The 144179-nt window shown below is 45.9% G+C and overlaps 1 protein-coding gene and 1 long non-coding RNA gene across 2 annotated transcripts; one reads left to right on the top strand and one right to left on the bottom strand.

The window, feature by feature from the left end:
* Positions 1–40117: 40117 nt before the first annotated feature.
* On the bottom strand, positions 40118–57372 carry LOC146058722 (uncharacterized). Its single transcript, XR_014469918.1, has 3 exons — positions 57223–57372; positions 41526–41681; positions 40118–40567 (listed from the first exon to the last, which is right to left on the bottom strand). It is a non-coding gene; the product is annotated as an uncharacterized LOC146058722 (long non-coding RNA).
* A 12775-nt stretch (positions 57373–70147) lies between these two features.
* DCBLD2 (discoidin, CUB and LCCL domain containing 2) lies at positions 70148–136279 on the top strand. The gene is made up of 15 exons (XM_083171965.1): positions 70148–70636; positions 103701–103928; positions 114471–114611; positions 115323–115374; positions 116199–116271; positions 120811–120944; positions 122872–122912; positions 125387–125602; positions 127250–127374; positions 129446–129593; positions 129822–129953; positions 131519–131612; positions 132556–132605; positions 135173–135298; positions 135830–136279. The coding sequence occupies exons 1-15, from the start codon at positions 70495–70497 to the stop codon at positions 136264–136266; spliced, it is 2139 nt and encodes a 712-aa protein (XP_083028091.1). The 5' UTR covers positions 70148–70494; the 3' UTR covers positions 136267–136279.
* Positions 136280–144179: the final 7900 nt, after the last annotated feature.

Here is a 144179-nt window from a genome sequence, read left to right as displayed (position 1 = left end):
AGCCATTGTAGCCTGTACATGTGCACAACATTAGCACATATGCCGTATTAATTGAGAGCAACAGATGTAGCATGGAGAAATTATGCAGATGTCACTTGACAGCATTAATAGTACATGTGCAAGTTACTGTGTATTAATCTATTTCTGCACATTAGAATATTGTAACCAAAGGCCAGATTCACGAGTGGACGCAGTTGAGAGAATTGACATTAAAAGCGAGGATTAATAAACCGAGCATGCAGTGACAGAAGAAATCCTTACTACTCACGTGTAATGTGCATGCATTTCTGTATGACATCATAATGGCTTCTGCGAACCATGGGAATTCTGGGTAGACCTAAATTCTTTGCAGAAAAGAGAGGTATCATGGGCATGTTATAGAGGCATAATGGCAGTACCATAGGCATGTTGAGGGAATGACATGAGTGTGTTATAGGAGTGTCGGGGGCATGTTTTGGGACTGTGATGAGCATACGGACATGTCATGGAAGTGACATAGGCATGTTTCATCATGCACCATGATTTATTTGTAAGCACTGTAGCCACAGCGGCCATATCTTGGGAAAGTTACAAGGGACACTCTGACCAGACTGGGGAAGCTTTGGGAGCTGATGTTGCGAAAATTATGGAGAGATCGGATCCACAAGGAAACTTGAGCAATGCTTAAAAAAATGTGGGCATGATAGGGATCATATGGAATTAGGGATGGCCATCGACCATCGATGATTCAAAATCATTGATGGTTCATGGCCGATGTCAAATACTTTTGCCATTGATGGGGAAGAACCAGATGGTTTCCCTCCATCGATGGCACAGAAAAACAAATGTTTTGCTTTTGTTTGTTGTTTCAAAGTGTCGGGACACTGAGCTTAGCCCCACCCCATGACACCTGCAAAGCTCTGCCCCCTGTTTTGATTGGACCACGGCCATTCAGTCAAAATGTACTGGCACATGCATATTATCTGTGAATCTGTGAGCAATCACAGCTGTGCATGATCTGCATGCACATCTGAATCAGGCACTAAGGGCCTTATTCTAGTTCACTCTTTCTGACAAAATCCTTCTTAGATGGACAAAACCATGTGCGCTGCAGGTGGGGCAGATGTAACATGTGCAGAGAGAATTAGATTTGGGTGGGGTTTTACTTCAAAGTGAGATCTATATTGCAGTGTAAAAATAAAGCAGTCAGTATTAACCCTGCACAGAAACAAAATAACTAACCCAAATCTAATTCTATCTGCACATTTTACATCTGCCCCCCTGCAGTGCACATGGTTTTGTCCATCTAAGAAGGATTTTGTCAGAAAGAGTGAACTAGAATAAGGCCCAATGTCTCAATGGCCCTTATTCTGATCGGTGCGGCCCGATCAGAATATGCGGCCGCAACCGTGCAGGCGAATCCCCGCCTTCCATACGGATCGCCACCTGCCGTCCGTACGCGGATATGTGGCGATCCGCATGAAATTGGACGGGGATACGCCTCCTCCGTCTTGGGAGCTGCCCCTGCATTCGATGGTCGCCGAACATCGAATGCAGGGCCGCACGCTCCACCAGGTCCCGCAACACAAGACCACACGGACACTTGTCCGTGTGAAAACATGTATGGGGGCGGGCAGCTGACATCCGGCGATGTCAGATGCCCGCCCCGTACCCACGCGTCACGGCCTCATTACCATGCATACGCCCCGCGTTTGCATGGGAACGCCCATGAAACGGGGGGCGTATGCATAGGGTAATGAGGCTAAGTAGCCCCTCACGCCCCTCTACGCCCCCTGTGCGGCGTATAAAGAATCCGTGCGGCGAAATCGCCTGCACATGCGCAGAGTGACCTCTGCACATGCGCAGACGATCAACATTGGCGGGCCGTCCGCATGCGGGAATATCCGCACCGATCAGAATAAGGCCCAATGAGACAGCTGATCCTGCAACCGAATGCTGCTATGGTGGTCCATTGCCAGCGGTGGGTGTCTTGACACTGGACACCTCCTGTGGCATTTGCATATTTTCGCACGCGGGTCCACTCAGTTGAATGTGTACACATATAAATTGTTCTCGAAGGAATGTTTACACAGAAATGGTCGCTGAGCCTGTACTAGTATCACGCCTAAGCAGAGTGTACAGCAGGGTTTCCGGCATTTACCTGTTTGGATGCTGCAGCATCCATTGTTCGGTAGGATACCGGTCGCGCAAATCCAGCAGGGAGCGAGTCGGGCCTTAGCTTTGAATAGCCAGGCTGATCGGTTCTCCCTGGGTGCTGCCGTTTTCTTTTTTTGTCGTGTGTCCTCTACCTTTGGGACAATCTGTGGGTCTCTTCTGTCATGTAGGCTGTAGCTAATAAAGCCCCATCTGTGGGTTGTTTTAGAAAAGAAGGAGGGACACAGCTCTCCCAACATTCATAGATGCATTAGCATAAGTGTCACATACAGTACATAATAGAGAAGGGTGCCTGGACATTGTCACTGTCATTATTACATGTGAAAGTGACACTGTGACACTGCAAACTATAATTAAATACAACATATAAATACAAATTAATTTAAATGGCGTTCAGTTGAATTAAATGTAATTTACAAAGCCTTTCAAGAACCTGCCCAAATGTCACGTGATTGGAAAGAGAAGAAACTGCTGTGTCTTATATAACATAGAAGCTACACTAATAAAACTAATTAGCTGAAAGCTAGCGGCACATTTTTCTGTTTATTATGATTGACAGATGTCAGATTCGGCGTGCATTGGGCTGTTAGTAGAATCTGCCTTCTGAGACCCATTTTAACAGCTTTTTGCGCATAATTAGTTATGGCCATTGCATAGGTAATTCCAGGGCCGGCCTTAGGCATAGGCAAACTAGGCAATTGCCTAGGGCATTTGGAATGCCTGGGGGCATCAGCAGCTTCTGCTGATTAAAATGATATGCAGCATGCCTATAATCTGAGTGTGAGTGAGGCTGTATCTGCATATGAAATAGTGTATTCATGGAAATCACTGTAACATAGCATTCTGTATGCAGGTACAGCCACAGTCGCCCATAGACTATAGGCATGCCGCATATCATTTTTATCATCGGAAGCTCCTTGTGTGTGCTGGTCGTTATGCAAATAAGATGAATTTTCAGCAAAAAAGGCACCCAACGTTAGCAGAACTGGCCAGGAGCTGCATGGCCTATTGAGGCAAGATGTATGAGGAAACATCTGTATCCAAGCAGAGGTCACAGTGTTAGCGGCTGTGCGAGTGCTGTCTGTGGGTAGGTTGGTTGTGCAATAGTGTTCGGCATATGTGTAAGGGGCATTATGTGTGTCATGTATAAATGCATTAATAATGTGTGACATATGTGTAATGGGCATTATGTGTGCCATGTGTATAAGGGCATTAATAATGTGCAACATATGTGTAAGGGGCATTATGTGTCATTATGTGTATGAAGGGAATTAATAAAGGTTGGCATAATGTGTAAGGGGCATTATGGTTATAAGGACATTAATAATATGTGTCATGTGTAAGGGGCATTACTGTGTGGTATTATCAGGGGTGCCAAGAGAAAGGGGTAGAGGGTACAAATTACCCAGGCCAAAGTCTGATGGGAGGGCCCAGTGGTTGGTTGTGCAATAGTGTTCGGCATATGTGTAAGGGGCATTATGTGTGTCATGTATAAATGCATTAATAATGTGTGACATATGTGTAATGGGCATTATGTGTGCCATGTGTATAAGGGCATTAATAATGTGCAACATATGTTTAAGGGGCATTATGTGTCATTATGTGTATGAAGGGAATTAATAAAGGTTGGCATAATGTGTAAGGGGCATTATGGTTATAAGGACATTAATAATATGTGTCATGTGTAAGGGGCATTACTGTGTGGTATTATCAGGGGTGCCAAGAGAAAGGGGTAGGGGGTACAAATTACCCAGGCCAAAGTCTGATGGGAGGGCCCAGTGGGGGCCCGGGCCCCCTCCCCTTAAGTGACAGCAACAGCTGAAGCTCTTCTCCTCTGCCCAGCACACACTGCTTTGTGCTGGGTTGCAGTGTGGCCATGGAGGTGGTTAAAATACAATATTTTCTCCGGATTTTTTTCTAAGGGTATAATGTGAATAATGTGAGGAGTAATGTATATAAGGTAAAGTTGTACTACAGTGTGATGTAACGTGAATAAGGGACACCATCGCATGATATAATGTGAATAAAGTTGCACTACTGTGTGGCATAATTTGAATTGGGGGTAAAATTGTGTGGCCATGCCCCTTCCCAGCAAGAACACACCCCTGTTTGGGCTGCACACCAAATGTGTGCACTGTTTCTATTTAAAATATTGCGGGTAGGAGCACCAAAATGATGACTGCTATGATGAGGGTTGATGGTGCTGGGAAAGGGGAGCAGGGTCAGAGGCGGAACTATTGGCGGTGCTAGGGGGCACCAGCCAAAATCTTGCCTAGGGTGTCATTCAGGCTAGGGCCGGCTCTGGGTAATTCTCAGCACTGATAAAGATAAAACATACCACATTTCAAATCATATGGCATTATGTTACATTAGTAATTAAGCAGTGTGAAAAAAGAGCACAGTAAGTTTCTATAACACACCTTTTTCCCCTTTATGATAGAGTTGCCTACGTTTAGGACTATTTCGCACGCTCCGGCTGACGCAGAGTGGCAAAACTCTGCACGGCCAAAAGCTGTGCCGTATACAGAAGTTTACAATGGATGGGTTGGACACAGCCCGGCAGCCATCCTTTCCAGTGGTGACATATGGCTGCAACCTGGCGGACGGGCCGTGCCCGTCATGTGGGAAAGGACACAATGCTGTCCATTGTTAACTACTGTGTGCAGCACGGCACCCTGAAGCGTGGCGAGCGTCCTCTGACTTTTTCATACCCCCACTATCCACGTCGGTGCAGAATCGATTTTATATAGTGTGGCGAGCGCAGCGAGCCACCGAGCCTGAAGCGTGGCGAGCGTACGCGGAATACATGTAAAGTAATCTGCGTTCCCTCACAGGGGCTTCGCCACACTATATAAAACGTGGATAGTGGGGGTATGAAAACATCGGAGGACGCGTTCCGCCGCCCCTTGCGGGGCTCGCTGCGCTCGCCACGCTTCAGGGTGCCGTGGATAGTGGGGGGGGGGGGGGGTGCGTAAAACAGCATTGATTGTCATACAATGATATTATTGTATAGCTAATGTCATGGCATCGCACACCCTATAAATTTGCATGCGATCGCACGCGATTTTGCAGGAGGTGCGATGCGATCCCCTGGGGCACACAGAGCAGTGCATAAGTTACATGAAAAAATCGCATCGCGTTGCGTTAGCGCACGTAGAAAATGAGGTGGTCGCTGCCCCGATACGGTCTTCCATGCCCCCAGTCATCTGAATGCCAACTTCCTGCACCATGGGCATCTGATGTTTACACCAGATATCTGATTATAGGGCCAGAGACCCTGAAGCCACGATCAGTTGCCAGGACTTGCCTTGATGCAATAAGGAAACTTTGAATCATCGATTTCTAGAATATTTCAAGCCTGAGTTACCAGGACATAGACCCCAAAGAAACCATTTCTGCGATCAGTATTAAATAATGGATCACATATGCCAGGGGTTCCCAATCTTTTTTTAATCAAGGAACCCCTAGAGTATCAGAATTTTTTCACGGCACCCCTAGGCCCAATTTTTTTTATTATTAGATAGAAACACAGAAGGCTGATTAAGCCTGAAGTGACATAAACCACTAAGGGTTCTCACGGGGTACACTCTGCTGTTGGTCACATGGCTATGATAATGAGGATGGGCACAAGGCCTATCAGAACAGGGGGGAGGGTCCAAGAAGGGTAGGAATGATCACGTTGTTAGAGTGATCTGCCCCTGTCCAAGAAGCTGTCCACCAGGCAAGACGTCCAGTGCAGCTTCCCCCCATTGAGTCAGGTTTTTACTTTGATATCGATATCTGATATATATTTTCTCTTTTCTTTCCCCCTCCCTGCTGCATTAGGCCATACCTGTGCAGTCTGCGTACATTCAGCAGGGTAGCTTTGATTGATAGGCAGCGTGTTGCAGGATGCCAAGGCCAGCCAGGCTCTCCCGCTTGCCTGCCCGGCTTGCTGATGCTGCGTTCACTGCTGGGGGGCCCGCTGTGTCCGGCTTCGCCGCCCCTCCAGGTCCTGTGGTCCGGGGGAGGGCGCGGCGGGGACCGGCGGCTCCCAGCGCACGTGTGCGCGGCGATCCGGCCGGGGCACGAGGTGATGACGCGGCCGGGCGCCCGGCCGCGTCACACGCCGGGAGAGGCCGCGGCCGTGGCGCCGCAGCTTCTCCGGCTGCAGGGGGTCGGGCAGGGGTAGCGCCCGTGGTGCTGGTAGTCGCGGGCGCGGGCTAGGTACCCGCAGCCCGCGTGGCACAATGATCCAGCGGGTGGCGACCAGGTCAGGCGCCCGCCAGGCGGGGCCTGATTCAGGCCTGGTCGCGCCTGCATCATCCACTCCCCCACCCCATAGAGAGAGCAGGCCCAGTATAAGGGCAAGGAGTAGGGGGCACCCCTCTGGTATACAGCTGATGCCCAGGGCCCCCGCTGCTATTCCCAGGGGGGAGAGTGGGCAGAGGGCACCCCTTCCAGTAGCTGCCCCTACTGCCACACCCACCAGGGCAGGTAGACTGGGGGTCACATCATCACTGCACCTCGCTAGGAGGCGCTTGCTGCAGGTAGCCAGGAGGATTCCCCTGCGGGTCACCGGGGGCGGGTCTTCAGCGGCCCCCATTAGTGGGCCCACGTCTATAGTTCAGGCAGCCCCGGCCCCCCGAACACCTATGGCAGGGGAGGATGCAAGGCAGTTCCTGGCTTTGCTGTCTTCCTTTCTGGGGCAGGCCCCAAATGCAGCGTCATCCACCCCTTCCCCCTCTGCGTTGCCCAACGTGACGGCCCAATCCCCAGTTAGGCTCGATCGCATGGCTAGTTGGCTGGCGGCATACCCCCAAAAGGAGGAGGCTTCCTTCTTACGGTCGGGATTCGACGTGGGTTTCCGCCTTCCCGTTGACGGGGAGGTGTCGACCTCGTCACCCCGAAATTTAAAGTCCGCCATTCAGATGCCCGGGGTGGTCTTGGAGAAGGTGGCTAAGGAGGTTTCACTGGGTAGGATGATAGGTCCTTTTCAGTTCCCCCCAGTGGCCAATTTAGTTTTATCACCAGTGGGAGTGGTTCCCAAGAAGGCCCCGGGAAAATATCGGCTCATTCAACACCTGTCCCATCCTGTGGGCAGTTCGGTGAATGACGCCATCCCCGAAGAATTGTGCCGGGTTCGGTACCAATCTTTCGAACAGGCTTTAACAATGGTTCGGGGCTTTGGCCCTGGTGCGCTGCTGGCAAAGATTGACATCGAGTCGGCCTTTCGCCTCCTTCCCCTGCACCCGGAATCGTTTCGGTTCATGGGCTTTCGCCTCCCCACAGGTTTTTACGTGGACAGGTGCTTGCCCATGGGCTGCTCGATCTCATGTGCTTTCTTCGAACGCTTCAGTAGCTTTCTGCACTGGTGCATCGTTACAGGATCTTGGGAGTCCGGGGTGGCCCACTACCTGGATGATTTCCTGTGCGTGGGTCCCGCGGAATCAGCGCGCTGCAGAGTTTTGCTCGCATACATGCAGGGCCTGTTTCAACATCTTGGGGTACCGGTGGCTGCCGACAAGACGGAGGGGCCGGTTTCCTGCCTTTCCTTCTTGGGCATCGAGATCGACACCGTCGCCGGATGCTGCAGGCTTCCTCTGGACAAACTGGCCCGTTTGCGGGCGGCAATAGCCCTCGCGCTCTCCACAGGTAAGCTGCAGCTGCGCCAGATGCAATCATTGTTGGGTCTGCTACATTTCGCCTGCAGGGTGATTCCAATGGGACGAGTTTTCTGTAGAAAACTGGAGAGATCCGTCTCTGGGGTCAGACATCCCTTACACTTCATACGGCTCTCAGCCGAATTGAAGAGGGACCTGCGAGTGTGGCTCTCCTTCTTGGAGCAGTTTAATGGCCTTCCCCCCCCTGCGACAACCACCAACTGCAGTTGTTCACTGATGCCGCAGGAGGGGTGGGTTTTGGAGCCTTCCTGGATGGGTCATGGTGCGCAGCACCGTGGCCTCCGGAGTGGGTCACAGAGGGCCTCACTAAGAACTTGCTGCTTCTCGAGCTGCTCCCCATAGTGGTAGCTCTGGAAATATGGGGCGATAGACTGCGCAATGCTAGCATTGTTTTCTGGTGCGATAATTTGGGAGTGGTGCACGCAATCAACCGCCAGGGTTCTGCCTCCCTTCCAGTATTTCGCCTTTTAGCGCGTCTGGTCTTAAGATGTTTGCTGCTGAACGTACACTTCGTGGCAAGGCATATTCCCGGGGTGGAAAACTCCTTGGCGGACGCCTTGTCCAGGGCTGACTGGGAAAAGTTCCGGGCCCTGGCACCTCATGCTTCTCCCGTTGGTGAATGTTGTCCCTCTTATGTTTGGCAGATGATCAGGCCGGAATGGAGGGGCTAGCCATGCGGGCTATTGCACCCACGACGCTGCAATGCTATCGGGCAGGTTGGCAAGAGTGGGAACAGTTCCGGCTGTCTGCCCCTCAGTCAGGTAAGACACCTAATGCGGCCATGGTGGCCTTCGTATGGAGTCTATACTCCTTAGGTCGTACTGTTGCATCCGTGCGCAGGATATTGGCAGGGGTGTCTTTCTTTTCTGCCTTGCAAGGTAGGGCGGACCCGTCCCGGTCGTTTCTGGTGTCAAGAGCATTACGTGGATGGCGGAGAGCCTCGCCGGCACTCCCAGACCGGAGACGCCCGATTGATATGACCTTGCTACCGGCGTTGCTGGACGCCCTAGGGGACATTTGTTGGCCTGCCTACGAGGTACTTTTGTTCCGAACGGCGTTTGCAATGGCATATCACGGGGCTTTCAGGGTCGGAGAGCTGGTGGCACCGTCAAAACGGGCTCCTTCACCTTTGTCCGTGGACGATTTAGTGGTCCAGGAGGATTCGGTGCTTTGTCACCTGCGACGATCCAAGACAGATCAGGCTGGTAGGGGGAGATGGCTGTCCCTGCTCCCATGTACGGTGGAGGGGGCGTGCCCTGTGGCGCTGGCTACGGCCTTGACGCAGGCACGCCCGAATCTGCCTGGTGCTTGGTTGATGCATGAGGACGGGTCGCCTCTCACCAAATACCAGTTTGGGCACGTCTTGGGACGGGCGCTGGAGGCCATAGGCCTTGATCCGAAGGAATTTGGGTCGCATTCCTTCCGGATTGGGGCTGCTACCTCGGCGGCTGCGGAGGGCCGCTCCGACGCAGAGATTCAATCTCTGGGTCGATGGCGCTCGGCAGCATTCCGAAGGTACATTCGGCCGTCTTTGTCTATCACTGATTACCATGGTCGACTGGACGCATAAGCGCTCGCCAACTTCCAGTGGGGGCCTTGAGGTGTGTTTTCGCATTCGCCCGGGGGCACAATTTGGCTATAATTACAATCTGGCATGGCGTACTTGGTAGTTTACTCCGGGCGGTGTGTTTTGTGCCTCAAGAGCTGGTCGGCCACGGTTTTTCCTCCTCCCTATCTTCATAACCTGTTTCAGCGTGTGAGTGCAAAGATGAGTTTTCCTCCAACTAACTAACCTCTTGTATGCATATTTCAGATCAACGTTTGTGTATTGGGCCTCGCAGGCGAAAATCGCCTCTGATGTATGCATGTTTCCGCAAGCTGGGGAGGTTAGGTGGTTAGGAGTGAGGGGCATGAGGTGGTGTTCACTGCAGGCCCAAATGATCAGTGCCGTTAAGCAGTTTGGGGTCCCGGAGGTCATTATATTCCACCTTGGCGGGAATGACCTTGGACGGGGATCCGTCCTGGAGCTGCGCTCCATGATTGTCCGGGACCTTCACATCATCGCCCAGGTGTTGCCTTCATGTATGTTGGTGTGGTCCTCCATGATATCCAGGATAGTATGGAGGACAGCGAGATCATGCACCAGCATAGAGCGTTCACGCAAGAAGGTGAACTCTATGGTGGCAAGATACCTGTTAGCTAATGGCGGGGGTGTCATTTGGCACAACGCCATCAGCTTCCAGCGCCCTGAGCTATACAGGAGCGACGGCGTACATTTGAGCCCAGAAGGTATGGCTCTGTTTTTAGGCAACATTTTTGCCTGGTTAGCGACACGGTGCTGAGCGTTTTATTAGTGGTGGCGGTGGCTGCGGCCTAGGGCCTGGCTGTGGCGGTAAAGAACGGTCATGCTTTAAGAACTCTGTGTGTGTGTAGGTAGTGGGGTACACTCTCCCTCGACAACGATTGTCATGGGCCACGCTTCTGCCCGGGGGATGGCCGTCACCACCAGGCCTGGTGGCTGACCAGGGAGAGTGGTCATCCAGCGTTGTATGTATGACTTAGTGATCTTTAACCCCTCCTTCCTATAATGACCGTTCTTTGGCGCCGCCACCATTCATAGTCTTAGTTTAATTTGTCAAATAAATTTGACATTCTGTTTTGAAACGCCAGCACTTGTGTTGTGTCTTTATTTTAGGTTAAGTTTTTAGATAAGGTTATATAGGTTATATATTTAAGTGTATCAACAGCAGGTGGGACCAAAGGGATACCCGATGGTGAGTTTAAGAAACACAGAAGGCTGATTAAGCCTGAAGTGACATAAACCACTAAGGGTTCTCACAGGGTACACTCTGCTGTTGGTCACATGGCTATGATAATGAGGATGGGCACAAGGCCTATCAGAACAGGGGGGAGGGTCCAAGCAGGGTAGGAATGATCACGTTGTTAGAGTGATCTGCCCCTGTCCAAGAAGCCCCACCCACCCTTCCCTGTTTTTCTTTTCCTCTTCGGCGGCGGTAAAGAACGGTCATGCTTTAAGAACTCTGTGTGTGTGTAGGTAGTGGGGTACACTCTCCCTCGACAACGATTGTCATGGGCCACGCTTCTGCCCGGGGGATGGCCGTCACCACCAGGCCTGGTGGCTGACCAGGGAGAGTGGTCATCCAGCGTTGTATGTATGACTTAGTGATCTTTAACCCCTCCTTCCTATAATGACCGTTCTTTGGCGCCGCCACCATTCATAGTCTTAGTTTAATTTGTAGAAAGGTAAAATGACTCCGCGCTAACCTAATTTTTTCAGCTGCTCCTATAGCTTAATTGAATAGTAAATTGGAAAAAGAAGCGCTCATAAAGTGGAATGGATAAGTGAAAAAAGTATAGGATAATTCAGTTATTATTTAAAGTAATATTGGGGTGCTGAATATTTAAAATAAATGTGAGTGGTACCTGTAATGAAAAAAAAAAAAGGGGGGGGGGAGGCGGTTAGTTGCAATGTTTACACCCCTTTGGGGAATTTTTGCGTTTTTTGTTGGTATTTTACGTTTTTGTTAAAAGATGGGAAATACTCCGTGCGGCACTGTCCCTAACTATCCCTGGGTACCTTCGCTCCGTGTTGTTAGCGTCTGCGGGAGATGGAGTTGAGATGGTTTGCAGGAGTCAAGCTAGCCACGCGTCCTGAACCTCTCCTTCAGGGAGAAAATGCTCTGTTCCTGTATTTCCCTGGTAATGTATCATTACCAGGGAAATACAGGAACAGAGCATTTTCTCCCTGAAGGAGAGGTTCAGGACGCGTGGCTAGCTTGACTCCTGCAAACCATCTCAACTCCATCTCCCGCAGACGCTAACAACACGGAGCGAAGGTACCCAGGGATAGTTAGGGACAGTGCCGCACGGAGTATTTCCCATCTTTTAACAAAAACGTAAAATACCAACAAAAAACGCAAAAATTCCCCAAAAGGGTGTAAACATTGCAACTAACCGCCTCCCCCCCCCCCCCCCCCTTTTTTTTTTTCATTACAGGTACCACTCACATTTATTTTAAATATTCAGCACCCCAATATTACTTTAAATAATAACTGAATTATCCTATACTTTTTTCACTTATCCATTCCACTTTATGAGCGCTTCTTTTTCCAATTTAGTTTAATTTGTCAAATAAATTTGACATTCTGTTTTGAAACGCCAGCACTTGTGTCGTGTCTTTATTTTAGGTTAAGTTTTTAGATAAGGTTATATAGGTTATATATTTAAGTGTATCAACAGCAGGTGGGACCAAAGGGATACCCGATGGTGAGTTTATGGGTTTATATGCGATTCTTAGGGTCAGTTATGAGGTAAAGGGCAGGATTTGCTTCTGTTTGTACACATTTTATGATTGGCAGCCACCAGCACTGGTTTTTCTCATAAATAATTAACCATTAATAATTTTAGTTGGTCCTGGACCACCAACCCAGGGCACCCCTGCAATTGTCCTGAGGCACCCCAGGGAGCCACGGCACACAGTTTGGGAACCACTGACATATGCAATCACTTTCCTTCCTGCTTCTGTGTCAGTACTGTGCATGCACAGTCACCTTGTATTTTAAGGGGTATTTCTTAATCAATGAAAATAATGCAGGAAAGAGAATATTAGGTAGACATTTTCCTCATACGTGTTGTATAGAAAGTATATTGTATGCCTTTTGGTATGTGGTATGCCTGAATTTTAGACTATAATGACTCAGTAAACCAGTCACCCAACAATTAGCGTTATGTATGTCTGTTCTCTGCACAGTTAAAGTCAATCATTTCTGTAGACTGGAGAGGAATGACTTAGCAAGGGATAACTACACATAACTACATGAAAGGTGAATTACAGCCACATTGCAGATACCGCTGAAAGGCTGTAGACTTAACAACGGGAAATCTTGTTAATCAGAAACAGGCAGATTTCTTCTTGTACTGCATTTGTTTTCTATCTCCCTCAGAACGCAAGACGTCTTTGTCTGTCTGGTATTGGGACTTTTAGGCAAGCAGGAAGATAGAATCCTTATTGGGAATACATGACATTTACTGTATACTTCAGTGGCCATATCTCGTGCTAGGCTAGTGTTACTGACCTTATATAAAAAAAATGGTTGAGAACATTTGCTTAACCTTATGTAATAGCCGAATATTAACTGTATTCACATTACATAAAATGTTTAAAGGAAATGAGAAAACCTAAAGCTTACTTCAGACTGTGTCGCAATTTCCAGGACTGATCCCATCTGATCCATGAACATTGATGATTGGTGATTTGGCAGGCAATCAGGGAAATTCAGCATGTTAAAATCCCTAAAAAAAAAGGCATGTTGTATTTTCCAGATTCTTCGCTCCTCCCCTGAAGTGTGCAATTGGCTGCTCATCAGCCAATTAGGAGCTAATCAGTTTTGGAAAACCTGGCTGTGGCATTAGCCTGCTGGCTATTTGGGCCCGGTGCTGGTTCTCAAAATACGGGGGACACCTAGTCATTTTGTCCCCCATATTTTGGGAACCAGGGCCGTCCCTTGATCCTGATGCTGGTTTTATAAATTACAGTGATCCCTTATTCATGTTGAACTTTGAATTTCTAAAACCAGGCCCTGCTCTTTGCGTCCGTGGCTTGTGACTTTTTTTAAATCATGTATTTAATTATTCTATTTTTACATAGTGAAGACTGCATGGATCTGACTGATCCGTGTAGGCTTCAGCCAAATACGCTATTTTACAGGCTTCTTTTTGGGTCCTATACCGACCGTATGAATGGTGATTCGTATTCTATCGATGGCGTGTGCATTCGTATTTGGAAATACGAATGCAAATGTGCCAACAATACGAATACGACGCCATAGTAAATTTGAAAAATACGAATTTAAGGCTGTATACGGCCACAAATGGCTACGAATAGGCCATTTGTCCTTAGTAAATTTCCCCCTTTTAGTACATTTCTGTGAAAAATGTTATATTTACATTGAAATTTTGAGAAAAATATATATCACCCCCGCATTAAAAATACAGATTTTGACAAATATGCCCCTTCACATGACATGTTTGGCACTCTTGATAGTTATAGGGCTAGCGACATATGGCCCTTGAAGTATTGTGGGCAGACGGACCATCCATGTTCTAACAATAAGTGAAACATAACAGCTCAAATCATATTGATTGCTATAAGCATTGCCACTTTCACTGTACAGTACAGTACAGTACAGTACAGCAGTTTCATAAACGTTCCCCAGAGGGATCATGGACAGCGCATTCTTCATTGTTCATATAAAGCAACAAAGAAACAGTAATTTCGTATGAAATTGACCACTACCAAAAGCAATTGTGTATCGTACGCTGCTCTTTCTATTCCCCTAATTGCAGAAACTAAATTAAGGCAACTGAATTAAACCCAGCAGATGCTACCCTATAATAAACTGCACAGATCCTGTCAAGGGAAGCCATGTGGCTGTCAGTTATAGTCTGTCAGTGCGCAAATAACAAGTCGGAATCAAATTATTCTCATATGCACATGTGCCTCTGTTTACAGACAGTGGCGGGTTTCAATGTGTGAGGCAATTAGATACATGTCTGTGAAATTAAAGCCCATTTAAATTGTCATTTTTAAAAGAAGATTTATTGTTTCATTTTTAAAAATGAAATAAAAAAGATGATAGCGTCATTTTATTTTAACCTAGTTTTTGTATATACAGTACTACAGTATATAGGGGGTTATTCTGGTTGATTCGCAAGGGTAAGAATTCGCATCTTTGCGAGTCCACCAAACGCTGCCTTGCCAATGGTGGCCTGGCCGCCACCCATTCGCAAGGCAAATTCGCACACAGGTCATGTGAATGGATGTTGCACAGTAACATCCATAACCAGCCTGGTGGGATCCGCCCCCATCGTTCTCATGGGTATGCCCATGAAACGCTGGGCATTCCCATATGGTAATGGGGCATCTCGCCACCCCACACCTCGCTCTGCCCCCCCCCCTCACCCCGTCCCGCAAGCTTTCTTGCGTGCACCCGGCAAACAATCTGTTCACCGTGGCCGCACACAACAAGCACATGCGCAGAAATGCGCATGTGCATAGAAGTAACATCGGACCCCGTGCAAACGAGCCCCTTGTGCGGACAGACCATAGAGAATTGCATTATTATTATCAATGTTATATTTAGGGATTGGGATCATTTGGTCTACAGCATGATGGTCGACAGTCATTAGGTCGACACCATTAGGTTGACATGGGAAAAGGTCAACATTGGTCTAGGTCGGCATGGTTAAAAGGTCGACATGGTTCTAGATCGAAAGGTCGTTAGTTCGACAGGTCATTAGTTCGACAATGTCTATGTCGACAGTCAAAAGGTCGACATAGGGTTTTTCGACATGGACACAGTTTCAAGTGCACCGCATCCCCTCGCATCGCTCGCTGCACTCACAATGTGTCGGGCACACTATTTTATTCTCCCACCACGCCCTAGTGGATGGTAGGGCATGAAATACCGCCTGTCTACACATGTCGGCTCAAAAAACTGTGAAAACCCCCATGCCGACCTTTTGACTGTCGACATAGACATTGTTGAACGAATGACCTGTTGAACTAATGACCTTTCGACCTAGAACCATGTCGACCTTTTCCTATGTCGACCTAATGGTGTCGACCTAATGACTGTCGACCATCATGCTGTAGACCAAATGACCGCATCCCATATTTAGAATCGTGCAGAGCAGTACTGTGTGCTTTCCCACCACCCCCGCGAGACACTGCAGCCCGTGGGTCCCATAGAAGGACAGCCCTAGAAATACGGGACTGTCCCGCTGAATGTGGCACAGTTCAGTAGCATGTATATGCTGTTAAGATGGACCTGGTGCCAACAAACCTTGTAACATCTCTGACTACAGCACTGAATACACAAGAATGGACTTTTAAACATAGGAATCTGATTTCTAGGTCTCTTGATTAAGAAAATTGAGATTGAGAAAAGCCCAATCTTCAGAACTGGCATAACATATAGCAAACATAAGGGGAATATAAAATAGCTGTTATAGCTAAAAATGTAAGGATTTAGCCTATCTACTAAAAATCAATGGTCCTCTTCACAACGTTTTTTTTATATTTTTTTACAAAAACAACTGGCTACATATATACCAACTGTAACAGAATCTCCGACAGAGGATGAGATTTCCTGGCCTCTGTGTTGCATCTTTGGTGGCTGGTTCCCCCTTTTTTCGATCACAAAAAAGCCCCCATAGGTTTCCATGGTGCTGCGAAATTGGAAATGTATCAAGGTTGTGAACGCAAAGCATTCCACAGCTTGGCCTGGTAGCTGGCGATAGCACATAGCAGCTGATGTCCACTGGACACAGAAGAAAAGTTAAAGGGGAAGCTGTGGGAGGCACTGTACCATGTCTTCAAAATCGATATATTATATTCTTTTTATCTTACAACCAGAAGTCAAGGCCAAGAAGCCGTTGTGACATGAAAAATGATATTCCCAGAATTGCTGTGCGGGCAGTGTCCTAAGGGTGACTCCAGCAGCGTGATGGAGGGGGGAATGTAGTTTACAGATTAGGCATCTTTTTTTGGAAAGGAGTCTGAACTAAAGGCAAATATTTCTGAAGATAACAGACTGATCACGCTGACTCACCAATTCCAACAAGCCCAGTCATTGCTCATGAAATGACTGAGTTCCACTGTTCACAGTGTTCCTGGATGTGGTACCCCACAAAGTGACACATCATTCAGCAGTTGGGATGAAGCAACCGTCCTACCTTTTAATATACATACATCAATACTCCTTTTGTACTTTTGCATATTTGAGCACGCAGGTATTTATTGTAGTTAATTAATGTTAAATGTCCCATAATTTACTTTTGTGGGGAGGGGGGGGGGGGGGGGGGAGGGGGGTTTTAAAAAGTTGAGGAAAGTTTCAGTTTTTCAGTATTGTTTTTTGCTTTGTGTGGTTATAAGTGAGTACAATGGGTGACATTCTATGGGATGAGAAGTTTAGACTTTTGAGATTTTTTTCGCAAAAACGGCCGAAATCACATTTTTTTCCATTTTCGCATATTTAATGAGCTCCGAAAATGTGAAAAAAGTGCGATTTTTGCCAACAAGTTGGACACACTGGAAATGCGATGGCTGCTTTTCGCAGCACATCGCATCCAGATGTTTTCACATGGAAAAGTATACAAATCGCATATTTAATGGTATGCGATTTGTATAAAGTGTGTCTATAATTCGCCCAAAAATCAGACCAGGTTCTGATGGGCGAATTAGCCAGAACCCTGCACAGATCGCAATGTTCTGTGCAGGGTTCTGGTGTAAAAAAAAAAAAAAAACAGTTAAAATAAAAAAAAACGAGCGCGGGGTCCCCCGCCAGAGCATAACCAGCCCCGGGCTCATTGAGCCGGTGCTGGTGACATAAAATCAGGGTCCCCGACAAATAGGGGTCCCCTGGATTTAATGAAACCAGCACCAGGCTCAAGGTCCGGCGCTGGTTCCCAAAATACGGGGGACAAAATGACTAGGGGTCCCCCCGTATTTTAAGAACCAGCACCGGACCCAACCAGCCAGCAGGGTAATGCCACAGCCGGGGGACACTTATTATATAAGGTCCCGCGGCCAAAGCATTATCCCCGTGGCTGGTCAGCATGGGCAGGGGTCCTGGGGTAGTGGGGACCCCCCCAATGAAGGGGTCCCCCCTCCAGGACTTACCAGCCCATGCTGAAAGTCCGGGGCTGTCCCCGATGCCCCTGGGCGGTGGGCATCGGGCTGATGGATAGTGTAAAAAAAAGAAGATAAACTATTGTTTTCTACTGGCGAACTATGAGTCCCAGCAAGCCTACCCCTCATGCTGGGACTTGGAGAACCACAAGTCCCAGCATGCGGGGCATTAAAGGGCCCGCTGGCACTTGTAGTTCTACAGTACAAAAAATAGTTAAATAAAACACACTGACACCCTGAAAAATAAAAGTTTAATACACACATAACACACACACTGATACTTACCTACCTTGAGCCCGTAGGTCGGTCCCTGGGTCCGGGCTCCGGGGCTCCAGGGCTGAAGAGTCCGGTTCCAGGGCCTTGGTCCTGGTTCCGGGGCTGGTCCTGGGGTTCCGGGGCTCCAGGGCTGAAGAGTCCGGTTCCGGGGCTTTGGTCCTGGTTCCGGGGCTGGTCCGGGGTCCAGGATCCGAAGAAGTCCACAGGGGTACCTGAGGAAGGAAATCCTACTCACCTGGTCCCCGGCGACGACATCGGCATCCTCTCCGGCAGACGCGCTGCTCCCGGCTGCTGTGGTACCTGCTCTCGGACTGGAGAGGCGCAGAGATTTTCATCTACCGCGCCTTTCCTCCGGATGATTCTATTGGCCGCCTAGCGGCCAATCAGGAGCCGACGCATCCTCTCCGGCAGACGCGCTGCTCCTGGCTGCTGTGGTACCCGCTCTCGGACTGGAGAGGCGCAGAGATTTTCATCTTCCGCGCCTTTCCTCCGGATGATTCTATTGGCCGCCTAGCGAATGATGTGGGTGTCGCCCCATATTCTGCAAATGTATGTTTATACAAAACATCCATCCGCAGCCGTGCTGGCGAATTCGCCCTGCAAAGGAGGGAAGGCGGCTAAGCAAGCGGCGGGCGGGCTTAAATAGACACGCAGCGCTGCGAACTTTGCAGTGCTGCGTGTCAACCAGAATCACCACCAAGATTAGTTTTCGATTTCTGGGTACATTTGTCATGATGACTCCAGTGGCGGTTTTTACCTATGGGCTGCAGGACTGCAGCCTCCCCAGGTAAAATCCATCACTGTGCTCTGTGTTAGTGAAGCCAGTTGCAGTCCATGAGACTACACTGGCTTCACTGTCCTATTCCTATTGGAAGTCCATCCTGCCAGTCACCCTAGGCAGTCCAATTTGGGAGGTGTTGCCTCCCCCCCAGGCTCACTGAGATCACTGTTGTTTTTTGTTTCCAATCTCTTCCATATGTGAGATCTACTATCTCAATTGAAAATTGGACCTAGCACCAATCAAAATTATTCATTTGTTTATGAGCTCCCTTCTCTAGTAGCTATGGGTACAAACTGGCACATATATCAGCCATTCATGTGGCCGTCCAATTTATCACAAACTTGTTAGCAGGCATGTACCCCCGAGGTCGTTCAGAGACATCTGATATATCTACAGAAATACTGGCACATCTAGATGAGTGTATGCAGTGGCGTAACTATCAAAATTGCAACCCCCGTCGAAAATCTCAGCAGCACCCCCCCAGTAAGGTTAGCAAACACCTCCCACCGCCCATGCCCCCCCCATGCCTTACCCTCCGCTCTGCTTCCGTGCCATGGACCCGCAGATCTCATGTCCGCATGTCTGCGGTCCGGGCTCCCCTCCTGGCTTCTGCTGCTATGAAAATGGTCCATCACAAAATGTCCGCCCCCATACAGCAGACAGTTTCAGAGAACTGTCTGCTGTATGGGGGCGGACATGTTATAATGATCCGTTTTCATAGCAGCAGAAGCCAGGAGGGGAGCTGGGACCACTGCGCAGACAGGTAAATTTGTGGGTCCCAGCCACAGCACAGACGCGGCAGCGGCATTACAATAGCCCCGCATAACCCCGGCGCCTGCACTTACACAGCGCCTCCCCGCTACCGCGACACCCTGATGAAAAATGTGATAATACATTTGAAACGTTGGTTCACCAGTTTTTGCTGCTGATATACATATATAAAATTCGGCAAACTTGAGCATGTTACGAAGTGTATTAACAAGTATATAGAAAATTGTGCAAACTTAGTGATTCACTTTACATCAGTTTGCTGGAAGTTTTATACATTCCATTCAGCACTTGACATTGGTGACTCATCATCCATGATAATCCAGTGTAATTACTGTGACAATGTAAACCTTTCCATGCATGATTAGCAAATTCTTAAAGTGGTGAAAACTGTTATCTGGCAAATGTGAAGATGTCAGCGGTCAGACTGTATAAATCATAATACAGGCATACTGATGTATTTACGGAGAGGGGGGGAAATACATTGAATATACTGTTTAATATCCTCTTTAATGGACACACCCTTATGAATAATAAAATAATTACTTCCAGCACTCTTCATTTCACTTCACTGATTTAGATGACACTTAAATTGAATACTCTTGGAAAGGAAAATGGGGGATTTTGCCAAAAATAGCCAATTCAGTGATGTCATTTTTCAAGTGCAGATTTGAAAATGAAAGCTACATAGTTGGTAGTGGGAAGCGCCATTTTGTTCTGCATTAAGTATTCCTGTCAGCAGAGCTGGATTTAGACCTTATGGGGCCCTGTGAGATACGGGCCCTTCACCTCAAACAATGCATAGCACTATAGTTCTGTTCCTGATGGCGGCGGCGGCATCGCTAAAGTACCTTAGCCTGGGCACAGTCTACCGATAAAATGCTCAGATGCGTGAACATCGGCATTGTGTCCAAATCTAAACCAGGCCCAAGCCTTTTGGAAGTAGACTTAATACATTTGTCACATATAAAGAAAAAGACTGCCCACATACAGTGGATGAGACCATTTTGTGTACAAACATTTCTCATCCTATTAAAGAATTCACTTCACAACATTGTCACTAGTCCCATTTTAAGTAGGGGTGTATTATTTTTTTATATTTTTTTGTATTATTTTTTATTTTTTTAAACCAAAATTCAAAATCACATAATTTATATATATATATATATATATATATATATATATATATATATATATATATATATATATATGTTCCTACACTATTATTAACCTCAATAACCTTCCTTTCCACTAATTTCCAGTCTATTATGGACACTTTACACCTCACAATATTGTTTTTAGGCCAATAGGTTGCACCGAGGTAGCTGGATAACTATGCTAAGGTGCACTAACACCTGGCACATCTAAGAGTGGCACTGCAGTGGCAGACAGGATGGCAGTTTTAAAAACTAGGCCCCAAAGAGCGCATAATCCAAAAAAATAGGTGCAAGATGGAATTGTTCTTGGGCCTTCACACTCACTCTTATGTTGCATAAATAGGACATGCACACTTGACAAACCAATAATTTCAGTGCCAGGGTCTGCCACATGACTGTGGCTGAAATTATTGGTCTGTTTGGGCCCCCACAAATCAAGCTGGTAATTAATCTCTCCCTGCACAAAATGACTCTACACAGACAAGATGACGTCCTCATCCCCTTTGTGTTGTGTTCATCTTCAAAGAGTATTAATTCGTCCTCACTGGAGTGACACTGCAGTGGCAGACATGATGTAATTTTTGAATACTAGGCCCCAAAGAGCACATAATGGGGGGAAAAAAAGATGTGCAACCTGAAATTTTCACACCTTTATGGGTACTTGTGTAATAACTGGGCGCCCGATTTTGAGATCGGGTCGGAAAAAATCGCATCGCATCGCATCGCATGCGATGCAATTGACGCGATTTTCCATAGGATTCACTGTTAAAATGGTCCTGTTCATTTCCCCACTATCCAAGTGGGCATAGAGTTGATTTTATATAGCGTGACGAGCGCAGTGAGCCACCGAGCCCGAAGCATGGCGAGGGGACGCGGAATACATTTTAAGTAATCCGCGTCCCCTCGCAGGGCTCGCTGCGCTCGCCACACTTCGGGCTCGCCACGTTATATAAAATCAACTCTATGCCCACTTGGATAGTGGGGAAATGAACAGGACCATTTTAACATTGAATCCTATGGAAAATCGTGTCGATCGCATCGCATGCGATTTGGACACGATGCGATCGACGCGAGTTTACAGCAAAATCGCATCGCATCTGATTGTATGCCTAAACTCAAATAATCGGGCACCCAGATATTACACAAGTACCCCTTTATGTTGTATAGTAAACAGAAAATGCACACTTTAACAAACCAACCATTTCAATGAAAGGGTCTGTCACACTGTGGCTGAAATGATTGGTTTGTATGGACACCCACAAAACAAGCTGGCAATGCTCCAAAGGAGCGCATAGGGCCTAATTCACTAACGATTGGATTGCACCTAATTTGGCCCTGTTCCGATGGTGAGGGGGTTTGCGCATGCGCATTTCTGCACATATGCAAACCCCAGCATCGAAAGGCTTTGGTGAGTTACACTTGTCCTCCATTTATTTGGAGTGAACACACAGGGCTGAGCACCCCCTACAGCACATGGGTGGAACCCTTTAATTGTAGATGGAGCAAACACATGGGGAGCACACTCCTATAGCATACGGGTGGAACCCCTTTAATTAAATGGAGCAAACACATAGGGCAGGGCACCAATACAGCACATGGGTGGAACCCCTTCAATTAAATGGGGTGAACACACAGGGCAGGGCACCAATACAGCACACGGGTAGAGCCTTTTTAACAATTATTTGAAATGCTACCATGTGGCGCCTGGAACCACAGTTACCTTGTCAGGCCCACACGCTAGCACCTGAGTACTACCTGCTAGGGTATGCATCGACACGCTGCTGACACACTCCCGACTAGCGTCGGCTGATTCCCCCCTGGTCACTGACCAGGCCTCTGCGACGGTAGCTGGCAGAGTGGAGCTTGGAGACGCTGGATCCTTTACCCAGTACAGGAGGAGAACAGGACTACTGTTTGAAGTATTCCTATTGGTGGCCAGATGAATACTGTCATCTTGAGGCAAAAGATGTTTATTTGCTCAAATTCCTTAAAATAACTCTTCCCTATTGCTAGGGGATCAGCATACAGAAGATGTTACTGCATTCGGATACAGGTAGAAGTACATTTTACAGGCCAAACTTAAGCCTTTTTTATCCTAGTCCAATACGCACTACCACAGGGGGTAATTCCACCTTGCTCTCTCCAACCAATCAGCATAAGTGCAGGAGTTGTACATGCCTGGGAAATTTGCATTCATATATCAATTAGACCATTTTACTGTCAGAAATAAATCCAGATTATATGCCAAAAAATTCAATCCAATTTCATTACAATATCCACCAAATGGACAGGAAAGCAGGGATTCCTTTACCTACTTGACACTTCATATGTCCCCCGTTACTACTAACACCTCGCACATAGGACAGGACGGCAAACACCCAGCCCTCTACCTGCTGTGCAGTGGGCATTAACCAGACATTCTACTAGGAAATAGCAATTAGCATCTAATCTCCTCATCACAGAGGCTGGTGGATTCCTTCCTCCAGTCATTTACAAAGTATGCTCTGCACCAGGCTTCTCCCCACTGCAGCACTGCAGCACTGCAGCAGGGGACTTGTCCCAGCTCAGTGCTGCTCATAAAGTTTAAAACTTTAAAGATTTTGCCGCAGCACAGGGAAAAACCCTTTCAGTGCCATGGTGTCCATTTTGTTAATGCGGGACGGGGTCTCTGGCCACATTATTTTTTAGCAGAGCTAACCATTGACTAATAGATAAAATAGATGACATTATCTTGGTGTCAGATGTGTTACATTTGCTCCCAGTTGGGCCGAATTATCTGTTCCATTTCCCTGCAGCCTCTCTTTTTCCAGGAGTGGTTGTGCCAGAAATCTGTGGGACCTCTGCCAGCTTTAATTCACAGTAATCGGCAATGCGCTGGGTTTAACAAGTGGAAAGGAAAAGAGGACTGTGACATCTGCACAAGGTAAACAAGACAAGGAATTCCAGTGGTTAAAATGAATCACAGTGACTACATAGCTATATAACAGGATATCCATATAACATGGTATGTTCGCATTCTGACAGCTACACAAAATTCATCTCTCCAGGGATCTGTGCTAGGGGAAGGTCATGGAGAACAATGCAGAATGAGAACACGGAGCGCTAAAGACTGATTATTTTATTGAAAAGACATCGCAACTTATATTATACAGTATAAATGCCATAATTATTCCAGTAACTGCTCAATCATAGAGAGGGTGCACATTATTGCCTTTATATACACTTGTAATACAAAATCCTGTAAGGTACAAGGATGTGACAACAGATCTATTATTCAGACCTGATCGCAAAGCCCATTTTTTTTAGCAAATTAATAAAACCGTGTGCACTGCAGGTGGGGCAGATGTAACATGCAGAGAGAGTTAGATTTGGGTGAGTTATTTTGTTTCTGTGCAGAGTAAATACTGGCTTCTCTATTTTTACACTGAAATTTAAATTTTAGTTTGAAGACACCCCACCCACATCTAACTCTTTCTGCACATTACATCTGCCCCATCTGCAGTGCACATGGTTTTGTCCATTTGCTAAAGAATGGGCTTTGCGATCAGGCCTGAATAACCTCCTATGTCCGGAGAGCCAAACAGGTCCAGCTGCTGCAACATATAAAAGGAGCTACAAGCAAGGAAAGGGTTTAAGCATATAGTACAGTGGCGTAACTACTGTAAGGCTGCCCCAGCTGCCGCTTGGGGGAGCAAGCCACAGTGGGGTCTATGTGGGCGCCAGCACCCGCTGGATGCACTGACATGCTGCTGCCTGCCACTGCCCACTGGCTGAGCACCGGAGGTGAGTCAGCCGCAAAGTGGGTGTGACCATGGCAGAGACGACGAATCCCCCCCACTGATTCAATTGACTGTACACAGAGCCGGCTATTGGCTACTGTGTACAGGATGGGCGGGCGGATGGACGCGTTGGGGCGGCCTGGGATGCGTCGGAGCCAAGGGAATCAGCAGTGTCTGCTGGTTTCTCTTCCTTTATCCTTCTTCAGCTTCTAGATTATGCATGTGACGTCATCACGTCACACGCTGGGGAAACACGCTGGAGAGGAGCTGGGGGGGGGGGGGGCGCCACAAACTTTTTGGCAGGGGGGAGAAAAATTTATAGTACGCCGCTGATATAGTAGCAACCAGAGGCAGATTTAAACCTTATAGGGTCCTATGTAAGATACCGGTTTGGGGTCCTCCTTGCTTAGACCGTAACACTATATTTTTGCTGCTGATTGCAGTACCTTGGCGTGTGCACAGTCTACAGATAAATGCACAGCTGTGTGAACATCGTCATTCTGTACTAATGTGAATCAGGCTCTAGGTCTTTTGGAAGTACTGTAGGCTTACTACCTGTGTCACATTTAAATTAAACCGACTTCACACCTACAGTGGATGAAACCATTTTGTAGGTCCAAACATTTTTCATCCTACCAAAGAACATCAAATGGACTGTAGAAGTGTGGGCAGGTCCATGTTATGTTATAACGTCCCACGTATTCGCTCAGTGCTCCTCTGGGAACGTTTTGGAGGGCCACGGTATCTTTATGGGGCCTCTTGGGACCTGATGGGCCCTAGGCAGGTACCGAGGTTGCCTTCTGAAAAGTCCGCCTTTGGTAGCAACAAGGAACAATAGGGGGGAAATAGCTCCCAGATATACTGGCTAGGCAAACAGAAGGGCAATGGGTCTCACCTGTTCCCACTCCCAAGGTTTTGCCCATGCCTCTCCCCACCACTGGAACTCTTTCCCTTTTACTTATCAAACAATTCACCACTTTACAAAACTTCACACAGATCCTCTAAACCAGGGGTGGGTAATAAGCAGCCCTCCAGCTGTTGACGAACTACACATGCCAGCATGCCTTGCCTCCATTTTGGTATTTGGCCATGCTGAAACTGATGCAAGGCATGCTGGGATGTGTAGATCATCAACACGTTTCAAACCAACTGCTAAATGCACCAGACACAGGGCGAGATGTAATAAGCCTTGAAAAGGGTACTTATGTATTATCTGGGCTCCCATATTAAATGCACCCCCATTTTTTCATACCCCTACTATCCAAGTACGCATGGAGTTGATTCTATATAGTGTGGCGAGCGCAGCGAGCCACCGTGCCCGAAGCGTGGCGAGCGAGCCCCGCTAGGGGACGCGGTCTCATAAGAAAAACGGGAGCCCAGATATGACATAAATACCAAAAGTGATAAAATAAAGAGTGATAAATCACCAACTAATCAGCTCCTACATGTCATTTTTCAAACATAGCCCATGACATGGCAGGTAGGAGCTGATTGGTTGGTGGTTTAGCCCTCTCCATTTTATCACTTTTCAAGCTTAGTACATCTGGCCCTGCCTGTCTTTCCCCTCCAGGAGCTGTAGATGTGGGGCCGCAGCACAGTCCAAAATTCAAATAATGGAGCCACCCCAAAAGCTGCCAATCATGGCTGTCCAGGACTCACTGGCAGTTGGTGTGGTCCCTTATTTTGGACTGTGCTGCATCTGTACGTCCTTCTGTGTCACCCCTGTGTTTATGCTCGTCTCTGTAACGGGGTATGGTCGGTTGGTCATCCTAAAGATGGTCGGCCGTCATTAGGTCGACACTGCAAGGGCTACATGGGTCAAGGTCGACAGGTCATTAGGTTGACACAAGCATTAAGTCGACATGGTCTAGGTCGACAGTCAAAAGGTCGACATGGGGTTTTTCACTGTTTTTTTGTGCCGACAGGCAGTATTTCATGCCCTACCAATGCGAGGGAATGCGGTGCACTCCTGTGTTCATGTTGACTATGTCAACATTCAGGGCAAAAAACTGTGAATAACCCCATGTCGACCTTTTGACTGTCAACCTAATGCTTGTGTTGACCGAATGACCTGTCGACCTTGTCCCATGTCGACATAGACCAATGTCGACCTTGCAGTATGTCAACGTAGTGGTGTTGACCTAATGACTGTCGACCATCTTTAGGTCGACCATGCAATCCATACCCCTGTAATTCTATGGATAAAGGGACAAATGTATCAAGCTTTAAAAAGTGATACAATGGAGAATGATAAACAACCAGCCAATCAGCCCCTAACTGCCACGGCACAGGCTGGGTTAGAAAAATGATAGTTGGGGGCTGATTGGCTGATTGTTTATCACTCTCCACACACCACTTTCCCAAGTGTCAGAACTTCACTCGGGTCTCAGTGCTCGGAACAGAAATGACTTAGTGCACACGTATGAGCAGATGGATGTGAGAAGACCTGCCCAGGGGCCTGCGCTGTGTATTCTGTATAATATGCAGGGTAAGGAAATTCAATAATGTGTCTCAAATGATGAACTGTAGTAAGGTTACACAAATACATTAATCCGCCCTGTGCTTGGGAGCTGTGGAGCCACACTGGATAAACACTAGTAAATGGAATTACTACTGTAGTTATATTACTAAAGCTAATATACAATTTAGATTTTCTACATACACGTTATAGGGATATAGCTGTTATTATCTGTTATTAAATAGCATCTACATATTGTACAGCTCCTAATAGAGAATATGTTATATAGGTAATACTTTGCAGTGCAGCTCTCAATCTTTACTTCCATGACACAAAATCAATTTATCCAGAAACCAATTACCTCTTAGGTATGTCTTTGGATCATTAGCACAACCCACACCAACATAGGACATATTTACCTACTCTCCAGCAATTTTCGGGAGACACAGATTCTGGTGTGTGGACCAGTCCCCTATATGGCTCTCACTAAGGGGTCATTGACTCTTCTCCAGCCTCATTGACTCCCCCCCTACAACCCGCCCTGACCCCCACGCTGGCCCTCCCTACAGGAAGATGGCGCCGCAAATGGTTGCCTAGGAACTCTGCGCTCAGCCATATGCAACCCCGTGTCTCCCGTGTGATAATTGCACTGTCTCTGCTATAACTGTTACCTACCTGGCAGATGTAGCGACTTAGGCGCTGTGCAGCTCGGCGGGTATATGTTCCCTGTGTGATAACTGTACTGCTTATATCCTTACCTCCCTGGCTGCTGCAACGACCAGTGGCGCCGCTGATGGCTGCCTAGGTGCTGTGCAACTCGGCAGGTATGTGCTCCCTGTGTGAAAACTACTGTCTCTATTTGTATTGTTACCTACCTGGCTCTTGCAGTGACCAGTGGCGCCGCTGATGGCTGTCTAGGCACTGTGAAGCACAGCGGGTATGTGCTCCCCACATGTAATGGGCAGTATTCAATGAGCATTTTGGCGATGTGCAGCGAATCCTGTTTAGGATTCGCTGCACATTCGCCACTGCTCGCCACGTTCCGGAGCCTCGCCGGCTCCAGTATTCAACGAGTCAGGGGCTCGCTGCCCCTGACCGGCGAATGTTAACTCCTGCGGAGGATGCCGCAGGGAGCCTGAGGACGGCGGCAGGCAGGGAGATGGAAGTCTCCCTGCCTGCCCCAGAACGTTTGTGGGGGGGAGGTGGGCTCCCCGGGTGCCAGGCAGCACAGGCTGCCCCCCGGGGGTGCCAGCAGGGGACCGGGTATATTCACTACACCCGATCATGCATATGTAATGATCGGGTGAAGTGAATATATGAATATCTAATGAGCCGCTCGGCTCCGGCCCCCTGCTGGCTGGTCTGTGTAAAAAAAAATATATATATATTTTTTTTAAACTAAATATATATTCATGTGCTTACAGCACATGAATAAAAATAGCATGCCCCTCCTCAGAATAAAATTCCTGATTTTTTTACACCAAATGTAAAAAACAAAACACTTTATTTTAAAAGTTCACATTTCACTTCACCATAAAAAGATAGTGATTGCTACTCTGTGAATCATGGCGAAAAAAACCTTGAAATGTATTCGCCATCTGGTCATTGAATAGCGTGATTCACCGTTTTAGTCAGAAATTCGCCTTACAGCACAAAATCGCCATAAAAACCTGGTGAATCAGCCTCATTGAATACCGCCCAATGTCTTAATGCAATGTATGTAATGTCCACCCCCCCACACCCAAGCCTGTAGTCCATTGGTACAGGGATTGCAGCTTCAGCTGGAGGAGTACCAACATGGCGTCTGCGCAGTAGCACGCTCCACTTTCAATGTTCACAGCAATTTGAGCACTGTTGTATCCTTTTTAACCTGTAACATGTTCTCTTGGTCCCATTACAAAATGCTCTCAATCTTCTTGATTAATTTACTACTGCAGTTACTATTGCTAAATTATGATGACTGGTGATTGCTTTATTTATTTTTTTTATCATCAATTAATTCAGTTATAACAGGGAATTGCAATAGTAAATGAAAACAATTTGGAGAGGGTTATTTTATTTTTGATGTTTGTAGAACCTGTGTGCGCAATATTGATGGGATCTTTTAAACCAGTGATTTAAATTACAATTTTTTTATGCCCTTTATTCCCCCCCCCCCCCCCCCCCACCACCCCTAAAAAAAATAAAAAATAAAAAATCTCACCAGAATAAAACATCTCTTTGTTATAAGCAGAGCTTCGCTTTTTTTTACGGAACTCAGCAGTATATACAGTATTGGCATCTTGCATTGCTAGAATTTTACATTCAGATAACTAGTTGCAGAAACAAGAAGAAACCAATTAACATGTTTCAGGAATCAGGTGAGAATGAAAGTTACTGCAAACTATATAAACAAAGTAAATTTAGGTTTCCACAATTCCTGTTTATACGTGTCCTCTATGTCAATGCAAAGGGAAAGCTTGTCACATATTATATTATGGGGATTATTCTGGTTGATTCGCTCGGATGCGGATTCGCACCTTTGCGAGTCAACCAGAACCCGCCCTGCGAATGATTGCACTCCCGCCCCCCTTCCCCCCTTGCAGCGTGTGTTCACACGCAGGGTCTGTGAATAGAATGGGCCTGTGAGTGAACACCCACATCATTCGATGGTCACCGACTTAGATTTGCGTGCACCCCCGGGACGACGTGGGCAGGCAGCTGACATCCGGCGATGTCAGCTGCCCGCCCCCTGGCACCGACGCCATGGCCCGATTATCATGGAAACGCCCAGCATTTACATGGGAACGCCCATCAAACGCTGGGTGTTCCCATGGGCATGACTATCCGCCGCCGTCCCACACACCCCCGTCCGCAGCCTTGGGTGCATGCACCCAGCGAACAGTCTGTTTGTTGCCATGGGCACGACTATCCACTGCCGTGCCGTCCCACGCCCCCCCCCCCCGGCCGCAGCCTTGGGTGTGCACACCCACCGAACAGGCTGTTCGCCGTGGCCGCACGCACCGGCCTATGCACATTCACAGAAATGCATGAGAACGTGCCATGCGAACAAACGCTGGCTGCGAACGGACCAGAATAAGGTCCTATGTGTGTACAAACAGATCTTAACAAGGTCAGTGCTACTGAATGTGTCCCAGTACACACTATCTTTAATTCATATGATTGTCCTTTATAGTATATAGGGACAGATGTTGTGCAGTGAATAATGCATGCTTATTTATTCCACTCTCATTTACTAAAGCGAGATTGTAACGTGTGCCAAGCACCTTTCTATGCAGCTCGGAGAACAAGGGGCCCAATTCAGACCTCATCACCGGAATGCGAATCCTCGTAGCCTAGCTCTCAGGTAAACACCTCCCCGCTGCTGTGCATGGCTGGAAAAGCATTTGCAGTTGTGCGAACATCCACCATTGAATGGATTTCCGCCTCTCCTGTGTTTTTCGGGTCACTCCCAGAAAAGCCATCGCTGCCTTGTTTGCAGGGGGACCACACGCATGCGCACAGCATACCGTTTGCATGTTCAGCCGTTCGATCATCTGCAGTGCTGCGAATTTGCAGCGAATAGGTCAAACACCTACTGAGCCCATTGACTCATCATCTGTGGGCGATCAGGAACAGTAGCCACATAGCATTCGTCTTTTTAAATTCATCTTTTCGCTTCAATTCCGCTTTATGAGTTAAGCCCGGTACACACTAGACAAGAATTTAAGAGCTATCACGCAGAAGGGCCCTTCTCAGCGATATATTTTAAAAAATCGTCTTGTATGTATACTTAATATCGTTAATGATGCAGGCTCCTGCACACCGTTAAAGACCCCTGAGCATGCAGTGACTTCACTGAACAATATTGTTTACTGATATCATTCTGTGTCCACTCAATTCATCCACCCGCGGCCGCAGCCGATATCATATACTATACTGACCATGGTGCGGGTCGTCTAGTGTGCAAGGGGCTTTAGTTGTAGTTTAGCCAGGCTGCCCAGCACAGGACAGGGCCACCCATCACCCTGGGTCCCGCCTCGTGATGTGCCTGCAAATATTTGCAGACACAACATTAAAGTGTGAGCGCCTCTCTATACTCACACATCACCAGCATCGCACTGGGTGCGCAGCTGAGCTGTGAGGCCAGACACGGTACGGCCATGTTTTGTCCTGAGTGGTCTGCACCGCTCCCATAAAATGCTGCTTTAGCCGACCCCCATCGCACCCCCTACCAGTACTAAAACTGTATATTGTGAACGCAGCCCCAGTGCTCACATATGCACGCTCCGGCAAAAATGCATTCGCAGAAGTGTGGAAATCACCAAATAGCGATTTCTGCCCGAAGCTTCCAGTTATTTGTAGACACCGAGTAAGTCACAGACCGCTCAGCCACTGCACACACCGTAGCAATCGTTCCATGGTGAGTGATTGCAAATGGATCTGCAATGCCATTCGCAACTTTGCATATGGACGGGATTTAACTTTGCAGCAGCGGCTAAATGATCGCTGGGCTCCGAAGATTCGCAGCCCAGCGATCAGGTCTGAATCAGGCATCTTATTTCGACTTGATCATGAGGCACATTTTTTTTCTCAAATGGACAAAACCATGTGCTCTGCAGGTGGGGCAAATGTAACTGGTGCAGGGCCAGATTCTCTAAACTTCAAAAGTGATACAATGGAGAGTGATAAACAGCCAGCCAATCAGCTCCTGCCTGACATTTTTCAAACACAGTCTGTGACATGGCAGGTAGGAGCTGATTGGCTGGCTGTTTAGCACTCTCCATTTTATCACTTTTGAAGCTTAGTGCATCTGGCCCGCAGAGAGAGTTAGATTGGGTGGGGTGTGTTCACACGGAATACGTCCCAGTTGGACATATTGGACCGATATATCATACATATCTTTCAGTGTGTATTTGCGATATGCGCACTGCTATGTTCACTTGTGATGGTGCTAGGTTTGATGTACAGAACAGTGATCATTCCGTCCTTCTTCAACATCTCTCCGTTGTTTACGGATGACGGGGGAAGTCATAACAAATCCCCATCACCCCAGTGCGCATTATGAATCAGTCCCAAAGTATTAAAATGTAAATGAACTGGTGAGTGTGCCAGACATGGAAGAGGACATGACAGATCACCAACCTGACTGCATCATCTGTTCTGCATGAATGTATCTCTGCATGGATAATACCCCACCTGCTGCTCACCTCACATGTATTTGCTGACCATGGAGAAAATCCCAGCTTTGCTGGCAGTTATGGAAAGGCATATTGCTTTTTCAGACAAACGAAGCAGGTAATTTGCATTCTTAGAATCTTCCAGACCAGCGACTCCGCAGGGACAAGAACAGCCACTAGAATGTGCCCTGCATGTAATAAACTGGAAGCCTGACACCTGAGGCCAATCAGACAAGACTTATTAAGGCTGTACACATCCGAGAAAATAGAAGATCAAGTTCTTGGTTAATCATGTGAGATGTCTGTGGAGGATTGAAGAACACTATTGTAGCCACAGTCTCCGAATGCTAAAGCCTCATCTTCTGAACAAAGAATATCATGACTCGGATCAATTGTTGTTACTGCCACAGTCTGCGGGGGGATTACATTTCTGCCCCCCACCTACTTTTGCTGCACCCAGGACCTTTATTTCTGTACTGCTCCATAACCCTCAATCTCTTGCACATTGTATAAAACAAATACAGGTATTCTACTGTAATTAGAAACACAACCATTTGACTATCAAATGAAATTCACAATATTGAAGAAAATAAATATTTGCAATTAAAAATGTTTTATTAAATACATTCGTACTCAAAATATACAAATTGTTGATGGCAGCAGCGGCTACAGCCACTGGGCTGCAGCACTGACCATGTATTGGAAGGGGGGGGGGGGAGGGTAAGCACATATATATAGAGAGAGAGAGAGACTGCACTGGCTTCACTGTGACTGGCAGTGACTTCCTATTGGAAATCCGACCTGCCAGTCACAAAGGCAGTCCCGTTGGGAGGTGTTCCCGCCCTCCGGGACGCCTTGTTGCGGGCTGCCAGGCAAAAACGGCAAATGCGCAGTACCTAAACGCGCTGGTCCCAGTGCCTGTAACTTATATTGTACAGGCGCCGAGACCATGATTACTTCTATGGGCTGCTGCCGAAGGGAGGATTTAGACCAGGGGTGTCCAACCTTTCACCTTCCCTGGGCCACATTAGAAGATGAAAATTTGGTTTGGGCCGCACATAAAATAAAATAACAGTAACGATACCTGATCATCCAAAAAAAAACATAGACAACATAGTTAACATATTAAACTTAATTGGAAATGAAGTTAGTGAGATGTTTGACATTGTTTCTCACATTCTGACACAGAGAATAAGCCGAAATTCACATTCTGACACAGAGAATAAGCCAAAATTCACAATGTGACACAGGGAATGAGTACAAATTCACATTCTGACACAGAGAATAAGCCGAAATTCACTTTCTGACACAGAGAATAAGCCAAAATTCACAATGTGACACAGGGAATGAGTACAAATTCACATTCTGACACAGAGAATAAGCCGAAATTCACTTTCTGACACAGAGAATAAGCCGAAATTCACAATGTGACACAGGGAATGAGTAAAAATTCACATTGTGACACACAGAATAAGCCAAAATTCACATTGTGACACAGAAAATAAGCTGAAATACACATTCTGACACAGGGAATGAGTAAAAATTCACATTCTGACACAGGGTGCCAGATAACACATATGCCCCCACAGTGCCATATAACACATATGCCCCCACAGTGCCAGGTGACACATATGCCCCCACAGTGCCATATGACACATATGCCCCCACAGTGCCATATGCCCCCACAGTGCCATATGCCCCCACAGTGCCAGGTGACACACATGCCCCCACAGTGCCAGGTGACACACATGCCCCCACAGTGCCAGGTGACACACATGCCCCCACAGTGCCAGGTGACACACATGCCCCACTATACATATGCCCCACATTAAGCTCCATTATACATATACCACACACACTGTCATGCACCATTATCTATATGTCCCACACCGTGATGCACCATTATACATATGCCACACCGTGATGCTCCATTATACATATGCCACACCGTGATGCTCCATTATACATATGCCCCACAATGTGAAGCTCCATTATACAAATGCCCCACAGCGTGAAGCTCCTTTATACATATGCCCCACACATTGATGCTCATTAAACATATGCTACACAAATGATGCCCATTAAACATATGCCCCACACCTTGATGCTCATTAATTAATAATCATCAAGGTGTGTGGGGCATATTCACACTTATATTCATAATGCCCCCTGGTAATGCCACTTATATTCATAATGCCCCCTGGTAATGCCACTTATATTCATAATGCCCCCTGGTAATGCCACTTATATTCATAATGCCCCTTGGCATTACCAGGGGGCATTATGAATATAAGTGGCCTTACCAGGGGGCATTATGAATATAAGTGGCATTACCAGGGGGCATTATGAATATAAGTGGCATTACCAGGGGGCATTATGAATATAAGTGGCATTACCAGGGGGCATTATGAATATAATGCCCCCTGGTAATGCCACTTATATTCATAATGCCCCCTGTAGTGATTACTCACCACAGCTGATGGTAGTGGGGGTATGAGAAGTCACCGCTGGCCTGGCTGCCTGCTCCTGCCGCCGCCGCCGCCACCCATCAGATCATCATCCAGCCCTGCGCGCTGCTGGGATGAATCACGTGGGGGAAGCGCCAGCACAGACGTCCTTCGGACCGCGGGAGCAGCTGAGTGCGCCTGCGCAAGCACACCAGCGCTCCCGCGTCCATTTTAGGTTTGGGAGAACTCGATGCTGGCCGCGGCCATCTTTACTTTGGGCACAGTGCCGCGGCCAGCACGGAGACGCTGCTGCGGGCGGAGTTGCCCTATAATTTATATTTAGAATTTCTATAAAATGCACTGGGCCGCATTACTACCGACCTGGGCCGCATGCGGCCCGTGGGCCGCGGGTTGGACAAGCCTGATTTAGACCTTATGGGGCCAAGGGAGGATTTAGACCTTATGGGGCCCTAGGCAAGATTCCAGTTTGGGGTCCTCCTCCCTCAAACAATCCATAGCACTATATTTTTACTGCTGATTGCAGGTATCGATAGAGTACATTGGCGTGTGCACAGTCTACCGACAAAGGCTCAGCTGCACAAACATCGGCATTGCGTAGAAATCTGAATCAGGCTCAAGACTTTTGAAAGTAGCTTAATACCTGTGTCACAGTTAGAGCACACTGACTGCCCATCAAAGGGACTTTTAGAGTGTTGGCAGCAGAGGCGTAGGGAGGGCGGAGCCACCGAAGCTCATGCTCCGGGCGCCGATTGGTCGGATGGCGCCGTCGGCCCGCCCCCCCTCTGCAAAAATCATCCCTGCACAAGAAAGATCAATACGGGCAGCGTGCAGCGGCGGCTGTCCTGCCCGGCGCCTGCCTCCTGCCCGGTCCGTGATGCTTGGTGACTCACTCCAATGTAAATTTGTGCTGCTGCTCGGACCGGCTTCCGGGCAGCGCAGCGCAGCAGCACTCAGATTCCTCTTACAGTCGCCTGCCTCTCACTCCCTCCTCCGTCATCAGCCACAGCCATCCGAAGCGCTGGTGAGGAGAGTTTCTGCTGCCGCCCGTGCCGTCCTGCTATCATTATTCAAGGTGGATTTCTTTTTTTTTTTTTACAGCTAATTAATGATGTAATAAGATTAATAATACACTTGGGGTTTGGGGGATTCGTGGGTTCTCGGGGAGGGGAGGAGGGGGGGGAGAGTGAATCTCTCTGGCATCTGCTGCTGCCCTGCTGTGCTGTATATATATATTTATTTATTTACAGCTGTCAGTATGTTATATAGTGCAGCAGATTCCGTTACAGTGTCTTATATAGCGCAGCAGATTCCGTTACAGTGTCTTATATAGCGCAGCAGATTCCGTTACAGTGTCTTATATAGCGCAGCAGATTCCGTTACAGTGTCTTATACAGCGCAGCAGATTCCGTTACGGCACCTTATATAGCACAGCAGATTCCGTTACAGTGTCTTATATAGCGCAGCAGATTCCATTACAGTGTCTTATATAGCGTAGCAGATTCCGTTACAGTGTCTTATATAGTGCAGAAGATTCCGTTACAGCATCTTATATAGTGCAGCAGATTCCGTTACAGCGTCTTATATAGCGCAGCAGATTCCGTTACAGCGTCTTATATAGCGCAGCAGATACCGTTACGGCGCCTTATATAGCGCAGCAGATTCCGTTACAGCGTCTTATATAGTGCAGCAGATTCCGTTCCAGTGTCTTATATAGCGCAGCAGATTCCGTTACAGTGTTTTATATAACGCAGCAGATTCCGTTACAGTGTCTTATATAGCGCAGCAGATACCGTTACAGCGTCTTATATAGCGTAGCAGATTCCGTTACAGTGTCTTATATAGTGCAGAAGATTCCGTTACAGCATCTTATATAGTGCAGCAGATTCCGTTACAGTGTCTTATATAGCGCAGCAGATTCCGTTACAGTGTTTTATATAACGCAGCAGATTCCGTTACAGTGTCTTATATAGCGCAGCAGATACCGTTACAGCGTCTTATATAGCGCAGCAGATACCGTTACGGCGCCTTATATAGCGCAGCAGATTCCGTTACAGCGTCTTATATAGTGCAGCAGATTCCGTTCCAGCGTCTTATATAGCGCAGCAGATTCCGTTACAGTGTCTTATATAGCGCAGCAGATTCCGTTACAGCGTCTTATATAGCGCAGCAGATTCCGTTACAGCGTCTTATATAGCGCAGCAGATTCCGTTACAGCGTCTTATATAGTGTCTTATTTTTTAAGTTTTTTCTTTTCAAATGTAACATGCAAACACATGTTAGCCACGCCCCCAATTCATTACCGGGGTAGGGGGGGGGCGCGAAATATGCCCTTGCTCGGGGCACCATGGCACCTAGCTACACCGCTGGTTGGCATTTCAGAGTGATGTCATATAATAGTCACACAATGCTCCTCTGGGAACATCTGAATGGCCAGGATATCTTTATCCCCTTGGGATCTGCTGGGCCCTAGGTAGGCGCTTAGGTTGCCTTGTCCACCTTTGACGCTGCCCGATCCAACAAGAGATATATCTCATCTTCAGATACAGGTTGAGTATCCCTTATCCAAATATTATTCCGAAAACTATACATTCCAGAAAGTGAAAAAAAAATATATATATATATATTTTTTGGGGGGAAGCACTACTGGGGACTTCTGTAACAGCACTACTGAGGACATGGTATGTGACTGGCACTACTGGGGACATCTGTAACAGCACTACTGGGGACATGATATGCAGGGCCGCCAAGAGAAATCCTGGGCCCCGGTACAACAACTTCCTGGGGCCCCTACGGACGGAGCTCCCGCACACTCTATGGACCCGTTGTTACGCCACTGCTTCCAAGGTGGATACACGTACAACAATTTATACTGTAATGCCTATTACACATGTCACACACCCATTACATATTATACCACATGCCATAATGCTCATTACACGTTATGCCACACACCGTAATGCTCATTGCATATTAAGGGGTTAACATGCTCTGCCAGGGGTTAGCATTTTCTGCCAGGGATTAACCTGTCTGCCCTGATTTACATGCTCTGCCAGGGGTTACATGCTCTTTGCAAAGGATTTACACATACCCTCCAACATGGCCCATTCCATTAGTTACAAAATTCTCTGTTCCTGGACTTCCCTACCAGTGGCAGTTACAGATGTGAGCCTGCAGCACAGTCCAATATTCAAAAAGGGGGGGTCATATATACTGCCACCCCAAGCATCACTGTCCTGGACTCACTGGCAGTTGATGTGACTGCCCCTCTTTGAATTTTGGACTGTGCTGGAGTCCAACCTTTGTAACTACCACTGGCAGGGAAGTCCAGGAACAGAGCATTTTGTACCTAATGGAATGGGTCAAGTTGGGGGTACTTGCCACCAAATAAAAAAAAACCCTGTGTGTCCAGAACAGGGCCCCCCTGACAGGCCCGGGCCCGGGTAAATTGTACCTGCTCCCCCCCTCTCTCGGCACCCCTGATGATATGTGACTGGCACTACTGAGGACACGATATGTGATTGGCACTACTGGGGACTTCTGTAACAGCACTACTGAAGACATGATATGTGACTGGCACTACTGGGGACATGATATGTGACTGGCACTACTGTTGATATGATTTGTAACTGGCACTACTGAGGATATGATATGTAACTGGCACTACTGAGGATATGATATGTATTTGGCACTACTGAGGACATGATATGTAACTACCACTACTGAGGACATCTGTAACAGCACTACTGAGGATATGATATGTAACTGGCACTACTGAGGACATGATATGTAACTAGCACTACTGGGGACATGATATGTAACTGGCACTACTGGGGACATCTGTAACAGCACTACTGAGGACATGATATGTAACTGGCACTACTGAGGACATGATATGTAACTGGCACTACTGGGGACATGATATGTAACTAGCCCTACTGGGGACATGATATGTAACTGGCACTACTCGGGACATCTGTACCAGCACTACAGAGGACATGATATGTGAGTGGCACTAAATATCTGCAAGAAAATGATTGCTTGCCATTCAAATTCAGTATCTGAGATAGTACACAAACTTTGTTACATGTTTTGAAACCTTGTTTTATGCACACATAAAATATATCTGTGTGTATATCATGTTTGTACAACATACATGCTAGATACCTCAAGATACATCATTGAAATATAAACATATTCTGAAATACAGAATAATCCCTTTTCCAAAATGCTTCTGGCCCCGGGCATCTTGGAAGAAACTGTTAATAAATAAATAAGGGATATTCAACCTGTATATCTTTTAGCGTGCACTAAGCCATAGGGGGAAATTTAATAAGATGTGTATTGTACTTCACATGTGATGTTGTTATGGGCAACCAATCAGAATCTACTTCTTATTTATTTACTACACTCTAGAAGATAGTAGACAGGATCTATTCTCTTTTGAATAAAACGGAGAAGAGGATCGCCTTCCACAAAGAAGGGGTGTATTATTATGGGCGTTTCTCCATTTTATGACTATCTATTGAAGGATCAAATAAAGCAATTGCTTGGATGAAATTTTTGTCATTATTTTAAAATTATTGGTTTCATAAGGACTGTACATCGACAGATTGGCGCCTCACCACTATTGGGGAGAAGAGTGTATTATTATATATATTATATACATTTCCATTCACCCATATGTACTTTGCTGTTATCTGGTGTTAGGCTCACCATTGGTGGAAGTGTATACTATGGGCAGTGTATACAATGACTATAATCGGCATGTGCAGTAAATCCTTTTTAGGATTCGCTGCACAGTCGCCGTGTTCCGGAGGGCTGGAGCCTTCGCTGCCAGCCCTCGCTGTCACAGCATTCAATGCTCGCTGCCCCTGACGGTGAATCTTAACCCCTGCGGCGGACGCCACAGGGAGCTGGGGGACAGCGGCAGGCAGGGAGATGGAAGTCTCCCTGCCAACCCAGAATGTATGCGGGGGGTAGGAGGGCTCCCCGGGACCCAGGCAACACAAGCTGCCCCCCCGGGAGAGCTAGCAGGGGACCGGGTAGGAGCTGCTAGCATTGCTCCTGATCGTGCATATGTAATGATCGGGAGCAGTGAATATATGAATATGTAATGAGCGGCTCTCGGCTCCCGGCCCCCTGCTGGCTGTTATGTGTAAAAAAAATATATATATATTTTTAAATTAAATATATATTCATGTGCTGTAAGCATGCCCCTTCACATAATAAAATTTCTGATTTTTTTTACATTTTTTTTTTAACTTTATTTTAAAAGTTCAGAATCCACTTCACCATGCAAAGATTGCGATTGCTACACCGTGACACACGGCGAAAATCACTCAGAAAGCAATTCACCATCTTCTCATTGAATACACTCACGGCGAATCACGTTGAAATACCCATTGAAAAAACACAGCGAATTGCGGAGACTATCAGACGGCGAATTGTCCGTCATTCACTGTTCGCAGATGGCGAAAAGTGCACGTTGAATAGGGTGATTCACTTTCTGACACAAAAAAATCACCTTCCAACGCGAAAATAGCACAAATTCGCTGTGAAACATGGCGAATTGGCCTCATTGAATACTGCCCTATTAGGCAGCTTTTGTGCACTCGCGCAAGAGATTCTCATTTAATTTTTATTAGGATCTGATTGGTTGCCCACAGCAACATAACATGTGAAGTAGAATACACATCTTAGTAAATTTGCCCCATACACTTTACAAAAGATTTATGACCAGACTATTGTAATATTAAATTATGCAGTAAAACATCATTTACATAAAAATAAACATCACACAGATATCCTGGTAGCTTTTAGATCTATTAGAGTCTATAAAAAAAATTGTCAGCAGCAGTGCTCTAAATGTAATTTAAACACCATTATGACACCATGGGATGTGTTTATTGCAAACAGCATATTTGGCTTATTGCCCAGTTAATTAAAGACATTTGGAAGGAATGGTCTGCACTCATTTATTAAAAGAGATAGACCAGAAGGAGACGTTTTCTGTTACGAGCTTGTTCCTCGCTGATATCATGTATCCCATTAATTGCAGCAAGAACTCTACAAATGTATTATGATAGATGCCAATGGATTTTTATGTTCACAGCTCATAACGAAACCGCAGCCATGTCATCCATCACTCAGATTGTCAGTCAGCTCGCAGCGTGGTTGTTTCCTAGAAGAAGACTACAGAGAGCATTATTTACTAAATAGCAAGATGGAAAAATAGCAATCTTATATTTTATTTCAGTAACACTCAGACCACAAATGCAGGGTCGCACCGGGACATTGAAACGGTTCAGTCCCGGTGCGTCCCTGCATGTGTGGTCTGTTCACATCGCATCAGAAAACCGGCAACATTGCCGTTTCGCTGATGTCATCTGGGCGCATGGCAGAGTGGCGGAGTGTCATCAGGAGGGAGGGAGGGAGGAGGCAGCGCTTTGAGCTGGCGCTGCTCCAAGCACTGCTTCCTCCATAGTGTGAACCGGAAACGGGTCGCTCGTCCCCATTAACCTGTTCACACCGCAAAGCGGCTGATGTCACATGACTCCAGCGCTCGCCCCCCTCTTTGGGGTACTCCATTGGAAATAAAAGTCAGTTTAGACTGACTTTTCATTCGGAGGGGGAGAGAAATCATTTGATGGTCGGCCACCATCAAATGATTTCTGTCCCCTTTGGCCACATGCAAGGGGATGTGTTCGCATACATCCCCTCGTATGGTACCGAGGGGATTCGGCGGTGGGAGGGGTGCGGCGTTTGGTGGTGTTTCAGAGTTTGCTAAGCCGCGAACGACCGCTGCTTAGCAAGCCTTGCTGAATCAGACCCTTCATGCAATATTTGGTCCAACTGGCAAAAATGACAGAAAACAGAATCCAAGAAGTATTTGACAAGAATATATAAAAGTGGAAATAATATAATAAATGTAGAAATAAACTAATATATTTGAATCAGCTAAAAACCTATTAATATTAATTCTTAAAAAATGTAAGAATCTATATTTCCTTTTATAGATATATAATAGAAAACATAATTTCACAATATTTAATGAATAAACAACAAATACTTGTATTCAAGGTTTCATAAAAATTATGCAATATACATTTGTTTTTGACATTATTTTACATATTTTATTGTATCTTCCTACCTGTTTTATATGTTAATGAAAGTGTCCAGAATCCACAATTTGGTGGAATACTTTCCTTTGGATAAAGATGTATGGATTCAGGTAGTAGAGTCAGGAAGCTTGAGGATCAGTGAAAGTGGTTTCGCCGCAGAAGTTTTCAACACTGAGGCCGAAGCTCTGTATAAGAAGCAGATGGTTCTATGGGTGATATGCAACAAGAGGCAGAAATGGTCGTAGACATAGGCAAAAATAGGAAAATGCCTTGGGTATTTGAAATGCCTTGTGGCACGCATTTCAAGCATGTGGCCAGTTCAGGTTGACAGTGGCTGTTCACGGACAGTACCAGAGGCTCTGCTGTGACTGCCTACCGCAATCGGAGCTTCATTTGAATTGGTGGTACTAGTGTTTGGTCACACCTCTTCCCAACAAGAACACATACTTTTTTTGGGGCACACCACTGGTATACAATGTCCACATTTAAAATATGGAGGTGGGAGCTCCAATGCTCTTGCTGGTACAGGGCACCAAATTGAGGATTGCTAGGAGTGAAGGATGTTGCTAGCTGTTGCTGTGATCTGTGCATCTGGGTGATGGGTACTGTATCATAGAAGGGGCGAATTGGGAATTAAAACCATCCTGGAAAATATCTTGAAGCAGCCCAAAATCCGTATGCATACCTCCAAACATTTCCTGTATCTAAAGAGGGCACTGTTGCGCACCCAAATTTTTTGGGTGGCGTTGCCTAGTGTTATGGGCAGGGCCTATTTTAGCAAGGTCGCACCCCATTTTCGCTGCTGTGGGGGCATGGCCAGTGGCTCTCTGAGCTGCTAGCTATGTCCACAGCCCCTCAGGCTGCAGATAGGTGCAGATAGATTCTGCAGCCTGTAGGGCTGGGGAGATAAAGACAAGGGGTGACAGGTGGACTACCAACTGGCAGTTTTAGAGATGAGTTTGGGGCATTACATTGTAATTCATTTGTTTTATAACACCTTATTAGGTACTTGCATAGTTTCACGGCGCCACTTACGTAGTAAACGTAGTGTCCCTGTCAGCATCAGCATAGTGTTCCCGCGGCCAGCGTAGTCACTGTAGTCAGCTTGTGTCTGCGACTGTGTGTACCTTCGCGCCTCACCGGAGCTTACCCAGTTAGCGTAGTCAGCCAGCGTTACGCAGTTAGTGTAGTCAGCGTGGAGTTGATGTGTGGTGCAGCGAGCACCGAACCCGAAGGGTGGCGAGCACACACGTAAAACGAGCTGAAGCGTAGTAAGCGCAGCAAGCCCCTCGAGGGGATGCGGATTACTTGCTATGTATTCCGTGCCCGCTCACCATGCTTCGGGTTTGGTTTTATGCAACCCCTCGCAGGGCACGCTACGCTCACCGCGCTTCAGGCTCGGTGGCACGCTGCGCTCGCCACACTTTATGAAATCAACTCCACACCAAAATGGATAGTGGGGGTATGAACAGGTCGGGCGGACTGCATCCCCTTTGCGGGGCTCGCTGTGCTCGCCACACTTCGGGCTGATAGTGGGGGTTTGAAATGGAGGCATTTGCCAGTATGTAACATGGAGCACTGGCAAATGTGTCCTTTATTGTGCATGAGACGCACTTGCACCCGCGCCCCCCCCTTTGTGCACGAGACGCACATGCGAATGAACCCCTAACCCTGACCATCTCCCTGAATCGGACACAGGCATGGTTGCCGTACCCTGCCGCACAAATTACTGCGTCTCAGGCAGATGGAGCGCCTCTCCACCTGCGTATGCCAGTGCAGGGGATCTGGCGGTTACCGGCGCTGTGTGAGAGGCGCTCACTAGGCTTGCCAGGGATGCCGGGGACAGAGCTGCAGCTCGCGGCGACAGTATGGTGACTATGCTGCCTGACGCGGACACTACGCTGACTACGCAGGACTGCCGCTGGGACACTATGCTAAGTACGCTAGGCAGCCGTTAGGCTATGCTGACACTGTAGCGTTAGGTGGCGCCGTGAAACTACACAAGTACCCCTTATTATTTTTCTACCAACTCAGATCACTATAGCATGACGCCACATTAACATATTTATACCATCCCTGCTATTTCCATGCATGCAGCAGAGTTTGAACCTCCACCCACAATTCAATCAGGCCTCCAGTGTGCGCTGTAAATGAGGACCCCTGAAACACCAATTCATTTGTCAGTGTTGCTATCAGTGTAATCCAGTGTAATTCATTTAATGTAAAAAAAAATTGTGCGATGTGCAATTCATTGGCCCCCTGCCTAACAGAGAAGGGTACTCTGCCGTTATGTGCCTAATAGCCTGCTATTATGACACATCAGTGCAATGTAATCCCTCTTCACTTATAAATGATGTATATTTCATTTCTGAACGATAGCTTAACATTGCTGACACAGCTATGGAGACAACATTAATGTGGGCACGTATTTCCATTTGCAATTTCAGAAAATATAAGAAGCAGATACCTTTCACATAGAAAACATGTATCTCATGAAATATTTACACGGCTTATAATATGATTATTCATTCCCACTGGGAAGCATATTGCAAATGACTGATTGTGTGTGGTGCCTGCAATGGCAAAGTGAATGATGTAAGACCCCCAGACATTTCAGGAGATGGGAAAGTGCATTAACTAGCAAGAGTCTTCAGTGTCGAAGCGGCGCGATGCAGGAGACAACAAGGCGTCGTAGGGACATGATTTATCACACTTAGAAATAAGATGCTACAGACAGACGGCTTTTTATTTAGTCTTTGTGGCAAAGGAGGCTTTGTGCAAACATCTTAGTATATGTCTTACTACTTGTCGCTGCTATTTTATTATTCAATATATTTTGTCACCATTGTGTCTTATATACCTCTCAACAATTCCTCTTCATGGGGCAGTACTGATTTTAAAGGACTGGCATGCAATAAGGAATTTTTTCCTAATTGGTGGGGGTTTGGGACCTTTTGTAATGCCCCATGCTGTTATCTTAGCATGTGGCATAATTTTTTAAATGGAGGTGAGGCAAGGGTCTCCAAGAGAGGGGAAGGATGGTAAGTTTTACCTGGGCCCAGGCTTGTTGGAGGGGACTGCATACTTGCCTTCTTTTGAAAACTAGTTTCAGGGAGATTATAGTTGGTAGTAGAATTTTGCACAGTGCCCCATTCATGCTCCACCCAAGGGGGTGTGTCTACTTACATATATGCAGAGATTGTGAAAAGGGATTGTGATTCACAATCCCTTTTCACAATCTCTGCATATATGTAAGTCACAATTTGTGAACATGGCACCTAGAAGGGTGGGTGTGTACGGCTACTTCTGAGAGGTGGGTCATAAAATGACTTATATCCAAATGTAGATGAGCCCCAAAGCAGTAAGTAAGAGCTACTATACTTGGTAAAGTGCAGGGAAATGGTGCTGAAGATTTAATATAAATGTATGTCTCATTCATTTTTTCCACAAAAATGTAACAGTTTAATGTGGGCTAGGTGAAATGAGGGAGATTGCTAGCCTAATGAGGGAGAGAGGGAGATTGCTGTTATTTCAGGGAGACTCCTGCAGAATGTAGGAGGGTAGGCAACTATGTGGTATAGCTAATGTTTTTTTAACCTCAGGTGTTCGTTGTTAACTTATATATTCCACCTCTTAGATGGTAAGCTCTTTTGGCCAGGAACATCTTCACATGACATCATTTGTTTGTGTCATTATTCCCTCAAAGAACAGCAAGGTGTAATATATCATTGCTTTGTAAATAAATAATCGGTGTGCCAAGGGGCAAACTTAAGGAGCCCACACACGCACCGTTGCCGGCGGTGCGATGCTGTACGATGGGGTACCTCATCGTACAGTACAAAAAGTATGTGCTGCACATACTTTTTGTACTAGCCTTTTCTAGCACAGCATCACATCGCATGCACATCGTATGCACAAGGCATACAATGCGATGCTATGTGTGCTAGTTAAGCCCACAACGCACGCCGGGATCGGTGCGTGTGTGGGCTCCATAACACGTTCTAACTATATTTGCTCAGTGGCCCTTATTCAGATCTGATCGCAGTAAAAATTTGTTCTCAAAATGGGCAAAACCATGTGAACTGCAGGTGGGGCAGATGTAACATGTGCATAGAGAGTTACATTTTGGTGGGGTGTGTTGAAACTGAAATCTAAATTGCAGTGTAAAAATAATGTAGCCAGTATTTACCCTGCACAGAAACAAAATAACTTATACATGTTACATCTGCCCCACCTGCAGTACACATGGTTTTGCACATGTTGAGAACAAATTTGGGTACTTGTTTCCTAGCACGGCCACAATCGCGGCCATCGGGGGTAATTTTTAGTGGCCTGCGACGCGACCGACGCGATGCCCCCGATTTTTCCATTGAAATGCATTGAAAACAGTGAAAAATCGGGTCGGTTGCGTCGTGTGCACCTAAAAATGCTTAAATGGTCCAGACGCGATGCCCACGATTTCCCCACAGGGAACAATGTTAAATGCCTCAATTTACCCGCGATGACCACGATTTCCCATAGGAAACAATGTTAAATGGATCAATTTACCCAAATCAGCATAGGGAAGAATGGTAAATGGGCCAGAAACCCCCCAAAAAAACACAGAGCAGTGGAATGTCCCCCCAAAAGTAGTTGACGCCACCGAGCCTTCAACGTGAACCCGAATCGTGGCGAGCGCAGCGAGCCCGCGAGGGGCGGCGGTACGCGTCCTCCGACCTTTTCATGCCCTACTATCCACGTCGGCGTGGAGTTGAGAATAGAATAGTGTGGCGAGCCACCGAGCCCGAAGCGTGGCGAGCGCAGCGTGCCCCGCGAGGGGACGCGGATACCTTCACAGGTAAACGCGTCCCTTCGCGGGCTTCCCAGGTGTCCGCGTCGCCATGGACACCTGGGAAGCCCGCGAGGGGACGCGTATAACTGTGAAGGTATCCGCGTCTCCCTCTCTCCCTCATTAGTCTAGCAATCTCCCTCATTTTACCTTGCCCACATTACAGTTACATTTTTTGGAGAAAAAAAAGGAATGAGAGATAGATACAGTTACATTGAATCATCATCACCATTTCCCAGCACTTTACCAAGTATAGTATCTCTTACTAACTGCTTTGGGGCTCATCTACATTTGGATATAAGTAATTTTAAAAGATTCCTCTCAGATGTAGCAATACATACCCACACTTCTAGGTGCAAAGTACACAATCTCTTTTCACAATCTCTCCATATATGGAACTAGACACGCCCTTTGGGAGGAGCATGACCAGCCACCTCAATGGGGCGCGGTGCAAAATTCTATTACCAATTGTAATCTCCCTGAAACTAGTTTTCAAAAGTAGGCAAGTATGCTATACCTGCTTGTGGTTATTAGAGTTATAAGCAGTATCCGTTCTATATTTGTGTGCGTCATACAGAGATAGGTAATATATTCAATAGGTAATTCACACAAAATACTGCATTTTGAATCCCATCATAAAGGCCCTTATTCTGATCTAAGCGGTAACGGCCGCTTGCGGCCGTTCCGCCGATGTTTTCGCTCTGCGCATGTGCAGAGGGCACTCTGCGCATGTGCAGGCGAAATCGCCGCACATTTTTTTTTACCGCCGCAAAGGGGGTGGATAGGGGCGTGAGGGGCTACTTAGCCTCATTTCCCTATGCATACGCCCCGCGTTTCATGGGCGTTCCCATGAAAACGCGGGGCGTACGCATGGTAATGAGGCTGTGACGCATGTGTTGGGGGCGGGCATCTGACATCGCCGGATGTCAGCTGCCCGCCCCCATACATGCTTTCACACGGACAAGTGTCCGTGAGGTCTATGGGTGCGGGATCTGGTGGAGCGTGCGGCCCTGCCTTCGATGGTCGGCGACCATCGAATGCAGGGGGCTGCTCCAAGATGGTGGAGGCGTATCCCCCGCCATTTTCATGCGGACCGCCACATGTCCGCGTACGGACGGCCGTGGCGATCCGTATGGAAGGCGGGGATTCGCCTGCACGGTCGGAGCCGCATATGCGGCTCCGGCCGCACCAACCAGAATAAGGGCCAAAATGCTTTGTCCAGGTGCCAATTTACTCTCTTCAGTCGAATGAGCTCCTAACTTTAAATAAGGCCCATTGTTCCTCTGCATATAGGGCCTTATTCTAGTTCACTCTTTCTGACAAAATCCTTCTTAGATGGACAAAATCATGTGCATTGCAGGTGGGGCAGATGTTACTTGTACAGAGAGAATTAGATTTGGGTGGGGTTTTACTTCAAAGTGAGATCTATATTGCAGTGTAAAAATAAAGCAGCCAGTATTTGCCCTGCACAGAAACAAAATAACTCACCCAAATCTAATTCTCTCTGCACATTTTACATCTGCCACCCTGCATTGCACATGGTTTTGTCCATCTAAGAAGGATTTTGTCAGAAAGAGTGAACTAGAATAAGGCCCATAGTGCCAATAGTCTCAGGAGTTCCTGCACTGGTCAAAGCCTGACTCCTGAGTGAATGCTTCTTATCACCATAAAACACAGACAATAGTACGCTTTGGCAGATGCCACTTTAGCTAGATTGCTAAGGGGTCTTGTATCTGCCTCATGCTGGTCGACCATCTGAATTATTTATTGCTATGTTAAAATCAAGTTATTCTGGTGGAATAACTGAAAAACTGACAGAAGAAATAGTTTTTCCTATATGTCAGCAAAGGCTTTGGAATGGTCACAGGATCAGGCCTGATGTTGGGCTGTAGGGATTGGACTGTTTTCTGTTAAATGTAAGCACTGTCTTATTTACAAACCCATACCTCCCAACAGTCCCGATTTTATTGGGACAGTCCCGATTGTCAGGGCCTGTCCCGATGTCCCACCCGCGGGCGGCAGTGTCCCGCGGTGTGGGGGGGCTGTTGGGAGTCCCCCCGTCAGCTGCTAAACAGCGGGGAATAAACGCTGTGCGCATGCGTACAGCGTCTATTCCCGCATCCAGGGGACTGGGGGCATGGCTAGAGGCTCACAGAGCCTCTGGGTCATGCCCCCATAGCGGCAAAATGGGGGCGTGGCCTCGCGGGGGGGAGCCGCGAGTATAGACCACGCCCCCAAATTAGGCCACGCCCCTGAAAATTTCAACGCGCCTCCGGTGCGCAGCCCCAGCGTCCCGCCGGCAAAGGTGCCAAAGTTGGGAGGTATGCAAACCAACTATCTCGCACTTTGGCCTACTTGGAACACTCCCTCCTGCCGCTTCGCGTATGCCTTTAATTAATCATGCAAATAAGTGTCAGGATGAGGTTAAAAGCATTGTAAACCTATTGGAGCTATGAAGGAGCAGAGGTAAAGACAGTCATGACAGTCTGGCCTTACCCCCCAAAGCGACATGCTGCGAAACCTGCAGAGGAGAAATAAAAAGTTGGCAAGTATGTTTTATACCTCACCAAAATGAATTATTAATTTTTTTTTACGTTTGCATTCTGCCTCATCCACCTGCTGATAGACAGGGTTATACAGATGAATCCCCAATCGCCTCCCTGCACCAGCCGCTGCCTTCCGACAGAAGGGGGCACGCACGCACAAGACACCCTATTCTGTCTGAGCCCTCCGCCAGCTCCCCTCAGTCCCCACTCCCTGCCCATCTCCCTGAAGTGCAGACGGGCAGGGAAGCCACCACCCGCCACCTTGCTGACAGGAATGCTCGAGCGTGCGTCCCCGTCATATAGAGCTCCTGTCCGCCAGCCTGTGCCAGTTCAGGACATCTGCTGATCCTGGCTGACAGGCGCTTCATCTGTATTTAGAGTGGTGTGCTGTCTCTGGGCCTGATATTGGGCCAGATTCTCTAAGCTTCAAAAGTGATAAAATGGAGAGTGATAAACAGTCAGCCAATCAGCTCCTGTCTGACATTTTTCAAACACTGGAGGTTATTCTGGTTGGTGCGTACATTTCCGAAATCTTACGGAGCGGTCCACACACCACGCTGTGCGGACATCGTCCGAAGAAATGCCCACCGGACCTCCGCATACGGACGGACTCACACTAGAAGAACAGGGCGTGTTTACGGACGACATCCAAACCTTGCGTGTGCAGTGGACACACACATATTCTGCATGGTCTTACCACGTCAGAACGGACGGGAACATGGCCGTACGCACCGATGTTATTGGTGAATGTAAAAGTGTCATATATATATATTAGTGATAGCAAGTTCTGTCCATTGTTTGCAGTGTAAATGTGTGTAACAAATGCAGCCGTGCTTTCAGCATATATTTGTGTGTTTAGTAATGGTCCATTTAAGCTGCAATGGTTCCAATTGAAGCAATGACAAAAGTGTAATTAATGAGTAATGAGTAAAGGAGTGGATTGTATTGTGTTCAGCTGACATTGGTTCAGGTGCGCCCGTACTGATTGGGCGTTCCGAATGCCTAGCGCATGACCGAGTCGTGTCCGCAAAGCAATACTTGCTTATGAAGACTGCATATTTCCAGCCTTTTTGTTCGTGTGCAGTCGGTGTGCTGTCCGAATGTACGCGTACCAGAATTAGTGCACTCCCTCGTGTACGCCCATGTTTACGCCCAGTTTAGCCCACTTTGAAACTACGCCCCTGTGTACTTCCGAATGACGCACTTAATACACCCATATCTCCCGAGTGAATGCAGTGCACATTTCTGTACGGTATTAGTGAGAACGAGTACGGAGACCTTGCGTGGCACATGCGCATAGCGTTGCCCACGCATGCGCAGATGGCTAAAAAACGCCATCCGAAAGAGTTCGGGAAAGTACGCATCGACCAGAATAAGGCCCACCAGCCAATCAGCTCCTACCTGCCCACATGGCAGGTAGGAGCTGATTGGCTGGTTGTTTATCACTCTCCATGTTATCACTTTTGAAGCTTAGAGAATCTAGCCCTCAGTCTTGATCGCTGGGCTGTTACCAAAGTGAAGTCCCGCATGTGTAGAAGCCACAATGTGAATGCACGTGCGCGACACCCGACAGCGATGAACTCCTGACACTTTTTCAGATTGCTGCCCATTCGTCCACAGTGATTGGCAGGAAGTAGGCATCTGGGGGTGGGAACTGGATGTTTAGTGGGAGTGCTCACAAAAACGCAGGCGTGTCAGACAAATTGGCTGGAAGGGACAGGGAACATGCAGGCGTGACAGACAAAATCGCTGGGAGTGACAGAGAACACGCAGGCGTGTCAGACAAAATCGCTGGGAGTGACAGGGAACATGCAGGCGTGTCAGACAAAATCGCTGGGAGTGACAGGGAACATGCAGGCGTGTCAGACAAAATCGCTGGGAGTGACAGGGAACATGCAGGCGTGTGTCACACGTAGCCGCGACGGAGCGCGGCGGGTACAGTACTCACCCGTCCGCGCCCGCCGCCGGCTAGCGTGTGCAGGCTCCGGTCTGCGGTGTGCGGGTAGCAGCAGCTCTGGGTAGGGATGGCAGCAGTAGTGGTGCCGGGAGGCCGGCGTCGCCATCTTGGTTGAGGGCAGGAGACAGATTGGCCCAGAGTGGAGGTTCCCTCCTCATCCTGTGCTGACAGCCAATGGCAGCCATCCCCTGGGGATATAGGGGATCTGCCTAGGCTGTTCAGTGTCAGTGCAATGAGTCTTTGGAGTCATTCACAACTCCTAGCTGATTCCCGGATCCTGGCTCTTTCTCTCCTGACTCTGGTGCCTTGCTCCCTGCATCTTGCTACAAGGAAGTTTTCTCCTGACACCAATGCTGCAAGTCCTACCTAGTGCTTGTTCCTGCTTGTGTCCCAGAATTACCCTGCACAGCTTTCCGCTGTCCTCCTTCATACAACTCATTCATTCCATCATCTTTCAGTCATCCGGATCCATTTCTTCTGTCATCAAATCAACCTCCTTCCGGATCCTCATCTATGTACTCTGGCTCACCAAGTATACGTTTCCAGATTTCCCTGCCCGTTATTAGTATTGTGCTGGACTCTATTTAATTTATTCCAACTGTCACTTAAAGAAGTATTTGAGTGAAGTTTATCATTTATGAAATCAGTTATTAAACCTGCACGTTTCAATCCTACTCCTCCTGGTCCGTCTCCGGTTCCTGTGCACCGCACGACTCCATCCAGCCCTTTAGCCGTGACAGTTTGCACTGACCCGATGGAATCGGGTGAAGCACAGGCCTCCATGACGGATGTTCTTCAAGGCATCATGGCTCGATTGGAACAAGTAGAGACTACCCAGCGTCAAGTGGCTCAATTTCTCCAGACCTTGTCATCACCTCAGGTGGCTCCCTCAGTTTCAGCAGCACCAACCTCCGGAGCTTCGGCCTCTGCTGCTCCCCCTGGGCCAGCTGCTCCTCACCATCTACACCTGTCAACCCCCAGTAAATATGACGGGCCCCCGAGGGGGTGTCGAGGATTCCTGAATCAATGTGACGTCCATTTTACCCTCCAGCCTTCCAATTTCCCCTCTCCCAAGACTCGGGTGGCTTACATCGTGTCCCTACTGGCGGGTCCAGCCCTGGAGTGGGTGTCCCCCCTTTGGGAGCGTGCGGATCCCATCCTCAATAACTATGAAGAGTTTGTGGCCTCCTTCCGTCGCATCTTCGACGAGCCTGGCAGAGTGTCCTCCGCAGCCACAGAGATCCTAAGGATTCGTCAGGGCAGTCGCCCAGTGGGACAATATGTCGTACAATTTCAAACCCTGGCTTCCGAACTCAGATGGAACGAAGAGGCTCTCGTTTCTGCCTTCTGGAACGGCCTAGCCGGGCGCATCAAGGACGAGTTAGCAACTCGCGATTCTCCTTCCACCCTGGCTGAACTCATTTCATTATGTAACAAAGTCGATCTGCGACTCCAAGAACGCCAACTTGAGAGGAATCGCTCTGATCGCCTTCGCCCTCGATTTCCTTCCAATGTCGCACCAGCCTCCAAACCAACCCCGCCTCCTGCGGTGTCAACAGATGAGCCCATGCAAATCAACCGCTCCCGTCTCTCTCTCGAAGAGAAGTCCCGAAGACGGCGAGAGAATCTATGCATGTACTGTGGCTCCTCAGCTCACTTATTGGCTTCCTGCCCGCTGCGGCCGGGAAACGACCGCTCCTAATCTCCCCGAGGGAGGTCCGATTAGGAGTCTTGCTTCCATCTCCCTCTTCTTCTGATTCCACCATTCCGGTTACCCTTGTGTGTCCCCAAGGGAGAAAAAGAGTTCAGGCCCTATTGGACTCTGGAGCAGCGGGAAACTTCCTTTCTTCTTCTTTTGTCACCCAACATGCCCTGCCTGTGCAACCCCTGGATCACTCGCTGGTCCTCACTGCAGTGGATGGGAGTCGAATTCGTAGTGGACAAATCACCCATCAGACCACCCCGGTGACACTGCTCATAGGAGCTCTACATCAAGAGACCCTCGAATTCTTCATTCTTCCACAGTCCTCACACCAAATGGTCCTGGGCCTTCCCTGGCTCTCCAAACATAACCCACACATCGATTGGACCAATATGGAGGTCAAGGCCTGGGGAACAGATTGCCAGTCTACTTGCATTCCTCAGATCCTTCCGGTCTACCAGACCCATCCACAACGTGAGGGTAACTATCCTTCATCCTCTTCAGCTCCACCCTTGTCGATACCCGCACCATATCGTTCATTTACAGATGTATTCAGTAAAGGTGGTGCCGACACCCTGCCTCCTCACCGTCCTTGGGACTGCCCGATAGAGCTGGTGGCCGGGAAATTCCCTCCTCGTGGCCGCATCTATCCCCTGTCGCTACCTGAGACTGAGGCCATGTCCTCGTACATTCAAGAGAACTTAAACAAAGGTTTCATTCGACCATCTACTTCTCCGGCCGGGGCCGGGTTTTTCTTTGTGAAAAAGAAGGATGGCGGTCTTCGGCCATGTATCGACTATAGGGGCCTGAACGACATCACCATTAAAAACCGCTATCCCTTACCCCTTATCGCAGAACTATTCGACAAGATCAGAGGGGCAGCAATCTTTACTAAATTGGACTTGCGAGGGGCCTACAATTTGATCCGGATCCGTCCAGGTGACGAGTGGAAGACGGCTTTTAACACGCGCGACGGCCACTATGAATACCTGGTGATGCCCTTCGGCCTTTGTAACGCCCCCGCCGTCTTCCAACAGTTTGTAAATGATATCTTTCGGGACTTGCTGTACCACTCCATCGTAGTCTATCTAGACGATATACTCATCTTCTCTCCAAATCTTCAACTTCACAGACAGACAGTGTCCGAAGTCCTACGACGTCTTCGCCAAAATCAACTGTTCTGCAAATTGGAGAAGTGCGTTTTTGAGGTCACGTCCATCCCATTCTTGGGTCACATTCTCTCCGCCACTGGGATAGAAATGGACCCAGAAAAGGTGAGAGCCATCCAAGACTGGGCAGCCCCCACAACACTCAAAGGAATTCAGAGATTCCTAGGGTTCTCAAACTATTACCGGCGATTTATCCGGAACTTCTCTACTATCGCTGCTCCCCTCACTGCTCTCACTTGCAAGGGAGCTGATCCAAGCCGATGGTCGCCAGAAGCATCCTCTGCCTTCCAGCAGTTAAAGAGAGCATTCATAACGGCACCAATCCTCCTCCAACCAGACCTCGACAGGCCCTTCATTCTCGAGGTGGACGCATCCTCGGAAGGGATCGGGGCCATCTTGTCACAAAAAGGTGAGGATCAAGAATTACACCCTTGTGCCTTCCTCTCCAAAAAATTCCTCCCGGCAGAGAAGAATTACCCCATCGGGGAACAGGAGTTGCTTGCAGTCAAAACTGCGTTAGAGGAGTGGCGATACCTTCTGGAGGGGGCACGGCATAAGATCACCGTGTATTCAGACCACAAAAATCTGTCCTTTCTTAAACAGGCTCAGTGCCTTACTGCCCGCCAAGCCCGTTGGGCCATGTTTTTTGAACGCTTTGACTTCCAAATTAAATTCCGACCTGGAACCACGAATACTAAGGCAGACGCTCTATCCCGCTCCTTTGAGACGACCTCTGACCTAGAGACACCTCCTCGTCCAATCCTCGATCCGCTGGTCTTCGCCCAAGTAACCGTACAGCCATCTCCTCCTCCAGGTAAAACGTTCGTTCCCCCCGAACTCCGCAAGAAAATATTGTCATGGGCACATTCTTCCCGCTTCGCAGGGCACGCAGGAGCACAAAAGACCTTGATGTTCCTGTCACGTTCTTATTGGTGGCCAACCATCCGCCACGACGTAACCAACTTCGTCGCGTCTTGTGTAAGATGTGCTCAGCATAAGGTGCCCAGAACAACTCCCGCTGGTCCTCTCCGCCCTCTAACCATTCCCACAGAACCATGGACCCATCTGTCAATGGACTTCATTTGCGAACTACCTCCCTCAAAAGGTCATACCGCAATCTGGGTAGTGGTCGACCGATTCTCGAAAATGGTCCATTTTTTCCCACTAAAAGGTCTCCCCTCTGCTCCAGTACTGGCTCAGCTATTTATCTCAACCATTTTTAAACTTCACGGACTGCCCAAAGAGATTGTATCCGACCGCGGAGTACAGTTCGTTGCAAAGTTCTGGAGAGCTCTCTGTGCCGCGGTACAGGTCAAACTCAAGTTTTCCACTGCCTTTCATCCCCAGACCAATGGCCAGACAGAACGGGTGAATCAAGACTTGGAGGCCTTTATCCGACTGTTTGTCTCGTCGTCCCAAGATGACTGGGTGGATCTTCTCCCGTGGGCAGAATATATGCATAACAACTCCTATCACTCTTCCTCCGGAACCACCCCCTTCTTTACAGTATTCGGCAAACATCCACGATCTCCGGATTTCTCAGAATTATCCTCTTCCGAAGTTCCTGCAGCAACCACTTCATTACAACGCTTTGCTAAAATCTGGTCGGATGTCCACACCGCTCTTCTTAAATCTTCCGCCCGATACAAGAGGATGGCAGACAGGAAAAGAAGGGCAGCGCCCAGATTGAAAGTCGGAGACCGGGTATGGCTGTCTACCCGCCATATACGCCTCCGTCTGCCCTCTATGAAGCTGGCTCCCCGGTTCATTGGGCCATACCCTATCATCCAAGTCATTAATCCTGTCGCTTATAGACTTCAACTTCCTCCTTCCCTAAGGATTTCGAATTCCTTCCATGTGTCCCTCCTCAAGCCTTTAAGGTTGAACTCTTATCAAAAGAAGATTCCCAAACCGCCCAAGATTAACTCCGAAAGTGGGTCTGAATTCGAGGTAAGACGCATTATAGACTCTCGTTGCCGCAATTCTCGTACCCAGTATCTGGTGGAATGGGTTGGGTTTGGTCCCGAAGAGAACTCTTGGGTGGATTCCATTGATTTGCACGCTCCAAAACTGGTAAAGCAATTTCTCCAGAGAAATCCGCACAAGGCCCATAGGCGCCCTGGGGTCACCCTGAAAAGGGGGGGTACTGTCACACGTAGCCGCGACGGAGCGCGGCGGGTACAGTACTCACCCGTCCGCGCCCGCCGCCGGCTAGCGTGTGCAGGCTCCGGTCTGCGGTGTGCGGGTAGCAGCAGCTCTGGGTAGGGATGGCAGCAGTAGTGGTGCCGGGAGGCCGGCGTCGCCATCTTGGTTGAGGGCAGGAGACAGATTGGCCCAGAGTGGAGGTTCCCTCCTCATCCTGTGCTGACAGCCAATGGCAGCCATCCCCTGGGGATATAGGGGATCTGCCTAGGCTGTTCAGTGTCAGTGCAATGAGTCTTTGGAGTCATTCACAACTCCTAGCTGATTCCCGGATCCTGGCTCTTTCTCTCCTGACTCTGGTGCCTTGCTCCCTGCATCTTGCTACAAGGAAGTTTTCTCCTGACACCAATGCTGCAAGTCCTACCTAGTGCTTGTTCCTGCTTGTGTCCCAGAATTACCCTGCACAGCTTTCCGCTGTCCTCCTTCATACAACTCATTCATTCCATCATCTTTCAGTCATCCGGATCCATTTCTTCTGTCATCAAATCAACCTCCTTCCGGATCCTCATCTATGTACTCTGGCTCACCAAGTATACGTTTCCAGATTTCCCTGCCCGTTATTAGTATTGTGCTGGACTCTATTTAATTTATTCCAACTGTCACTTAAAGAAGTATTTGAGTGAAGTTTATCATTTATGAAATCAGTTATTAAACCTGCACGTTTCAATCCTACTCCTCCTGGTCCGTCTCCGGTTCCTGTGCACCGCACGACTCCATCCAGCCCTTTAGCCGTGACAGCGTGTCAGACAAAATCGCTGGGAGTGACAGGGAAAAAGGCAGACTTGCCTAGGAAAACGCTAGGTGTGGCAAAACCTGTTTGGGGAGTGTTTGTGACGTCAGCTCCAGCCAGGATATGTCATTTTCCATCGCACCGTCTTTGGCTACACGGCGCCTGCAATGACTTGTGCCCAGTGTAAAAAAAATTCAATGATGAGCAGCTTGCGAAGGGATTTGAACCCTTCGCACATTTGAAAATGGCTTTGCAGCCTGTACACATTTGCACAGTGAGTACATTAATTCACAACGCGGGATTTCACTTTAACTGAACGCTGGACACTGCACATTCGTAGCCTTACAATCACTTCTGAAGCGGGTGACGCATTTCACCAACACCTCCAGAACCAAGCATCATGTCATTTCTCTTGTGAGCAGAGCCCTCCCTACCCATTTATCTTGGCTCCCCAATCCTTTCCATACATATTCTGCTTTCCCAATTGTCCGGGGCTGCGGAGCACTCTGGCGCCTTACAAATCAACGATTCTAATAATAACAATGATAATAAAGTGTTACTCTGAGTGGTGCAATCCAAAATCTAAAATTACATAACGATAGGAAGAGAGCGGTGGAGCTGCTGAGCATCGCAGAGGCTTTATCTGAGGACTGTCAGTCCCAATTGGAGAATGTAAGCAGTGGTGAGATGGAGGAATGTTGTCCAGACAATATCATCTCTGACAGCAAACGTTTCCTGTAACCTGGACTCCTTACACTGGAAAATAAATGGTACAGTCGCATATTGCTTTCCCCTACATTATTCTATGTTCATTATTAGCACCACATTTGCAATAAGAGAGAGCAGATCAGGGGTGTTGCTCTTCCAGGTGCAGCTGCAGCAGTCTTTTTTACTATCCCCTCAGAAGTGGCTGCGCCAATTGTGAAGTCCAACCACAGATCCAGGTTAATCAACACTACTTATGTAGGAGCCCAGTGTCAGATTTCCGAGGGAGCCGGGCTGCAGAATTTAAAAAAAAAACATAAAAATGAATGGACAGCCACTGATTGGTTTAGAGAGCTCTTTCAGCCAATCAGCAGCTGCCTATTCATTTATATGGGGGTTTTTTTATTCGCCCGCCGCCCGGCTCTCTGTGTCCTCCCACATCGGATGCGATACATTGTGGGTGCTAAAAAGCCCCCACGATGTGCCACTGATGGTTGCACATAAGATTTATCTTATGTGTAGCACTTAAGATCTGTGATCCGATGTGCACGAGACCGCGCATTGGATCAGATGTCAAACACATGAGATTTGAGACAATGTCTCTGCCCGATCCATTAGGATCGGGTAATACTGGTCTAAATCGGACTAGTGTTTAGGGACCTTAACTGTGATAATATAGGGCACCCATTACCTACTTAAAGAACATAAATCATAGACATCATATTAACATTACAGATCATAGACTATTAACTGGAAAAATTAAAAACATAGTAGGAAATAATTTGAGAAAGTGTCCCCGAGATTTCAACTGGGGGGACTCCACAAGGTTTATCCTGACACTGGAACTCCAGTGGCAAACACGGGGGGGGGGGGGGGGGGGGGTCTGAGTACCTAGAAGCCCCCCCCCCCCCCCTGAAGGAAATAAAATTCCCTAAATCAGAGCTACCATGCAGGAATGGCAGCTCCATCTTCAGAGAGCTCTGATCGTCAGCCAGAGCTTTCTCTGCAGTGTGCGGTGCACATATTGGAGGATGCTAGGGAGAGGTGGGTGGGGTGGGGGGGTTGTTGAGTGTGACGTCATGAAGCACTGCCCCCAGTATGGGAAATAACCTGTTTTGCCTATCTCCGTGGAGGGGGTGGGGCTATAATGTCACAATTATGACACTTCCGCGGAGATCGGCAGATTGGGTTATTTAAACGCCAAGGGCAGGATGCCCAGGATTCCGGGAGGGTTGTCCACCTTTCCGGAGGGCCGGGATGGGGACCCGATTTTCGGGACCCTCCCGGCCATTCGGGGAGGGTAGGCAACCCTGACATTGCAACAGTTGCGCATACAAATGACAATTCACATGTTATTATTTGTAAGGTCAGACAGAGCAGTCAGGTGGTTAGACTAGCAGTATCTGAGAGTACATTGTTCAATAGCTGAATAGCTATCGGGAAGAAGCTTTTTGTGGTTCTTGGCGACTTGGCAGGGATGGACCTGAAGCGTTTACCTGATGGGAGAATATCAAACAAGTTATGGCCAGGGTGGAGCTTGTCCGCCACGATCTTCCCAGTGCGCTTCTTGACTCTGTTTTAAGTATTGTTCCCTTACAGGGGGAGGTCCGTCCCAATAATCTTCTCTGCTGTCCTCACCACTCTTTGTCAGATTCATTGGACCCTCCATGCCAGATTGTAATAGAGGAGCATAGAACGGACTCCACGATAGCAGTGTAAAATAGCCACAGCAGCTCCTGCGGAATACTGAATTATTTCAGTTGCCTCAGGAAGAACAGCCGCTGTTGGGCATTTTTGACAATGGAAGTTATGATGTTAGCCCCATCATGACCGCATGATTATCACCAGACACCAGCTGGCCCCATGGTTGGCTATAAATCATAAGTAATAAAATTGCATTTCTATTTTATACACAATTATGCAATTTGTTGTAATTTTATATATTTAGGGAGACATTGGTGCTTGAGTTAGTTTATAGCTGGCCATACTGTACATTAGAACGATTTGGAATCTTTAAGATTTCAGACATAATTTCTCTTGAACTTCCCAGACACACGACCCGCAGCATCTTCAGATCATGTGTGTAGCACATAAGATCAAAAGATCCACCTCACGACCTGCGGGCATAAGGTTGTAACTGTACCAAAACACCTAACATTGGCCCTTATTCTAGTTGACTCGGACAGATGCGTATTTTCGGATGGCCACCGAGTGTTCTTAGCCCCGCCTACCGTACTGATCGCTCACACCGTCCGAATGCGGTAAGAGTCCGAGTGAATGGACCGCTAGTGGATGTTTCATGTGAACAACACCCCCATCCGTGGGAACCTCCCCTATCCTCCGATGGTCGCTGACCAACGAATAATGGACCGAGCGGTCAGACAGCTCCAAGTGCTCCAGACCACTCGGGCATTTCTCTGTGCGAAAGAAGGGATATGGGCGGACAGCTGGCATCCGGCTATGTCAGCTGTCCGCCCCCCACACTTGCGTCACGGCCGCATTACCATACATACGCCCAGCTTTTTCATGGGAACGCCCATAAAAACGCGGGGCGTACGCATATGGTAATGAGCCCAAACAGCCCTTCACGCCCCTCTCCACCCCCTGCTCGGATTCTTCCGACCGATCGTTTTCTGTACGGAATTCACGCCGTATTCGGACGTGCGCTGCGTTCGCACGTGCACAGAAACGCCTCTGCACATGCGCAAACACAATACATCGGCCGTCCGACCGAACACGCAGCCATCCGACTCAATCAGAATAAGGGCCCATGTGCAGAAAAACATACACAATGCATCGCACGAGCCGTCAAAATCATGCATTCGGCCCTGAAATCGTTCTGATGTTTGGCCAGCTTATGGGTTCTACATGCCTACATAGCGTTGGCCTTATGTCCTCTACTTCTCATAATAGGCCCTTGAATATTTTCTGCTGAAGGCCCATGAGGCCTTTAATCCGGCCCTGCTATGGGGCTAGGGGCCTAGAGACGACTGTGGTCTGGGAATAGGCCTTGGGAGCTAGGGCCTGGTTGTCTGGGCTTGGTGGTGGAAGCCTGGGACCAGTAGCGGAATTCAGCCGATTCGAAACAGTTCTGCAAAACCGATACCAAATGTACAATACTGTCGGCTCTGAAGAACCGTTTGCTAATCATTGCCGTCCGCTCTTTGTAATTTAGACCACTGTGGATTAGCGGGAGGGATTGGCACTGGTTGAGTTTGATAGTTCAATTGAAAATTATAAAGTAATGTACTAAATAACCAACATGCTTACTGCTTGCAAAAAATTATAGCAGTGTTAGGTTGGTGGTGCTCCCAAAAGGATGTTCTCTCGACCCTATGACCCATACCCTTTTTTTTTGTTACCAGAACATCTAATATATAGATCGAACTTAAAACATGTAATAAAAAATGTATAAAAGTAACATATTTGGGGCTGCACTCTTTGAAACCCCCCCCCCCCCATTGCGGCTGACAGTGGTCTAAATTAAAGGGGGGGGGGGGGGCGTCACGAAGATGACTACAAGGGAACATACGTGAGGTTTTTGGGGCACACTTGAAAAGATAATAATAACGAATGAGTGATTTGATGAACAATTAGTGTAATAAAACTTAACTTTTATTCTGGTTTTTACTAAAAAAAGAAGATATTCAATAAGTTAAAATTTAAGGGCTGATTGCCAAACGTAGGTCCTTGATTATATTCGCAAGGTCAGCGCAATGTTTGGATAAAAATGCACAATACCTGTAGAATCACCACCTTTCAAAAGACACAATGGTTTGACCACCCGTATATGATGGAGGCCAAACCATTGTATATTTGAATCTTTACTGCTCAAATATGTGTGTCAAGCATCCCTAAACCAATACCTATATCAATTATACTGTACATTTGTGCAAATTGAACAATTCATGTCTTTTGAAAGGTGGTGATTCTACAGGTATTGTGCATTTTTATCCAAACATTGCGCTGACCTTGCGAATATAATCAAGGACCTACGTTTGGCAATCAGCCCTTAAATTTTAACTTATTGAATATCTTCTTTTTTTTAGTAAAAACCAGAATAAAAGTTAAGTTTTATTACACTAATTGTTCACCAAATCACTCATTCGTTATTATTATCTTTTCAAGTGTGCCCCAAAAACCTCAAGTATGTTTCCTTGTAGTCATCTTCGTGACGCCCCCCCCTTTTAATTTAGACCACTGTCAGCCGCAATGGGGGGGGGGGGGGGTTTCAAAGAGTGCAGCCCCAAATATGTTACTTTTATACATTTTTTATTACATGTTTTAAGTTAGATCTATATATTAGATGTTCTGGTAACAAAAAAAAAGGGTATGGGTCATAGGGTCGAGAGAACTTAGGTCAACCACTGTAGCTTGACAGTCACTAGGTCGACACATGAAATAGGTCGACATACATTAGTTTGACATGGTCATTAGGTCGACACAAGCATTAGGTCTCTGGAAAATATAAACATGAAAAAGGGTCGACATGAGTTTTTTCATGTTTTTTTGGTGTCTATGTCTATGTCAACTTAAGTCGTCATGGACACCGTAAAAGTGTACTGCTTCCCCTTGCTTTGCTCGGCACACTACTGCATTCTTACTCTATGACCACTTGGATAGTAAAGTATGAAAAAACGGTACTCTTTACCTAGAAGGGCGCCAGCGATTGAAATCGCGGTCATCGGGGGTAAAAATCGCGGTCATCGCGGGCATATCGGGATGGCCGCGATGCCCGCGATGAACGCGATTTTCCCATAGGAATCAATGTTAAAAAGGCTGATTGACCGCGATTTGACTGTTAAATGCCTCAATGGACCCGATTTGGCCATAGAAATCAATGTTAAATGGGCCACAGAGCCCATTAACCCTTAAATGTCCCCCCCAATTTTTAACGCCACCCCACGATCCACGCGAACCCGAAGCGTGGCGAGCGCAGCGAGCCCGCGAGGGGCGGCGGTACGCGTCCTCCGACCTTTTCATGCCCTACTATCCACTAGGGCGTGGAGTGAGAATATAATAGTGTGGCGAGCGCAGCGTGCCACCGAGCACGAAGCGTGGCGAGCGCAGCGAGCCCCGCGAGGGGACGCGGATACCTTCACAGTTATACGCGTCCCCTCGCGGGCTTCACAGGTGTCCGTGGCGACGCCGACACCTGTGAAGCCCGCGAGGGGACGCGTCTACCTGTGAAGGTATCCGCGTCCCCTCGCGGGGCTCGCTGCGCTCGCCACGCTTCGGGCTCGGTGGCTCGCTGCGCTCGCCACACTATTATATTCTCACTCCACGCCCTAGTGGATAGTAGGGCATGAAAAGGTCGGAGGACGCGTACCGCCGCCCCTCGCGGGCTCGCTGCGCTCGCCACGCTTCGGGTCGCGTGGATCGTGGGGTGGCGTTAAAAATTGGGGGGGACATTTAAGGGTCAATGGGCTCTGTGGCCCATTTAACATTGATTTCTATGGCCAAATCGGGTCCATTGAGCCATTTAACAGTAAAATCGGGTCCATCGCGCCTTTTAACATTGATTCCTATGGGAAATCGGGAGCATCGCGTCGCGGGCATCGCGGGTACATTTATGGCCGGCCGCGACGCGACCGACACGATTTCCATGTTTAACATGGGTTTCAATGGGAAATCGCGGGCATCGCGTCGGTCGCATCGCGGCCAGACATAAATGTACCCGCGATGCCCGCGACGGGCGCCCTTCTAGGTAAAGAGTACCGAAAAAACCCCTATTAAAATAAAAAACATGAACCCCCCCCAAAAAAAGTAGCTATTAATAATGGCCAGGCAAGAGAGCATTGGTGTACACCTTTCAATTTAACATTACACCTTATCAGACCACAGGTAAGTACTGTATGTAAATATAATTTATTAAGTTTCTTATATAGTGCACACATATTCCGCAGCGTTTTACAGAGTATAGTTGAACACTCACATCAGTCCCTGCCCCAGTGGAGCTTACAATCTATATTCCCTACATGTGGTAGGGAATATAGATTGTAAGCTTACAATCTATATTCCCTACATGTGGTAGGGAATATAGATTGTAAGCTCCACTGGGGCAGCAAGTGAGTTCAGTGAATGTACATGCACACAGACATTCTAGGTTTTTTTTTTGGTTGGAAGACAATTGACCTACCAGTATATTTTTCGATTGTGGGAGGAAACCGGAGTACCCGGAGGAAACCCATGCAAGTACGGGGAGAATATACAAACTCTGCACAGTTAGGGCCATGGTGGGAATGGAACCCATGACCTCAGTGCTGTGAGGCAGTAATGCTAACCATTACACCGTCCGCGTTGCCCCATTCAATTTCCAAGGGCGCTCAGAAAACAAAGGAACTGATGCCACTGGTTTTATTATGTAAAATGTATGTGTAAAATAAAGCTTTGTTAGATATCAGCAAGTGAGTTCAGTGAATGTGCAGCTTACGCACAAATGCAATGTAGAAATTGATCGATCTGACCTTTTTCCTCTTATCCTTACCAGCAGCTCAGATCTAGCCCTTATCGTCTCAGTGTAAAGCCAATACAGTTTTTGTAGATAAATGCTATTGATCGGCAACAAATGTATTGTCCTGTAAACTCTGTAATTGAAATAACGAGCACAGTTTAATTAAAGTATTACTCCTACATTTAATGGAATCCAATGTTTATCGACGATCCCCATCTCCCAATCTTATAAACATTGCCACTTCCACTTGTAATTAGCAGATGAGAAGAGTCTTAAATGCACCTATTCTGAACTACAGTGATCTGTATGTATATGTTTATTGCTAATGGGCCTGATTCTAATTTGGTAAAACAAAACAAATAACTTTGCATCTGAAACAAACCATGCTGCAACGCCAGGGTAGAAAAAATGGTACTTATATAGTAGCCAGGCGCCCAATTTACATATGTACGCTTGCGGAAGGAAATCGCATTGCATGTCCCATTTTTGTGCCATGCAATGCGATCCCAGTACTTTATATGCATACAGTACTGATGTATGCATATAAAGTACCGTAGCTATGCTTTGTGAATAAGCTTAAGCTACGTAAATAGCGTAGTCAGTCAGAAGTTGTGTAAGTTCTCCCGGTCCCTCACTCTGAGGTGATATGGTGTCAGTGATGGATGCTACCCAGAGGTCTTCTACTGTTACAGCGACTGGTGTTCACAGCGGTAACAGCACAGGCATGGCAGGTGAGCAGATGTCGTTGTTCACCCTGCCGACATCATAGGAGGAGGCGTTGCTTTTTTTACAAGAAAAGCATTTGCTGCCCGTTACGCAGACTTGCGTTAATGGGCATCCGATGAGGCTCTCGGTGAAGGAAAGTATGTGGCGCTGCCACATCAAGTCCTGCCGTAAAAAGGTCACTGTTAGAGCAGACCTTTAGTACCCTGGATGCCAGCTGCCGTTCCTGACCCTGGTCCGGTTTCTGTACTACCGGGCACAGGAACTTACAAGTGTCGTGTACTGCCAGAGGGAGTTAAATATGTCGATAAAGACGTTGGTGCAGTACAACGCCCTCATGAGGGAGGCCTGCACCGTGGATCTGCTGTCACAGCCGCACACCCGAATTGGAGGCCCTGGATTGGTGGTGGAGGTTGATGAGACCCGGTTTGCGAAAAGGAAGTACGACGTCTGGAGAATGCTATTCGGTGTCATATGCAGAGAGACAGGGGCCTGCTTCCTCACAGCCATAGAAAAGAGAGACGCCATGACCCTTATGGCTGTCATCACCGAGAATGTCGCCCCCGGGTCCATTATATACCCCGACTGCTGGAGGGCGTATAATATGCAGGAACTACAGAAGGCCGGCTACGAACACTGCAGGGTGAATCACAGATATAATTTTGTGGACCCTGAATCTGGGGTACACACCCAGAATATTGAGCAGATGTGGGGCGCCGCAAAATGGGACCTAGAGGCACTGCAAGACAGCACTTGAATTCATATCTGCAGGAGTTTATGTGGAGGAAAAGTGTGGGTGCAGACAACCCATTTCAAAGGATTTTGCATGTACCTCCTGCCAAAGGGTACTGCAGTGCCCTCTCAGTAAATGCATTTTTTGTCATCCATTATTATTATTGTTCATAATATTGCATTTATTCTTCTTATCATTATTGTTCTTAATGTTTTCATGATTCTTATTATATTTAATGATTCTTTGTTATTGTTAATATGTAATTACTACTAATTATCTTAATAATTATTCACTAAATTTAAAGTTTGACATTAACATGTGAATTCCTAAAACCTGAATGTATTCCTAAAATCACCCCACCCCGAAGTGTGGTGAGCGCAGCGGAACGCGTCCTTCCGACATTTTCATACCCCCACTATCCACTTTGGCATGAAGATGATTTTATATAGTGTGGCAAGCGCACCGAGCCACCGAGCCCGAAGCGTGGTGAGCGGACGCGGATTACTTTACATGTTTTCCGCATACGCTCGCCACGCTTTGGGCTCGGGGGCTCGCTACACTATATAAAATTAACTCCACGCCGACGTGGATAGTGGGGGTATGAAAAGGTCGGGAGGACGCGTTCCGCCGCCCCTCGCGGGGCTCTCTGCACTTGGCACGCTTCGGGGTGGCGTGGATAGTGGTGGAACGCTGTGCTGAAAATGGTTACAGGTGGCGCGGATAGTGGGGGGGGATGTAGAAATTATAGTACAGTTAATGCCTCATCATATCCTAAAAAAATCGCATGCAATCACATGCAATTTTACATAAGGTACAATGACATGCGATGTGATAATTACGCTTGAACAGCGAGCCCCGCGAGGGGTGCCGGAACGCGTCCTCCCGACCTTTTCATACCCCCACTATCCACGTCAATTTGGAGTCGATTTTATAGTGTGGTGAGCACAGCGAGCTACAGAGCCCGAAGCGTGGCGAGCTCAATGAGCCCCGCGTTGGGACGTGGATTACTTTACATGTTTTCCGCATCCCCTTGCGGGGCTCGCTACCGTCGCTACGCTTCCGGCTCGGTGGCTCGCTACGCTATATAAGATCAACTCCACGCCGACGTGGATAGTGGGGGTATGAAAAGGTCGGGAGGATGGGTTCCGCCGCCGCTTGCCACGCTTTTTGGTGGCGTGGATAGTGGTGGAACGCTGCGCTGAAAAGGGTTACAGGTGGCGTGGATAGTGGGGGAGATGTAGAAATTATAGTACAGTTAATGCCTCATCGTATCCCAAAAAATCACATGCAATTTTACATAAGGTACATGCGATAATTATGCATAAAAAGAGCAGTGAATAAATGACTTAGTAACAACGCATCGCATGCAAAGTATAACAGGTAGGAAAAGAGCAGTGAATAAATTACTTAGTAAGATCGTATCGCATTGCATGCATCTTATAACACTAAAACGGGTACTGCGATGCGATGCAATCATCTTACAGAGAATAGCCCACTAAGCAAAGTACTTAGTGGGCGCCCGGGTACTACATAAGTACCGAAAAAACATTTACATTTCATTTCTGTGCAGGGTAAATACTAGCTGTTTTGCATGTAGCCCAGATGCGCAGTTACCGTTTTATTTTTATTTTTTTTCACTCCTTCACTTCCAAATCAAAATCAGGCCCAATGAGAGAACTTCTGTTGGATGGAAATGGTAATGTCTCCCACTACTACATTTACAGCTTGAAAGGGAATGCTGGCATTCAGTTTAATGATGCCGGCATCCCAACTGCCATCAGAACACAGGAACCGGAACTTCAAAAAGGATCAGGATGCCGACAACAGAATACAGTCAGCCGGCATCTCGATCCAGTGGCGTAAGTTTGTGCCAGGCGCTTGGAGGGAAGATGAATGTTGGTGCCCCCCCACTTTATTTTATATAATGTAATATGCTACGGTGCCACTGTCATCAGCATATTTTCACGGTTTAAAGAAGGCACTCTGAGACAATCTGTTATCCAAAGTGTATTCAGAGCATGTTGTCTAATGTTTTCGGGAAATGGGATTGTTTGGTCGACAGTCATTAGGTCAACACCGTTGGGTCAACATACAAGAAGGATGACAGGGGTCTAGGTCGACATGGGTCAAGGTCGACAGGGGCCTTGGTCGACAAGGAACTTTTTTTTAATTGTTTTTTTTAACCGAATGTTGACACAGTCGACATGGACACAATATTAAGTGTACCACATCCCCTCGCATCGCTCACTGCGCTCGCAATGCTTTGGGCACGGGGCCTCACTACACTCAGCACACTATTTTATTCTCCCACCACGCCCTAGTGCAGTGGTTCCCAAACTGTGTGACGTGGCACCCTGAGGTGCTTCAGAGCACTTGCAGGGGTGCCCCGGGATGAGCGGCTTTCAGGGGGGCTTTGCATAGCGCTCCGCTATGCAACGCCGTCCTCCCCCCCTCCGTCGATGCCGGGCAGGGGGAAAGCCGCTCAGTGTGTATGCACTGAGCGGCTTTCCCCGCAGTGATGATCGACATCATCGCTGTCCATACACGCTGGGCATAGTCGCCCAATGTGTATGGACCTTTAGAGACATAATGGTGTTGACGTGCTATATTGGGAAACAGTCCCTGCCATCACCTCCACAGCAGCAACCTGTCAATCAGGCCCTGGCACATGCACAGTCCTCAAAACTGTGGCCAATTGTGTCCAATACAGGACTGCTGTAAAGCCCCATACACACTAGGCGACCCTGGTTGCGGCTGATATAATTAATAATACCGTCCGCAGATGTTCGATATTGTGTGTGCACACTGAATGATATCGGTAAACGGTACCGTCACCAGTACCCGCTGAGCATGCGGGTCGTTTGGTTATTTACTCATTCCAACCCAGTGACACGAATGGTCCTTATATAGAAAGAGTAAGCCGCAGCTAAAGCCCCCATACACTACAGAGTGGTGTGTGTTTTACTTCCGTTCCGATGCATGGTCCTGTGCGTATCAGATCAGATCCGGAGATCACCACTGTTGCAACAAGGAGATATCGTATCCGGTGGTGCTGAACAGGATTGCATGCGATCCCCTGGCAACTGACCCATCAGCTCACCAGGGGACACACATTGCGATTTTAGCCTGTTTTCTAAGTGATCTGTGCTAAGCAATCTTGATCGCTTAGAAATTGAGCACAAATCACTCTGTGTGTACACCCCATAGCAATACGCGGTCCCATGCGTCACTATCGCCAGCTCAGATCTTGTGTGCATGCAGTCAAAATCATCACGTGTGTGTGTACAGAAACAGTGATAGCGAACTACTGTTTAAAATTAACTTTTTTTTTTTTTTTTTGGCTTAGCACACATTACTTAGTGCAAATCTGTGTGCAAATTCTAATGTGTGCATGCACAATCTAAGCACCAGAAAGTTCAATGGAAAGTGCCTACCCTAATGGTGCCCATACACGGAACGATGTGCTACAAAAGCATGCGTTTTGTATTAGATGCAATGTGATCTAGTACAGAAAGTATGTGCTGAACATACTTCTTGTGCTATGTGATGTGAGCGCGCATCGCACAAGCAAAACGCACAGCGTATGGGCACCTTAAAGGCCCCCCATACTCTAGACAATTTGCATGTCAATTGGGCTCTTTTCCTGCAATTGCCGCAGTCAATTGCATGTCAATGACAGCAGGTCTGATGCAATGTGGGGTCCTGTGCGCATTGCACCAGAGCCTGTGAGTCGCACTAGCTGTATAAGCAATCTCTTGGATTGCTTCCGAGTCGTGTAGGCTTGACTGGTGCCTGGGATCTAAAGCTGGCCATACACTATAACGACCTGCAAACAACCTGATCATAAGCAGGTGGTAAGAGCGATCATATGTGCTTAAAGATGTGTACACACGGTCAGATATGCCGTGCAATGCGAGTCCTGATGCGATCAGATCATATCGGGACTCGTATCGCACGGCATGCATGCAGAGGCACAATTTAGACTATATAGTGCAGATCTGCACTATATAGTCTTGGCTGCCCTCTCTATTTCATACCTCCCAACTGTCACGATTTTGGAGGGACAGTCCAGATTTTCGGGTCCTGTCCCGCTGTCCCACCCGCGGCAGGCATTGTCCCGCTGCGGGGGGGTGACAGTTGGGAGACCCCCAATCTAGTAGAATAGACGCTCTGCGCATGCGCACAGCGTCTATTCTCGTATGAAAATGAGGTCGCGGCTAATTAGCATAAGCCGCGCCCTCATTTGCATACGCCCCGCCCCCTTTTCGGGCGCTCGCGCGGCTTCGCCGCGCGAGTGTCCCTATTTCGTACAGCCAGAAGTTGGGAGGTATGCTATTTGACGGCCGACTTGCACTCACACGGGAGCGCGCATCGGGCTCACAAGCCCTAAAAAGCCTGCGATCTGGCTTCCGATGTTCACTATATCGGCAACATCGTAAGCCATATCTGCCCATGTGTACACACTATTAAAAGCACATACGATCTGCTTACAACTGCAAGCAAAGCCGACAGATCATACGTGAAGCACGTATGATCTGATGATCGACATCTCGACTCGCGGGACTGCGCATCGCACCGATAAACCTCACGATGTGCACACAATCCATCATAAGAACCATCAAAATCGTGCAGATCAGCCGGATATAGTTTCAGTGTATGGCCAGCACCCCAGCAGCAGAGTGTAATATAGAGTTCAGGGATCTCTCCCCTGGCGTGAGTCCCACGGTGTGGGCACTTCTATACAGTGGTGAAAATACTAGCTGCTGCTGCTGCGGCTCAAGCAGGAAAAGTTGGGAGAAAGTGCCCGCAGCGGACCCACGCGTGTTCTCCCACGAAACATCATGTAGGACAGAAGCCCGTGGGATGTTGGTGGGATCAGGGTCCCCACGCTGGCTGTGTGTGATACCCCGGGGGCTCCCGTGTAGCACGGCCCGGCCACTGAGAGGGGGGAGGGTGCTGTGTGGGCCCACGCACAGGTCCCCGCCCCCTAAACCTCCGTTAACCCCACGCAGGCCGCCCGGGTGCAGCACCAGCAGCAGCAAGGACAGACGGCGGACCGTGCTCGCTCCTGGCCCCGGGCAGAACGGGTTAACGCCGGGAGTCCTCCTCCAGTGATCCGCAGCCCGGCGCCGGAACTGCCAGCTTCTGCTCCAGCCGGGAACTGCCGCCGTTACCGGGGATCTGCTGCCGACGGGTGATGTGACCCTCCCCCCGTACCATGCTCCGCGCCGCCCCGCTCCCCGCTGTGGATGTGTGAGAGAGCCCAGTATGCCTGCACAGTGCCGGCGGCTGCTGGGATGGAGAGCCGGGGGATGGTGAGCGGTCGGCTGGCCCTGGTGATCTCCGGCTGTGTCCTCTCCCTGCTCCTCCGGGCTGCGGGGGCTCAGAACGGTGAGTGTGCTCTGTGTCCTCCGGCCACACGTGTCATATGTGCTGCTCACATACATGTATTATGTATGTGCTGGGCAGTGTATGCAATGTACTGTATCTGCTGCATTGTGTCCCTGTCCTGCTGTAGCACCTTATGCCTGACACGGACCACTCTGCACTGCTGTACCCCTATATCCTACCTAATGTACCTCTATATCCTAACTAATGTACCATGCTGTACCCCTATATCCTACCTGCTGTACCTCTTTATCTTAGAGCACCCCTATATCTTACTTGCTGTACGCCTATAGCCTACCTACTGCACTGTGCTGTACCCATATTTCCTACCTGCTATACCCCTATATCCTACCTAGTGTACCTCTCTATCATACTGCACTTTGCTGTACCTTGTAATCATACTCACTGTACTGTACCCCTATATCCTACCTACTGTTCCTTTTTATCTTACTGCAATGTGCTGTACCTCTATATCCTACTGCACCGTGCTGTACCTCTATATCCTCCTTTAATGTATCATGCTGTACATCTACTCTGTATCCTACCTACTGTACTTCTATATCCTAATGCACTGTGATGTACCTCTATATCCTACTTTCTGTACTATGCTGTACCCCTGTATACCTGCTGTAACTCTCTATCCTACCTCCGGTGCCATGCTGTACCTCTATATCCTGCAGTACCCCTGTATCCTACTGTAGCGTGCTGTATACTGTTCTACCTCTGTCTATTTTACTGTCTCTATGTCCGAGCAGCTGAATATCGGTATCCTTGAGCTGTGTAGTAGGGAAGGGTAAAGAAGACATTTTCCATGATGTTTGGAGAACCTTGTTCTGATTTGCATTTGTACTGTAAATCACATTTTTTGTTTTGTTCTTTGCTCATCTATGTATCGTCAGGTGCTGAGGAACCCTTGTGGCACCATATAAATAAACAATAATAATAATAACCTATGTGTAGCAGTTGCCGACTACCTTTGGCATCTATAATTACACTATGATGCTTCATTATGAAAGGGCACGTCTCTCCTGTATACAAGTGCTGTTCTCGGGCATGTCTGTGGTTTCCTAGATCCAGGTGTGTGTGACTCTCAGTAGTGTCAGTGATTTCCTAGGGTTTCCTGTAGGTGCTGATCAGTGATGGTGGCATATTTTCATTTTGAAGTGCAAAATTTTAGACATGATGGATCACTAAATCACATCTAATATTTTTGTCCTTCAGAATTTAAAATATGCCGCCCTCACTGCTCAGTACCTGGCACCTAGTGTGTACACAATTTCCTAGCACCAGTTCTGCGTGATTTCCTAGCACCAGGTAGGTGTGAGAGACTCGGTCGTGTCTGTGGTTTCCTAGCATCAGGTAGGTGTGTGTGTGACCTCAGTAGTGTCTGTGGTTTCCTAGCACCAGGTGTGTGTGTGTGTGTGACCCCTATTAGTGTCAGTGATTTGCTAGTGTAAAAGTTATATTTTTTACGTTTGGAAAATGACCAAGTAATCCTCTCAGCTGAGTAACTTCGAAAATGAAGGTTTAGATCCTCGTGAAGCAGCACTGTTTGTATCTATAGAGTTTTAAAAAAAACAGGAGACCCCCTAATCACGGCGCCCGTTAAGTAGTTAACGCAGTGTCCTATTCAGCGCACTAGGATCGCGCATTGCATCACATGCGATGGTACTTGTGCAGTTTCACGACACCCCTGCCCGTGGATCAAATCGCATGCAATGCGATTTAGCACACCCCCACTATCCACGTCGGTGTGGAGTTGACTTTATAAAGTGTGGTGAGCACACGCGGATTACTTGACGTGTATTCTGCGTCCCCTTGTTGGGCTCGCCGAGTTTCGGGCTCGTTTTCCGCTGCCGATCGCCACGCTTCGGGCGCTCGGCACACTTTATAAAATCAGCTCCACGTCGATGTGGATAGTGGTGGTATGAACAAGTCGGGAGGACGCGTACCTCGTCCCCTCGCCACAGTTCAGGATGACGTGGATAGTGGGGGCGTGCTAAATAGCATTTCATCATACGCGATCAAATGGCATGCGATGCAATCCACGGGCAGGGGTGCTGTGAAACCGCACAAGTAGAATTGCATCGCACGCAAATCGCATGCGATGTGATCCAAGCGCCGCCGTACGTAAACTAATTTGGGCACCGTGATAATACACAAGTACCGTTTAGATTGTAAATGGCAAGTACTATTAGATGGGATTTAAATGTGCCAGCCATGCTGTAAGATGCTACTAGATCTTGTTCTGTACACTTAACTACTGCAAACTCTTTGTCCGTTTTGCATATGTATACATGATATAGAATATAGACAACCTAGAGCAATGTATTGGTCCTGTACTCGCTGCCATTAACGCAATAGATTATTTTTATAATGTAGCGAGCACATAGTATATCAGGTGTCTAGTGCAGTTCTCTGTATTTAAAGACGTCATTGAGTTCCTGTAAAAGTGTTGACTCTCCAGTTTGTCACCAGACGAGTTAGTAAAATAGAATAATGTGTTTTCTGGGCTAGTACTATATCGATTTCTTAACTGTGGACAGATTGTCAGACGCTGTCTTATCAATCTCAGACTCCTGTCTCATGGGGGAGGGAGTATGAAATGGAGATGGGATGCCTCATTCTGTTACGTGTTGTAGCCTTTTTATTTTCTATGTATAACGTTTAGTAATGTTTTTTAGGTTGTTTTTGTGGAACCTCTGCAGTGTTGGTTATACACTTTTTCACACCAAGTGAATTTACCCGGTTATTGCTGGATCGACCTGGGTCAGGTTACAGTGTAAATGGCTGCCTTAAAAATAACCCGGGTCCAAAGACCCGGCAATCCAAGTCAGGAAATGTGAGACCCGTGTTCAGGGGCAGTGTAAACGGGTAACCTGACCTGAGACCCATTTAAATCAATGGGAGCTTACAATCCTATAGATTGTAAGCTTGCAGCAGGGACCTCCAACCTCCTATGTCTGTCTGTTTTACCCAGTTTGTTCTTTCAGTGTTGTCAACATTTGTAAAGCGCAATGGAATCTGCTGCGCTATATAAGTAACTGTAAATAAATGGGAGAGCCCATACCTTCTGACTGCAGCACAGACAGCAGTGGTGCTGGGGAGGAGGTGAATGGATACCTGTGTGTGGTGTCCATTTACTGCGCACAGTGGCTGGTGGTAGCCCAGCAGCAGCTTGCCCCCAGCATGATGTAGGCGCTGCAGGGATCCCGGATGGTGGATTTCCCAGTGCTGGTGTATAGGATCTCCAAGCGCCGGTTTTCAAGACATTGCATCTGCGAATGGTACCGACCCAGGAATATACCGGATCGGCATGCAGTGTAAATGTGGTGAATCCCGGATTGGAACAGTGTTTTGGGTGTAAAATCAGTATTACAAAGCTGTGGCGTCTGTTAGCCAGACCTTCCACTCAAAATAATTCCTCTGTTCATGCCCCAAACACAGGGCAGTATGTGAAATATCACTCATAGTTTGTAATATTGCTTGCTTGCTGACTTTGCATCCCTGGCATATTACAACGTACACGCCACTATGTAATAAGGGGAAGCAATAGTAACCCTATCAGTAGGAAAGATATAGTTGTGGGCTAGATGCACTAAGCTACAAAATTTATAAAATAGAGTGACATGTCACAGACTGTTTGTTTGAAAAATGTCAGGCAGGAGCTGATTGGCTGTTTTTTTTTTTTTTTTATCACTCTCCATTTTATCACTTTTGAAGCTTAGTGCATCAGACACTTTTTTTTTTCCCTGCAGCCCCTTAGGGCTGCATACAAAAATCTGCAAATCCAGAGTCCGATCGGGGCGAGCTCCGTGCCGGTCTGCACCATTTCTACACCTCTGTAATGACGCGTTTCCCCCTCAGTGGCTAAAAGGATGACCCTATTATCTCCCACTCTCTCACTCACTCCTTAATGCCCTGGTCATTATAGAACCCATGGCCAAGATCACAGCACTATTTTACACTCTGTCCTACCCCACCATTTCAGCATCCAACTGATCAGAAGAGGACCTCAGATGCCCATGTGTGCCAAGATGGGGTGTGGATCGTTACGTTGACAGACAATAGGTCTACAAGAGCTTTTCACGGTTTATCTTGTCTTTGTCGATATGGACACCATATTAGTGTACCACATGGCTCGCTGCGAAGGGACGCCAAGCTTCAGGCGCAGTGCCTCGCTGCATTTGCCACACTATTTGCCAACTGGGATGGTAACATATGAACGAGGCAACTAAAAAAATAAATCATGTTGACGTTTTTTTCCATGTCGACCTTTTCATGTGTCAGCCTATTGCCTTTTGACCAATAGTGGTCCACCTACTGACTGTCAACCCTGACACATCGACCTAAGACCGCATACCACCAGGATTTCCCCTCGGTAAATAGATGCCTGATGGACGATTTCAAAGTCGACATGGAAAAGGTCGACATGAGTTTTCTTCATTTTCATACCATCCACTTGGCGTCCAATTGAGAATGGTAAAGTGTGTTGAGAGCAGCTAATTGGGGGGGGTCAGTGTGCTCAGGTGTCGGCATTGATACAAAAGGACCGTCGGGTCCGATGCGCATTCCCGTGCGCATCAAACCCAAGCAGATGGTTGGACCTGCTGGCAGTCCGAACACCCGTCCTGGGACCTCCCTCCTGGCGGCGAGACAGGCAGGAAGCAGGGACACATGCAATCCATCACAACAAATTGTGACGGATCGCATGCGTCCCGGGCAGCTCGCAGGGTATCGGGTGTCCCGTAACATCGCAGCAGTGTATGGGCACCTTTAGACTAACCAAAACTATAGTGATCATTTCAGTGTCATTTCTAGAGGTATACCGAACAAATAAGGTTGAAGCTGCCAAAAAGATAAATGAAAAAGGGCAGACTAGATGGGCCAAGATGGTATTATACACCGGTAGATTCTGTTTCTATTCACAATTTCGCTTCTCAGACGTTGTTCTAGGTTGAGCTGACTGTTGTGCAGGAGAAAGATGGTTCCGGTGCAGAATTGTCTGGTGTACCTGTGTCTGCAGTCACCATGAGCAGATAAGAATCAATCCTCATAGGCTGTGGTTCCTGTCACACATTGCCAGTAAATTTAATCTGTAAATTTCACATAACTCCTGGGACTCTGAGAACTATATACTTAGCAGATTGATGTGAGAAAGGGCTATAAATTACACCTAATTGTGTTACCAGAAGTGAATTTACTGCATTGCACCCAGTAATTGCTGTGTGCGCTCTAGACGAGAGCTGGAATGATTATTCAAATGGAACGAAGGACTCTTCTTCCAAAGAGGATAAAGATTGTATAATATACAGATTTGTTCTGTATTGTCTTTAGCGCCAGGGAAGTGGTTTTCCAGCCTAGTTTTTGTTTTACGGACTGCCTACTTGTCACTTAGGAAATCTACCAGTCATGAAGAAAAACGTTCAGAGTAACGGTGTGCGCACACGGTGCGAATACCGTGCGATGCGATCTGCATACAACTTTGACTATATAGTCAATGCAGCCAAGACTTTCTGCTTGCGATATGTGAATGCGCATCGGGATCGCAAGGGTTAAAAACCCCATGCGATCCTGATGAGATTTTGACTATATAGTCAAAATCTCATGCACATTGTACCCATGTGTACACACCATTACAGTGAAAACAAAATTACGCTTGCCCAGGGTATGTATACGAACTATGGACCTGCACTCACCAATACAGAGTAAAATCCTGCCCTGTGCAAGCGTGTGAATTGCTTAGCATGGCTTGCGAAAATTAGCCATTCCATTCGCAAGCCACTCGCCATCGACTGATTTTAACCACTGTGTACAGTCTGTGCTTAGCCCAGGACTGACTTGGCGGCTGCAAAAGAATCAGTTGGATCGTGGCTGGAGCTGATGTCACACGCCATCCCCTCTAACACCTGGGCACGCCTGCGTTTTCCCTGACACTTCCAGAAATCTGACGGTTACCGGCCCCAACATTGCTGTGCAGCTCGGCGGGTATGTGTTCCCTGTGTGATACTGCACTGTCCCTGCTTATACTGTTATACCCCTTTACCACTGCAGCTCTTAAACGGTAAATTGCCATTTTTTTAGCCTTTTTAAATGGGTAGAGCGGCAGTGGGAATGCTCCAGGTTGCTTCAACCGTTTAACAAATACGGGTAAAAAGTAGTGTTTTACCCGTTTAAGAGCTGTTTTTTTGGCAGTGGGAAAGGGTCTTAAACGGTATTTAATAATAATAAAGGTTAAGAATATGATTGGCTGATGACTGTACACACCACATCCTGTGGGGCAAGAGAAGTCCATTTTTATGACAGCCCATGTTTACTATGGGTTTAAACGGGTGGCTATGTGGTTTAAACGGGAACAATGTGAAAAAAAAAGGTATTTAAACAGCAATTTACAGTTTAAGAGCTGCAGTGGGAAAGGGTCTTTTTGGCTCTTACCCGTTTACAAATACCGGGTCATTACCCGTTTAGGCAGAGGGAAAGCAGCATTACCTACCTGGCTGCTGCTGCTGTAGCTGATTGCTATCTAGGCGCTGTGCTGCTCGGCGGGCATGGGTTTCCCAGCATGTAATGTCTCAATGGAATGTATATAATGCCTCTCCTAACCCTCCCCTTCATCCCTGCCTGATGCTGCATTGTATATCCACAAAAAATTCCTAGTGTGCGCAAGCATACATGGCCAATAAAGTTGATTCTATTCTACCTGTCTCCATGGGCTAAGCCTGCCTTAATAATGAGGTAAATGTGCACTAAATTTGTCTGCTTCCTCTCTATCCCATCCCCCGCTTCTGTTCCGCATCATTTATTGCCTGCTCTGTTCCCTTAACTAATGGAGTTTGAAACCTGTACCTATTCAGTTGTGTGCCTCCATCTGTACAGCACCACACTGGCTGCGTACAGAGGCACCCATACTGTGCTTTCTAATTTGTGCATAGTTCCCTGTGGGACCATTTACTCAATGTGCTTTTACATGTATTTAATGTCATTCACAAATGCTTTTATGCAGAGTTGTCACAGCGCTGGTCTGGTCCATCTATTTGTTTTTATGGCACCATTTCATCTGTGACTGAAATGTTGCTGGTTTTACATGGCTGTGTGTCAATGTGTTGAGAGCAATCTTCAGCCTCAGGTATTGTGCACAGTGCCTGAATCTAGCTGCAAAAGAGAAAGCGGTCACAGTAAGTTCTTGGCCCAAGAAGATCCTCCTGGACATGGGCCAAACGGGTTGATTTCAAATTAAAATGGTTTTGTCTATTATTTAAAAAAATATATTTGTTTTTGAGGAGGAGGGACCTTAATTAGCATAGGCGAAAATTAACCAAAGTGGTCCCACAGCAATCTAAATCTAACTTGTTACTGAAAACCAATCTATTCCTACACTGGATATTATAAGACCAAGCTTATCTGAAGTACAGAGGGATTGTTATTAAAGTCAAAATGCTCCTTAAATAAAAATAGAACAATTAAAATCAAATGATGCACGGAATTATAATACAAATAGTGTCTGGAAATTGAAGAATGACTCCTATTGTGTTATACACTGAATGAAGGCTACAGGTTGGGATCATTAGGTCGACAGGCCTCAGGTGGACACACTGGAAAGGTCAACATGGTATGAGGTCGACTGTCAAAAGATCAACATGGAGTTTCAATTGAATTTTTTTGTCCCAATGTTTACAGTCAACATGGACACCGTAATGGTGCACCGCTTTCCCTTGCATCGCTCCCCAAACTATTAGATTCTCCCTCCGTGCCCTAGTGGAGGGTAGGGCATGAAATGCTGCTTGTTGGCTGTAAAAAAAAAAGTGAAAAAACCCATGTCGACCTTTTGACTACCAACCTAATGCATCTGTCGACCTAATCACCCTGTTGACCTTCCTGTGATCGACATAGTGACCGAATACCGAAGGCTACAAGGTGGCCAAATGACCGAGGCAGACTGATCCCCCCCCCCCCCCCAAAACAGGCAGTTTTCCTACACAAACCACCCCCCCCCCCTCAGACCGCTAGTCGCTAACACTCAACTGCCATTCCGTTTTCAATATCGCCTGAATAGCACCCAACATGCTGAGTTCTATGGAACCACACATCCCAGCATGCCCTGCCACCAATATACTATTCGAGCATAGTGTTTGTTCTGCACCCTGCACCTTTCAAGACGAGCGTGGTTCCTATTTAATACCTGAGGTGTCACTCTCTGCTGTGGTGCTTCTAGCACAGCTTGATCTGTTTTGAAACACTGATACAGACCCCACTGTGCTCAAAGCACCACCGCAGAGAGCGACACCTCAGGTGGGGAAAAAGGAACCGCATGTGTCTTGAAAGGTGCAGGGTGTGAGAATGAACATGAGTGCATGCTAAAACTGTTTTGCTGAGCATACATCCACAGCAGACGGAGAGCCGTATGTGGAATACCCGTTCATTAGAAAATATGAGCACTAAGTAATATTTTGGTTACTAGTGTAATGATTGCATAACCTGAGCTTGGGTTGGCACAAATAGGCTTCCATTATCTGTCGGCTCCAAAATGCAAGTGTTTGAATGTGTTGTTGTGAAATGGTCTGGCACATGCCAAAGAGAACCTTATCAACCCCCTAGCTTTTTAAAAATACCTGCTGCTTCAGTCGTGCCCAGATCACATTATGGACTTTGCCCTGTTTTTACAAAGTCTTGAGTAAATCTCTAAATAATTAAATGTCTACTGTACACTTGCCTTCTGAGTTCTTCCATGGATGTGTGTATAAATATATGTAATGTATGTGGTGCTGGGTTGCGGACCTGGAAAAGGGTGGAGTTTTACCAAATATAAAATGGAAGGGCCTTCTGCTTTTGGCATATTCCTTTAGCCACCAGGCTGTACTTACCTCTCGTTTTTGCCCACATCCTCATGAGGTGTGAACACAAATCCATGGTAAGTAGGGCTTTCTGGCCTTATCCCTACCCTCAGAAATGTGTTCACCCATCGCTTCAGGAACGTAATCCAGCGCTTATGGTTAAACACGTTTTATTGGTGGCTTACTGCGAGGGAATGAGTTTTTAAAAGTTAATGGCTCCAGCAATTACCGTTTGACGCGCCTCTAGCTGTATGCCCAATGGTTATTATGCCCCTAAATGTTGGGAGGTATGAGCGGAATGCACTGTATAATGTGGTGAATTTGTACAGCGACGAGTACAGACTGTCTTTCATTCATAATCTGATGAGGAACAGAACCTTGACCTACAAGCTGCAGTGGGTAGTTTGATGGAAAGAAAAGTGACAAGCTGAGAGATGAGTTGGCCTTGTGGGCATGTATCAGGGGTGAATGCAATCAGACCTACAAGGTCTCATGCTGGATAACTTCTCATGCATCTGTATAGTTTTCCTTCACATAAGTCCCCTGATTACATCTTCCAGGCCCTGGCATTGGTTTGCATTGTGGATTGAAAAGTAAAAGCTGTTTTATAGTCCTGCTGCTTTTGTTAGAGAAGGGTATTTATTGTGTTTTATATAGTGGTGTGGTATGTGTATGGCGCTCCACTAACTGCCTGGTCACACACATGGCTTTTTGTGCCCCACCTCCCCCCTTTGTATTCCTAAAACAGTATAGAAAAGATTGCAACAGTCCTTGTATACCCAGTCCCTCAGTCTGTTTTTCCCTGTAATCTGTCAGAGCTGCGGGAACAGTGTGGGTGTGATGTTTCTGCACATATCTGTACGTTCGTCTAATAACGTTCTCCAGGAAGTGTAGTTTGAGCTATAGATTTTTGCCTCCTGGGATAACTGCTGTTGACATTGTTTCCAACATCCATTCAGAGCTGTGTCCAACCCTATTGTGATCCTGACTTCTCTGTTTATGGATCTCTGATTATCTCTCTGTATTGTTATGCGCATTCTTTCCCTTTTACTCCTGAATTACCCCCAGCAGGTCATGTTTTCAGGATTTGCATTAGAGCTTTAATGATGATCACTAGTCCATGACATGAGGTTAATTTGCGTGGGTTGGTTAACCTCTTCATATGCAGGGCTGTTTGGACCTACAGCATTCACAATTTTTGCTGGCCAAAACCACTGATATTAATTATACATACTGTGCAATTTTGAAGACTTGCAGTTTTAACTATATTGTACTGTAGACGTTGTAGTCTAAATTGTGCTGCCTGTGCATTCTATTTTTTTTTTTTCGATACTGACCCTGTGGCGGTGCACTTCGGCATCACAACTTATATACTCACGGTGCGATTTTATACAATGTTTTATATCGATATGGACTGTGTATAGCAGGCATGTCCAAACTATGGCCCTCCAGCTGTTGTGAAACTACACATCCCAGCATGCCTTGCCACAATTTTACTATTCGGGAATGCTAAAACTATGGCAAGGCTTGCTGGGATGTGTAGATTCATAACAGCTGGAGGGTCATAGTTTGGACTTGCCTGGTGTATAGTCTATATCGGTAGTTCATATCGCACCATGTTTATGCCCTGTAAGTTTGAATCCTGCTGCGTTCCACCGCTATGTAAGTTCTGTTGGTACATTCTTCTACATGCGATCTTTGAAAGTGCATCAAATAGCTCCTATTACAAAAAAAAAGATTATTAAATACACTGCTGATTGGCAAATACATATGTTAATTTTATTCATTTATTTTTGGACCTTAGCTGTACGTGAAGCATAAAAGGTTTAAGATAAAAGCATCCTTGTAAGGAAGCAGCAATGGTTCTAGGAACTGAGATGCACTATCTGACAGTGTAGTTCAAAGGATGTAGATTCCAACACTTGGACGTGTCCGGGAAGCTCATGATGTCCTCTGAAGACCATGTAGAGTTTTTGGAATGCACACATTGTCAACCTCTTGACAAGTTTAGATAATTGGTAATAAGTATTTGTGTGGAATACCCATTCATTTGACAACTCAACAAGGCGTCTATGTGGGCAATTCAATTGTTATCACCACCCAACAATGGGTGCCCATAAAACATTTCTGATCACAGCCGCCTAAATCGGTGTGTAGAAGTCTGCTTAAAGGACCCCATACACTAGACCAACTTGTCCTAAGGACAAGTCAGACCAGTTTGCCCTTGAGAGCCCCTTGGCAGCTCCCCGGGAGGCTCACATATGAATTGGCACTTGATGTGTAATTTTTGCATGTAACCCCGGGGAGCTGCTGCGGGATCCAGACAGCGGCGGCTGGGAGCTTGTAGCTCTATTTGCCGGGCGGTGGGGCCAAAAGTGCTGCTGAATTTGAAAAGACTGTCTGGAAGCTGATTGGCTGAATCCTCTAAATGTCAATCCTCTCAATGTCAATATTTTGTAAAGCACAATACAATGAGTCTAGCTAATTGAGGTGCTCAAGTGTGCATGATAGTCTAGTGTTCCCGCTAGGCTGTTTTAGCTGGGCACTGCGCCCTGCCCGATTTTTAAAGGGCAAAATGCGCCCTGCCCCTCTAGCAGCACCCCGCTAAAACAGCCTCACAGGGAAGCCCAGCGTGGCCGTAGACGGCGATGCCCGGCACTTCCCCGGCAGCACAGCGACTTCAGAGGGGCCAGGCCCGCCCCCTTTTGATGTTGGCGGCCCGGGCACGCCCCTCTTGTGACGTCGGCGGCCCGGGACCACCCACAGCGGTGATGTCGGCGGGCATGGTCCGCCCCCCCGGTGCCCTGGCCGCTCTAAATGCTTGAGTGAACACTAGTAGTCTAATTATGTAGCCCTTATATATACCCTATTATATACCCATAACCAGGGGTATTGCCTGAGGACTCAACATCCAGTGAGGCCACATCCTTTCTATAGGCCACGTCCCCCTTTTGGGCATGCACACAGCTCAGCGGCACGAGTGTCCCTATCATCGAGAGACAGATGTTGGGAGGTACGGTTCTATGAATAACTGAATCTACAGAAACAGACAAAACATATTAATTTTCAGACCACTATGGGTTAAACTTCCTGTTAGTGTGCGTACGCCTCCTCCATGAAATTCCAGGAAACCTAATTGGAGCATTAGTGATAAGAAATTTCTCAATGACTTTGTGCCAGAGATTTGTTTAGTATCTTCTTGTAACTCCTGATCTCCTTTGGTGAAAGTGAAAAGTAGGGCCCTCACCAAACCCAGTGCCTGGGAACATTCCCAGAATACAAGCGCCTTTTGCTGAGTGTGTGACCTTTCAAACAGATCTGCTGTAGCAAACCCATTACACAGTAACCCCATGCCGGGAGCTGCCAGCCTCCCTGTGTATACAGTGTTACTCATTGCTTCATGAACTCCATATGAGCTGAGCCCTAACCATACTGCTAAATGGACAGTTGCTGTGATTAATGCTGAATTGGAGTAATCAGGGAGGGACGTTAATAACCTGCTCTTGTAGCCTCACAGGCACTGATACAGGCTCTTATGCAGCGTTCGTGATTACATAGCCTGTGTAATTTTGACTTTAACCTTGGTTTTTTTAAATATGCTTTCTATTGTCTTTTCTTGGCTAGATACAGGCGTGAGCATACAGAGTTAGTATTATCTCATTGTTAGCTGTGTATTTTACATTTCTTGTCTGTTCAAATGGTCTCCTTATGAGATACAGACACAAATTGTAAGCTCTAAGGTACGAACACAAAGGAAATGAGGGGCTGGAAATCTCTATGGGGGCTGGAAGCACAGCTGTAGCCTGCTGTGGTTCAAACAAAGACAATCAAATCATTTGATGTTTTTTTAAGGTCTCTGTCATTAGGTGCCTCCGATGTCGTCATTTACATACATTTTCCAGTGGGGTAGATCGTAAAATGTAGAAAAGTCAGTAAAAAAAAATAAAAATTTTTTTTATCTCTCTCCTGCACCTGGAAGAGGATCATAGTGCAGGGAGGAGGAGGTCACAGGTCCGGGCAGCACAGCTCTGTGCTGCCCGGACACAGGTAAGGGGGGGTCGGTGCGAGGCGGCGGTAGGTCGGTGCAGGGTGGCGGTGGGTTTGTGTTAGAAGCCCATAGGCTTCTATGGGGCATCGCCAGATTTTTCCGTATTTTTTGCTTGGAGATTCTCCCCCTTAGTGTTTCCAGCAGCATTAGGAAATTTTGGTTCTTTAAATGTATACTTGGGCCATTACATGAGCGTTTTGTTAAATACCACAAAGAACAAAATACCGTATTTGCCGGCATATAAGACGACTGGGCGTATAAGACGACCCCCCCAACATTTTTGGGCAGCTATGTCTATCCCAACTGAAGTGCACCCAGCGTATAAGACGACCCTCCCACTTGGAGGCATGTTTTTCAGGGGGAAAAAAGTAGTCTTATACGCCAGCAAATACAGTAAAAACAGATTATCCTTTATGCTGGCCATACACCCAAAATGTATTGAATCGCTGCACCCTAGAGCGTCAGGATTTTTTTTTCACGGCACCCCTAGGCCAAAAGTTTTTCTAATAAATGTAGAAAAAAAATTGGTACTTATGTAGTATCTGATTTTGTGATTGTATGCCTTACCTTAAGGCATACAATCAGATGCGTTTCGATGCGATTTTCGGCAAAATCGCATCCGATATCGCATGCGATGCGATTTTGCATAGGATTCAATGTTAACAAGGTCCTGTTCATTTCCCCACTATCCAAGTGGGCATAGAGTTAATTTTATATAGCGTGGCGAGCGCAGCGAGCCACCGAGCCCGAAGCGTGGCGAGCGGACGCGGAAAACATTTTAAGTAATCAATGGCCCCTCGCGGGGCTCGCTGCGCTCGCTGCGCTCGCCACGCTTTATAAAATCAACTCTATGCCCACTTGGATAGTGGGGAAATGAACAGGACTATGTTAACATTGAATCCTATGGAAAATCGCATCAGATCGCATGCGATTTTTTTTTTTTTTTTTTTCCGACCCGATTTTAAAATCGGGCGCCCAGATACTACATAAGTACCAAAAAATTATATAAAATTAAGTCAATTGTGTGTCTGTGTATATGTCATTGTGAAGGACAGGATTTGCTTCTGTTTGCATATTTTATTATCGGCAGCCACCAGCACTGGTTTTCCCTATTTTATTTACCGTTTCTTATAAATAGTAAATATATCAGACGGGTTCCCGACGGCCACTGGCTATTCTCCCTCGTGGTCCACGACCCCCATAGAGGGAGAATAGAATAGGTGGCGAGCGTAGCAAGCCTGCAAGGAGCTTTGTTGCGCTCGCCATGCTGTCTGAGTCCGGCTAATGACTGTCGGGATCCCGACTGTCGGAACCCTATACCGCACCCAAATCAAACTGTAGTAACAATCCGACATAGAGGTAGGAGGGTTCTGTTTTAAAGCTGGAATGTTGTGTTTTTTTATATATATATTTTTTATATCCTTGCTCCTTTCAGCAAATCTCAAACTAGGCTCTGTTTCACAGGCGAGCGTAATTGTGTTTACTGTTCGGAGAAGACCGTTTGCATGTGTGCCAAGGGTGCTAACATTAGTTTTTCTCACACATGCATATTACTTTTCAGGGATTATTTGGGTTCCTCTGTACCAGCAATGCTAGAATCTTTGAACATAAAGAACCTGCCTTTTCAGTTTCCAATATTGCGTATTTGATATCTATGTAAGCCTTTTTAGCTTTTATTTATAGGATGCCACAAGGATTTAGCACAGTGGAGGAATGTAGCAACATTACCAAGTACAGGCAGGCTGCGTGCAGTTGCAAGAACACGTTACAGATATAAATTAAAATCCGCTAGGTGCGGAACCACATAGCAACACAGACAGAGAGCGGGCCCTGCTTGCAAGAGCCTATATACTAGAGGACTGTTTGCAAGAGCCTATATACTAGAGGACTGTCATTTATAGACCTAAATTTAGTGCCAAATTTTGAGAATTTTCTCCTTTGATTAGCCAATAGTGCTGTATATGCTCCATAATTGCAAAAAAAAAAAAATCTGTGCCATTTTATTATCAGATAGATCTATCTATCTCTCGCACACATACATATTCCGCAGGTCTTTACATAGGATATTTGAACATTCACATCTGTCCCTGCCCCAGTGGAACTTACAATCTATATTCCCTACCACATGTACACACACAGACATTCCAGGGTTAATTTGTTGGGAGCCAATTAACCTACCAGTATATTTTTGGATTGTGGGAGGAAACCGGAGTACCCTGAGGAAACCCATGCAAGTACGGGGAGAATACACCCGTATTCTCTACACCAACTGTAACCAATTTATAATTTTTTTGGTTCCCAGAGCCACCCACATAACCTCCATAAGCAATTCTTCCCAGTTACACCCCCTCTATACAGTTCAAACAAAACTTACATATGTTCTTTTTACACTAAGATCTTTCTGACCCCCAGACAAACATTTCTGTGTGACTATCATATAACACACCAAATTACATTTGTAAAGTGCAATAGATTATACAGGTGCCATATAACAAAATGTTACAAAGTAACAAGCAATTAGGAGGAAACTTTTGGGCTCTGTAAAACATTTCAAGAAAATACGATGATCCAACATTATTATTATATAGTAATAGCCACCATATCGGTAGCCAATCTCCTCAGCTACACACGGGTATAGAGCCCTATTGACCATACTGTGTAGACCTAATAACTAACCTTCATTTCTATGTGTATGGAAAGGAGAAAGTGCTGTCTGTGGGTGTTGGAGGATGCACACATTTCCTGTTGGTCCTGACACCTTCATGAAGTGTTATGTAGGCCTGTGTGTCCTGCTGTGCAACTTGGTGACACTGGGAAGTCCAGGGCCATTTACACCAGGGCTGTGGAGTTAAGCTGGCCATACATCTACAGATCTGATCTGGCTGGTTGGAACAAAAACCTGTTATTGGATGACTATTTGCTTTCAAATGCTGGAAAACTGCTAAACTGTCACTCAGATATTACCAGGTTTTTGTTCCAACACGATCTACTCACCCCTTCAATTATCAGCGGTCGCTTAAACACATGTACAGGTTGGTGGCTTTTGAACAACTGTGCAGCACTGCAAGCTCGATGTGCATATGCCACTGGTTCCCAAACTGTGGACCTTACTGGTAATGTGAAACTTTGCGGTGGACTGCGAGGAGTAAGCCGCCGCCCAGACAGAGAAGATGCCCCTTGTTAAATTGTGAGCGACTTGTGTATGAATCGCTATATACGCACAAATCCATACGCAATTCCCGATCATCAAAAGGATTTCGCAGTTTGTGCGTAACTCAACTCTGATCTATGACTGAGACAGGGTGGAAGAGGTCATCGCTGATGTCACAGACCCTCCTCAAAAATGCCTGGAAATAGCAGGTTTACGCCCCCAAGCGCCAGCTTAATGTCAGTCAAAGTCCGGAAACACATATATGCATTTTCTATCGGGGTTTCCTCTCGCACATATGTAATGCAGACTTTAATCGCTTTATTTATAAATTCTGTAATTGGCGACCAGGTCTGAATCGGGCTCTGTGTCTTATTAGAATTATTATTATTTACAGTTTCTTATATAGAAATATATATATATATATATTCTGTTGTGCTTTACAATTGGTTTACTAATACATAAATGAACCGAAGGGAGACCTGTAAGCACAATTTACTTAATTTTAACTTTTTTTTATTGTATCTTTTGTACTAAGGCGCCTTAAAAATAATGCCCGTATTCTAGGTTGCTGTGATTCAATGAAGTTTGGGAACCACTGGAATATGCCATTTTTGTTGCTTGCAGGTTTTCTGTGGACAATGCCATGTGCTACTATTTTACTACATTAAATTTGTTATGCTGTGCATACATTATACAAGATATCAACTGAATCGCCCAGCTAATTGTGCTGTGTAAATGCTGTACACTTCAAAAAAATAACAATCATGCCGAATTGTATATCTGATACAATATTTTAAAGTTACAAGTTGGTCACATTGGGCAGTGTGTGCTCTGTTGCTTTGTAGCAGAGCTGTAATGGTGAGCCCCGCCCATGATATCTGATGAGTGTCAGGCTATTGGATAAAGTGCATTACAGCACATGAGCCTTTCATGAAGGAGTGCTGGGCAGACACTAGTAACTTATACCCCTTTCACATCGCACAAATAACCCGTGGCCAAACTGGGTCTCTGTGCGGTGTGACAGTGCCATTTGGAAAAACCCAGGTCCAGCACCCCAGCATTCCTGACCACCCCCCCCCCCCCTCAGGAGTCGCTGACACTCCATACCGCCCCGGCTTATTGGCAGGTCGCTGAGGGAAGCTTGCAAATGCCGGCTTGCTCCAAGGACGTGACACTGCATTTCCAAAGTGAAAGGGGTTTTAGAGAAGTAGCAGAAAAGGGTCATGTGTACCGACTCCACAACTCTAGTCTAGTTTACAGTCACAAAAATAAATATTGGTTTTAATGACCATTAAGTCGGTGGACTTTACCAGTTTTGCACAATTCCTTTATAAGGTAGATAGACACTTGTGTATTAAACCACTTTTAATGGAATAGAAATACACAGTATATTCATATGGAACTTGGATTCTGGTTTTTAATACGCCTTTTACACCAAAATCCTGGATCTGTCCCTGTATTTGGAACACTGTTCCAATCCAGGTTGGATCCAGGATTTGCCACATTTACACTGCGGTGCCATCAGGAATATTCCCGACCCGGCACTCAGGTGCAGGGGGCGGCACTTGGAGATGGCATCATCTCCAATCGCTGGGACCGCTGATCACCACACTAGGGGCAAGCCCAGCACCAAGCCACCATCTGCTAGGTGAATGGATGCTGCACACCAGCATCCATTCACCTCCTCCCCGGCTATGCTGCTGCACAGTGCACCAGACGGCAGCATAGGCTGCGTGCGCCCCCTGCCCAACCTCCATACAGACCACAGGACGCTGCTGTCGGGAGGTTGGGTTCCCCCATTGATGTAAATTGGAACCGTGCTCGTACGACCCAGGATTCCCATTTACACTGCCCCACCACCTGGGTCTTCCCCGGGTTCCACCCTGGTCAGGACCTGGGTAGGATTCCCGGGAAAATGTGTTTTGTTTTTCAGGTACCTCATTTACACCACCGCTGACCTGGGTCAAAGAGGCAAAAACCTGTGTTTTTTGTGTGGTGTAAAATAGGTATAACAAATCTTCAAGATATTTGGTTCTGATATGATTGATGTAACCTGACCTGTACCATTGTCATAAAAGATAATCATGAAGACCATTGACTGCAGATTTAATGTAGTAATGATCTTTCCCATAGATTGTACTGGAGGGGCTAGTAAAGATAGGTTTCCTATAAACCGCGTGCAGTTTCCTGGTCTGCAGCGCGCTAAGCCCATTTTCCCTGATCGATTTGTCAGTGGGCGGAAATGCAATTGCAAGTGTCTGATGCTTGTCGGTTTATTTATACTACACCTAATGAAATACCCTTGTGACTCGTATTCATTTACTGGGCAAGTAATGATTTGCTTTCATCGAGGTATTACACTCCGCTAAGGATTGTGGTTCTGCTGTTCGCGCATTGGATGAGCTGTTTATGCCAGGCTGGGCAGTGCACAAATTATCTATCATTGGGGTATTAGGTTTGTTTCTTTTTGTAACTATGGTACTTAACCCTGTTTACTATTTATTTTGCACAGGTTTTCTATTGGTGTTTCCCATAGAAAAGTATACCGGGACGCAAGGGTCATCCATTCGCCAAATTAAATTGAATAAAAATAAAGATCTATATATAAACTTGCATAAACAGGAGCATTACAAAGTGAAATAATTATGCTTGCAAGTGATTATGGTCTTCTGATATGTAAAATGACCGTCCATATTAGTGGGCAGGGGGGGGGGATTAAATTCAGAATACCAGAACCCCACGGGTGGTACTGGGTTCTTAAGGCATATTGCTCAGTGTGTATGCGCGCTTATGCCATGATTAGCGACGTCTCCTTGTTTGAAGTGCTGCACATCAATCCTAGAGACATCATGCATGTTAATGAAGGCCGGAACGGTGAGCATTCCGTCCTTTAGTAACTTTGCTCTGGTGTGTATGGATATTCTGGGCTGACTGGAATGTGAATGACTTGTGTACCCACCTTTAAAAAAACTCAGGTAAGGAAACATTGACACTCATCCAGTGTTATTAATGCCTGTGCAGTGGTCATGTGGTGGGTGGTCTCTGACATGGAGACTTTTTACCTGTGAAGCTGATTCTGTGGGAGCAGGTAGAGCAGCAGCGCCCAATGAGGTGGGGTTTGCCTTCCATGTGCCATAACCCTAGGGCTTGGGCTGACCTTGAGGAAGCCCTAGCTTCCTCATTTAGGTCTTGATTCTGATACAGCTTAAAAAGCCAGGATCTGTTATTTTTGGAATTATTTTGATATTGCTCAACCAAGGCTGTAAAGTGTCATTCACACTGGCCTGCTCAGAGGTGCACCTCTCTCCAAACATCATTATTACTGCAGAAGGGGGTCAGAGCACATGATGGAGAGATTCAGCTAAAGGTCTGTGTACACGGTGCAATTTGATCACTGAGCGATTTTTGGCTTGATATCGCTCAGTACACCGTTTTCATCAGCGATTTTTAGCCGTAATCAAAGGAGCATGGTCCTGTAACCAGCGGCCCTTAAGGGCTTGAGCAGGAGTGCGCTTCTAGCGATTTATCGCCTTGTACACTAAAAACGGCTCGGTAACCATTTAGCCAGTGATCTGTGTGCATAGAGCTTCAGTATATACTGATCCGATATAACAGGAATGCTTTGATTGCTAAAAACAAGTAGAGCTCTCCCACAGATTTGGTGTATATGTGTGTTGAGCTCTCCCACAGATTTGGTGTATGTGTGTGTTGAGCTCTCCCACAGATTTGGTGTATATGTGTGGTGAGCTCTCCCACAGATTTGGTGTATATGTGTGTTGAGCTCTCCCACAGATTTGGTGTATATGTGTGGTGAGCTCTCCCACAGATTTGGTGTATATGTGTGTTGAGCTCTCCCACAGATTTGGTGTATGTGTGTGTTGAGCTCTCCCACAGATTTGGTGTATATGTGTGGTGAGCTCTCCCACAGATTTGGTGTATATATGTGGTGAGCTCTCCCACAGATTTGGTGTATATGTGTGGTGAGCTCTCCCACAGATTTGGTGTATATAGTCATGGCGCACTCTGTCCTGTCTGCCTGACTAAGGGAAAATTAGGGGAAATTTTACTAAAGAACCAAGGTATTGGGGAGTTGGTTTCCCTTAACACATCCAGTGGTTGATGTATCAAGCAGCATAAAGATACGAGAAGTTGGACTCTCATTGGAATGTGAAATGCTTCCACCTCAGAGAACCTCACTGAGAGTTTGACAAAAATGTAAAATGTGTCTAGAGAGCGTCTTGTTTAGTAACCTATATTTACACATGGAATGTGCACTCATCTGCACCTTGCTCCCCATAAAGGTAGGGTCGAATTCCCCATACAGCATGGGTCTTCAAACTGCGGCCCTCCAGATGTTGTGAAACTACAAATCCCAGCATGCCATGCCACAGTTTTGCTATAAGGGAGTGTTAACTCTGTGGCAAGGCATGCTGGCATTTGTAGTTTTTAACAACATCTGGAGGGCCGCAGTTTGAAGACCCATGGTATAAAGTGACCAATTAGTGAGAGATTCTCAAATGAGGTCAGTTATGACCCCAAATGAACTTTAATTTGGAATAAATTAAATTCCCCCACCACTTAGTGCGAATCCCCAACCCCTCCTTCTTTTGTCCCCATACAGGTAGCCAGAACCAATGTAACAGGTTTAAGACAGGAGAACATTTTTAAATACATTACATAACTCGCACACATTGCTGTAAGTGGGCAGAAAGCATTGAGAAGTCTACACTAATACATTTACCACTAACCTTTCTCAAACAAAGAAAGTAGTAATTACCCCATTTTATATGGGGAGGGGAGTGTTAAAAGGTACTTTTGTACTAGCACGGCGCCCACGATATTTGGTCGCATGGCATACACCCGATGCACTGCGATGCGATTTAAAATTGTATAAGCCCCCTATACAATGTTTAATTGTATACGCACCCTAATGGGGGCTTACAATGTTAAATGCACCCCCACACCACCCCCACTATGAACGTGTACCCGAAGCGTGGCGAGCGCAGCGGTACGCGTCCTATGACCTTTTCATACCCCCACTATCCACGTCGGCGTGGAGTTGATGTTATATAGTGTGGTGAGCCCGAAGCGTGGCGAGCGCACGTGTATTACTTTACATGTATTCCGCGTCCCCTCGCTGCGTTTGCCACACTTCGGGCTCGCTGCGCTCGCCACACTTTATAAAATCAACTCAACGCCGACGTGGATAGTGGGTTATGAAAAGGTCGTAGGACGCGTACCGCCGCCCCTCACGGGCTTGCTGCGCTCGCCACACTTCGGGTTCATGTTCATAGTTGGGGTGCATTTAACATTGTAAGCCCCCATTAGGGTGCTTATACAATTTTAAATCGCATACCATTGTATATGCGATAGAATGGCATACAATTCGATGGTATACAATTTAAAATTGCATCGCATGCCTTATGGTCTGCGATGCGATGGGTGCCATGCTAGTACACAAGTACCTGTTAAAATTAAGAATGTGGACACTTGGGGTGAGATTTTATAGGATGAGAGTTTCAGAGAGTTTCAGAAAGTGAGAGATTTGGCAAGAAATCTCCAGGTTTTTTAAAGCGGCAATTTTGAAGTGTAAATAATTGTCGCTTTAAAAAAACTGGGGATTTCTTCCCAAATATCTCACTTTCTGAATCTCTCATCCTATTAAATCTCACCCTTGGTTTCTGCTGTTAAATATATCTGTTGGAACCATTTAAGTACATTTGCATAATTGGGTGTGTCTTGGACTATTTTGTTCCAGTGCATAAACCCCCATGAACCTTTATGCCCTGCACCTTAACCAAACTCCTTTTGCCTAAAACTAACCCACCCCAGAAATACTTATGATTGGCATGCCAGCACTTGGGATTGCAGCATCAACATTGAGAGCAATGCCTCTATTCCATCTCTGGTCTTCTTTCAGTGAGTCGGGATTCCCGTGCCAGTATTTAGACTGCTGTCATCCCTACTGGCTGTATACTGACCCCACCCTCGAGGTCATGATGTGGCCCAGAATGAATGCCGGGGACCACCCGTATAAGAGAAGCAGCTTTGGTCTAACATATTTGCATAGATTTTATATCTTAAAATCTCTACATTTTCTACCATCATGTAGTATTGAAATCTTATTGCCTATACCCCTGCTAAGGATAACCTGTTTGTGGTTAAAACACTTGGAAGATCGTAACTTAGGAAGCATGGTATTTAGTTCACATAGAAGTTATCAAAATGCTGACAGAACGGGCAGCTATTTAGCACATTTAGTACACTCTGACCGCCCTGCATCAACAATAGCCCGCTTGATGGATAAATCAGGTTCAGTGGCCACTAATACACCAGATATAGTGAATATATTTTTATCTTTCTATAAAGATATTTATCAGTCACGTATTAACTATACGAAGGAGGAACTGAAGTTATATTTAAATGGGATAGACCTTGCTGTCCTATCAAATGAGGCTAGAGAAAGTTTAGATGCTGTATTTACTGTGGACGAAGTTGAGGCGGCCATTGGATCTTTTCCTGGGGGTAAGGCTCCTGGATCAGATGGCATCCCCATTGAATTATATAAGAGTAATTTGGAAATACATGCACCACGATTGTTAAAATTATTCAATGGTATTTTTGCTAATGATATTTTTCCTGACTCAATGTCAGAGGCGATTATCATTGTAATTCCCAAACCTGGAAAGGATCATGTATTCCCAGATTCTTATAGGCCAATATCCCTTATCCCAACTGATGCAAAAATTCTGGCCAAGGTGCTGGCTATACGATTGAATGCAGTAATTTCTTCTATTGTACATCAAGATCAATCTGGCTTTATGCCAGGTAGATCGACTAGTATAAATCTAAGGAAATTATATATGCATCTTCAGGCTTTGCATGAAAGTGAAACACATTCAGTTATTGTTTCACTTGATGCTAGAAAGGCTTTCGATTCTGTTGAGTGGATGTATCTGTGGGAGGTCATGAGATCGATGGGTTTTGGACCTAATTATCTAAGATGGATACAACTATTATATTTTTCCCCTACGGCAAGGTTGTCCGTTAATGGTTTTGTATCCTCATCCTTCTCTCTCGAGAGAGAGAGGAACTAGACAAGGGTGTCCACTTTCCCCATCCCTTTTTGCTCTGGCAATTGAGCCTCTAGCTTGTATACTTAGAGCCCATCCAGATATTGTGGGGTTGCGGATTGGTAAAAGGATGGATACAATTGCATTATATGCAGATGATCTCTTACTCTTCTTACAGGATTATGAATCCGCTATGCCCATGGTTTTGAAGGTTATGGAAAGTTATGGTAGATTTTCGGGACTAGAAATTAATTGGAATAAATCCTTCATTATGCCTTTGAGAGGTAGTCCTCCAGCTGAGCCAAAAATTTCATTACCGTTATGCTGGACTGATCGGTTTAAATATTTAGGAATTAATATAACAAATAATTACAAAGATTATCTTTCATTGCATCTTCTACCGATTCTTTCATATCTTCAAGACAAAACAAAAACTTGGGGTAAACTGCCTCTAACAGTAACAGGCAGAGTGAATCTAATTAAAATGGTTGTACAACCAAAAATTTTATATGTGGTCCAGCATTCTCCAATGTATATTCCTACTAGTTTTTTCCGTAAACTGAATGGCTTGATCTCCTCTTTAATTTGGGCAAACAAACGTCCAAGAATTAGGCTTGATAATCTAACTAGAACAAAAGTAGAGGGGGGGCTAGCTTTACCACACTTTAAATTTTATTACTTCGCTTCGCAAATGACACATATTCGACAATGGTTACAGGATGAATCACCTGATCCTTTATCTTTGGCATTTATACAGCATACTGCTTCTGGTAGAACACTGCTTCAATTACTCTTGAGTAGTGAAACCTCTATTATGCCCCTTTCAGACCGCACTTTAAAAACGGTATATTGCCGTTTTTTTACCGTTTTAAAACGGTAATGTGTGCGGTCTGAAAGGTGCAGGACCACTTAACCGGTTAGAAAAAAACGTTTTTTCTAACCGGTTAAAATGCAGGGTCCTACCCGTTTCAGAACCGGTATTTTAGGCTCAAAATCGGTTCTGAAACGGTATTTAGGACCCAGCCAATGAGCTGGGTCCTAAATTCAGCACAGTGAATACTTAATGAGCGCTCATTAAGTATTCACAGCACTGGAGCCCCCCCGCGCGCGTGTCGACGCCCCCCGCGTGTCGGCGCCCCCCCCGTGTCGACTTACCCCGTGCCGGTATCTCCGTTGTGGTTCCCGGCACTGCAGCTCAGTATGCTCGGAAAGCACTTATGAAAAAAGTGTCTTTCAGAAAATGGCTGCCCCCATACGAAAGACAGTTTTTTTAAACAGGGTTTCCTATGGGGCAGCCATTTTCTGGAAGACACTTTTTTCATAAGTGCTTTCCGAGCATACTGAGCTGCAGTGCCGGGATCCACAACGGAGGTACCGGCACGGGGTAAGTCGACACGGGGGGGGCGCCGACACGCGGGGCGGGGGGGCGTCGACACGCGCGGGGGGCGTCGACACGCGCGAGGAGGGGGGAGCTGCACGGAGGGGAGGGCTGAAGGCTGCACTGGCTTTGACCCTGTATTTGGAAAGTTTCCAAAAACGGGTCTGCCAGTGTCAAAAAATCGGCACTTAAACGGTAATATACCGTTTAAGTGCTGCGGTGTGAAAGGGGTTTTATCTGGCAGACCCGTTTTTGGAAACGTTTCCAAATACAGGGTCAAAGCCAGAGATGCGGTCTGAAAGCAGCATTAGAAGATCCCCTATTCTTACACAGGCCCTTAAAATTTGGCGAGACATTCAAGTCTTGTTTAAATATTATGATTATGACCCTGACACTCCTCTCTGGCACTCCCGTCGGTTACCAAAATTAAGGAAAATTTCTGGTGTCAAGGTCTGGACTCCTTGGGGAATTGAGACATTAGGTCAATTATATAATTCTGGTATTTTGAAAACATTCCAACAACTACAGGCGGAATTTAATTTATCAAGTACACTTTTTTGTCATTATCTACAACTGAGAAATGCCCTACAAGCTCAATTTGAAGATTCTCCCCCTAATATTGCTACATCGCCTTTGAAAAAGTTTATTTTAAATTTGAGAGAGAAAAGGAGTATTTCTGTGGCCTATTCCTTCCTAATATCTGAATATCATACAGATACCATGCAGGTTCAACGTCAAAGATGGGAGACAGATCTGGGTATCCTTAATGATATGGAATGGGATGCTGCTAGGGAATTTCCATCCCTTGCCACTTCTTCAATTAGGACTCAACAGATTCAATTATTTATATTATATAAAACATATTTGACTCCAAAGTGCTTGGTCAAATTTGGTGGTAGAGATTCAGCTGAATGTCCGAAATGTAGAGGGGCGGATTGTGGCTTTTGGCACCTTATATGGGTATGCCCTGTAGTTCAGAAATTTTGAAAACAAATTAAGACTGCTTTGATAGTCACAGGAATCCCGTCGGAGTATCTTACCCCCAGGGTATGTTTGTTAGGTGCAGGGGATGCTGAATTACTTTATAGGGATGATACTATGTATGTCATTAACCTGACTGCCCTAGCAAAGGTTTGTATAGCTCGCGCTTGGATGGCACAGTCAGGTCCATTATTTAAAGAATGGAAGATGTTGGTCAATTCTACTTTACAGCATGAAATATATATATATATATATATATATATATATATATATATATATATATATATATATATATATATATATATATATATATATATGTTAAGGGGCAAATTGTCTAAATATGATAAAGTATGGCATCGATGGATTAACTCAATTTATGCCGATACATTCTGAATGGCTCTAATGTCCAACTGTCTATTTAAATTTGCAGCCACTGATGCCAAATAGTCGTTACAAAACTATATGACTTCACTAGGAAAATATTCTTTCTTGATGATATTTCTCATTTTAAGGAACAGGGTTGGATGGGACAGTATATATTATATTTATTTATGTATTTAATACATTATTTTTTATTTTATTTTTTTGTGTTGGGTGTATTTATATATATTTTTTTATTTTTTTTACAGTAACATTGTTCATTGTTATGATAACATTGAATTATCCATAATGTAGCTTTCACATCACACTTTTAAAACGGTATATTGCCGTTTTTTTGCCTTTTAAAACGTTTAAGGCTGCAGTGTGAAAGTGTCATAGTTGAAATACCATTTAAAGTTAACTGGTATTTCAACACGTTTAAAAAGCAGAGTCCTACCCGTTTTAAAGCCAATTCAGAGCCGTTTTTTGTGCTGTCTGAATGGCACTGAAATGGTATTTAGTAAAAAATAAAGGTTAGAGCACTGTGATAGGCTGTCCCTTGTCTTGTGTCCCTTCCCTGAACCAGGAAATAAGCTGTGGGTAGAAACGTGTTCAGAGGTTAAACGGCTTGACTGGTGATGTGAATGGAACTTAAACTGTATTTTTAAATGGTAATCTGCTGCAATATGAACACTAGACCCGTTTAAAATACCATTTAAAATTACAGTTTTTCAAAACGTTTCAAAATGTTTTATGTGATGTGAAAGCTACTATTCTTGATGTTTTTGTTTATTATTCCTTTTTGAAATGTAAATGCCTTTCTTTAAAATAATAAAATTACTCTATTGAAAAAAGGATAACCTGTTTATTTTATCTATTTTTCTTTGGTCTCAGAGAGTACAGACTGTCCACCCCGAGAAGCTACTTAATCAATCCTAGTTTGCAAAATACAGCGCAAGGGAGTTTCTGCCTAGAACTGAGGGCTCATTCATCCTAGATTGTAAGCTAGCGAGCAGGGCCCACTACCTCTGTGTCTTTATTACCCATTTTTATCCTATTACTGTTCTGTTAAATAACTGTTACTAAAAGTTCTTAAGTTCCCCAACCAATAACTACACAGTGGGACAATTTAAGGCCCCCCCACTATGCAAATTTGGCCTGATTTCTCATTCCTAAATAGCATGTGTATGACATCCAGTCCGATGTGCGCATCGAATCAGACAGGCAGAACGTGAGATGAGTCAGGCAGTTGGTTGTTTAGCACTCTCCATTTGATCACTTTTAAAGCTTAGTGCATCTGGCCCACAGTTTGCTGTTTTATGGGAACATACTGCATTCAGTTCAGCTGCCATGTGAGTAGTAATTAGCACAGGGCGTAGGGCAATTGCTGTTGTCCTTGTGCTGTAATGATATCCAGCGCTGCTACACCATACGCTAATACTCTTGGACAGCTCTTTTTTTTTTCCCCCCAACTCTTGAACATGAGGGAAGCAATACTTCCTGTCAAGCGGATGCCAAAAGTATGCCTTCAGCATGTGTAGCGGTCTCTATAATTAGGCGAAACAAGAAAACAATGAGTATAAATAGGGGCACAGAAAGTGAGTTGACTTTCATTTCAGGAGAAGAAAAACATTGATCCAAAAATACAGACTTATGTAATTTCCTGAGAGAAGCCCATGCACTCGGCTCCGTGCCAGCATTCCACTGCAGACCTACTCAAGTCCGCATCATGTTTTGCCGCTGCCATGATTTCTCACGTGTCCGCAGAGTGTGACTTCTGCACACAACCTTTCTCCAGCAAGATTGCAGGACTTTGCTCTGCGGAGTCAGTGGGGGAAGATTTCCAGGTTCCGAGCTCCTTGGAATACAGAAAAGCTAAATGCAATCTGGTTTTCAGCTTCTATATTCCTGCACTGTACACTTAGATGCACTTGGCCAGCAGCAAAGGGTTCCTGGGAATGGTCTAGATACTCAGAGCTGTACGGATGAGAAGCAATTTGTCATCCTTCATAACAAATAATATTACCGAGACAGCCGATCAATCAATCGCTCTGCTTATAGATCACATTACAGTAGGTATTAAGAATCGTGGTTAAGCAAGAAAAAATAGATGCCTTGTAATGTGAATGTGGGATGGTGCCATCCAGGTTATACAGCTGAAAGTGCGCCCTCATCCATAAGCTACTAAAAACATTGTTGTATGATTTCCATGCATTTAAAAAAGGCAAAATGAATCATTTTAAGCAATTTTTCTGAAAAATGTCAGGAGCTGATTCTCCTCCACCCCTATAGGCGCAGATAGGGTTGCACTTAGTGTAGCTTGAGTTCTGATAAATGTCAGTGGAAGGACCGTGATGGCTTTGGTGTAGCATCTGGAGGAGGTGGTGTATTATCTGACTCCATAGTTGAACTTGACCACACTTGAAGCTCCTCCGGATCACCAGCTCCCATTCACTATTACAGCACTTTCATCGGGCTGCTCCCACCCTATGGAATGCCCTTCCATGCACAATGAGACTCTCCACTAGCCTCCAAACTTTCAAGCGTTCCCTGAAAACTCACCTCTTCAGGCAAGCCTATCATTTTTAAGTACCACACGCATAACCCTCTGAGGCACTTATGTATTATATAGCTTCCCTTCTAGATTTGCAACTTGGTGGGACTGCTATGCTATTACTGGTGCCTGTCCTTCTATGTCCCTATAGATTGTAAGCTTGCAGCAGGGCTCTCCTACCTCCAAGTCTGTCTGTTGTTACCCAGTTTGTTTGATCACTGTCAACAATTGTAATGCACAATGGAATCTGCTGCTCCTATATAAGAAACTGTAAATAAAAATATGTTGGTATTCAAGCTCTAGAACCTGATTAGATTAGCAAGCGATACCCAGTGTGATTCAGACCCAAAGGAATAACTCCAGTACTGTCTTATTGATACTGAAATCGCTGTTTGTCATAAACTGCATTTTTAAGAATTTTTTTTTTTTTTTTTAATGTTCTCTTCAATATGTGGTGAACTGCTAATCCAAAATCTTGAAGTAGCTGGTCATATCTCTAGTCTGGAAGAGGCAGTGATTCACAGATGTAATGGGAGGGAGTCATCGTCCATCTGCATACTGTAAATGTGAACAGAAATGTAACTGGAAAAGTCATGCTGTGGACACACTGTGGGATTCGCAATATGGTCAAAACGTACCGTGCTATGCAGCAACCAATCCCGGTGTGCGGCATCTCAATCGAAATGTAGAAATAAACTGTGCAACACAGTCTATTTATACTTTCTCGGAACAAGGGCCAGGCTGCTCTGCGTCTCGCCATCCCTCCTTCCCTGCCACCTGATGCTGGCACCCCGCCGGATCAGCCCGTGTGTCCAAAGCATTACACTTGCGGCAGCTGTGCTTGGTTTCAGTTCTACAACAATTAGGTTTTCTGTGGCTTATTGTTTCCTGTATAACACTGACTGAATGAATGGCTTGACAGATTATTGGTTGGAGCAGTTCCTCAAACTTCAAAAACCACAACTTTCTCTGCTTTTTAAAGGTCCAGTTAAGTCTGTAAACAGGGTGACCAATAGGAAGCTGCAAGTTCTGTTTTTCTGGTTTCTGATTGGTCTGTGTGCTGTATTGCGTGAAATGGGGCGTTGTGAATAAAGCGGTTGGTGCTAAGTACATATGGAGGCCACCTGTCCCAGTACAATAATGACACCTCCCAATCAACTGTTCATTTTATTCCCTATGCTAGTGCCCTAGTTACTTTTATGCCCCACCCTAGTGCCCTTGTTCATTCGGTATGCATTTACCATGTCGCCGATCAAAACACTGAATTACCTGTTATTAACATGGTTTAAAATGTCAATAATTCAGAGTGCCCATAATTGTGCTACCCCCATATCTTTAGACGAGGGGCTATTTAATTTTATGGGTGTCCGTTGTATTATCAATTTGATCGCAGCCAGAAGTGCTGGGTTTAGCCACACAAAAATGCTACCGGTGACCCCAAAGTGCCATTTGGCTTCTGAAACAGGAATATTTAAGCTCGGAACTCCGAGGGGCTGCAAGCAGAAATGTTGGCGCAGGCAGAATGTTCACACGGCAGCACTATTTTCTGCCAGGTTGTCCCCATTTGTAGTTCCACCCAATAGCAGTGCTGTAGTTTGTTGTATGCCTTTTCGTAGTATTCTAGTTCATTGTATTCTCCATAGTAGTGCCCTAGTTCACATTATACCCACAGGGCCCCAATTCATATTATGCCTCATTGTCGGGCTGCCAGTATATATTCTACTAGACATTACCCCATTTCATACTATACCACATTGCTCAGTGTAAACCTACCAGCTTACTACACAAACCCTGCAAGCATGGAGACGTGGACTGTCTGATTAGCTTAGCTGTGCATGTAAGGATGCAAACGATTTGTCATATCCGTTTGGAGCTTTCCTGAGAATGTTATGTTGCCCATACATATGTGAGATATCGAATGTAATCATTCGATTTAGGCCACATCTGGCTGATAAATGGAATGATTGCATGCATTTTTAAGCTGACATTCGACACGATGTGCAGGCACACCGTCAAATGTCGCATTGATAGATATTATGAGCTGCACATAATATTTAACCACATGCGATTGCTTGAATGCAATCAGCGGCGAGTTCGGGGAGCGAGGCTCCGGTACCTTTTTTAATGCTGGGGACCGGAGGGACTCAGCAGCAGCACGGGAGGCATGGCGGCTGTGTAGCGGGGACCGGAGTGGTGGAGCTTTCCGGCGGCGGGACTCGGCAGCGTCAGCAGATGACTTTGAAACACTGGACGGTCTTTTGATTGGCTGAGGCCGCTGTGAGAGAGCTCTCAGCCAATCAGAGGGCAGCCCCAGTGTTGCAAAGTAACTGCTGCTGCTGGCAAGTCCCGCCGCCTGAAAGCTCCACTGCTATGGTCCCGATTTCTGGTCCCGCCTACACAGCCCCTCACCACCCCTCTTCCAGCACCCGATGTCCATTGCAGGATGGTATGCAACATCGGGTGCTGCACTGGGCACCACTTGATGCGATGGGACATTGCATTGCGTTATCGCATCTGATCGCACATATGTATGGGCAGCATTAGATTCGGCAGTGAACTTGCCACTTGTTTAGTAGGCACTTCCGGGAACTTTCATTGCTGCCACCCCCCATCTACTATAGCTATACCCATGTGTGTGTATAGGAATCTCTCTACATCAGCAGTAGTACAAACATCTTCTATTTATCTTACCACCTGTTTATGGTTTTCCTATGGCGCGCCATGCTCATCAAGTGTAATGTGGGCACAGCAGCGATGTAATTGCTGTCAGCAGAGGTTACTAAAAACTTTGCAGCCGCCACAAATTATTTATAGATTCCATAGTAATAGTAAGATACAGCATAGCTACATTTCACTCAGAAGTATCCTCTTTTTTTATTTTTTTAGAAATACAAGAGCTCTCCCCAGCCCTTGCCTTGTTGGCACGTGTATATAAAATAATTGCATGAACCGCTTATCGTGTTTCCATACGGATAGGTCACTCACTACCTATTACTTTGTAAGGTACTTCCTACCATTATTTCCCAAGCCGGTATAAATGCAGTCAGACATAGGCATATATTCAATGCCGTGGGCGAGCGGTGACTGCGAGCAGGACTTTTTGCTCGCAGTCACCACTCACCCTGTCGGTATTCAACTGACCCCCCTCATTCGCAAATTCCCCCTCGCTCCGTTTTTTGAGCGAGGGGGAATTTGCGAATGTGCCTCCAAAAGCTGCGAGAGCCGAGACTAATTACAGCGAGTTTGCTGCACTAGCCTCGGCTCTCGCAGTTTAGGGGAATCCTCGCCGTTCTGTGACTGCGAGGATTCCCCCGGAACGTTGCATAGTGTGAGCGGCCGGCGCGGGGGTTAAACTGCGAGGATCACTGGTTTTCTGTGATCCTCGCAGTTTAACCCCCTCGCCGGCCGCTTGCACCGGCATTGAATACTTGCCATAGTAGACTGGTGCCCCCAGGGTCTGTCTGAGCAATTCTACATAATCATCGCTCAGGGTTTTTTTTTGTTATCAACCCTTTGAGTGGCAAGTGAATTTTTCAAAATAGGTGTACATATCGCCAAGCAAACATTGTTTATTCAGGTACTTGTGAGTTATCCGGGCTGCCGATTTTTTTTTTTTTCATCGCGCCCGAAAAATCGCGGGCATTGCGTCGGTCGCGGCCATTATAAGGGGACGCGACCGACGCGATGCCCGCGATTTCCCATAGACAGTAATGTTAAAAGACGCGATGGACCCGATTTCCCATAGATAGCAATGTTAAAATTATTACAGTAATGTTAAATGATGTGCAAAATAAAATGACAATGTGAAATGGGCCAATATGGCCATTTCACATTGGATATGTTTTAAAAAAAAATGTTTCATGGCCCCGTTAACGCCACCCCGCTATTGACGCCAACCCGAAGCGTGGCGAGCGCAGCGGTACGCGTCCTCCGACCTTTTCATACCCCTACTATCCACGTCGGCGTGGAGTTGAGAATAGAAAGTGTGGCGAGCGCAGCGAGCCACCGAACCCGAAGCGTGGCGAGGGGACGCGGACACCTGTGAAGCCCGCGAGGGGACGCGGATACCTGTGAAGGTATCTGCGTCCCCTCGCGGGGCTCGCCACACTTCGGACTCGGTGGCTCGCTGCGCTCACCACACTTTCTATTCTCAACTCCACGCCGACGTGGATAGTAGGGGTATGAAAAGGTCGGAGGACGCGTACCGCCGACCCTCGCGGGCTCGCTGCGCTCGCCACGCTTCGGGTTGGCGTCAATAGCGGGGTGGCGTTAATGGGGCCATGAAACATTTTTTTTTAAAACATATCGGCAGCCCGGATAATTCACATGTACCTTTATTCATCATAATGACCTTTTTATATAGGAAAGATAAACTATTTTTACACATTTTTTTTTTTTATTATTATTTGAATTTATATAACAAATGTGAGCATTTTTAGTATATATTTTGTGCATTTCAAGTTGGCCCTCAAATGGTTAATTTATCTTTCTTTTTGCTTTTTATTAATTTTTGTACTGTTATTGAAATGTACCCGATCATTTGCTTTACAGGACTGTATCAGCGAATGTGGTCTGGCTTTATTAACCTAAATATAAACTGCCTGGACTGCTAGGGATGAGCCTGGCTCCTTGTTATTGAGCATTGCAGTAGTTTGGGACTGTTCATTTTATTTATTTTTCTATTATTACAGGTGATGGATGTGGCTACACCTTTTTCGGCCCAGAAAGTGGAACTTTTACATCGAAGAACTACCCAAACACCTACCCAAACAGCACAGTGTGTGAATGGAAAGTCCAAGTGAAACCCGGGGGAAAGATTCAGCTGAAGTTTGGAGACTTTGATATTGAAGATGTTGATTCTTGTCATTCCAGCTACTTGAGGATTTATGATGGCTTTGGGGCCACAAGAACTGAACTAGGTAGAAAACGTTTTTGCCTTATGTCACTGTCTACTTTTAAGTAAGGGTTATTTTTGAACGGCTTTATTTGTACAGGTACACCATCTATTTACCAGCAACTCTTTTTTTAATGCAGACACATCAGGTGCTTGGGAGAATTTAGGATTCGGGAGGGATTGGAGGGGCAGCTGGAGGATTTATTGAGGCGGGGGGGGGGGGGGGGCATGGGATAAGTTGGGCACACAGGGTGTACATCATGTATTAAGTTGAGGATTGGCTCCTGTATCCTGTAATGGTGTGCTCACTGTGACCTCATCCCGGTAAGTGCTCTGCTTCTGCAGTTCCCACTTAGTTTGCTGCTGCATGTGCAGATATTGCACGGGAGCCACCGTGAATTCCGCTCACCTGGCATTCCAAGGTCATCTCCTTCATGAGCAAGCGGGGAGACTTCATGTATCTGTGGGAAAGAAATACATGCAAGTTCTTAAAAGACCCATTGTGTGATCATGTAGTTGGGGCGGGTGTGGATCGTTTGGTTTACAACAACTAGGTCGACAAAGCATTGGGTCGACACCACAAGGTCGACGTGGGGTTTTTGACCCGAATGTCGGCATGGACACAGTTTGAAGTGCACTGCTTTACACGCTATGCTTCGTTCATGGTGCCTCGCTATGCTCAGCACACTATTTTATTCTCCCACCATGCCCTAGTGGATGGTAGGGCATGAAATACCGCCTGTCGGCACATGTTGACTCAAAAAAAAAAAACAGTGAAAAACCCCATGCCGACCTTTTGGCTGTTGACCTAGCCCATGTCGACCCAATGTTTGTTGACCTAGTTGTTGTAGACCTAATGACCATATCTCGTTGGGACACCCTAATAATTAACCTTAATGTGAATGTGTTCCCCCATGCCCTTCTTATAAATAACTTCAATGCATGCAACTGTAAGAGTAAAGTAACTGGGAGACAAAGTATTATCCTGGGTGGGAAGGGTTTTGTTGGAGGGTATTTGTCTAGTGTAGCAATTAGAAAGTAACATTATTGTACTGGTGCAGCAATAAGCCATAAATACAACTCTTATAAAGCACTAGATTAAACACAGATTTGAAATCTTAATACAAAGCGAATTGGCATCTTTGCATGACAACCAGCTCCCGCCTTGTGAATAGTGGTGCGCCGGCCCAGCATTCGCAAGTCGCGTACGTTCGCAATGGCTGCGAATGGATGTTTTACACAAACACCCATTCGCATGCCACTGGGACTGTCCCACATCTTTCGGTGGTTGCCGGCCATCGAAAGATGTGGAAGGTGCACAAATATGTAAGGATGCTCTGAGCAACCTTACATATGCATGTACGCTGTGATGTCAGCTGCCCTCTCCCTGCATGTCTGTCATGGCCTCATTAGCATGAGAACGCCCAGAATTCTCACGGGAACGCCCATGAAACGCTGGCCGTTCCCATATGCTAATGGCTGCATGCACCCAGCAAACAGTTTGTTCGCCGTGGGTGCACAAACATCGGCTGCATGCAAACGAACCTGAATAAGGTCCATGTTGTAAGTGGCCCCACCTTTTAAAAAGTTGTCCCAGGACAACGAAACGTGTCAGGGGGCTCATTGGGACCATTCCAGAGGAATTGAAGAGATCTATATTGGACTCCACCCTGTGTCTCCAGCTAATACTGGAATCTGCAGTTCCACAAAATCATGAGGACGTTTGCCTGAATATAATTACTACAGCAGAATTTACCATCCAAGTCCAAATCAAGGAGACCATGGTGACCTATACCAACATAAGTGGTACTGTACCTCCTGCTATGGGGGCCCCTTACAACATTTGTATTACATGAGGACTGCGCAACAGGAATAAGCAGTTCCTAAAATGATGATATCCTCTGCATGTCCCATTGTATTACTATGGTTTTGCATGTACTGATTGAATTTTTGCAGTAGTTGCAGTCTAGGGATGCCAATCCCAGGCATTTTTTCAGTCCCGGGATTTGGGATTGAAAAATGCTCGATCCCGAATTTAAAAAAAGTCCCATGCCCCCCGCAACCGACATTTACTTACTTCGCTGCAGTGGGCGGTGCGGCTGGGGAGCTGCTACTGATGAGCGGGGTAAGGAATGCGGGGGGTGCCGCACTGACCGACTGTGCCAGCGGTACCTTTAGCATCACGTCACGCAGAGCTGCATGCTGGGTCAGGACAGCCAAGCAGCGTTTGAGCTGGTGCTCAGATGCTGCCCGGCATTAGACTGCGCATGAAATCCCAGCGATTTTTGGGGCCAAATCCCAGGATTGGCCACCCTAGTTGAGTCCCATTGGTTTACCACACATTGGGGCTCTTTTTACAAGCATTTATCATATGCACAGCATTTTACAACTCATTGCATATGATAAATGGTTCTCCTGTCAATCAGCTCCCAACTGTCATTTTTCAAAGCTGGTTGGCTGGAGCACCATGTATCTGCCAAAAAGGTTTGTAAAATCGTTGCTTATGATAAAGCTTCGATAAATTAGCCCTATTATCTTTAACCTTGTGCGCAGGATGCAGCCACGTCTTCCTGTGTATTCAGTGATCATCTAATGCAATATGAAACGGCCACCTGTGGCTGAGCAGCACCATGAGAAACGCTGTGAAGAGAAGCTGTATGAAGCTCAGGGTTGCCGACTTTCAAAAAATCCTCTCCGGGAGAAGCCCGGAGAGGAATCTTGCATTACACGTTTTGGGGGCGGGGCTTAACAGTGACATCATTAAGCCCCACCCCCATTACGGCAAATAGCCGAAATAACTGATATCCATGGAGGGGGCGGGGCTAAAATGACACGATTGTGCCGTTTTAGCTCCGCCCCCTCCCCTGAGACCCCCGGATTGCGGCATATAAATGCCACGATCAGGGGGGCTCAGTGGGGGTCCCCCTGATTCCGGGAGGGTTACCCACCCTTCCGGGGGCCTGGAGGAAGGACCAGATTTTCGGGAGACTCCCGCAAATTCCGGGAGGGTCGGCAACCCTGATGAAGCTTCATGTGGCTGCCTTTCGCAGTCTCTTGCCAGGCAACAGTAGAAGGGGTATATTCACGAATGCTTCTCAAAAAAAATGAGCTGATATTGTCCATAGCAACCAATCAGATTTTTTTCTATAATTTCTCTGTTGCATCATGGAAAATGATAGACTGACTCTGGTTGCTAAGGGCAACCTCACCTTTTAATTTTTATAAGCATTACACCCCTTTCAGATCGCAAATGCCAGGATGAACCTGGGATTTGGACACTAGTCTGTCCCTGGAGCGACCCGGCCTTTGCAATGCAAGGTCCCCCATAGCGACCCGGCAATAAGCCGCTGATGTATTCTTGGAGTGGCGCTTCAGCAGGGGGGAGGGAAAGAGGCAGCGCTTGGAGCTAAAGCTGCCTCTTTCCTATAGTGTCAACTTGACCCGGGTTACCTGTTCACACAGCACAGCAACTCTGGTGCGACCCAGGATTAACCCTTCTTTTAACCCGGGTTGGAATGCTGGGTTGCTGGACCCGGGTATTTTCAGAAGGCCCTTTCAAATTGCACATTGACAACAACCTGGTTTGGACCTGGGTTATTTGTGCAATGTGAAAGTTCTATAAGTAAATTTGCCCCTAATTGTGCACACTCTGCCGCAGTCATACCTACAAATGATAAAACATCTGAAGCCACAACTCATTGCTGTAATAGCTGTGTTAAACCTAGAAGTATCATTTCAGTATAATCTCATGAGTTTTACCTCTCTATCCTGAGATAGCATTGTAATGTTGTACCTTAGCATCCATTCTGCTGAGGAAGAGCGTATGCTTTTGAATGTGTCATCTAGGAAGAACTCGGTTTTTAGCAGATGTGTGTCCATTTAAAACATAGAATGAGCAATGTTCATACAATAAGCTTCAAGTGAGATATTGGGGCTGATGGATCACCCTGGAGACCATTAGCCCCAATATCTGCCACTTCTCAGGGATTATGGGGAACATTAAAGCAGATTTTCCCCAATAACCAGCCCATAGAGACCCATAGCCGTAATGAACAAGTCTGGGAATTTACGTTGGACCCCATATGTTACCGCTCAAAAACAGGTCCTTTTTAGGGAGGCTGAAAAAGTAGTTAAACTAATTAAATACCCCCCTAAATGTTTTAGCCAAAGTCTCTTCCCTATAGTGTCAACTTGACCCGGGTCACTGGACCTGTGTTACCTGTTCACACTGCACAGCAACTCTGGTCCAACCCAGGATTAATCCTTCTTTTAACCCGGGTTGGAATTGATAAAGATATTGGCTATTTGAGTGATTTACACAGACCCCTCTCATTGATCTTCCCTTTGTTTTACACCAATAGAGAGCGAGCATTTCCTAAACATAAAACAATGACTGTTCCAGTATACTGCAATACCCTTTTAAATCTGTGTCACTGTCTGATGAGGGCACTGGGGGCATATGAAAACCACACTGCGAGTTTTGCTGTGGAGTCATCTGTGCTTCTCTGCTTTAGAAGTATAAATAGTCTGTTTATATGACAACATGTGCTGATAAATCCTCCATCCTCTGTAGTCCCATTGTTACGGTTTATAATCCCACGTACCCCCCCCCCCCCCCCCCTCATGTTTAAGCTTCTGTTAACTCTTTCCTCTTGCTGAAAGAAAATATTGATTGCAAAATATGTAGTGTTTGACCAAAAATAACCCTCATCCTCAGGGTTTATGGAGGTTTCCCCCACGGAAGCTTTATTATTTTGCTTGGACGCTCCCTAAATGTGTGTTTTGACCTGTAGGTTACTGTACAGGAAATCGAGGGTTATTACAGGGTGAGAATTTTGCATTTGGATGTACGTACATTTCAGCACAAACTTCATAGATGTGTTTGAGGTGTGAATGGAAGCTGCGAGGTTTTAAGGCAAAAAACTATTTGTAACCCAGCCTTGGCCATAAGGTGATAAACACACAGGCCCTTAAATGGCAAGGAACGTACTCACTCGCTTCATGTGATGATCCCCAGTACACTGTCTCTCATGTGCTTTGGTCTGTGCTGGGGATGAGGTTTATGTGCTCAGTAAATAGCAGAGCTGCAGTCTGTAACTTTTTCAGGTGATGACTGAAACTGACAGGTAACCGGCAGCTGTGCAGTATGTAGATTTTTGTATATTGGGTGGTAAATGTTTCAAGCAGTGAATAAGTGAGCCAGTGGAGAAGTTGCCCGTGGCAACCATTCAGCTGCTCTGTATTATTTTATAGTATATAGATTGTAAGCTTGCAGCAGGGCCCTCTTACCTCCATGTCTGTCTGTTGTTACCCACTTTGTTTTATCATTGTCTACAGTTGTAATGCGCAACGGAATCTGCTGCGCTATATAAGAAACAGTATATAAATAGTATACAAATTGTAAATGTTATTTTACTGTTGATTATGGACAAATTCTCAACTCTTATCACTGTTTCATGCATTTACCCCCTAATGTATAAATTGTGTACACTGAGTTAATTGAGAGGGGTAAACCCATACTGCACATGATAGTTTCAAATGTAGACTAGTTTACTGCAGCACAGATTCTTGTAAAGTCAATTAAATCTAACTCTTTCTAATAGAACCTAATAAACATGCAGGGAGCATATGCAGGGCTGTGGTGGTGGGTTCAGTTTCTGAATCCATGCCTTTTGCATGCAGTAGCACGTTTTGCAATGTCAGCACTGCCATAAGTGCCCAATTTAAGCATAGCCAGGTTATACTGGCACTTAGAATTGAGTTCCCCTTAAGTAATTGACACTTAATCGCCTATTGGCAAAATGCCGGCCCAGGCTAAGCAGATCCAACAGCCATTCTGAGTATGCGGAGGCTTGTGTGGGACCATCGTGACAGATGCTCAGGAGGGCATGACTCTGGAATTTGGATCTGCGTTACTGGCAGGAGGCGGCTTTTTCCTACAGACGCCTCCCACTGTATTAGCGTATATATGCATTGCTGCTGCCTCCAAAGACACGGCAATGATGCTCGCTGCATCCATCCTGAATAAGAACATAGCGAGCTGGTCAGTAGTGGCCCTGTTGTAGGCGGACATGGCACCGAGTTACACCTGGCACACAGCGCATGCGCCCTTGGTTTGTTTTGGGTTTAAACTAGGGAATGGGTCTTCAGCCTGTGGCCCTCCATCAGGAGAGCCACAGATTGAACACCAGTGGTGCAGGGGCACATGAATCAGCTACTTACCAATTTCACACAGCAGCTGAGAAGTGGGGCCTGTCTCTGGCACTTGGGAAACAACTGCAATGGCATCAAGGCAGACATCAAACTGCAAAGGGCTGTATGCGGAGGCAGCAGGAGACGTATGGACCTGCAAAATGCCGGCCCAGGCTAAGCAGATCCAACAGCCATTCTGAGTATGCGGAGGCTTGTGTGGGACCATCGTGACAGATGCTCAGGAGGGCATGACTCGGGAATTTGGATCTGCGTTACTGGCAGGAGGCGGCTTTTTCCTACAGACGCCTCCCACTGTATTAGCGTATATATGCATTGCTGCTGCCTCCAAAGACACGGCAATGATGCTCGCTGCATCCATCCTGAATAAGGCCCTCTAGCCACCAATGCCCACTGTATTTATTGGTATACCTGGATATGTTTGTTGATTTGTTATTGTTAGTATTCTATTATTGTTAGTATTTTTTCTTGCTACTATTCTAGTTTACTATTTATTTTATTGCTACTTTGTGTCCATTCTAGCACGCTGCACCTTTCAAAAGCTTTGCAGTTACTCTATCCTGCCTGGGGTGTCGCTGTCTGCTTTTGTGATTCTAGCCCAGTCTGAACTGTATTGAGATACAGACCAGACTGTGCTAGTCTTGAAAGGTGCATGGTTCTAGAATGAACACTTCTACTGCTATTTGTTGTTGTTCTTAGTATAATTATTTAATGTCGTTGGTGTTACTATAAAGTGGCATGGTTAAATCTTCCACAACCGTAATCTATGCTGTACTCTGCTAGTTTTGTTCCTTTTTTAAATGCGTAAACCTATAAACTTGTAGAGACATGTCATCTGCCGACATATTCCCACCATTGGTCTGTGGCTTGAGGTGTTGGCAGCAGACGTCCTTCTGAGTGATTTTCTGGCTGTCACCAATAAGGTGAAAGGAATAAATATACACATGTTCTCCTGACCCACTGCTTGCACTCTACAGCCAGCTTCGGAATATGTGACGTGAACTGATTGAGAAGGACAATGTCAGGGAGTCTGGCAGCGAAGACGTGGCTTATTTCTAATATGTCAGCAAGCTTTGTTACATGTCAGACAACTCTTATATCATAGTATTCTATTAAGGGGAACTCTGGGCTTTAATACCCCATCACGTAAGACACTTTCTACTCCTAGATTTACTGTATAACATATTTTATATATGAGTGTGTATACTTCACATATCTTATCCTTATGAATTCTTAGTTATTAAATGGATACTTTCTCATGCTTCTTTTGGTATGGGTTGTAGCGTTTCAGAAATCCATTAGGACATTTAAAGGGGTAACTTAAATGACGTGATGTAAGATTATAGGTGCTGGCGCGATGTACAGGCAGTGTACAGAAATCCTATAGGCTGCTATTGTGCGTTTTCCTGCACACCCCTGTGGGACTGAGACATAAGGCGTATCTGCTGCCATTACAAGCATCCCAGCGCTGTCCCACTGGCACATCGCCTGCACATAGATTCTTATTTAATCAACTCTTTGGAATGTTGAAAAATTGTATTCCGCATACTTATTTATGTTTTTTACACAGCACAAATGCAAGCAGAGCGAGCACTGTTATGTCCTGTAATATTCCACCCTCAGACTTATAATGTGTCCCTTTAACAGAGAGCATAATGGCCTATAGGACTGGTGTGCGTTCTAAGCTCCATACGTCGACACACACACACACACACTATAAAAAAAAACATGAAAAACCCATCTGTATGTTTACTTTTCATGTGTTGAGCCATTGACCCTATGGCCCATACCGGTACAGAGGCCACGGAGATAGTACATACGGAGTATGGCAGCTGTTTAGCAGCATCAGTTGCAAAGTATTTCTGGTGCCAACCATTTTGGATCTAGGGGACCTAACCTTGTGCTGTTGTTGGAAGCCTGTTAAATTTCTACCACGGATAGGCTTTATTTCTGATGTGCGGAGCGAGGTACATTTATATAACCATAAGTTTACTGGTGCCCGGTGATGGGAACATCAAAGAGCTGCCTAGTGCGAAACTGTAAAAGGATAATTGCAGGCACTGATCATGTGATCTTTAGATACAAATTTCCTCTTTTTTTTCTGCTAAAATGCTGCTTGTTTTTAGTAATGACTAAGGAAACATTGCAAAGTGTTCCTTACTTCTGACAGCTTTGTTGTCCCTTAGATTTATTTATAGATTTATTGCCAGCTATTCTTATAGCACATACATATTCCGCGGCGCTTCAGATATATTTTTTTTGTTCATTCACATCAATCCCTGCCCTAGTGGAGCTCACAATCTATACCACGTGCACAGGCGCACACACATCCATGCCAGTGTTCATTTTGTTGGGAGCCAACAGAATTTTACGTCCTTCTGCACCAAAGTGAAACTGGAAGATGCAAGCATCGCCCCAATAGCAGCTTCGGATGAGCCCCAGGGCACCTGCTCACAGTACAGGCCCTCTGTATACAAGGGTGTGAATGCTCCAGGCACACTTGTGCACATCACAGAGCTGAACCATATCAAAGGGGATGTTCCCTATGTCTTGACTGTTTAATATATGTACATAAAGCTCCAGGTGCATTATATGCCAGTGATGATGGCCTTAAAACCTATGTATTGTTTCCATTAAAAATATATTATATTACATTTATGTTCTATCTGCTGCGCTATATAAGAAACTGAAAATAAATAAAATACAATACTCTGGCACTTGTACCCAGAGCCTGGTTTTTACATGGAGACACAACTTTAGCACCATTGAAGTTATGAAATCCTTGACGTCGATCTAATATCCTCTATATAAATTAAAGATTTATTCAGTGGATTGTTATATTAGGAGGTAAAGTAGGGATGACCATCTGTGCTATCGCCATCAATGGTTGCCATCGATGGTGATAGTACAAACAATCATCGATGGCAGCATAATATCTACCATAGATGTTTTTGGTACTTATGTAGTATCTGGGCTGCCGATTTTTTGATTGTATGCCTTAAGTTAAGGCATACAATCAGATGCGATGCGATGCGATATCGCATCGCATCGCATCGCATACGACCATGCGATGCGATGACCCGATTTTTCCATAGGATTCAATGTTAAAATGGACTGAGTCCATTTTAACATGGAATTCAATGGGAAAAAGGGGTCCTTTTCATACCCCTACTATCCAAGTGGGCATGGAGTTGGATATAAACCTGTGGCGAGCGTAGCGAGCCACCGAGCCCGAAGCGTGGCGAGCCCCGCGAGGGGACGGTATTCTGTGTCCCCTCGCGGGGCTCGCTACGCTCGCCACGCTTCGGGCTCGGTGGCTCGCTACGCTCGCCACAGGTTTATATCCAACTCCATGCCCACTTGGATAGTAGGGGTATGAAAAGGACCCCTTTTCCCATTGAATTCTATGTTAAAATGGACTCAGTCCATTTTAACATTGAATCCTATGGAAAAATCGGGTCCATCGCATCGCATCGCATCGCATGCGATATGGTCGGGTGCGATGCGATGCGATGGACCCGATTTCAAAATCGGCAGCCCAGTTACTACATAAGTACCATGTTTTTTACTATTGATGGTCATCTATATTCTGTGACTGGCCCATTGGCCAATCAGAACCTGGGAGTGGGACTTCATGGGTGCCAGGGGCGGAGCTATGCTCGGTGTCCCTGCACCTTCAGGAGAAAAAAAAACAACTATTTGGTTATACTGTGCCATCGATGGAGGCGAACCATCTGATTCTCTCCCATCGATGGCAAAACTATTCATCATCTGTCATAAACCATCGATTATTTTGAATGGTCGATGGTCATCCCTAAGGTAAAGTTGCTAAAGCTTCTAAAAATGGAAAGGGCTGAATTGGATTGGTTACTATGGGCAACATCACTTTATTTTTTATTTTTAGTACCTTTAGTAAATTTACCCTCGGAATGTGTCAGCTAATCTGCTGCTTACTCCAAGGCTCTAAATTTTTTCAGAGCGTATAAGAAGTATCTTGATTGCTGTATATTTTCTTTTAGCCTGGATACATTGTACATTGTGTGTAATTTTAAGGTTTATGTTCTATCATCAGCTCATATGAAGGATCTGCTAGAGACATCACACCTGTAATGGTGTCCTTTTAAGAGGATATCTGGTTAGCCTTTACATCAGGACAGTACTGTTTTCTAGAGCAGAAATTGCTTCAGATATCTGGCCTTGGAGAAGTGTAATATGCTGAAGTACAGAAGTCGGAATGTAGCGCTGACACTTGTCTGCTCGCACTATCATAGGAACTGCTTCCCTCTCATGCTGGATCTTACTGGGTTCCCCGTGTTAAAGCTCTCCTTTTTGTTTCTTCTTTCCCATCTCCACCCAGGGCCTAAGTATTGTGGCTTGGGGTTAAAACCAGAAGCAATCATTGAGTCTAAGAGCCATGAAGTAACCATACAGTTCATGAGTGGGATCCATATCTCTGGAAGAGGATTTCTGGCTTCCTATTCCTCCACAAATAAAACAGGTACTTGGAGGGGTTATACACTGGCAGAAAGGGGTAGCTGGGGGAATTGTGCTGTCTGTTCTGGCTTCGGTGTCCCTCTTCTGAGCGACTCTCCTGCGTAGAACCGCTGCAGACATTTCCATCTCACTTTCACAGAGATTGATTGGAATTCAAATCAGGGGCCGGGAAACATTTAACTGATCCAATGTAAATGTCAGCACGGGACTCCCCAGAGTGTTAATGTGTGCTATGTACATCGCTTCAATCTTATTTGCACTGTAAGTAATTAGGTTTTTGAAACCTGTCTGGAAGATAATTGCTGCTTCCATATATTCTGTACCCCACCCCCCTGTAGTTATAACAGATACAGCTGTCTCAGAATCCGTTTGAGTGGGTTCAATTAATTATTTCTCCCCCCTCAGCTGACTTTCATCTCCTGTCCAATATGATATTTTGTTTTTCAATTCCTTTCTGTCCAGCGCTTTGCTATTCCCATGGTAATCTATGCAGGGGTTTGTGTGGGGGTGGGGGATTGCTCTGGGAGAAGTTTCTGCTTTTATTTCTGTACCAAGAAACCCGGAGCTGTTTATTTTCTCCCGTTGGATCAGCTTGCGTAATGCCCAAGAGATTGCACATCAAAAATGAAATGCTCCAAAGAACAGAATGCGAAAATTGATTTTCTGCATTGGCCCTTTTCACCTGTCAGATATATTCATATATTGTTGTGTTTAGATCTCATCACGTGCCTGGAGAGAGCAAGCCGATTTTCTGAACCTGAATACAGGTAAATGTCAACAAATGTTCAATCCAACCTTTCATTATTCCAGTCCAATTATAGTATGTATAAAACTAGACCAAGACCCCTGTCCTCTTCCGGGTATACAATGGCGATTGCTGCTCTAGTTAACCCTTTAGCAAATACATACATAAGGGTCTTGTGCTCATTAGAACGGTAGATCAGTGTTGAAGGAATTAAGGCAGCAGTCTATAACACCGTATCTGGAAAACCTTAGTAATTGATCAGTGAACACTACCATATTCTTCCAAGAGTCCACAACACCTGGGGGGATATTCGGTTAGCTCTGAAATTTCTTTAGGTGCAAAAGTCGGGATGTTTTAGTAATTTGTTAAAAAGTGGAAACAAAAATCTGAGTTGGTTTCAGGGCTAATTAGGTAATTTAAATTATGGCAGCTAATTGGATAAATCCCTATGTTGGATGAAATCAATATTGTTCTTGTGGTTCAATTTTTAAGCTGGCCATACATCTACAGATCAATTGTCAGTTCTGTCTGGTTGGAACAAAAACCTGACAATATCTGAATGACCGTTTTTGTCAGATTTCAAAGCAAATGGCCAACTGTCATTTGCTCTCATCCATTACCAGGATTTTGTTCCAACCAGCCAGATCTGACAATCTGTAGATGTATGGCCAGCTTGTATAAATGAAATAATTTGCCAAAGACATTGCACAAATTAGTTTGTATAACATCTCAACAAGGCAAGTATACAGCTTGCATAGAGACAACTGTAAGATTTTGCTAGAAATGAACAGTTTGTATATGAAAGTGGGATTGTCAGTTATGTTTTTTATTTAATTTTTTTTGCAGAAAATACTGCCCAGCTGGATGTTTAACGCCCTTTGGGGAGATCTCAGGGACTATTCCTCTTGGCTACAGAGATGTAGGTATCCCAGTTTTGCACAAGGGGAGGAAAATCTCACAATAATTCTTAATCTTCCAGCTACACGTGTACAAATGATTGTGGGTGTCATTCTGATGCAGTCGGAGAAGCTAATCTTGGAATCGGCAGGGAAAGCAATGTATGGCAATGCAGCAGGGGGGCATCTATTACAGTCAAACACCACCAGCTGCAGTAGTGATCCGACCTGCATCCTAGGATGCATTACTAGACTCTGCATCGGACGGCATGCTGCATCCATGGTGCTGTTCAAGGCTCCCGTTGCACAGGCCAGAAAAACCATCCAATGACATCTTCCCTTCCTTTATATGGCGAAAATGTGCCTCTTTTCACAGACTGAGGCCGTTGCGGTCACCTCAATCACTGACAGTCTGCTGCTGTCCTGGCTCCTATGCTACAGGACCAGTTCACGCACACAAAGAATGGATCCAGCACAGGTGCAAAGTTCACGAAATGAACCACTGTGTGCTAACAGTCCACCAGCAACGTCCAATGACGCTACACTGATACATTATTAAAAGTTATCAGGGGTAGGTTTATGAAGTAGTGATAAGGGAAGAGAAATGAAAGAGTTCCTGGTACTTTATCACCGGCCAATCAACTCCTAGCTCTCCCTTTTTAAACCCAGCCTGTAACTTAACAGTCAGGAGCTGATTGGCTGATGATAAAGTACCAGGCACTTTATTACTTCTCCTCCCTTATCACTGCTTCATACATCTACCCTTCAGTTACTTATATAGCACAAGAACCAAAAAAAAAAGCAAACAATTATGCACATCTCTTATATATTTGGCTAAATGTGTCAATCATCCTGAGAGTGTGTGTATAACGCTGGACAGGGTCACACATGAAACTCCACCCCCCACCCAGCCTTATACACACACACCACACATAATACACACACACATGTAGCCTAATATATGAGATAATACACACATATTGGCCCCTGCCTGCCTGCCTGCACTACACCCCCCGCAATACCACACACCTATAATACTCAGACACATGTAGCTCAGCCAGCGTCGATGGGGGCGGAAGGGAGTGCAGTGCAGTGAATAAATTAAGTCCGTGCAGCTGCAGATCTGTGGTGCTGACATAGCAGCCTCTGGCAGCCAGGGGGAGCAGCTCTGCCTCCTCTCAGGCTGACCTCGAGTCGCAGACAGAGTCACATGGTCACAGCCTGAGAGGAGAGAAGCATGATGCAGCTGTGACTCGGCAGAGCTGCCTCCTCCTTTATAGTAAAGCTCTGGGCTGGCTGTAGCTCCTCTCAGGCATTTCCAATCTGCCGCTGGCCGGGTGAAGCAAGACTGCCCTGTGAGTGTCAGGAGCCACAGGTATGTCACATGTGGGAGGGGGATGCCAGCAAGTCTGGGGAAGGAGGGGGAGAGGAGGAGGTTGTCTATAATAACTTAGGGGGGGTGCACAAGGCAGCAGCAACCCCCCCCCCCCACCCGGCCTGCACACCCCACCGTCCTGCACACACACCCCTGGCACACACACCACCAACCCCCCCCCCCCCCCCCCCTGCCTGCACACAGCAGCAACCCGCTCCCCCCCCCCCCCCCCCCCGGCCTGCACACCCACCCCTGGCGCACACACACACACACACACCCCCGGCCTGCACACAGCAGCAAGGTCACCGGGCAGACACACGCAGGTGTACTCATTACTCACTGACACACTTCCCAGGTCACCAGGCAAACACACAGGTGTACTCATTACTCACTGACACACTTCCCAGTGTACTCATTACTCACTGACACACTTCCCAGGTTACCGGGCAAACACACAGGTGTACTCATTACTCAGTGACACACTTCCCAGTGTACTCATTACTCACTGACACACTTCCCAGGTTACCGGGCAAACACACAGGTGTACTCATTACTCACTGACACACTTCCCAGGTCACCGGGCAAACACACAGGTGTACTCATTACTCGCTGACACACTTCCCAGGTCACTGCGCAGACACACAGGTGTACTCATTACTCACTGACACACTTCCCAGGTCACAGCGCAGGCACACAAGTGTACTCATTACTCACTGACACACTTCCCAGGTCACAGCGCAGACACACAGGTGTACTCATTACTCACTGACACACTTCCCAGGTCACAGCGCAGACACACAGGTGTACTCATTACTCACTGACACACTTTCAGGTCACAGCGCAGACACACAGGTGTAATTACTCACGGACACTTCCCAGGTCACCGCGCAGACACACAGGTGTAATCATTACTCACTAACATACTTTCCAGGTCACAGCGCAGACACACAGGTGTACTCATTACTCACTAACGTACTTTCCAGGTCACAGCACAGACTCGCAGGTGTACTCATTACTCACTGACACACTTCCCAGATCACCTCGCAGACACACCGGTGTACTCATTACTCACTGACACACTTCCCTCATCACTGCGCAGACACACAAGTGTACTCATTACGCACTGACACACTTCCCAGGTCACAGCGCAGACACACAGGTGTACTCATTACTCACTGACACACTTCCCAGGTCAACACGCAGACACACCACCAAAATCCCTAACCCAACACACCCCTTCCGGCCAACACCATCCGCCCCACCCAAAATTAAACACATTCATCCACAAATAACAAACATAATTCACATTAAAATATATTTATAATTTTAATGGGGCGTAGCCCCTTACGACGGTGTGAAGAGCGCCCGTAGGGCGCGATGAAACACCTAGTTTATTAATATATATAAACCATTTCACTGGCCAGTGACAGAATAAAGAGACAGAATCAAATAAAATATATTTTTAGACAGACATCACTTACAACAAATAAGTTATTAATAATGGGGGTCAGTAGATTCATTTCTATAGTTTAGGTCTGTCTTATCTGTTAGTAGTCTCTTTGCCTTAAGTATTGAGTTCTTATAGAGTAAGTTCTCCTTTAAGTTTGTTAGTATATTTAGTATATAGTCCATCTATACGGTACAATGGTTTGAGGACTACCTTACTGTCTGGCCAGACTTTTATGTAAAATACCTTTACTAGTTCCCTCTGCTGTTTCTCACAGCTGCAATGCTGGTGTTTATCCAAATCATGTGCAGCTCTTTATGCAGGTTTGTAGCAGCAGCTATCCTTGCTGCCCGAACAAGAAGGTGTAAAGCCGAGCAGGATGGTATGATAGTATTAGTAAGGTTTACTCGTTTCAAGGTCTATTGTCGCTTTCGGCGGCTTCCTCAGAACCACAATCCACAGCACTTTTATAGAGAATATTTGGCCCATTCACATCAGTTCCTGCCCTGCTTGGACATTACAATCTTTTCGCCTTACCACACAAACACTAGGGTTCATTGTGTCGGGAGCAAATTAACCTACGAGTACATTTTTGGATTATGGGAGAATACCGGAGTACCCAGAGGAAACTCACACAAGCACAGGGAGAATATACAAACTCTGCACAGTTAGGGCCCTGGTGGGGATCGAACCTATGACCTCAGCGTTGTACGGCAGTAATGCTAACCATTACACCACCCGTGCTGATACATTAGGAGTCTCGTATATCAGGCCATGAAATTATTGCTCAGTAACTAATAATGCTATTCTTGTTTGTCAGACCAGACCTGCTAAACACTAAATCCCTGAGTCTTGGCAGATACGGTTTCATAGAAAAAGACCTCTGACTCATAACTTTAAGGTGTTCTTTATATGGACATCAGTGGATGCTCGTCTTTACTAGCCTGCTCTACCACTGGTTCCTAAATTTCACTGACTCCTGACTTCTACATTATTTTTGTCATCCCCTATTCCAGTGATGGCTAACCTTCACAATCCAGCTGTTATAGAACTACACATCCCAGCATGCCCTGCTAAAGTTTTAATATTTGGCCATGCTAAAACTGATGCAGGGCATGCTGGGATGTGTAGTTCAACAACAGTTGAAGAATCAAGGTTAGTCATCACTGCCCTATTGCAAGGAATTTAAAGATTTGATTGGACCAAAACCTCTTGCAAATAGAACTCCCTTTTAAGGCAGTTGGTTTTTTTTTTCTATTTTTCTTTTCTGAAGACTCTTAATTAAACCAATGTGTCTCTGATTTGGGAGATGTCAAGGGTTCTAAGCTTTTTATAGCTCCACATGATTAATCCGCATCAGATCTGCATCTGTAACTGCTGTGCAGCCAGGATCCCTGTACACACAACCACTTTACAGTGATTAAACTGATGGAATTACACACTGTTCTTTTACTAAGCTGAAAATATCAAAGTTTAAAAGTTCATAAAGGTCATGACTGTTTTGCATGTGAAATGCATAATGTATCCTTTCATGCTTAAATCGTGTCTTATACTGTGATCTGGTGGCTGGTTACACGGCCGTTTTTTTTAAAATATTTTTTTTTTATTCTTTAAACCTTTCCTGGGTTAGTGTGCAGTTCTTACCGTTAAAAAATATAGCGATGCCTAATATGTATGAGGTAGTGTTTAACCATGGTTTTGGCTGAGATGGTAACCTTCATGTTCTTTCTGTGTTTTCAGTCCTCGTTGCTGTGTATGGCTGGGGTACATGCAGGAGTAGTGTCTAATGCGCTGGGTGGACCTGTGAGTGTGGTGATCAGTAACGGCATTCCTTACTACGACAGCGCTCTGGCAAACAACGTTACATCTAAAGTGTGAGTATGAGGGGGCGGGGCTCTCGGACACCCTTCCACCCTGTGAGGCGTGTGGGCAAGCTCTGAGTCTCTTGCATGTTGGGTATTGATGAATAATACCATAACTCTTCACGGTTATGGTATTTTAGATCTACAAGATCTAGGTCTACAGTCATATGGTCGACAGTGTCCAAAGGTTGACAGTGAAAAGGTCAACATGAGGTTTTCCGTTTTTTTGGGGGGGTGTTTAGGTCGACATGGACACCGTCTAAGTCAGGCATGTCCAAACTATGGCCCTCCAACTGTTGTGAAACTAAAAGTCCCATCATGCCTTGCCAAAGTTTTGATATTAGGGAATGCTAAAACTATGGCAAAGCATGCTGGGATGTTTAGTTTCACACCAGCTGGAGGTCCACAGTTTGGACATGCCTGGTCTAAGTGTACCGTGTATGCTCGCCATGATTCGGGCTCGGCACACTATTATATTCTTCCTACACGCCGTAGTGGATGGTAGGGTGTGAAATACCGCCTGTCCGCTCAAAATTTAGTAAAAAATTGCTTGTCGACCTTTTTTCTTGTCGACCTAGCGTCAGTCTATCGTGAGTCCGGATAACACTCTGCACCTGTAGGTGATCTTGGTGTGAGCATATTTAATATTGTACAAACTGACATTGAACTCTCACTGCTTATTGCCTGCTGCTAGTTTCCGGCTTATAGGTCCATTTTTAAATGGCACCTGCCCCTGTGGTTGCAGGAGGTATATACTTTATTTAGAATTGGTATTTTTAAGAGCTTCTCACCTTCCTTTATGTAATTGATGGTCTTGGAGCAGCTATGTAGGACCCTTTATTGTTACCAGGAGGTCTCTGGTGAGGAGCAGAGGTCCTGTCTATAGGAGAGTGCTGCTCCGTCGGTAGTATAATGTTATCTGAGTAGTTTTATCTGTGACATCTTTCCTCTGTTAGTTTTTCCATATTTCCTTGTGTGTCCTGGACCCATTCATAATGTTGTGCTCTATTAACTACCCCACCCTATGGGATAATAACCATTAACTGAGCATGAAAGGTTTCAGAATAGTGATCCATACATGTAACACTTTAATGAGAACACAAGCAATTATGGCTCCTACACCAGGGAGTTGGAAAACAATTTGCTAAAAGCAGAGATGATGCGTTTGTCCTTGGTCTGACAGAACCGTAGAATGCCGTTCCTTACCGAAACTTAAAGCTTCCCCAGTATCCTACTTCATGTGAGACTGGAGACGCGAACATTGGCGCAAAGAGAAGATATTTAAAAATATATATGTATTTAAAGCTTTTAAATGTACCCCAGTTAAGAACAAGGCCTTAGTGTTCACTAAAAGCCAAACACTTTCCACGATGCTAGCTTGTTATATCCTATTATACGAATGAACTCTCACAACCGTTCTCCAAGACTTTGAGTTGATTTTCCATGAGATTTCCTTAGCTTTGGTTTATATGTGGAGTTTAGTAGGATTTGAGCGTGCGTTTGTCTCATCTTCCCATTATGACAGTTAGTATTATCTGCAGCTAGAGGTTTCTACATTTCCAAAACCATTTCTGATCAGTGGGGTGGGGGGGGGCTATTGAGTAACTATCTCAACCTGCAAAATCTTTCTCTATTGGGGAAAACCATGTGCACTGCAGGTGGGGCAGATGTAACATGTGCAGAGAGAGTTCTTTTTGGGTGAGTTTTGTGCAAGGTAAAATACTGGCTGCTTTATTTTAGTTTCAAGTTTGAACACACCCCACTCAAATCTCTGCACAGTGCAGTATGGTTTTGCCCTAGAAAGAGATTTTGCTTTGAGATCCTTATTAAATAACTACCCCCCCCCCCCCCCCCCCCCCCTTGTCCCTTGAAACTTTAGCTGTAATGTTATGGGGTTCATTTCAATGCATGACCTAACATTCTTACTTGTTTCTTGCAGGGGATCTTTGTCTACAACTCTCTTTACATTCAAGACTAGTGGTATGTGGTGGTTATTTGTGTTTACCATTTTGTTATGGCAAAATCACTTTTAGAATTTGCTTTATTAGTGGTTTTCTATTGATTTTACTCTTCCTGATACGTCACATGCTCAGACTACGCAGATGCTCCGGTTTTAGTAGTGAACCCAACGTGTGCACTCCGCAGCCTGGATGCAGGGGTTTTGCTGAGATCTGTAACCTTGTGCTGCTTTAAATTGTCTCTGTTTGAATGTAAAAAGCAGTAAATATAACTGCCAACATATTGCTCCGTAAGGTGTGAAGTCCACATTGCTTTCCACAGGGATGGCATAAATGTATTTTGGCTACGATCCAAGGGTTGCGTGATCCAGTGCACTAATTATGCAAATAAAACTATGAACATAGTTTGAAAAGTCCCTAAGTTACCAATTTTACTAGTAGAAAAGTACCTTGTACCCCAACATAAAGTACCTTGTACTACCCCCACCCCCCCCACCACCACCACGTCATTCATTATTGTACATGTTCCAGGCTAACTCAAAATACGCCATTCTCACACATCTGCTTCTTTGTACCAGTCTATTGGCCGTAGCGCGGACACACCCCTTAAGTTACAATGCCCCCATCTTTCCTAGATGTAAGTAACAGAATCACATAGGGGGAGTCACTGGCGGAGTTGGTGATACTCCGTGTAGTCAAGAGAACACCTACCTGCACCTCTGGTGCATGTGCTCAAAAAGGGGTCATGGCCTTGTGGGAATCCTATTTGCCATCGCTAGAGGGGTGTGGTCTCGCTTCTTACTCTGAGGTTGTGCAGGCTGCCCCCGGCGGTTCTTCTGGCACGAATGGCTCCTTCTCAGTGACAGAATGCCGTTGCTGCATTATAATGTCATATTGCGTAAGTTAAAAAAATACATTGTTTCCCCCAGCTTACGGAGTAGTATTAGTAACCAATCTCAAACACTACATGATAATAGAATTCAGAGCTATTGGTTACATATACCTGCGCAGGTGTATGATATGCCCCCAAGCAACGTCAAGGCTTCTCTGTATATTGGGGGTCCCTAGCGCTATATCTAGGTGCAGGGTGCGGCACCCCAAAAAAACTAGCATAAGCTAGAAAGCCCAGAACGGCACACATGTGAAAACCTATAGTGTTATTATATATTGGTGATAAGAAGCTGAAGCTATGTATATAGAGAGAGAAAAAATGAGATGTAATTAAAATATTAGAAATCGTGTTAGTGGGGAAAATAAAAAACTTCTAATAGAATGTAAGTGTGTGCCGCACTAGAGCCTCCCAGTCCAGGAGCACCTAGCGCTATCTAGGTGCAGGATGCGGCACCCCAAAAACTAGAATAAGCTAGAAAGCCCAGAACGGCACACCTGTGAAAAACTATAGTGTTATTATATATTGGTGATAAGAAGCTGAAGCTATGTATATAGAGAGAGAAAAAATTAGATGTAATTAAAATATTAGAAATCGTGTTAGTGGGGAAAATAAAAAACTTCTAATAGAATGTAAGTGTATGCCGCACTAGAGCCTCCCAGTCCAGGAGCACCTAGCGCTATCTAGGTGCAGGATGCGGCACCCCAAAAACTAGAATAAGCTAGAAAGCCCAGAGTGGCACACCTGTGAAAAACTAGTGTTAATAAAAAAAATTGGGGTCATATCATACACCTGCGCAGGTATGTAACCAATATCTCTGAACTCTATTATCATGTAGTGTTCAAGATTGGTTACTAATGACATTCAGTGAGCTGGGGGAAACCATGTATTTTTTTACTTACTCAGTATTAACCCCTCCCTTGCATGCACCTGAGTGGTATTACTGAACTAATTGAGCATCTACCACTATCCATAATGTCATATTGCAGCAGGGGTTTAAGGAGGGGGGGGCTGGGTGGACTGGAGTTCCACCATCTGTAATGGTAGGAGGAACTAGTTCCACCTCCACCACAGTAGTTCCAACAGAAAATCCTGTCCCAGCGCCTTCCTTTTTCTGGCAGGGCATATGTGATGTCATACCACATGCTGAAGGCAAGCTGAGAGAGGGCTGGAGGGACACAGAGAGGGACAGGAAGCTGCTACAGGGACACAGGGCATGTAGCTGCTAGAGGGACCTGATCAGTGAGCTGCTGTGGGCAGAAGTGGCACTACTGTGAGCATTTCGCATACTACTGCTTTGGGCATTGTGTTTAAGCAGCAATACTACTGTGGACATTACTTGCAGGGAGCACTACTATTGTGGGCATTGGATATAAGCCACTGTGACAAGTAGGATTCTTTTATAGGGTAAAATTGTTCTTTTTTTTCATGCGCTTCCTGAGTGCCACAGCTTTCTTAAATGCCACTTGATATGACAGAACACCTGATCTGCACTTGATTAGCAACGCCTGGCTTAAATTACGTTTTTCACACATGGCTTTATAACACCCAATGCTAAAATGTTTTGGCCAAAAACTAATTCATCTGTAACCTTTTATTATTCTCAGGATGTTATGGAACTTTGGGAATGGAAAATGGTGCCCTTCTGGAATCCCAAATAACCTCCTCTTCCGTTCTGGAATGGACAGATCACACGGGGCAGAATAATGTTTGGAAGGCCGATAGAGCCAGGCTGAAGAGACCGGGCCCGGCCTGGGCTGCGTCATTCAGTGACGAGCATCAGTGGCTGCAGATAGACCTGAACAAGCTGACAAAAATAACAGGTTCGTGCGAACATTTGAAGCTTTTACAAAAATGAAATTGTATTTATATTGTTGTTGTAACCTCAGCTCCTTTTTATTTTGTCTGCATTCATCAGCCTAGTCGGTTACATTGGTACTGGTTATTAAAGCTTAAGCTGGGTACACGATGTGGAAACTATTTAATATCAATGATTTCCCTTTAACCTAATCGGTCATCTGCAAATAGTTAGCCGCCGCCCAAACAGACTGAAAACCCGCCCCGTGTAAGTTTTAGAGCGGATTGTGAAAAACTAGCTAAAGGTCAGGTCTCCCTTATCTGTGTGTTCCAAAAACCGTGGGTTTTTTTCAGAATATTTCTGTTTTTTTTTACCTCCCCCCCGCCACTTTTTTCTCACTTACCTCGTCCCCCGATGTCTATGGCGGCCTCCAGGATCCTCTTCCGCGGCATTGCGCAATGCACCCCTGGGACTAGAGATGCTGCTGAACAGGATCCTGAAGGCCGCCGTAGACGTCGGGGTACCACCAGGGGGACCAGGTAAGCATGGAATAAAAATATATTCCAAAATCCGAAAAAAAAATCCCTTATCCTGTGGTCCCGAGCATTTCGGATAAGGGATACTCAACCTGTATTCGATTTTTAACTGCAAATCCATACACAATGCACTCGCTGTCTAATGATTCTTCCAGTATGTGTGAGGAAGACCTGACCCTCCACAACTCAGAGACAGGCTGGCTGACGCTGGCACTGACGTCACACAACCTCCCATAAAGCACCTGGGCACACCTGCAGGTTTTTTTTTTCTGACACCACCTCCAAATGCCGACTTCTGTCTGCCAAATTGCGGGAGGGTTTGCGATGAGATATTTTTGCTATTTCTGGTGCTATTTTGGCTCGTGCATGTGCTCTACGAGCAGTCATTGGATAATTGAAGGAATTGCGAATTCACACATAAGCGATCAACGCTGAATAACCCCCATAGTGCATACATACTGCGATCTTCCATACATTGACCATATCCTCAGATTGAGCTGCATGTATGGACGACAGAGGATTTAGTCGTTGCCAAACGGACTTAGCGCGCATGGATAACTATATAGTACGTACGCGCACTATAGAATGTGAGCGATTTATCTTTATAAATCGCCTTGTTTCGGATAGGTTGTCCATAATATTGCACAGTGTGGACCTACAATTTTATACAAGGAGTTCAAAAAGTTCCTCTGCATTGACACTGTGGAAAGTCGATATCCATGTAGAGAATATGTGCAAAATCACTATGTACACTGGTGCTGCAGGGTTTATGTGATTCCACCCTGGCTTTTGTCCACAGCTACACAGGAGACCTGCAGCCAGATACTGCTCTCCTTGTGGAGGAACTTTTTTAAACTCCCTTTACAATGTGCTTGACATATAGCTAGATGCTTATTTAGTTGCTATAGGCAACATCGTCACTGTTCAGAAAGTTTGATACATTTCCCTCCTTAGTGTACTATGGTGTTTCATTGACGTTGGCTGAATTTTGAGGTGCGGTGTCTTTTTAATAAAGTTTTCCCAATTTGTTAGTGAATGAATAAAAGCCCAGTTTGTGGTGTTTGGTGCATTACATAATGCTAATTGTTTGATTGTGTGTGTATTATGGTTGATTCATTGTCGTTTTCTCTGGCTAGGTATCATAACCACTGGATCCACAATATCTGCTTACAATTACTATGTTTCATCATATAAAATGGAGTATAGCGACGACGGCATCAGGTGGACGGCCTATAGAGAGTCTAATATGGAAAAAGACAAGGTAATATTCTGCAGCTCTTGGGGGAGGGCAGGGAACCGCTTACTTAGACAAAATATACCGGATTAACAGTCCAAGGACTAGCTGCAGATGTGTGATGTCATACTCCTCATTGTGTAGTGAATGGATACTATGAAAGGGGCCATTACTCTTACTCATTAGGAATCGGTGACATCGTTGAGGCATTAGTTTACACTGATTGATGAGCAACATTATTGTAACTGTTACTTTAGGCCCACTGGACTACTGCTTCCAGTGTGTGCCGTGTTCAGGTGCAAGAGGAGTACAGGGATGTATAAACATTAAAAGGTCGGTCTCCTGTATCCGTGCATTTGAAAGACCGCAATATCCTGAAAACCTTGGTTTTTCAGAATATTTAGTTTTTTTTGTACTCACCCCACCCCTTTATCATACTAACCTCGTCCCCTGATGTCCACGGCGGCCTCCGGGTTCCTCTTCAGAGGCATCTCCGGTCCCAGGGGTGCATTGCATGAGTGCGTGGTCGCGCCGGTGACCGTGCACTTGTGCAATGCACCCCAGGGACTGGAGTTGCTGCTGGTGAGGATTCTGAAGCCCGCTGTGGACGTTGGGGGACCATCGAGGCACCACCAGGGGACCAGGTATATATGGAGGGAAAAAATATTCAAAAACAAAAAAATCCCTTATCCAAAATGCTTGTGGTCCCGAGCATTTTGGATCAGGGTTACTCAACCTGTAAAAGCACAAGAAAATACTGATTTGCCAATTTAAAGTGGTTTAGCAAAGTTCTCACTGTAGATTAAGGGGTACATTGACTAAAGCTTCTAAAAATGAGAACAAGTGATGTTGCCCGTAGCAACCAATCAGATGTTCCCATTACATCTTACAAAATGCTAGACCGAATCTCACCTGTTTTTATTTATCGAACCTTTAGTAAATGTGTATCCCTAAAATCTTATGTTCATTTCAATAATTGTAAACTCCCATATCTATCATATCTGATTTCATCTTCATCTGTAGAAATGTGATCATGATATTTATGCCAAGAATATATATGTGGTGTATTATCGAGTGTCGCTTGCTGCAATTTATATTGGGGCTATTGCAATTGACAGTGGTGGCCAAACCTGTCCTCAAGATCTACCAGCAGTTCATGTTTCTCAGGCCACCTGTGGATCTATAGAAGGAATGAATGCAGCATTTTTGAAATGTGACAGTTGGTAATGACTAGGACCGGTTTGGCCACCCCTGCCATAGAGCTTTATAGGAGGATCCGGGGACAGCAGCTTTCAGAGTGGTTTGCGCACTTCCCCTTCAACAGCTGTATATCTAAATGGCAACGTTATAGGGGAGCTTTGAGCCCTTGACTTTTGTAGCATTTCCTTATATTTACATCACACAGAGAGCTGTTAGAGCTGCAAGAACCTGACTCAGGAGATCCTGCAATCAGTTTGTCTCAGACTCTGAATGAACACTGAAAGCCTGATTATACCACCCACGTGTGCGGTCCCATAGTCCTAATTCCCTGGTAGCATTGTACTTGGCTTCCCATAGCTGCAGTGTTCCCTAAGGCCTGTTCTCTCCGCCAGCAGTTGTGCCAGTCGGCTTTGGAGGGGATAGAGGGAATGGTTCTGATGATAGACAGTGTCTCTAGGTTATCCACTAATGGTGCACCGTGATTTGACAGATGACTGAAAAGGGTTGACGTACACTAGGTTAATATTGACACAAGGAAAAGGTTGACGTGGAAATGGTCGACTTAAGTTTAGCTTTTTTTTTTACTGTCGACATGGACACCGTGTAAGTGTAACGCGTCCCCTCGCATGGCTCCTGGCACTCGGCACTGTTCTGTTCTCCAGCTATGCCCACTGGTATGGTAAATGAATGAACAAGTTGGTTAAAAAACAAAATCATGTAAACTCGTGTCGACCTTTTACTTGTGTCAATGTCGACCCTTTTCTACCTTATCACTGTCGACTAATAGTGGTCAACTTAGACATTGTCGACCCATCTACCGGATACCAGAGGGAACGGGAGGGTATTATGGCATCAGTGACTTATGTTCTACAATTTCCTCTCCTGTGACCTTTCCCAGGTATTCCAGGGGAACTCCGACTATTACCAAGAAGTCCGCAACAACTTCATCCCTCCAATAGTGGCAAGGTTTGTGAAGATCAGACCCACCAGTTGGCACCAGAAGATTGCCATGAAAGTAGAGCTGCTTGGGTGCCAATATGTTGCAGGTGTGAACCAATCTCCTTTACAGTTATTACAGTAGGTCATGTGGCCACAAGAGGCGTGTCCGGTTATGTAAATGCAGGATTCCTTCTGCAAGTGTGGGGTACAACCTCTGTCCATTTGTGACAAACTGCAATAAATTACCCACGAGCCTTTGCTTCGGAGAAATAACTAAATGTTCAGTACATTAAAAAGGGATGTCTGTATAATTTTTTTTTTTTATTCCATTAAAGGTCTCATTCCAAAATTAACAGCCCCTCCTGCTTTTGCTGTGCCACGTTCCAATTACAATCCAGTACCTGTAGAGAAGACTACCTCTCCCTCTGAGATCAAGAACACCACGATGACTCCAAGCAACAACAAAAGTAAATCAATCTATGTGCAAATAGCTAATTCCTGAGCTGTGTATGTTTTTTTAAAGTCTGCAACAAAGTTTTTGTCTTTGACCAACCGTACATAATGCACTTTTACGGTGACTCCTGGGCATCACACGTCCTCTAGGAGTGTATAATTACAGCACCACCGTTGCAGGAGCACAGACTGTAGAGGCACCTGTGTAGCAGGCAAGGGTTATAGAGCAAGTGGCGGTGCTTGCTGAGAAATGCTTAGCTCTGCCTAATGTCAGCTGTGAGCTGCGGATTCCAGCTCTGGAATGTTGGGGTTGACATCAGAGTGCTGTGAACTCTGTATTACTCTGACTCATGCACCAAGGAGGGAAAACCAGAGTATCCTCTTTAACTGTCTGAATCCCAATGCTGCCTTCATTCTGCTATTTTATTAACTAAGCCCTGAACCAGTAATATATGATTTTTTTTTTTTTTTAATCCTTCCGTCCGCATCTATTACGGTCCTGCTACATTTCCGTCGTCATAGCTGCACAACGGATCTTTGCATAGCAATACATTCACATTGTAGAGCGTTTTACACCCTTGTTTCTATACTGATGGAGTAGGGTTCGTTAATGCTGTTAATTATATATGTACAAAGTGCATTTGTTGGCGTACACTTGCCGCAGCGTAGCAGAGAGTGCAATCGGTTCTGCTACATATGTAAATGACAGTGAGGCCCATTTAGAGACTACTGCAATTCCATTGTGTGCACAGAGATAAATGCAGATCTACACAAGTATGAACAATTGTACACCACCCCTAATCTAGGGTTGGCCATCGATGCTGTCATTGATGGTTGCCATCAGTGGTGATGGTGTAATCTGTTAGTGATGGTAGCGGACTATGTAACAGATGACTATTGATGGTTTTACCTATATTTATTTAATAAGTTAGTTATATAGCGCACATGTATTCCGCAGCACCTCAGTCCCTGCCCCAGTTGAGCTATATGGGTTATCTATTTCCTTTGACTGGCCCGTGGGCCAATCAAATCATGGGGGTGGCGCTATGCTCCTTGCCCCAGCAATTTGGGGAAATTATAATATAACTGCCGTTATCCGTGCATAGCTCCAGCTCTATTCCCAGTGCAGCAGATCTGATTTCTGTGTACACACAACTCCGCGTGGCCCACCACTTTCTGTACAGTGCCTTGGGTGCAAATGCCCCATTGCCACCCAGTTCTGCCCCTTGGGTCACAAGTAGACACATGACAGGATTGCGCTGGACACTGAGATGTCTGTGTACTACATCCATCCACTGTAGGTGACGTTGTTGCGCTGCGCAGGTTGAACCTTCATTGAGAACCTACGCTTGGGAAACTTTTAGAATAACATTTGTAGTGTGCTTTATAATTAGAACATGTATTAGCGGCCTATAGATGTGATGTGGTGGACCCCTCCTTGTGGCTAGATCAGTTGAAGTTCCGTTGCCTGTTGTGTAGTGGTGGCCAAGAAAAGGGTTACTCCGTCCAACACCTACACAAGAATGCGGTCACTGAATGGCGTGTAAACTGCACTGTTCTTGTTTTTAACGGATTACAGATGTCCCCTTGGCAGCCATCCTGGTCCCTGCTTTAGTCATGGTCTGCACTAGCATCGTACTGCTGCTGGTCTGTGCCTGGCATTGGAGAAACAGGTTGGTGCAATCTCAATCATTACGTGTCTGTTTCTGCATTTGTCGTAGGTATTTGCTGCTAGTGAAAGGCGTGTAATGCACAATGTTAGGATAATGGTCATCTCATGTTGTACAACTGGTGACCTAACAAACCTCTTATGTCATAGAATTAATAGAACATGTTTAAGCCATGATGGTCTCTCTGTTCCTCAGCATTTTGTTACATCTGCCCCACCTGCAGTGCACATGGTTTTGCCCATTTTGAGAACAAATTTGTACTTACGATCAGATCTGAATAAGGCCCAATGTCCCATTCTTTTTGATGGGGTCTGCATCAGTGGTTCTGAAGATCCTTTTCCGATATACCAAAATAGTCAAAATAAGGGAACTTGGAATATTTTTTGAAAATTATACTTTTGTTTTTGTTCCACCGGTTTCTGAGAGAGAGTGGCACCAAAATGTTTCTTGAAAGAAAGAATAATGCAATTCTTTTTTTATATGAAAAAGCAAATACTCCAGTTAGAACATGGTTCCTCTTTCCAAAAAAAAAAAGTGGTATTACTTGCTAAATTGTTAGTACTGGTACTTTGTACTGTACATGTTTACAAACCGTACAAGCAACTATTAAGCATTAACAGGGAAATGCTGACTTCTCTGCTGTGTACAACTATAGCGCTATCGCCACCTAGAGGCCGTTGACAGATGTAGCAATCTAATCTATCTGCAACTTGGCAGTCTATACATAAGTGAGTTAAACATAAGTGGGATATATTATATATGTAGAGAGAGAATTAACAATTTGTATGTATATGAAGTTATGTATATAATGACAAAATATATAGGGTTATTGTAATTGTACATCATTACAAGGTGTATGGGTTGATCAGTTTGAAAGTACATTTACAATAAATGGCAACATTTTTTTTATTCTGTTTTTTCTTTTTTCCCCTCCACTCTTCAACAGAAAGAAGAAGGCTGAAGGCACGTATGACTTGCCATACTGGGACCGTGCAGGTAACTGTTAACTAACTACGCTAATTTGTCCTTGGAAAAGAGTTTGTTTAGGCTTACTATTGTGCACTGTGGGCTACTGGTGGCCTCTGTGCGCTCATGTGGGCATAGCGGTCTTTAGAAGGGCAATGTACCCAGAAGTGACCTGGTCCTCAGGCCAATCGGATGCTCGTCCCACATGTATATCAGGCCCAGCATGTCCTGTACCTGTTTTACTATTGGATAATGATAAAACTGTGGCAGAGTATGTGTAGTTTCAGATCAGCTGGAAAGCCACAGGTAGACCAGGTTCCTGGTGTATGGGGTTGTGCTGCCACCTTGTGGTGAACTAATAGTACAATACAACTTATCCATAATATCTTGGCTATACTCATTAGACATTACTAAAGTTTACAAACTGGAGTTCACCATGCTTACCATTAGTTATATAAATACGGCACTCACCCAGACTTTTCTTAGTAAATAAACAGTCAGACGACTTGTATGCTGTGGAACATTTTGTTTAGTTTTCATATAGTGGGTGAGATTCACCAAACTAAATATGCCGTACAAACCCCGTTTTCGGGGGTTTTACCGCATTTTCATATGCAGCAAAGCCCCACCGCCAGGGCTTTGCTGCGGGGGGTTACGCCAGTTCTAGATGGCGTAACCCCATGAAAGCCTATGGGCTTTCCTTCGCATGCCCCGCGCCCCCCCCCCCCCCCCCCCCCCTGCCGATCTGCGACGCACCCCCTCCCCTGTGTCTGGGCAGCCTCCTGCTGTGCTGCCCGGACCAGTCATCTTGTCCTCCCTGCACAACTTCCGGGTGCAGAGAGGAGGAAACGGAGCCCTCACAGCCGGGTTCAGGGAGGGAGGGGGTACCCGCTGCACATCGCCGGCCATCGCTTTTGCGTTAATAATCTCATATGTTACTGCATATGCGATTATTAACACTGCGAGTGCCGGCGATGTGCTGCGGGAGTTATTAGAGAATCCCGCCCACTGCCTGAAGACGAGGAATAAATCCTCAGAACGTTGCACAGCATTCTAGTTGTCTGACTATTTACTAAAGAAAAGTCCGGGAGAGTACCGTAATCTTGTATATACTGCGTGTTCTATACTACAGGTGCCATGGGGCTAACAGCATACAAACCACTTTGACAGGCTGCAGCACCCTTCTCAGTTAATTGATCCTCCGGGATCCAGGAGGTAGAAATCTGGACAAAACACAAGATGAGAAGGGGCGCTTCGTAGTGCAAGAGTTATTTAATTGCAGATAAAATCATGTGACAGCTGAGCATGTTGTATTCTCTCCCCTTTGAAAAATACAGGGCGGCGGGGGTCCATGTGGGATGGCGGGGGTCACTGTAAGAAGGTTAACGGGGTTTTTACCGCATTTTTCATTTAGTGCAGCAATTCTCAAACTTTGGTTCCTGACCCCAAAGTGGGTCCCCACCTTCTTAGCATGGGGTCGGGACTCCATGTTGCTGACCATCAGACTGATGACTTCTCTAATCTCAGTCGGCTGCCTAGTGTAGTGTCTCCGCGGCAGCCCTGCGTAGTCACCGTACTGTCCATGGGAGCTGCAGCTCTGTCCCTGGCAAGCCTACTGAGCGCCTCTCGCACAGCGCCGGCGCCCGCATGATCCCCTCTCCGCTGGCGGAAGCCGGTGGAGAGGGGATCATGCGGGCACCATCAGAGAGGCGTTCCAGTTGATTTTGTAAAGTGTGGCGAGTGCGAAGCTTGGCGAGGGGACGCGGATTACTTCACATGTATTCCGCGTGCGCTCGCCACGCTTCGGACTCGATGGCTCACTGCACTTTATAAAATCAACTCCACACTGATGTGGATAGTGGGGGTATGAACAGGTCGGGAGGACTCGTAACGCGTCCCCTTGTGGGGCTCACCATGCTTCGGGCTGGCGTGGATAATGTTTCAGGAACACATTCACACCTGTCATGTCAGGCAGGTTAAAATGGTCAATGGTTCCCACACAATGTAATAAGCGCAGACTGACTATGCTAACTGCGTAACTCTGACTGACTATGCAGACTTCGTAAGCTCTGGCTGGCGGCGAAAGGGCGGGAACACGATGCTGATACTAACAGGGACGCCTGACTGACTACTTGTGTAGTTTCACGGCCGCAGCTTAAGCTGTTAGCGCAGCCCAACGGCTGCGCCCGCGGGAACACTACGCTGATTCTGACGGGGACGATACGCTACTACGTAACTGCCGTCGTGACACAAGTACTATCTGTTGAATTGTCTGTTATTTCAGACTCCTCCCATCATTTTGTTCCTCCTCAATGCTGCCGCCATGTATGTGCTGTCTGCTGCCTACACATGTGATGTGATGACCTTCTGCAGTAACTTGCTGGGGTCCCGTAATTATTTTTGTTGTCTGATGGGGTCCCAGAGCAAAATAGTTTGAGGACCCCTGCTCTAGTGCATCCCGCCTTTTTATCTACAATTAAATAACTCTTATTATGCACTGCAAAGTGCCCCTTCTCATCTTGTGTTTTATCTATATCTATAATATAATATTATTGGAGTGAGTTTTGCCATTAACCATTTCCCGCCATTATCTGCAGGCTGGTGGAAGGGAATGAAGCAGTTTCTTCCCGCCAAATCAGCAGAGCATGAGGAGACGCCAGTGAGGTACAGTAGCTGTGAAGTCAGTCGTCTGAGATCAAGGGAGGTGGCCGCCATGTCCGCAGGTAAAGTAGTCAGCACTGGTCATCACCGTCCCTCTGTACAGTTGTCACTACTTTTTATGAAAGTTGGATTGTGTTGTCTGCAAAGTATTCCTGCAACGAATCCTACAGATATTTGCTTTCAAGTGTATGTAGCAAAAGCATGTATCTATACATGTGCGGATTCTGAACCAACGGTTGCGATGTGGTTACTAAGGTGATGGGTGACTCTCTCTGTAAGTAGCCGGCAGAAGGCTAAAGTTTACCTTAATAATGACAAATGGAGGAAATAGTTACGATGAAGAAATGGGCGAAAGGGGGAGATATATCAAAGCTTGGTGATCTAAAGTTCCAACCAATCCACTCCTACCTGTCATTTTTCAAACACAGCCTATAACATGACAGTTAAGAGCTGGTTGGTTAGTACTTTATCACTCTCCACTTTCTCTTTCTAAGCATTGATAAATCACCCCCAACGTATATGTCCTGCAAGATAAAATGTGTCACATGATTATGACCCTGGTCCCCGGGTTACTAAATACATTTGTGTTACAGAATACGCCCAGCCCCTCGTTGGAGGAGCGGTTGGCACCTTGCATCAGAGATCCACCTTCAAACCAGAGGAAGGGAAAGAACCGGGATACGCTGACCTGGACTCCTACAACTCGCCAGATCAGGACATTTACCATGCCTACGCAGAACCACTGCCAACCAGCGGGCCAGAATATGCCACTCCAATCATAATGGATATGTCTGGGCATCCTGCCGGAACCATGTGCCTGCCCACCACATCCACATTTAAATCTGCAGGGGGCCAAACGACTACATTAGTGGGGACCTACAACAAACTCTTATCTAGGACAGACAGCTCTGCGTCCACACAGGTACTATACGACACCCCAAAGGTGGCTCCGGGGTCCAGCGCTGTGGAGGAGATGGTCTACCAGGTGCCCCAACCAACAGCTGGCAAGGATGTACCACCTGCAGAATAAACCTGGGCACAGACTGGTGTGTCTTTATTTGAACAAAGCGGTTTTTATTTTCTACGAGCACATTGCATCTTGCGTGTCCTCACGAAAGTAGATTGTAGTCACGTTGGTAACATTTGTATTTGAAACAAAGATTTCAACCACTGTTCACAAGCTTTATACAGAAACGCTAAACTACTTAACCAAAATGCACAGAGGTCAGCAAGAAGCAGAGGTGCCATTCAGAAGATGTGATTGGTCTGCTAAGCTTGTTCCTGATTGGTTACTTGTGCATGGAATGTTGACGCAGTTCGTGTAAGTTGTTCTGCTTTACCGGAACGTGTCTTGTGCTGAGCGCCACCTAGCAATATGTTACATTATTTTTTTGTTTATGGCCTCACCTTGTCCATTTAGCATCAGCCTGAGAAGTTTAGGTTTTTCAGAGTTATACAATTAACATGCCAATATTTATTTACTGCCTGTTTATCCTACTGAGCTCTGCTTAGGGCAGCATGGTAAAAGAATTGTACATGTGCGCATCCAGCCTGAAACACACAAACGCTGTGATTTTTACATTTTTATGTTGTGTCTGTAATGGATGTTTTTTTTTTTTTTTGCTCTGGTTTCTTTATGTTGTCAGCGACCACGGTATTGTCTGCAGCATGGAGGCTTCTTGGTGCTTAGGGCAAAGAGTTTCCAGTGATGTAATGTGTAATGTCATCTGTGTGCTTAGAACTCCAAAGGGTAGACGCGTGACCTCTCCTCTACAGATAACTCCGTATAAATGCTGACGAAGCCCAAAGTGATTAGGGAGAGGATTTATTACATTTTGGGGAGAGATAAAGTACCAGCCAATCGGCTTCTGTCATTTTGCAGGTTGTGCTTAAAAAATATCGGAAGCTGGTTGCAAATTTATCTCTCTCCAAATTTTGGTAAATCTCCCCCCGTGCAACACTTTTTTGTTATTTCGGGAAGCGGTTACAATTGCACTAGCTTATTTTCTATGCAGTTACTTTTAGAACGGTTTTCAATATGTCCCGCATATTTATGTCATTTAAGCTGTGTACACATGCTTGGATTTTTTTTTTTTTTTCCTTTCCTGTTTTCGATTCGATTTTGCTTATAGAAGCAAAACCTAATGGTTTTTAGGACACTCTCGACTGGCTTTTGATTTGATGTGCGCTCTATATGGAAAAGAAAAATAGACTGTGCAGCCAAGGAAATATCAAATATAATCCAGTAAATCGATGTGTACACTGAAATTGATATTGAATGTAAAAGTACAGATCTAATGCTAGATCTAATGGAAAGATCTAATGCTAGATCTGATAGAAAATCAAATCTAACATGGAATCTAAAGCAGATCGAAGTGTGTGTACACTGCTTAACATGCAGTTGAATAAATAATGCATACATTTTTTCCAGAAAAATGTTCTGTGCTTGCCTGATGCAACCCAACTGCCAGTATTAGTCCAAACACAGACCAGTTACTCCAGATATAGCAACTGTGACCTAAATACACTGTTTATAGAGCATTCTGTTTAGTTTCTGTTACGTGCCATCTACATGCTATAATATAGCAAGTGTCAGTGGTTGTCGGTAAAATGAGGAATCCGTTTTTATATTTCCCAGATGGAAAAAGAGGTCTCCATTTTTTTTTTTTTTAAACTTGCTACATATAAAACATTTCAATTTCATAATGTAAATTTTCTACTGATCATTTTATGTCACCAGACCCTTATACTGCAAATGACTGTTAATGAATGCGCTCCCAGTGCAGCCATGGAGGTTATGTCCTCACTTCAGTCAGGATTTCTGCTTCTTCAACCTACTGTACCTTGATGCTTTAGTGACTACAGCACCGCATCTTAATGCGCCCAGTGAACAGTCTGAAAGCATTTTCCCAGTATGGGCAGGTGAGAAGTTGAGACGAGCAATGTGGATATTTTACTTGAATGGAATTTTTAGCAGTATTTTCCAATTGGCTAATTACAGTTTGTACGTGTTGTGTGCCAGTTTTACCAACCAAGAGACATTACCTCAGGGATGACCTCAGTTCACAGGAAAAACTATTTCTTGTTCAATATTGCATTCTATTATCCCAGCCTAGGCCCACAGCCATTACACAATAAAGTTTACTGACAAATATTTAAAAGCTGGTTGGCCTGAGCAAAAAATAAAATGGTTTCCCAGTGCAGTGTTGGAATATGGGTTTTCCAAAATATTCTATTCCATAACATCATTGCGTGAGGTGAAACTTCTAAGGAAGATGATATAATTATACTTCCCATAGATTTCATACTCAGGGCCAGGTGCACAAAGCCAAAAAGTGATCAAATGGTGTGATAAACAACTGACCAATCAGTGCCTGCCTGACCTTTTCAAACACCGTTCTCTGACCAATGTCTTATGTAATATGGGCCTAAGGGCGGGATGTACTAAAGGGAAAATGCGGTAAAACACCCGTTTTACCGCATTTTCCTATGTATCAATACCCGTCCGCCCCGTTTTCGCTAGGCAGGGTATCGCCACCCTCTGGCGATACCCTATAGAAGCCTATGGGCTTCTTTCGCCCCCCCCCCTCCCCCCCCCGTCCTCCTTTGATCTCCGCCTGGTGTCACAGCCGGGAGGACATCCAGCTTCAGGGGGGAGGAGGAGACGCAGGGGGACGCTGGCAGCCGCTGGCAGGTGACGGAGACCCCCGCAGACCACATCACAGGTATCGTGGGGGTCTCCGTCACCGCAACTCGATGCTGGCCACATATGTTAGTACATATGCGGCAGCATCGCGGCAGCTGCCATGCGAAGGGCGGCGATGTATATTAATACATCCCGCCCTGAATCATAAATGTAAGTAGAATGCATCACTGCCAATATGTAAAAATGCCCGCAGGAGGCGCCTGTAGGGAAAAACACGCCTCCTGCCCGTATCTGCAATACGTAGCATCAGAAAAAATCTTACGCAGAATGACCGCCTCCAGGGGCAGGAAATAGGTGTTCGTATCGTAGACCCTGGCTTCTGTACTCCCATATAATGAAGGCAACAGGATTCTATTTTTTGAAATGCTGGCCAGCTCTGTCCACCCCCTGCCCCCAGCTTGTATATCAGGCTACAGCTTAGGGGGCACTGTGTGTGATGAGTCCTGCGCATCCTCAGCCCGCCCGCCCACCATTGGAGATGTACGCAAACCATTGACTTTGTTTATGTTTGAATATAAAATAGAACCAGGTTTCCCATGCCCCACCTGGGAAAACATATGCTATATACTGTCGGCTTTAACCCTACCAGCCCTCTGCACTTATAGGCAGAACCTATGATGTATTAAAGTCAGGTTTGTGCAGAAAGTTCTTGTCCTGCTTGTTGGTTGGTGTCTCTAATACTATTGTTGTTGATCTTCCTATGTGGTACCATAGATCCATAAGCTTTATTTGGAATGGTATTTAACTGAACCTAAGATAAAAGTGCTGGAGCCAAGTATTACAAATCTTAGTAAGCAATAATGAATTAAAGAAACACTGAAAACATTCAGTTCATTGTAAGTAGCCCAGTGGTTGCATGGAGATATTTGCATATATAGATAGTGATGACACTTGAGAAGTGGGCGTATTGTCCGGGAGTCCTGGTTTGGTCAACTATATTAATGTGACTGCATGGTGTAGGAAGTTTTATGGGAACGAGGCATTTATTAATGTATCCGATCTCTCACTCGGACAGCGATCCAAGCTCTTTGCTTACAAGAGCATGTCTGGCATATAGAATTCAACCCAATGTGTATTAACTGTTTGAGGGCGGGGATATGACCGGTTAGAACAGTGGTAGCCAACTCCAGTCCTCGAGAGCTTCCAACAGTTCACGTTTTCCAGCTCACCTCGCAGGTACACAGGTGCACTCATTACTGACTGACACATTTTGAAAGATCCACAGGTGGCGCTAATTACTTCACTTGTGATTTTGTGAAGGAGACCTGGAAAACGTTAACTGTTGATAGCTCTGGAGGACTGGAGTTGGCTACCCCTGGGTTAGAATATGTCTGACATGCAGACATGCTAGTTGTGTACATGAGCTGCTCACATAATGGGTTGTGTTAGTTACACGATCTGGTGGTGGTGAAGTATTTCATCCTATGCACATCAGGCTTCCTGACTGTAAGTCTGCTGAATTACGTTGGACAGAGCCTAAGACATGGCAGTCTAACAAGCAGTGAAATCTACGACTTGTTAGTGATCACAGATAACTTTTATAATGGGTCTTTGTGTATATTTAAAATAGTGGAGAGTTATTATAATGCCATCAGGACACAATACTGGCGCTGGAATCCTGACCATAATGGTGATGCCATTGCCAGGATCCTGATTCCTAAGTATGCATGAGTGTGGTAGCATTAGGCTTAGGGGTAGGGGTTTAGGCACTAGGAGGGGCAAGGTTAGGCCCTATACAGAGTGAGTTACTGTTCGGCACTAAGGGGGGGTTCGGCTGCAAGTACGGATGTTGAGGGTTAGGATGGAAAGGAGACAGTAAGTATACTTAGCCAGCCCCTGTCGGGATTCTGACCAGTGGGATGCCACTGTTGGTATTATCACTGGCATCCCCTCTGCCAGTCATGAATACAGAATCCGGTTTAGTATTCCTATAAGAATTTACAATTTTAAGTAGATCTCATACAGTTTAAGGGGGTTGTCTACATCAAATGACAGAATTATTTATTCTTAAATTTATTGCATAATTAATCCAATCTTTTATATTGAAAATCGAATCGAGCGAAAATGAGGCGTTTATGAAATGATCGCTGGTCCCCACAATACCAGCTAGTGCACGGGCAGAGACATGCTAGTGTTATGCGGGATAATTGTTTTACCCGGAAGAACATTCTTGCCCTGTTTTGCTCTTAACTTAGATGCCCATGGATACTATAATGCACAACAAAGTGCCTGTGGCGTATGTCAGCCACTAAGTGAGTTACAAGCAATAAAGTTTTCTGTTTTTAATTGAAATACAAAGCACTGCCTGATGGCGTTACAGCATGGCTAGAAAGCACAGGGGATCATTTACAAAGAGCAATGGAGTTAGTTACCATTACAGAAAGTAGTCAAACCCTTTAATGCTGATTTTTATTCTCCGGTTATATAATGAGTATAATGCTTGAATAACCCGGTCAATGTGACTGCATATAACTGACAGGATTCAATCCATGACTAGTAGTGTTCATTCTAGCACCCGCTATCTTTGAAAACCCATGCAGTTCCCCTTCTCTGCCTGGGGTGTCACTGTCTGCTGTGGTGTTTCTAGCACAGGTCTGGTTTGCATATCAGTGCTGATATACAGACCACGCTGTGCTTGAAGCACAACAGCAGACAGCGACACCCCAGCCAGGGAAGAGGAACTGCATGGGTTTTCAAAGATGGCGGGTGCTAGAATGAACACTAACTAGTATACAGAAATGTAGTAGTAAACATTTGTTAAATGTGTGGTTAGTGACGACTTGTCTTGCTTTTAGTGTTATAGGTTTGCTGCAACAGCCACTTAAAGACGGTTTACAGTCTATACCTGGGGTAGCCAACCCTAGTCCTCGAGAGCTACCAACAGTGCATGTTTTGCAGGTCTCCTCACAGAATCACAAGTGAGCTAATTAGCTCCATCTGTGTATCTTTTAAAATGTGTCAGTGAGTAATGAGTGCAGCTGTGCAGCAGCTAGGTTGTCTGGAAAGTGTGAACTGTTGGTAGCTCTCGAGGGCTAGGGTTGGCTACCACTGGTCTATAACAAGCCTTTGTCCATTGTAATTGCTAACAATCATGACTATGGAGTAAGCATCAGATCAGACTGCTATAGACCAGTGGTTCTCAACCTCGGTACCCCCAACCGTACAAGTTTTCCAGGTCACCCGGTAGGTGCACTCATTATTCACTGACACATTTTAAAAGATCAAAGGTGGAGCTAATTAGTTCACCTGTGATTCTGTGTGGAGACCTGGAAAATGTGCACAGGTGGGGGTCCTTGAGGACCGAGATTAAGAACCACTGCTATAGGCCACCCAGTCATCGGTGTGTCATAGGAGTCCTATATGTCCCATTGTGAATGGCTGACCTGACCGCTTAGTTGTAAATCTCACCTGAAGGACATTGATGAGGTCTCGGGTTACCTGTATAATAATACCTGTAAAGTGATCAAATGTATGGCACCCGGGCACTGCCCTATAATACGTCAGGCATTGAGATAATCACTGGTGCTCACTGTTCTCTTGACCCACTGACTTACATTGCTGTATATATCCAATAATATTTGTGCATTCAGAGGTCATCTAGTCAGAAGGCGGTATGCGGACATATGGTGACCGCACAGGACTGACACTAATAGTTCAGAGGAATTTACAATGCCACCTGTGCAAAGTGTTTAGCTGAGCTACTATGTTAGGTGAGTGCAGCAAATGTTAGGAGTCATCTAAGCTGGGTACACAATACACCACGTGTGACCCAGCTGATGTTTCCGTGCCATGTAACGATACATCATGCACTGTACACACTGGTTTGGCCTGTGATGGCGCAATGTGTTGTTACAGCATACATGGATCTGCCATCGTACAGTACAGCACATCAGATGCGATACATGACTGCCACTCTTGTAAAACCAGCGATACACCCTATACAATGTGTATGATATATTGTTCCGATGTCGGAATGATAATATGTAAGATATCTCTTTATATTGTGTGCCCCGACTATGACATTTGTGAGTTACTGTCCCATTGTGTTAGTGTGACACCAAACATGATGTTATATAAAAGTAAGCCACCATTCTGCCTTGTGCAGGTGATGTTATTGCACTCTATACAGCTGAGTGAAGCCATTTTGTCTTGTTTTCAATAGAAATATGAATGGTAACTCTTTGCTGTTGGCCACACAAAAAGCTAAAGCAGCATTCGCATTACTTTCCATGATTAATGCTACCACTTAATTGAAGGGGAGGGGGGGGGGCTCTATTTTGGGAACTATAGCAATTCCTTTAGTCACAAAATGTATATTGGCTACAAGGAATGGTGTGACTTGGTAGAACCATAAGATGCTGTAATATCCATAATTGCAGCTTATTGGCCCTCGTGGCCACAGACCATACAGGCCAGTGCTGTTAGGTGGGGAGAGAAGCGTTGAATTCGGTGACTTATTTTAGCCCCACCTGGGAGTGCAGTTTTAGTTTGCGAGAGAGACTAAGGGGGTATTTAATGTATGGTGCTATTTCCGACAGGGGAAATAGCGCCAACCGCCTATTCAATGCTGCCGTTTCCGACAGCACTGAAGGTGGATTTGGACAACACAGATTAGACTTTTTAAACCAGTTGGATTTGTTTGGTCGGAACCTGCCATGGATTGTCTAATTCACAGCCATTTCTCGACCATCCACGGCCTGAGATTCCGACAGTCGGAATCCCACATTGAATACCCCCCTAAGAGATTGCACCAAAAAAAAAAAAAAACATAGGTGCATATCATTTATACCAAAGACCTTCCCATGGTTTCAGAGGGAGTTTTATCACATCTTAGAGGGAAAGTACCAACCAAGCTGCTTCTGCTATTTTACAGGTGGTGTTTGAAAAATGACAGCAGCTGATGGTACTTTATTTTTCTCCAAGATTTGATAAATCTGCCTCTTATAAGTTACATATCTTTGCATATAATACTCTCTGCAGTCACATCCATAAGTATGACAATGCTGGTTAGTAAATAGCCCTCAATATAGTGTTGAACTCTTCAACATAAGTCTCTAAGAGAAACTGCTGGGATTGAATGTGAGCAGACTGTTTACTTATTCAGGTACTGAAACTATTACAATCATTCACTGTAGTAATTATAATAATGGCTGCAAAAGCTTCGTTTTCTTTTTTTACTGTGTGTATCCTTCATCTGCTAATAAGCTGCACATCAAATGGACGCCACTTGTGTTTCG

Source organism: Crinia signifera, chromosome 2 (assembly GCF_055691185.1).
Source record: "Crinia signifera chromosome 2, ASM5569118v1, whole genome shotgun sequence".
Taxonomy (NCBI): domain Eukaryota; kingdom Metazoa; phylum Chordata; class Amphibia; order Anura; family Myobatrachidae; genus Crinia; species Crinia signifera.
The sequence above is the reverse complement of the archived record's forward strand: the minus strand, read 5'-3'. Positions and strand labels throughout refer to the sequence as shown.

Bases quoted from the DNA above. Each gene is read 5' to 3' on its own strand.
- DCBLD2 (XM_083171965.1), top strand. From the start codon at position 70,495: ATGTGTGAGAGAGCCCAGTATGCCTGCACAGTGCCGGCGGCTGCTGGG. The intron at 115,375-116,198 runs GTAAATGTCAAC...TTTTTTTTGCAG, and splicing joins TTTTCTGAACCTGAATACAG to AAAATACTGCCCAGCTGGAT. The intron at 131,613-132,555 runs GTTGGTGCAATC...ACTCTTCAACAG, and splicing joins GCCTGGCATTGGAGAAACAG to AAAGAAGAAGGCTGAAGGCA.